The 144,179-nt window shown below is 35.9% G+C and overlaps 1 protein-coding gene across 2 annotated transcripts; it reads right to left on the bottom strand.

Annotated features, from left to right (window-relative positions):
- Positions 1-48,647: 48,647 nt before the first annotated feature.
- Positions 48,648-113,685, bottom strand: SLCO4C1 (solute carrier organic anion transporter family member 4C1). Of its 2 annotated transcripts, XM_027605930.2 has the most exons (14): positions 113,314-113,685; positions 109,677-109,940; positions 78,590-78,772; positions 76,842-76,938; positions 74,865-74,986; positions 72,822-72,940; positions 70,672-70,816; positions 70,080-70,275; positions 66,380-66,490; positions 65,885-66,038; positions 62,208-62,398; positions 60,876-60,940; positions 58,856-58,993; positions 48,648-50,645 (listed from the first exon to the last, which is right to left on the bottom strand). In XM_027605930.2, exons 1-14 carry the CDS (start codon positions 113,657-113,659, stop codon positions 50,485-50,487), a joined length of 2,292 nt encoding a protein of 763 aa, XP_027461731.1. In that variant the 5' UTR covers positions 113,660-113,685; the 3' UTR covers positions 48,648-50,484. The 2 variants fall into 2 exon arrangements, with proteins under 2 accessions (XP_027461731.1, XP_027461732.1); XM_027605931.2 differs by lacking the exon at positions 66,380-66,490.
- Between the last annotated feature and the right edge of the window lie 30,494 nt (positions 113,686-144,179).

Consider the following 144,179-nt stretch of genomic DNA (forward strand, 5'->3'; position numbering starts at 1 on the left):
CTATACTATTATTATCACAGGTTTACAGAAACTAGGAAGTAGCTTTATTTTTCTACAAACCCTACTTTCAAACACATTCCGTTTAAATCTCTGTTCCCATTTCCTCGGTCATATTTCGTACATGTTCCATGAATTTTGAGTCATTTTAGGGGATTAAAAATCCATGTTCAGCAACTACGATTCACCTTCAGGTACCAGAAATCTTCATCTACTCTAAGTTAAAACTTTAACCTCCTGTTCAATCCAAAACTTTCCTCCTCCAGCACAAGCCTAAATATTGTCCAGATCTGGGGGAAGATGTACACTCTCATCTTTGACTTCCACATGACTCCTTTCCCTGCCATTTTCTGGGCTTTTCTAGAGCCAATGAGAAACTTCAAGAAACCAGGCAAATTTTTATATTTGCACTTCTCTCTTTCTGACTCATACTGGTTCATCTCCAATGTCTTAAATGTCAGGTAAAAAATATGGTCCTTTTTGTTCAAGACAGGTAAGGTTCCTTGAAGGCTCTGTGAGGACTTTAACCTTCCACTTTCTCTAGATATAGGCTATCACACTTGACCTGAAGTTTTGTGATCCATCCCTGTTCAATTCACGCTTGCCGAAGCATGCAATACAACCTACTTTCGGACTCTCTATGTCCCAGCATGTTACCATATTGCTTTTAAATTACTGTCTTTGCCAGAAAGATTAAAGGATACAGCAGACCTTTTCCATTATGCTACATGATTCCAGTGTCTTTCTTGCTTTTAAACCTCATGGTAGTTCTTGAGTAAAGGTTATTAAAGATTCTCTCATGTAAGTAAAGTATACTAAAGATAAAGGACTGATACTCTCCCCCAAAACACTGGCATATTCTAAGGAAGTATAAATTGGTTATTCTCAAATATACCACTGTAGTAAATAAATGCGTAGTTGAGAAGAGTCAGTCTCCTTTCTTTTCTTTGAAAGTATTTTATTAATGTCCATCTGTAAGACGTCTAAAAAGAAGACTGAAGTCTTTAGCTCTTTACAATCTAGATCTATCCTTCCAGGACACAGAAAAGGCCACTAATGTCAAGAAGTTTCCTCTTTGACAATATTAAATGTAAATACACCATCACAAATTCCCCTTGCCTAAATTTACTCTCCTTGTAATTTTTACATCTTTTACTTTGTAACTGACTAGCCAAGAACTTGAATGTCAGTTGTATTCAGAATAATCAAATTTGAAATTGCCAATGACAAAAGTTCCCACTGTCAACTTCTATTTATAGAGAAAAGAATTACAGATGGCTGTGGATTTTACAGACCTGACACTGAAGATTTTTATCATTGGAAACCCACAATGTTGTACAAAGCAAAAATGCCAAATAATTCACACACGGGCAAACACAGGCCACAATAAGAGGAAGCAAAGTCTATGCATACAACTGTTTTCTACTTAAATGCTTCTTTACACATGCTGAAGTTTGCCTGAAGTGCCAGACTTCACAGCACCAAGTAAATACATAAATGCGATTTGTATACTACATTGAATACACATGTAACAAATATTTAGCTGTGTATATTCTATTTGTTTGTAAAATACCTGCCTACTTCAAAGAGAAGAATGTCTTGAAAAAGGAGATGTGATCCCTGACTTCTTCTAAGGCAAAAGTAACACAGGAAAAATCACAGCATAGTAATCCTTCTCCCTACCCACACTGTTCCTTCTGGGTAAAACCAAGGTGAAACCAACATTAGATTCTGTCTGGAGAAGATAAATACATGCACACACATAGAGAGAAATGCCTGGGAGATTCCTGGCATTCTCTCTACCTCGTGTATGCTCCTGCCAGTTAACTCTGAAAACTTCTATACTGTGTCTATATGATCCAGGATGAGCACTTGAATAGAAATCATCATCAACAGCCCCTCTAACCCCGACGCATTTTGCCCTTTTGTTTGGTTGGGCCAACTGAGAGCCCAGAAAGATACTGGAGGGGAGGATAAGGCAGAGTTGTAGAAGGGTAGGCAGGGTATTTGTTCTCCACTCTCTCTCTGAGAAATCGCCATGGATTGGCAATATCCTCCACCTCTAATGAAGGTCACAGCTTCACTCAAGGTGGCTCCTCTCCACAAGGTGGTCTTCTTCCAGGTAGTAGAAACCACTTCCTTCCCTTGTTTCTCCAAGTCAAGAGTGATAACAGCTGTTACTCACACCAGGATACAACCTTCTACCACTTTTAAAAATATTCCTTTTATTAAGCCATTCTTGAATCAACCATTTTGGAATGTGTCATGGTTTCCAGCTAGAATCCTGGCTGACAGACATGAGGGTAGCCAATACACCTGCTTCGTTCCCCATCATACACTAAGTTGTCAGGATAAGGCTTGACAAGGGCACATAGTAATTGTTTAATTCAAGAAAGGAAGGAAGGAAGAGAAGGAGCTAGGGAGGGAGGAAAGAAGGAAGAAACCTGCCTACAGGGTTTACATTTAAAACTAACAATGGAAAGGCTTACCTGCTTTTGTGGTCCCTCTTTTCGTTATTACCTGGGAGGAGCATCCAGATTAATTATAGTGACTCTCTGTTTTAAATCTTCCCTCCAACATCTCACCTGGACTCTTAAAATAGCTTTGACTGCTTTCTCTGTTTTGATTTTAGATCTCCTACAATTCACTCTCTGTATAGCAGTCAAGTTGATTTCTCTAAAAATGCATACTTCACCCCTGCAGCTTCCAAGCTACTCATGGGTTTGGAGGTCAAGTCCAAACTCTTGAATGTCCCACATAAAAATTGCTATTTCTAGTTCCTACCATCCTCCTTAGACTTATCAAATTAACGTCAACCCTGAAAACGTGTGTTCCAAGATACAAAGCTACTCTGTGAAACAGCAAATGTCCACTGAAATTACATTTAGTCACTTTTTTAAACTTAGGAAATGAAAACAAACAAAAAGTACATATCTTAGTAAGAAAGTTTAGGGACTTTAAAATGTATGTAGGCCACAGAAATAAACTAAGGTTGACGAAGGACTAAAAGGATAATTTTAAAATGTCTTTTGGATCACAAAATCCCATTAATCCAGATCTAAGTTACTATACCAAAACTAAAAATGAAAATTCCCTTGAATGTTTAAATTTAACATTTAATACTTTGTTTATAATATAAAATACAGTTCAACTTTTTAGAGGATTATTCTCCTATTTAAATATTTTAAACTTACTTTCCTTTTTCCCCTTCTATAAGTACCTCTTTCAGTGGAGGAACACAGCTAACCCAAGGGGAAGCCCCATGAAATAAATCTGATTCACACACATACACACACACCTCACATTAGAGAAACTGTTCAGAAGAGCAATTAATCAACAGAGTAGGACGCACATATTGTGTTGTTCTTATCATAATGTGCAAGCTAAACACCATGCTTTTTGTTATTGCTATTTCACATATCTTGCAGAACATAATTACAGAATTATAGACTGTCTACCCAGGATGGATGTCTCATCCCAAACAGATCACACACAGCTTGTCCCATTTGTTTTGGTCCCCTTCAATATCAATGACAACAACTGTCAGTTTGACACAATTCTAGAACAAAGATTACAAGATTATACCTGGTTATCTATCACCCACAGAAGGAAAATGCAATGTTTCTCATCTCTATTATATAGCCTTTTTCTGTCCACCTGCAACATTTATAGCTGTCTAAGGAAAGGAGGTGTCAAAGTGATAAGGCGCAGTCAGTGGAAACTACAATAAAACAGCGGCATATTTTCACGTATAAGCTCCTCATCTATTGGTTGCACTTAGGACACTCTTAGTTATAAACCAACTCACACAATCTTAAGTCAAAAGGCAATTGTTCACTGCAAGAATGTTGAGTGTGACTTTGCCTTTTGCCATCAAATTGATGACAAGGACCCCAAATGAAAATCAGAAGCTTTAAACATTCCCCATTTTAATACAAATGACCCAATTGTTAGTCAGTGTTATAGGTTAAGTTCTCCAGAAAACAAACTCTGAGACCGAGTTCAGCACACAAGATATTTAAGAAGGAACACCGCCGGGATCAACAATCTGGAAGGGAAGATGAAGAGCCAGAATCGAGCAGAGCGAGAATAGGCCAGGTTGCCATACAGGTCTTACAGGCTCACGAAACCCAAGAACACACTGGAGCTTAAGTGATCCTTCGGAGTCATCCCACTTTGGAACAAAATAAGTGAGCCTTTACCCCTCTGCCTCCATCACTCACTGGATGTGAACGGAACCTGGAAGGACATGCCTTTGGGGGAGACAGCTCTGCAGCTCAGACTGTCACTCAACAGTTGAAGACCATTGCTGCAGCACTGAGATAGTAAGTCCTTCCTTGAAGGGATTCTAAGCAGCAAATATTCCTGTCTATATGGACCCCTTTGCACCACTTAGCTCTGTCTCTGCGTGAAAGTTCAGGAAACAGCATGCTCAGGAATCCAGTAAGCCTCACTTTTGTGGAGAAATGTAAAACAGGAAGGTTAGTAGATAGCAACAGCTGCCCAGTCTGCCGTCGATACTGATATTCACCTTCCTCCACTACCCGTGCTAGAGTCCCCTTGCAGCCACCACCTCTGTAAGTCCCCCGGGCTTATCTGGTGACAGGACCCAAACCCGCACTCCAGAGGGGACTAGGACCCAAGTAGGTATGCTGTTTTCAAACTAGAATTGTTGTAACCGTTCATTTACAGTAAAATAGAAAATGGGCAACAGGAATGTATTCATCTGTTCAGCCCTCCCTAACAGAGTGTCACAGACAGGTTTGAACAATAGAATTTCTATTCTCACAGTTCTGGAGGCTGGAAGCCTAAGATCAAGGTCCAGTACGGTTGATTTATGGCGAGGCCTTTCTTCCTGGCTTGCAGATGGCTGCCTCCTCACCAGGGCCTCACATGGCCTTTTCTCCTCACACGTGCAGAGAGAGCACATGCTCTGGCAGCATAGCTCTTCCTTTTCTAAGGATAACAGTTTTGTTGGATTATGGCTCCTTTTAGGACCTCACTTAACCTTAATTATCTCTGAGTACTCTATCTCCAACTGCAGTCATAGGGGGCATTAGAGCTTCAGCATACAAACCTGGGCGGAAGGAATACAATTCAATCCATAAAGAGGACCCAAGTGGTACCTAAAGACCTTACCTTGACCTGCCCCAACTGTGTATCAAAAGTCCTACAATTTCCTTACGATCAGGATCGATTACTCCTGCCAAGATGGTATCTCCACTTCTCACCTATTAGCCTCTGAACATAAGAAGTTCAAAGTGCCCAGTTGGCTGATGTAGACTGCAATCCAAAAGGACCTAGGCAAGTGCTGCTTACTATGAGGACAAGACATCTAGCCCTGAAGTCTACAGTTGCAGGGATAGGAAGCATCCAGCCCACTCAGGTATTTATGAGTAACAGAAACTGAAATCACTCCTACTCTTTGATTCTGCAAAGATAAAAACAGCGGAGCACTGGTTAAAGTGGGGAAAACAGATTGTACTCAGTAACTACTGACAGGAGGAGAAAGAGGTGAGTGCCATTCTGATTTGTGCAAAGGTAATTCGGGCATCTTAAGAGAGAATGAGGGAGGGAGGAGACGTTATGCACATAAAACACATTTTAAAATTTTAGTCAACATGCATTAGTTATTAATATTATTGTCTGCATTCCCAATTGTGGTTTTGTGACAGGACCAAGCTAATTGGTTCCTGTTGATAATTACCAGTGTAACAACAACCATGAATACTACAACAAATAATAATAGTGTTAAATGACAATTGTTGCATGATGTCTAGGTGCCAAGGACTATACTAAGTGTTCTGCATGGATTACTTCCTTATTCTTCACAAACTTTCTATTAGGTAGTTACTATGTATGCGCACATAGACAGACACACACACACGCGCACACATATACATGCATATATATACATATACACACACACACATTTTAGGTCCTAAGGAATAAAACATTCCCTGGACCTATTTAACAAATTAACATACACCTGCATATTTCAAACTGCATGGTCCTAAATACATTCAATATTTCTCTATAATGAATCCTACATTCTACAATACAGATTCAAGCACCTAAAAAATAAATTTTTCATAAAGTAAAGCTCACCATGTATTCTCTCACTGAGAAAAAAAAATGAGCTTTTGATGAATTGTTAAATGACTTAGCTATAAAAGAACAAGATTTATTGCCTTACAAAAGCTAACTCCTTGATGGAATTTACTGTCTTCATTTCACAGAAAGAAAAATAAAACCAAAGTGTCTGCTATTGTCCTTCAGTGCCAGTCAATGTCATTTGAAACCTCCTTGTTACTATATAAAGGCCAAATGCATGGGTCTGCATCAACCACTACACTCAAGTATGTCAGAGGAGAAAAGAAGACAAAATGTGTGGTTATAGAATCATACGTTGCCCCAGCCTGCATCATTCTGGCTGGAGGTCATCCATCTCCTGAACCATGGCACAAACACTAATACATTGTGGGATATAGTTTCCAGTTCAACTTAAGTATTTGCTTTGTGGATTCTGTGGTCTTTAAATTCCTCTGAACTCATTAAAATAAAGCTCACTAACTTTTGAATTTAAATTGTCACATTGCCATCTTGTGGCTGCAGGAGAGGAGATTGATGATCACTGGGAGCTTCCCCCTCTGCTTGGAACTTCTGTTATAAGGACATGGTATCTCTGCCTGACTGACTTCAGGGAGGATGAAAAGGCTCTGTTGCTCTGACTGACAGCCATAGGACCTGATAGAGGACAGAACTTTTATATAAAATGGGGATGTGATTGCTGAGCAAAAAAAAAAAAAAAAAAAAAAGCATCTTCTAAATTAAGTGTAAAATATGTAGAAACTAAGTGAAAATCTGATAAGGTCTTGGTATGAAGCATCATACAGTGCTCCATAGGAAGACAGTGAAGTCACATTTGCTCAGGAGCCTTGACTATTTTTTCTAACTTGAACAATTACAGAATGAATGCGTTCAACAGCATAACAGATTGCACAACCAATTCATGCAGCTGAGAGATCAAATTTAAAGCAGAAACCACTCTAAGCAAAGTGTCCCTGCTTGGCTGATTTGAGAGCTCCACTAAGGTCTGCATCAAGACAAATACCAAGGTCAACTCTGTTGCCTTCAATTCCCAACCCTGTTTTGTTTTTTCTATAAAAAGAAAAAAAAAATCTTTATTTGAACATAAATGGCATGCCCTAGTATGGCTGCATATTAACTTCTAATTACCTTTGCCTGTGGATTCATTAATTCATCAAAATTTGCCAACTTTAGTTTTGAGAACTAATAACAAAAGTATGAATTTTGTGAAGTGCAGGTTGTTTTTCTAACATATGACAGAGCAGGGAGATTTTCAAGAGAAAGACAGTGCATATAGGGAACCAAATAAGCAGCTCCTGCTAAGTTAGCAGGAAAGGCAGATATAGTGGTCTAGGAAGCCTCCGAGGAGGAAAAGGGATAAAAAAGGCAGGTCAGGGCGTTTAAAGAAAACACAGCATCTGGAAAATTGGGTTTCATACTGCCTTAGTTTGAGAATATTTTGCAATCCATGACCCGTGACCATCTCTATGACACTCCAAGGAAACTTGAGAGCAAGTAGCAATTCCCAAGAAACTGGCACCATGACTGGAATGGGCAACCACAAACAGAAGAGACTCAAAGACCTTGAACTTACCTGGTAGAGCTCTTCTGCAAGTGAGCCCTCCAAAAACACCTATTAGCTGCTCCACACATATGCTATTTATTTCCAAAATTTTATTCATCACGGAAGAATTCTACTGATGAAATAGTTCTTGCTATCCTTCAACTTGTCGCAGCCAAACTGTGGAAAAAATCTGACTGTTTATTAGCTTTGAAGTGTCATTTTCCATTTCCTTTAAATCCCTAAATATCTATGAATCTTTAAAGTGTTACATGTTTTCTTACTACAGTCTCCCACTGACTGGAGATAGGTGGATTTTTAATCAACAAAAATGTTTGTCTCTATCTTCACTTCAATAAAGGATTTCTACCCCCTGTATTATTGTTAAGAGGTAGAGAGTCAAGATTATTATTTGAGGGAAATTCACTGTCCTTATACACATGAACGCTCACTTTAGAAGTTAGCAGAACCATCACTCCATCTCAGATAATGGTCTACATTCGGATCATGTGTAATTGCTTGAGAATGGTCAGCAGATCTCTAGAGACATTTGGAAATCAATTTACAAAATTGAGTTGCTCTTGAAATATAAAGAAACAATTCAGAGAAATCATTTTCATAAGAATCAAAATTCTACTCCTCTCATAATTGATCCTCTGAAGAATACTTATTTTAGGGAATCCTTGTAAAGACAAATATCATTTCAGGAATTTTTGACTTAAGGAAATTGAAAATAATTTATAAAGAAGAGACTTTCTGGCAAGTCAAAACACTGGCTTCAGTTTTAATTGACACCTTTATTCAGGTGCAATAATTGATGAAAGGAACAAACTCTGGAAAGTAAGACTACTGGGTCATTTCAATACAACATTACAAAACTTTACCAAATACCAGCTTAGGTGAAACTTTAAGAAGCATTTGTGCATATTTCTGTTTGTGCATATTTGTGTTGCAGAGGACCCAGCTTGAATCCTTTGCTGGGAATCAGAGTTAGCTAGGCATGAGAGATGTTTCCTGGAGGTGTACAAGCAGGTTAAGTTTTGTGGTCTGAACTAATCTTTAATGAGGGAAATGGATGCATGAAGTCTCAGCCTATTGTCAGACTGAAATCTGGGCCAATTAGTAGGTGGGGCTTCAAGAATACATAATTGAGCTATATTCATGACATGCTAGACTTGGTTCAAGTCCTAAGAGAATTTAAGCTTGAATCAGAAAATGAACATTCTCTCCAGTTCCGCTAAATACTCATCACAGCTCTAAAGACAGTATCACCCGTCACCCTGGGTCCCAATTTTGCAAGGATCAGAATCTCGGTTCTGGCACGGACACTGGCACTGTCAAGGTAGGCATCAGCTATAGTGACAGACACATACTTATGGCTATTCAACAGCCACCATGGAGAGGATCAGAGCTGCCAAGGAACAATACAGCAGATGTTCACAAGGTAACTGGAGAGGGACAAGACTTTAACATCTTCCGCCCACTCCTCCTCTTCTGATGGGTTACCACGAGCAGCATAATGGAGAGCAAGGCTTCTAACATATAGCAGTAGCCTTCAGTTATCTGTATGGGTGCAGATAACTTGGTTATCAAGTCTTTACCAAGAGAAGATTGAGTATTACAAAGCAAGACTAGCCCTTTGTGTTCTAATCTTTATGCATCAGCAAAATTGCAAATTTATGCAGACTTCAAGATTTTTATTGTTGGTGATGTGTATTAATTTGAAAGCATGCAACTTAATTTTGTGATAATCAGTTGAGCTCAAAACACAGGCTCTGAAAAAATTATGCATTTAATCTGACAGCACAGTTGATAAGAAAATTATAATTGGTTAATGAATATAGAACACTTGGATAACATTCATTTTTCTGATTACATTCGTGGGTTTCCTTCAATTAGTTTTACTATCACATATTCCTTTTCATTTTTAACTTCTAACAAAATAAAAATATGGACACTAACTTGAATAAACCTCAGAATAACAGGAGTATATCCATCCACAGTAGCCCTGGACAACAATGAGCATGCAGCTATTCGTGTCCCACTGGGGCCTTGTTCCTGAGGACCAACACTCTTGAAGCCCTGAGATGGCCAGATATGAAACAGTCTGACAACACTTTGAGGTCTCAGAAAACTCTAAAACTACATCAATGTCTAGCTCTAACCCTAGTGTCTTGCTTGTTTTCTCATGTTGCCTTTCCCTCAGCAGCAGCTGGACTGGCAAGAAAAACAGTAAATTCAGGAAGAAGACAGACAAGATTAGGGAGGAAGACAACCTGACCAAGTTGGAAAAATTTGACTTTTACTTCGGATAACCACTAAAAAATCATGTGAAGGCATGTGTGATTAAAGATTAAGAGTGATTTACCTATCCCAGGAAAGCTACAGAAATGGATCAGGCCCTGATTTTGGACTCTGGAATGAAAGAACAGTCTCCTCTCCTCCACCCTCTCCCCAAAGCTCAATAGGACACCTCATTCTTTTCAAGTTCCACATGGACTTGCCCAACAAAATTTTTTCAAATTTTACTCAAGATACACTGTATTTCAGTAAGAACCATCCAACCAAATAATCCAAGGAAGTAGGGGAAAAAAATCTAAGCCTGGAAATGATCTCATAGAATGTCTAAACCCACAGACAAAAAGAAGTATAAACTGTATTCCATGATTATGATAAAAAAGCAGAAACACTTTCTCTTTACATCCAATCTAAAGAATGTACTTTTTCTTTTTCCCAATTACATTTCCCTGATCTGAGAATTTTTTTGTTATGAGGATTATCAGAATCATAGTATTTGTAGTTTTGAAGAGATATGTAGCCCTGAACATAATTAAAACTCTATCATTTAACAGTAATTATTGTTACTGCATTTATTTATTATCCATGTTTTCCTTTAATTTTATTGTAATTGAATTCAGTTAACTACCTGTCATTGTTACCTACTGTTTTTTTCAAAATCTCTAGATAGCAAATTCCATGTTGTTGAATCACACTGGTTCTATATCATCAAATCTGAGACTCTTCACCATTAAAAAAAATATTTAGACTACTCATTACTATGATTATATTAGGATTGATTTCAGTTTTCCTATTTCATATTTTCTACTTCATGTTTTCTTGACACTTTAAAATCTTGTCTTCAATGTACACACTAGAATATATTTCTGTTTTTATCATTATTTACAAAGCAAATATCCTAGATTGCTTTGCTAGGATTATTTTAAACCACATAATAAGTTGTGCATTTTTATAGTCTAAGAAAAATTACTTATAATTTACTTTTATTAATGGCTACTATAAAGAATCAAATTGCTCTGGCACATATTATAATAGAAAGACATCAACAGAAATAACATGTTGAAGTCAGGCTAACTAAATTTAAGACTGTGATTTGCCTTACTATTGATCTTTATCCTTGGAAAATAATTTCATAGCAATAGAAAAAAACATAGCACTGGTATGGTAGAGAACTCTACCTTCCCTCTTGTGTTTACCATGGTTCTTGAAATTTAAGTTCATTTATTTAGTCTATGCTATTGGACATAGATCTATCACCTTATCTTCATTCCCCACTTATATTCTATTTCTCTCTCACAACGATTGCCATGTTCCTTTTACTGCTCCATTTCTATCTTGATTAGGCAGCTGTTGCTAAATTATCTTAATTCTCATATTCATCCTACACAAAGGAAATCAAAAGTTTTTTGAACTTATTTTCAAACAGTTGATACCATTTATAGTCTTACGGTATAGATGTCTACCTTTTCCAAAAGTGCAAATAATCTTTCCACTATTAAAATTTAAAAATGGTGATCAGCCTTAAAAAGTCCCTGAGCAGACAAAACCAATTTAGTCATACAAGCAAAGCTTTACTTATTTTGCAAGACTATCTTTGATCTGCATCATTTCTTGCTTATGCCTCTGGAAATTGTAAGCACAACTCAAACTGTTTCCCAAGACTGAAACAAAGTAACCACAAACCGATTTCCTATCATTTAAGAAAATTCTAATATTATAAACAATCACTGTGAAGAACTGTCACTGTTTTCTCACTATAGAAGCTGCTTTATAACAATATACACCTGAGCCTCATTCCATGTTTTGATTTGAGTGTTCCTGGTTGTGAACGGTTTTTTGGTGTCTGCACAATGAACATTCTCAACTACTACTTCACCTATTCATTGGCTTTATTTTTTTTTAATTTCTGAACTTGTGACACCGCTTCCTTCAAAATTTATGTTTTAAAAATATCATTGTAGGACATCTACCTCTAATGATAGAGAATTAATTTGTATCAAACCAACTTTCCTAATAAAAACAAATCCAAAATATGAATAAGAAAATTTTAACCTATTTGACAACATGAATGACCTACACAGGCTTTAAGTTTTAAGGCATTTGTGGTAGATGAATTTCAAACTTGTCCCCAGTTCTCCACTCCCCCCTTGGCACCCACCCCCTTTGCAATTTGACTTGGTAGATAAAGGTGGTATCTCTTCCCACATCGCAATATACAGGTGGATCTGTCACTTGCTTTTAGCCAACAGAATACAATTGATGATATGCTATGCCAAATTCCAGGCCTCATCTCCAGCAAATTTTTGAAGTTTTTGTCTTTCTCTCATGGATCCTTACGACTGCCATGTGAACAGGGTTAGTGGATGAGACACCCAGACTGAGAGACAACAAACCTTTAGAAGGATAACTGTTTAGTTACTTGTACCTGATTTAAGACAAATGAAGAAATCCAGCTGAAACAAAAGAAGTCCTCAGCAGGGTCCAGACTAAAGTGCAAATCTACTAAATAAAAGTTAAATAAATGTTTGTTATTTTAAGCTGCTGATTTGAAGAGTGGCTTGTTCCACAGCAGCTGCTAACTAGTATAATACCGCAAGAAAGAAAAGTATTAACCTGAGTTCCAGCGAATCTATCCTTCAACAATAAAGGAGAGAGACATTCTCAGACAAAGGAAAATTAAAAGAGTTTGTCACTAGACCTATCACTGAAGAGTGGCTAGGCCCACCTCTCCTCTTCTCGGTTTTCCTCCAGCTGCAACAGCACACCCACCCCGGTCCTGGCACCAAGAGCCTGGACTCCAGGCACTACCTGTGCACCGCCTTCTCCTACCACAAGGTGATCGATCAGAGATGCCTCTCGCCACCTGGCCTCTCCCGGCCGTCAGCGCTGGTGGCTTCTGCTCTCAGCCACTGTCCCACCACAGTGTGCCTCCTTGGCCTTCTGCAATTCGGCCCGCCGGACCCGAGCATCAGCACCAACAAGGAGCAGCCACAGGGGCTTTACAACCCTTGGCCACGTGTTCATCAAGAAGTTGCCCCAGCTGGAGACGCAGAACGTGAAAGTTGGCCTTGAAGAAAAACTCCCAGAAAGGGGAAAGTTTTGAAGAAATATTGGAGGAGATAGTAACATCTACTGAGAAAAGCAAGGAATCAAATATAAAATAAAAATACATTTCAAGCCAGAAAATATATAATTCTATTGCAAAAAAAAAAAGTTAATGTTTAAGAGGGAATTAATATTCATTTGGCTTATTAAACAGACTATTCCTGAACCAAAACACCTGTCACCACTGTAAAATGCCTTCAAGTCTTCAGTCTCCTATTTAGCATTGAATACTTAACTTTCTCTAATAAGAAAACCATGCCTTAGATTTGGCACTAACTGCAGTCCTAGAGCAATATCAGAGAAGTTATCTAGGAATACTGCCTTCTCACCTAAAGCTCAGGTTTCATGCAATAGATGATTCAAGTACAAGGGAGGTGCAAACTAAGGTGCTAAGTCGTGATCATGGTCATTTGCTGATTGCATGATTTATGACAAAGTTGGCATAAAGAGTAATAAAAAAAGACATCTTCCTAGTACTTTTGCTGACTTTATTGGATATCCATGAAGAAAAAATGGATCGATCACCTTCTCACAACATACACTTGCACTCTCACACAAATCATAGTGTTCTCTAATTTCACCTTTTTTAAATTTTTTTATTATGTTATGTTAGTCACCATACATTACATCATTAGTTTTTGATGTAGTGTTCCATGATTCATTGTTTGCATATAACACCCAGTGCTCCATGCAGAACGTGCCCTCTAATACCCATCACCAAGCTAATGCATCCCCCACCCCCCTCCCTTCTAGAACCCTCAGTTTGTTTCTCAGAGTCCATAGTCTCTCATGGTTCATTTCCCCCCTCCAATTTCCCCCCTTCATTTTCCCCTTCCTACTATCTTCTTTTTTTTTAACATATAATGTATTATTTGTTTCAGGGGTACAGGTCTGTGATTCATCAGTCTTACACAATTCACAGCGCTCACCATAGCACATACCCTCCCCAATGTCTATCACCCAGCCACCCCATCCCTCCCACACCCAAAATCTAGTATCTAATTTCATCTTGATGGGGATTCCATGGGTGTGTTCACCTTGGAAAAAAAAATCACCAGACTTTATACTCATGATTTATCCATTTTTTCTCCATGTGTGTTATACTTCATGTTATACTAAAAAGTATATTCTAAAAAAAATCCTTATAAATTTCTTTTATAAATTAATGACATTAATGGCCTCCCTGTGCCCATGCCTTGTGCTCTGAAATTTTATATATCCCACTTGTATTAGTCTGCAATGGTTGCCATATCAAAATACCATAGACTAGGTGGTTTAAATAACCAAAGTTTATCTCTCACAGTTCTGGAGGCTGGAAGTCCAAGATCAAGGTGTTGGCAGGTTTGGTTTCTCCTGAAGCCTCTCTCCAGAGTTGAACACTAGAACTCAGACTGAAACAGTTTAGCTCACTGTGTCCTGACAAGGCTTTTTCTCTGTGCATGTTCATCTCTGGTGTTCCTTTCTCTTCTTGTAAGGGCACCTGTCATTTTGGATTAGGGCCCCACCCTTATGACCTCATTTAACCTTAATTACCTCCTTTAAGGCCCTGTCTTCAAATACAGTCACATTGAGGATAAAGGCTTCAACATCTGAATTTTGAGGGGACACAATTCTGTCTGTAATATCACCCATTCTGATTTGGGGGCCCAGATGTGTGACTTGCTTTGCCAAACTAGATGTGAAAAATAGGGTGCAGAGCCAAGAGCCCAGATTCAGGAAAAGCATACAACAATGAGGAAGTAGCCAGCCATAAACCTATCTTTCCAAGAATATAATAAAGAGTCTTAATGATTCAATAAAACAAAGGAGGAAGAAAGGAAGGAAGGAAGGAAGGAAGGAAGGAAGGAAGGAAGGAAGGAAGGAAGGAAGGAAGGAAGGAAGGAAAGGAGGAAAGGAAGAAAAAGAAAGAAAGAAAGAGCCACAAAATAGGACCTTACGAACAACAACAAATATGAGATGGAAGGAGAAAAGACAGACATTAACTTACACTTAGAATCTATGACTTATGCCCTCCTGGGCTTTGGCCCAGGCAATAATATACTGGATAGTTTGAAAGGAATGTTAAGGACAGAGGGGCTTAAAAAAAAAAAAAAGAAATCTGTTTGTAGACTGACCCACATGATCTTCTGGCAGCTATGTTAAGGCAAGGTGAACTACATCTAGTCAGTATATATGAATTAAGCACACACCATTTGCTTTGATCTGTGTTAAATAATTTTTAAAGTATATGGAAGATTTTAAAAAGTATGTGAAAGATACAATATTCTCCCTGCTTTCAAGGAGTGCACGATCATTTTGGAGAAAGAGGAAAACACCATCAGTCCTACAAATAATGTGCACAAATTGTCAGATTTAGGAATTGTATAATCAATTATAGGAAAACAGCGCCCCCTGTTTTTGCTGCAGAGCTGTGATGCAAACCTTGCTGTAAAATTAAGATTGATATTTAAAAAGGAACACCCTGCCCAAAATCTTACTGCAATATGTTTCAAAGTACATTTGCACATAAATATTTCATTTTCAATATGTCAGTAAAGCCAAATGCCACACAGTTTCCCATTCTCCCTTCTATGAGGCAGCACATTTTTAGTTATGGAAACTGAGTTCATATTAACCACTAAATAAGTGTCTATTGACTAGCTTCTTAAGAAACCCATTGACAGGTGGAAATGAAATCAATTAAGAGATGCCTGATCTCAACCCCTTTGGATGGCTTTGTTGATTTTATAATTGTTTTAAATTTGAGAGAAATAGCTGGTTTATACGTTGTTGTGTTTCTGCATGGCCTTAGGCAAAGAATTAGAATCTGCAGACCATTTCTCCCTCTTTGGTGTGTGGTTTTAAAGCCAAGAGTACAAAATATACTTGGTATTTGCTTTTCATAATGAGGAGAGGTATAGTCTGTGCTGAAGGGGTTAAGTTCAGGGCACATTCCACTACACATTATGAAACACTTACAGGATAATAACCATGTTCAATTATATCCAGTAAGGCAGCAATATTCAAAAATTATTTTAGTAAAATCCCATTCCTATTCTTTCAAATAAGTAATTCTTTTCATCTAAGGCCATATTTTTCAAAGTGGAGTCAAAACTTGCCATGAACATAAAAGCTTTTGCCAAGGCACAAAACTCTGAGGCAGATCTGTATCCTCAATTTATCAACAATTTGTATACTTTCTGCCCTCTTCACATCTTCCATTGCTCCCATAGAGATCCTTATTGCTTTGCTTTTTTTCAGTCTCTCCTCTCTTCTTTTATTGGTGTTGCCTGTCTTTTCTCTCTGCCTTCCTTCTTGTCCCTCTCTCTGCTTCGCTCTCTCCTTCACACATACCCACAAGCATTATTTTCTTCCCCTCTCTTTAAACCAAAGCACATAAAGAAACCAGAGCCAGACTTCAAGAAGGTTGTTTCACTGATACAGTGTGACCTTAGGGGCAAAAGGGAGCTACTCATCAACAAATAATGATACCTCTGCAGCAACACAAGTTATTAACCAGATAATTTGTGGTGAACAGATATGGGCCTATATGCACACACTGGGCCAATAAGAGCACTTCACTCTGCTGTCCAAACAGAGCCAAGTGTTGGGCGAGGTATGCAGACCAGGCTGTATGGAATCCTTCCCTAGTGAATTTCCTTTGCTATTGACAGAAAAGAACTTCCACCTCTCAGAATGTTCACTAAATGGACAGAACTCCAGGGATGCTCAGGACCATGCAGTCTTGAGGCTCTAAATGTCTTCAACTAATTGAATGAGGCTCATCTACATGATGGAGGGTGTTCTGCTTTACTTAATGCCTACTAATTGTAAATATTAATCATATCTAAAAAATACCTTCCCAGCAACATCTGGACTATAGTTTTACCATACAACTGGGCACCATAGCATAGTCTAGTCGTCACACAATATTAGCCATTGCTGAAAGTATATGAACAACTAATTGTATACAGATGATTTTAGGTAAGACATTGATAAACTTTTTGATATTTGTTTTAACGTGACTTGAAAAAGCATAATTAAAATACTAAACCCATGATATTAAGCAGATTATTGCAAAGAATAATTCCAAAGCTATTTAAGATAAAGTAAATGTATTAAGTAATAGTACAAGTTGTATGTGTCAAAAATTTGAAGGTGGGACTAAAGTTTGGAAAAATCTTAGCTTAAGACCTACCATTACAGATGAAAATATTCTTTAATGTTAATAAAACTAGTAGATATTTTCCAAGGAGTAGATTTTGATGAATGAAAGCCATACGCTAAGGATAGCATAGGAGACACATTCTTTGCAGTTAGAAATGACCAATGAGGTAAAAGCAGAGATTGGGGAGGGCTTCTGTGAAATATTGTGCCCTTTGCCCTTCCTCTTTCCTCCAGCTTATAAAGAGGTTCTAACTTCAACGGCCATACTGGACCACAAGTCAAGCTTAGGATGAAAGCCACATGGTAAGGGTGGCAGAATAGAAAGACAGAAGTAGCCAGGGTTCCCTGTTGTTCATGACACCAACATACTATTCCTTGGCTGCCCACCTCTAATTTCTTATAAATGAAGAAAGAAATAAACCATTCCCTTATTAAAGCCACTTGAAGTAGATTGCTGCTTCTGGCAGTGGAGTGCCATCCTAAATGCTACAGGAACGACTTCTAAGGAAATTTAGGAAGGAAAAACACTTAACTGGCTCAAAAGTTAGGAGGGGAGTTAGAGACAGGACATGAAAACAAACTACTAAAATCAATTCTAAAACAGACAACAGCTCAGGTAAGAAACTGACAATTTTGGAAATATTTAAGACTAGTTAACAATGTTATCATAGTATTTTCTTCCATTTTAACGTTTAATATTTCTTCAGTCTTGTTTCAGTTGAAATGTGATATAGAAATGCGAGTATTCTCAATAGGCTTCGACCTTCCACAGTTCTAGGTAGGGACAAGCCAAGACTGGAAAATTGTAAAAGGACACATGAGAGGGTCTATATGAGCTAAAGGATTAAAAAAACAAATCATGAGGACACAGGAAAAAAAAACTGAAGAAAAAGATCACTAAAGAAAAATTAACACTATTCTTCCTTTTTATGGATAATTTAAAGAATGTTAACTTTTCATGGTCTTTATCACTATGTTAAATTCAAAATAATAAAATCTGAATTCACCAAATAGGCTTATGTATATTTTCCTAATGACTTCCTCACTTTCCATAATAAATTCTTATGATTACTTTTTTTTTTAAAGATTTTATTTATTTATTTGAGAGGGAGAGAATGAGAGACAGAGAGCACAAGAGGGAAGAGGGTCAGAGGGAGAAGCAGACTCCCTGCTGAGCAGGGAGCCCGATGTGGGACTCGATCCCGGGACGCCAGGATCATGACCTGAGCCGAAGGCAGTCGCTTAACCAACTGAGCCATCCAGGCGCCCCTCTTATGATTACTTTAATAGTGGAAATTTCTTGTGTGTGGAATGATATCAAATAACATATCAAAGTAAAATGAAATAATTTTTAAATAAGTACTCACTGGACAATTGAATAGTACAGTACTTTACTACACAAAGGATGATTATAAATAGATTCCTAATTGGAAATAAGATATGAGGTTAAGATAATGACCCTTAGTACACATGGTAATAGCCATGAGGACAAGCTATTTCAATAATAAAATTTCCTCCTCTTTAGTTTTTAAAGCAAAATATGTCCTCTTTTTTTTTAAGATTTTATTTATTTAAGAGAGAGTACAAGCAGCAGGGAGGCACAGAGGGAGAAGGAGAAGCAGACTCCTTGCTAAACAGGGAGCCCGATGCGGTATTCCATCCCAGGACCCTGGGATCATAACGTGAGCCGAAGGCAGACACTTAACGACTGAGCCACCCAGGTGCCCCGTCCTTATTTTTTATAATGTTTGAGATAGTATCTTGCTACGTGGAATTCAGTTCTTACCATATACTTTGTTTCTCAGTTTTATTTCTTTCCTGTCTGCTTGCTTCCCATGCTCTAACCTAAGGAAGTCAAGGAAAAATACATGAGAAGTGAAGGAGGTTTATTTATTTTTTTTTTTGGATGTAGTGTTCCATGGACATTGCTGCTATAAATATTGTTTGTGCATAACACCGAGTGCTCCACGCAGAACATGCCCTCTTTAATACCCATCACCAGGCCAACCCATCCCCCAAACCCCCTCCACTCTAGAACCATCAGTTTCTTTTACAGAGTCCATCGTCTCTCATGGTTCATCTCCCCCTCTGATTTACCCCCTTCATTCTTCCCTTCCTGCTATCTTCTTTTTTCTTTCTTAACGTATATTGCATTATTTGTTTCAGAGGTACAGATCTGTGATTCAACAGTCTTGCACAATTCACAGCGCTCACCATAGCACATACCCTCCCCAATATCTATCACCCAGCCACCCCATCCCTCCCACCACTCACTGCTCCAGAAACCCTCAGTTTGTTTGCTGAGATTAAGAATTCCTCATATCAGGGAGGTCATATGATACATGTCTTTCTCTGATTGACATATTTCACTCAGCATAACACCCTCCAGTTCCATCCATGACGTTGTAAATGGCAAGAGTTCATTCCTTTTGATGGCTGCATAATATTCCATTGTGTATATATACCACCTCTTCTTTATCCAATCATCTGTCGATGGACATCTTGGCTCTTTCCACAGTTTGGCTATTGTGGACATTGCTGCTATAAACATTGGGGTGCACGTAACCCTTCGAATTCCTACATTTGTATCTTTGTGGTAAATACCCAGTAGTGCAATTGCTGGATCGTATGGTAACTCTATTTTCAACTGTTGAGGAACCACCATACTGTTTTCCAGAGTGGTTGCACCAACTTGCATTCCCACCGACAGTGTAGGAGGGTTCCCCTTTCTCCACATCCCCGCCAACATTTGTGGTTTCCTAATTTGTTAATTTTGCCATTCTGACTGGCGTGAGGTGGTATCTCATTGAGGTTTTGATTTGGATTTCCCAGATGCCGAGCGATGTTGAGCACTTTTTCATGTGTCTCTTGGCCATTTGGATGTCTTCTTTGGAAAAATGTCTGTTCATGTCTTCTGCCCATTTCTTGACTGGATTATTTGTTCTTTGGGGGTTGAGTTTGATAAGTTCTTTATAGATTTTGGATACTAGCCCTTTATCTGATATATCATTTACAAATATTTTCTCCCATTCTGTCGGTTGTCTTTTGGTTTTGTGGACTGTTTCTTTTGCTGTGCAAAAGCTTTTTATCTTGATGAAATCCCAATAGTTCATTTTTGCCCTTGCTTCCCTTGCCTTTGCTGATGTTTCTAGGAAGAGGTTGCTGTGGCTGAGGTTGAAGAGGTTGCTACCTGTGTTCTCCTTTAGGATTTTGATGGACTCCTGTCTCACATTTAGGTCTTTCAACCATTTGGAGTCTATTTTTCTGTGTGGTGTAAGGAAATGGTCCAGTTTCATTCTTCTGCATGTGGCTGTCCAATTTTCCCAACACCATTTGTTGAAGAGACTGTCTTTTTTCCATTGGACATTCTTTCCTGCTTTGTCAAAGATGAGTTGACCATAGAGTTGAGGGTCCATTTCTGGGCTCTCGATTCTGTTCCATTGATCTATGTGTTTTTGTGCCAGTACCATACTGTCTTGAGGATGACAGCTTTGTAATAGAGCTGGAAGTCTGGAATTGTGATGCCGCCAGCTTTGCTTTTCTTTTTCAACATTCCTCTGGCTATTCGGGGTCTCTTCTGGTTCCATACAAATTTTAGGATTATTTGTTCCATTTCTTTGAAAAAAATGTATGGTATTTTGGTGGGGATTGCATTGAATGTGTAGATTGCTCTAGATAGCATTGACATCTTCACAATGTTTGTTCTTCCAATCCATGAGCATGGAACGTTTTTCCATTTCTTGGTGTCTTCCTCAATTTCTTTCATGAGTATTCTATAGTTTTCTGAGTACAGATCCTTTGCCTCTTTGGTTAGATTTATTCCTAGGTATCTTATGGTTTGGGGTGCAATTGTAAATGGGAACGATTCCTTGATTTGTCTCTCTTCTGTCTTGTTGTTGGTGTATAGGAATGCCACTGATTTCTGTGCATTGATTTTATATCCTGCCACTTGACTGAATTCCTGTATGAGTTCTAGCAGTTTTGGGGTGGAGTCTTTTGGGTTTTCCACATACAGTATCATATCATCTGCAAAGACTGAGAGTTTGATTTCCTCTTTGCCAATTTGGATGCCTTTGATTTCTTTTTGTTGTCTGATTGCTGTGGCTAGGACTTCTAATACTATGTTGAATAGCAGTGGTGATAGTGGATATCCCTGCCGTGTTCCTGACCTTAGGGGGAAAGCTCTCGGCTTTTCCCCATTGAGAATGATATTTGTGGTAGGTTTTTCATAGATGGCTTTTATGATATTGAGGTATGTACCCTCTATCCCTATAATCTGAAGAGTTTTGATCAAGAAAGGGTGCTGTACTTTGTCAAATGCTTTTTCTGCAGCTTTTGAGAGGATCATATGATTCTTGTTCTTTCTTTTGTTAATATATTGTATCACATTGATTGATTTGCAGATGTTGAACCAACCTTGCAGCCCAGGGATAAATCCCACTTTGTCATGGTGAATAATCCTTTTAATGTCCTGTTGGATCCTATTGGCTAGTATTTTGGTGAGAATTTTTGCATCCATGTTCATCAAGGATATTGGTCTGTAGTTCTCCTTTTTGATGGGGTCTTTGTCTGGTTTTGGGATCAAGGTAATGGTGGCCTCATAAAATGAGTTTGGAAGTTTCCCTTCCATTTCTATTTTTTGGAACAGTTTCAGGAGAATAGGTATCAATTCATCTTTAAATGTTTGGTAGAATTCCCCTGGGAAGCCATCTGGCCCTGGGCTTTTGTTTGTTGGGAGATTTTTGATGACTGCTTCAATTTCCTTAGTGGTTATAGGTCTGTTCAGGATTTCTATTTCTTCCTGGTTCAATTTTGGTAGTTAATATATCTCTAGGAATGCACCCATTTCTTCCAGGTTATCTAATTTGCTGGCATAGGGTTGCTCATAATATGTTCTTATAATTGTTTGTGTGTCTTTGATGTTGGTTGTGATCTCTCCTCTTTCATTCATGATTTTGTTGATCTGGGTCCTTTCTCTTTTCTTTTTGATAAGTCTGGCCAGGGGTTTATCAATCTTGTTAATTCTTTCAAAGAACCAGCTCCTAGTTTCATTGATCTGTTCTACTGTTCTTTTGGTTTCTATTTCATTGATTTCTGCTCTGATCTTTATTATTTCTCTTCTCCTGCTGGGTTTAGGCTTTATTTGCTGTTTTTTCTCTATCTCCTTTAGGTGTAGGGTCACGTTTTGGATTTGAGACCTTTCTTGTTTCTTGAGAAAGGCTTGTATTGCTATATACTTTCCTCTCAGGACTGCTTTTGCTGTATCCCAAAGATTTTGAACAGTTGTGTTTTCATTTTCATTGGTTTCCATGAATTTTTTTAATTCTTCTTTAATTTCCTGGTTGACCCATTCATTCTATAGTAGAATGCTCTTTAGCCTCCATGTATTTGAGTTCTTTCTGACTTTCCTCTTGTGATTGAGTTCTAGTTTCAAAGCATTGTGGTCTGAAAATATGCAGGGAATAATCCCAATCTTTTGGTACCAGTTGAGACCTAATTTGTGACCTAGGATGTGATCAATTCTGGAGGATTTTCCATGGGCACTAGAGAGGAATGTGTATTCCATTGCTTTGGGATGGAATGTTCTGAATATGTCTGTGAAGTCCATTTGGTCCGGTGTGTCGTTTAAAGTCTTTATTTCCTTGTTGATCTTTTGCTTAGATGATCTGTGCATTTCAGTCAGGGGGGTGTTAAAGTCCCCCACTATTATTGTATTGTTGTCAATGTGTTTCTTTGCTTTTGTTATTAATTGCCTTATATAACTGGCTGCTCCCATGTTAGGGGCATAGATATATACAATTGTTAGATCTTCTTGTTGGATAGACCCTTTAAGTAGGATATAGTGTCCTTCCTCATCTCTTATTACAGATTTTGTTTTAAGATCTAATTTGTTGAAGGATTGCCACCCCAGCTTTCTTTTGGTGTCCATTAGCATGGTAAATGGTTTTCCACCCCCTCACTTTCAATCTGGAGGTGTCTTTGCAACTAAAATGAGCCTCTTGCAGACAGCATATTGATGGGTCTTGTTTTTTTAATCCAATCGGATAGCCTGTGTCTTTTGATTGGGGCATTTAGCCCATTTACATTCAGGGTAACTATTGAAAGATATGAATTTAGTGCCATTGTATTGCCTGTAAGGTTACTGTTACTGTATATTGTCTGTATTCCTTTCTGGTCTATGCTGCTTTTAGGCTCTCTCTTTGATTAGAGGACCCCTTTCAATATTTCTTATAGGGCTGGTTTCGTGTTTGCAAATTCCTTTAATTTTTGTTTATCCTGGATGCTTTTTATCCCTCCTTCAATTTTCAATGACAGCCTAGCTGGATATAGTATTCTTGGCTGCATATTTTTCTCATTTAGTGCTCTGAAGATATCATGCCAGTCCTTTCTGGCCTGCCAGGTCTCTGGGGATAAGTCTGTTGCCAATCTAATGTTTCTACCATTATAGGTTACATATCTCAGAAGTGAAGGAGTTTTAAATGAGATATATCATTTAAAACTATAGGAAGAAATAAAGTCAAGAAAGAAAGTCAGAATTCTTAGCTCTGCTCTCAAAGAGGACTATATACCTGGAAGGAATTGAGAGTAGTCGAGACATTTTGAGAAGCTCTCTTTCATGGATTTCTTCACCAGTGCCTGGGGCCAGACATCAGAATGATTCACCTCAATGATCCAAAATCTCATCACAAATCTAGTAAAAAGAATTTTGTATTGCTTATTATCCTAATTTATTTCCAGTGGAGAAACAGATCTTTCAAGATAAACTGGAATGTGTGAAAGTACAACCAAGTAAGTAGATTGGGTCAGAATTATTATTGCCATCAGATGGGAGCTTGATGTATCAGAGCTTTTCATGAAATTCAGACATTGTATCCTGGGTGTCATTGTGTGAAGCATTAGTCCTTAAGTGTATGTGTTGTTTACTCACACTTCATATAATCTTTAAAGCGATGCCCCACCTTTGCATCTTACTTGTCATATTTAAGCACAGAGACCTTGTCTTCCTAAATATAATATAAACAAAGTAGTACTTTTCCCCTCAACCCTATAACTTAAATCACTTGGAACACTGAAAATTCTCATGGAATAGAATTTTTGTCTTAAATCCTACTAGACAGAATTACTTGAAGTTCTTGTGGCACATTAACTGAATTTGGCTGAAGATTCTACAGTACCCAGGTGAGAGGCTATGTGGCCTGGGCCAGTGTGCCAACAGTGGAAGAACTGAGAGTTAATTAAGTTCAGGGTATCATTTTGAAGATTGAGATGACTTCACTGCTCATGGTTTGGTCATGGTTCTGTTGTGAAACAGAAAGTATCATTGATGGAGACTGAGGGACACTCAGGTTTGTGGGGTGGGAGGAAGGTTTGGATAACGAACTTTGATAAAGAAATCTATTACACATTCAAGTACAAAAGTCAAGCAAGCATTTATAGTCACTGAAATCTATAGCATTTATAGTTAATGAACACAATGAGTGCTTGAGATATGAAGTGGGGAATTACAGGTATATAAAATGGTATTTGAAGTTTTGAGATTAAATCAGATCCAAGATGTGAGTCTAAATTGAAAAAAAAAAAAGAAAGTTGCACAGATGCACAGATAAGCACCAGGTGCTCCAAAATTTAATGATTCAACAGAGAAGAACGTGCCGGTAGTATGCTACATGATGGGCAAGTCTTTCCTAACACCACAAGGGTCTCTGGCCTGATGAGTGGAGTTGGACAGTAATTCCTGCTACAAGTAAAAGGAAAAAAAAATTTTTAAATAAGAGGAGAAGAAACCAGAGAATGAGTCTGAAAAGGAACAACCAGTGAAGTAAGAGGAAAAGTGTGCAGGGTTCTGAAGAGTGTTGTAGCCCAGAAGTCAAGTAAAGAAAGTATTTCAAAAAGGTGAGATAAATCAATGGTGTTAAACGTTGAGATGCAGTAAGAGTATTCTGTGGATTATCCAGTGGGTTTTGGAGATAGAGATCACAAAGCCCTTATACAAGAGTAATTTCAGTGAAGTGATAGAAATGAAACTGATTAGAGTGGGTTGAAGAGAGAATAGGAAATGAGTAAACAGAGAGAATGAGTATTAAAAAAAAGTATTAGATCTAATATCTGTAGATATTGGTTTTGATCCTCACTATAGCATAAAGTTCTAAATTATAGTGAAAAATAAGTACATATTGTGCCTACTACAAAAACCTCATTCAGAACTTTCCTAAAGGTTCTGAGTTACAAACAGGCATGAATAAAGATATTTACTATCCTCTCAGCACTGAAGTCTATTATAGTATTCTATATAAATCACCCGAAATGTAATTGAATGTCTACTCCCAAATTGTGTGGTACTATACAGTTTAGAGTTGAGAGATAGAAATAGAGATAGAATAGTTATATGTCCAAAAATGTGAAGAATGGAAAGAAAAGAGCTGAAGCAACTCCATGTGCGGCAGAAGCACAGTTTGAGTGTGCCCCATGGTTGCTCATGTCACAGCATTATTCTTAAAGTGTCTTTCTTATTTTTCACTTACCTAGATCATTCAGACTCATGACATTTTACTTAATTTATCTGAGAAAAAGAGAATGAATATTCATGTGAATATTTTAGCATTACTAGGAAAAACAAAGTGACAATCTACTCTTTCAAGTGCTTATTTATTGGCATTTATTTATACAAGTAGGAAAATAAAAATAAAAATAAAAGCAGGCCATGTGTAATAAGTACCATGTTTGTTGAATATCTCCTGATTTATATTCTTCTCTTCATAAACAACTTTCTCCTCCCAATCCCTACCTACCGCCTCAAAAAAGGAAATAGGGTAAATATCATTATAGAAAGGGAACACTGATTTAAGGGAAATCCTGGCAGAAGGCATTTCGACAAAGAGCTAGGGATGACAAAAAAAAAAAAAAATGAAATGTTGAATCATCCCAAAGAGAATACATTACCAAGTTACCCAAATTAAAATTGTTTGAATTGTTGAATTTGAAAGAGTTTACTATATTATAAATTAATATAGTGAGGTGGGAGTGGGAGGAGATGAGAACCGTTGGTTCTAATGGTCGAGGCATTGTAAGAAAAATCAGATAAATTATAGGAAGTAAAGAAATTCTTTCATTTGAATATACAAATATCAAAAAATATTCAACCCTCATACATGATTTCACATAGTGGATTTCTTATTCCTTGAAAATTTATTTTATGAAGAAAGGATGCTAATCCAATGCTTACCCTCACAATTCTTCACCCTTTCTACATATTAAGGTAGGGGGGAAAATGCAACTTTTCACCTTTAAAACAAAGGTTGACACAAGGCTTTGATTCCAATAGGAAGAGAAAAAGTGAACAAATAATGCAGTCCCGCAGAATAAGACAAAAATAACCAAATAGCTGGAATTTGCTTCACTTTCGCATAAGACTAGCTTCTCTACTTGCAAATTTCAAACAGTAAGATGCAAATTTGGGAATACCAGGAGTGAGCAAAAGGATCTATTTAAGCACGTGAGTTTAATTAAAGCTAGGTGATATGTGATGCTGAGAGAAAAAATTTGATTTGGTGGAAGCAGCTTCTCCACCCCCAGTAGGCTTGTCCCTGCTTTATGACACTCACACATTGCCCACTGCAGTAAGAAGGCCCTTTGCCCTAGTTTTTAGATCAAGTGCAACTTGTCCATGCTCCTGATGGCTCTCCCATGTCATCTTGGTACTGTGGCGAGGTTATAGAAGAAAACACAGAACTGATCCATATCATTTTTTTAAAGATTTTATTTATTTATTTGAGAGAGAGAGAATGAGAGATACAGAGCATGAGAAGGAAGAGGGTCAGAGGGAGAAGCAGACTCCCTGCTGAGCGGGGAGCCCGATGCGGGACTCGATCCCGGGACTCCAGGATCATGACCTGAGCCGAAGGCAGTCGCTTAGCCAACTGAGCCACCCAGGCGCCCTGATCCATATCATTTTGAAGGCAATCTTTTTCTAACTATTCACTGGTGGGCCAGTTTCTAAAATATTATAACTAAGGATGGAAATTAAGCTCCATTTTCCCAGATGACTCTCATAAAATATCAATGACAGAGAAAAACAGCAAGAATCTGGAAGTATAGCAGTACTTTACAACTAGAAATTTGTTTTTTCAGTTAATTCTAAACCTTTCCTATTACAAAGCTCCTTTAGAGGCTGATCAATGAGATCAAGGACTTTCCAGAAACCCCATGTTCTGTTATTTTGTGATCGTAAGAAAACTTTTGCAAAGACGCTTGCTATTTATTTACTTATTTGTTTTGCTACACAAAGAGAAGTCTCATCCCTGAAAGCAGAGTTGCTGACTTGATTTCTCTAAGCTTAGAGATTTAGAGTATTGTGAAAAATGGGAAGAAGGGATCCCTGGATCCCCAAAGTTATAGGTATTAAAAGTGTATGAAACGATGGGGACAAATAGTCAAAACAAAGAATGAATACCATATTATTATTATTATTATTATTATTATTATTATTATTATTATGGTAATTATTATTACAAAGAAAGAGTATTCAATATTGTGATAATAAATACCATATTTAATTACATAAATCCATATTTTTCTCCTAATTTCACTCTAATTTAGAAAGACAAGTGGTATGCAAGCATCCATTCTGATCTACAGATGCCCTTTTTTTTTAAAGATTTTATTTATTTATTTGAGAGAGAGACAAAGATAGCGAGAGAGAACATGAACAGGGAGGAGAGGGAGAAGCAGGCTCTCCTCTGAGCAGGGAGCCTGTTGAGGGGCTCAATCCCAGGACCCTGGGATCGTGACCTAAGCCGAAGGTGACACTTAACCGACTGAGCCACCCAGGCGCCCCAAGATCTATGGATACTCTTAACAAATCCTTCAAATCTCACCCTTAAATAAAGAATAATAACTGCATTTAAGAGCTCCTTTTATTTATGGATATAGTTAATTAAAAATAAAAGAGTACCCTTAATTGAGAATTCCATTTCCTGATATTTATTCCTTTGAACTACCTAATTCCACAGAGCAAAATGTGTCTAATCATGAGGAAAAAAAGACAAATCAGCAGACCTTTCTTTTTCAGTTTGAATTTGTACATTTTCAAGCAACTTTGTTCATAGGCATAAGGAAACACAGGTGAGAATATTTGTATTTTCTATAGTTTACTCTTTTCCAATTTCAAGGCTTTAACCAGATCTTTAGTATTTCCTTGTTGAAAGAGTTTTGCAGGGTAGGAAAACAAAATGTTCTTGAAGCCAAGTCTTTGTTCTGTCCTTTGAAAAATGTTAGTCTAATGAAAAGATCATTTTAAGTGTGATGGGAGCTGGGGAGGGGAGAGGAAGAGCCAAATCTTCCAGAGGGTTAAGACCTTCCATATTGGGAAGTAAACCAATGGGAAAAAAAAAGTCAAATTAATGTGATTTTCTTCCCTCTGAGAGGACAGCAATTCTGAAGAGTATTTTAAGCATTTTTTTCAACATTTCCCACCTCTTCATATTTGCCAGCAGTGATAAAAGCCAAGAGAATGGATTGAAAGAGTGGTAAAAAGGTCAATTGGAGATTAGAGGAAGATGAAGAGGCATCTAGGGGGAAAAGTAGCATTTCTATTTCCATTCTAAATTCCTGACAGTGGCAATGCTGGCTTAGTAATCTTTGATGTGATATAACTTCATTTCTGATTTATTTTGTGAAGAGAAGTAAAAGTTATAAAAGGTAAATAGTATTACAATTGATTTATTTATACTGTTTCTTTCATTTTATATATCAGGGGAAAAAAAGTCAAATGTCAATCTAGATGATTTCCTATGGTCCTCTACTTACCCAGGGTTTCTGTTAGTATTCAGAAAATTTTATGATGCATGCTATTGTTTCTAAGTATTGAAACTCATTTTCTGGACTATGTTTACTTATAGGCTGTTCAGAACAATTATTTAATCCAAAGCTGCCTCATAAACATACTTTAAATATGTGCTGTGTGCAGGAAAGAGAGTGAGGTTTCATGTTACTGTGCCTAAAGTGTATCCTTTCATCGTTTTATAGTGGTTAATTTGAATAACAGACATTTAATCTTCTCATCTATGAAACCACCTGAAAATGTTGTGTGGCCTCAAGAGTTTAAATATGGGAAGACATTTGGACTGTCTTAGGAACTTAGAAGGTTCTGAATATACCTGAAGTGTATTGATTTCATTAAGTGCCAACTAGGAGGTAAGTGATTTGAATGCAGGCAAGGACATATATGTGGCCTGTGTTGTGCTCTAAATTTCTGAGGTACATTCATGCTTAGGTCAGTAGTAGACCAATAAAGCACAAACAATAAACTTTTTGCATATCAGCATTCTGTCCCTGACAATGATTTAGGAGAGGTCCCTTATGTTTTTCCTGTCTGGGCCAGTGGGAGCCTTTCTACCAGGAGCCCAGAATTCTTTCAGCATTGACTGCCCACTGGGCTGTAAGTCTTGGTAGGCACCAGTGGATCAACTTCCCCCTCCTCTCCTCTCCCCAGTTATGGTGCCCCATCATCATTTAGTCGTGACCTTGTTTTATTGCTTAGGGAAAAATTAGCAACATGTCATAGATAAGCCACATAGAAAAAAGCAAGCTCAGAATAAATATACCATGGGACAAAATGACTGGCAGATAATGCCCTGGTATGGGAACTAGGTGGATAGGGGACACATTCACTAGATTTGTGTGACAAGGAATGTAATTTTTACGATTTGTTTAAGGCACAGATTTCCACATCTTCTTTAAAAGAATAGGCAATATGATAAAAGAAATGTATGTTTTATGCTAGCACTATGAGGACACTTTGACATTTCTTTCCATTTTCTGACAGCTGTTTTTGCAAGTTTCTCTGTAATATTTCCATAAATCAGTAGCTGAGTATATAAAATTATGCAGTCTCCATAAAATCACTGCAAACCTTTAGGTGACTAACTTCAATATTTTCAAAGTCTTCGTTTTATATATTACCAATATTAGTTTAAAATGTTGGTTTAAATTATAAGCAGTCAACTTCCTGGCACTTTCAGCTAGCTTGATACATGGGTCAAACTTGCTCCCATGACCAGAGGATTCCCTCAGGATGCCAGCAAGTGGGGCAAAGATCTGTGAATCAGCTCCTTAGAATGTGCTGAGGGGATGTGGCTGGGTATTGAAGTATCTTGGTATAGTAAGAAATGCTAGAGTCCAAAGATTTAAGATGATTTGAATCTGTGTGATTTAGAGGCAAGGAATAAAATAAGTATAGTCGACAAGAAAAGCAATGTGTAGACTCTAGATCCAGTTTTGCTAGCACTGAGTATGTGATTCTAACAGGAGAATCAGAAATGTATAGCTGGGACTTGAGAACTGATTCAGGCAACTTGTATACAACATAAACAAGAAGACAGGTTGGGAACAGGAGAAAAAGTGACATCTGGGAGGCAAGAAGAAAAGCCAAAAAAAAAAAAGAATAAGCTTAAAGTTTGAAGAAGAATCAGATGTTTAATAAAATGTTGTATTTATTGGCATTAGACTACAGCATTGGGATGCCTGGGTGGCTCAGTCAGTTAAGCGTCTGCCTTCAGCTCAGGTTATGATCCCAGGGTCCTGGGACCGAGTCCTGCATCGGGCTCCCTGCTCAGTGAAGAGTCTGCTTCTCCCTCCCCCTCTGCCTCTGCTCCCTGCTTGTGCTCTCTCTCTCTCTCAAATAAATAAATAAAAATCTTTTTTAAAAATAAACTAAAAATTTTTTAAAACTACAGAATTATGCTAGTTTTACAATATTACAATTTTTTATCCAAAACAATTTTCCAAAAGTTTATGGAATATTTGGTTTTCCAATATTAAGTTTCATCCATCACTGATTTAGGGATGGCTATATAAGGAAATGCACAAACTAATATTTGCAAAACTAAATATATTTCCCCAAGACCTTGGTTTTCAAATATTGCTGAATAAACTCGTTTGACTTTCAGGAACAACACCGTCAGGAAAGCCTCAGAACAAATGTCAAAAAACTCAAATCAAAACTAAGTTTTATTTTCGTTAATTCCTAGTGATTGAAAACAAGAGATTTCATTGAAAAATAGCATGTAACCTTAGTTATTTGTATCCACTATCATATACCCCACTCTACTCATTGGGTTCCAAATGACCTTCCTTTGCCTTTGTTTAATAGAAATGCTGTTTCAATATTCACTAATTCAGAAATATCCTGAAATCACACTGCCACTTCAAAGTTAGCCATTGTTGGGATTGAAAGTGTTGCAAGACTGTAAGGTCCTTTTTGGGAGATTCTTTAGGCTTGCTATCTCTTATGGTTGTATCTTAGCAACATAATGAACTGTTTTTCTTTTATTAGTTTAATGTTAAGGCTTCTGATATCTAGATATTAAATGAATTTAGTAGATGGTTGTTCATTTCCTCAATCTTAAAGCTTAAGACTTGATAAAGTGGAGGAGAGTTTCAACTTTTAATGTTTGTGGGCCCTGTGTATGGGGTCTCAGAGAAACCATACTTTTACATTTACCAGAGTCAGCAAAACCTCAAAGCATGGGCTGTTTCTGCCCAGAGTACACATTGTACATTTGTTTCATTAATAAATAACCTAAAAAGAAACATTCCAAACACAAAGATAAGAGTAAAACCTCCTTAGTTCCCCTAAGATTGGAATTGAGCAATCTTGCAATACTACAAGCTTAAGATAAAGTCTGTAACTTTCTGCAAGGTCTTCGGTCATGATGATTTGTAACTCTTCTGTAACCCTGCACTAAAAGGTCGTTCCCCACAGCACTCTTCTTTGTGAAGACTGTGTATCCTGGGCAGCAATCCTAACTTGGGCTTTAATAAAACTCTTTTCCTTCTTCTTTAAAATTTTTTAGAAAGGTGTGCTCATTTACATTGAGACTGTTTATCAGTAATGGAGAAAGAAAGATTACTTTGACTTTCAGAGTGCCTTACTGTTACTTACACACATTTTTTAATTCAAAGAGCTGTGGGGAGCACATAATTCTTAAGGCATACATTGACCTAAGACTTATTCCATGTGAACAAATTACAGAGTCTGACTTTCTGACCAACTCCTGATAGTCTTCATGCCATAAGCTGGCAGTATTCAGTTTTCAACCAGAATATTTCTATTACTGTGGTTTCTTAAAATTCAAGATTTGATTTTTTCTATGAGAAAAAAAGAATATGCATGTGTGTGCACACACACAAAAACTTGGAGTTATATTTAACCATTCCATAGCAAATGTATCTAAAACACTTTTTTTAAAATAAATGCTAGAAAGCACTGAGTTTTTATCTATATGACATTGAAAAACTTGGCAATGAATCAAAATACTTTTTGCATTGCCTTGACTGACTGCATTCTTCACTTTTTAGCTAATTATTCTGGCATCATGTGCAGACATGGAGTCAGTATATATTCCATATTTATGGACAAATCCCAAATCTCAGAAATCAGGACTTTGAACAAAGTCTTCAAAGAATGTGCTTCCCCTTGAGATATATTATATATAGAGGGAGAGAGGGAGAGAGAGAGATTGATATATATATATAAATTCCTGTGCATCTTTTCCATAAGTACATGGGTGGAGTAGAGTAAAACAGGATATGCTATCAAAGGTGTATCAAAACTTAAGAAATTGTAACTGAAGGAATATTTTAGGCATTCCACTAAAACAACCACAAAACTCTTTGTAAGTCAATGATTTTTCCCCTGAAAATAAAAAGTTTCCCTGCATAAGTCAAGAGGTTTTAACTTTAACTCAATCTTTATATTAGTAATAAATACATAAAGTTTGAAATGTCAAATAGTTCTGAGAGCTTAATACAAACATAAGTTTCTGCTAACACAGACCTCTTCCCTGTACTCCCTGGACACATACACCAGTCTACTGACCAGAGAAAACTATCTACAAGTCTGTTTTCTGTTCCTTATTATTTCTTTGTTACTAAATAATTATTTGTTGTTAATTTTTTGTCAATTTTAGATGGTATCCATTAACTTCTTATTTAGACAGGTGAAAATATCATTATTTTTTTATTGAAGTAACATTGAAACACAAGGTTACATTAGTTTCAGGCGTACCACATAGTGATTCAACAAGTCCGTATGTTATGCCATGCTCCCCACAAGTGTGGCTACCATCTGTCACCATATATGACTATTCCAACACCATTGGCTATATTCTCCATGCTATGCCTTTCATCCTCATGACTTAATTCATTCCATAATTTCCGTAAGTGGAACCTCCCACTCTCCTTCACCCATTTTGCCAATCCCCCACCCCAAAATATATTTCTTAAAATTTATCTTGCCCTCCACTCATTACGCACTAATAATTTTTTCAGCCTCTATTCAGTCATTAATTATTTGTATTATCACAAGCTTCTAAATCAAGTATTATAATTATGTTTCTATTTCTGCCAATATTTGTGGTGGTGGTGCTTTTCTAGCAGTTCTTTTCTCTTCTTTCCTTTCCTTTCCCTTTCTTTTTATTTGTATGTTGCTTATTTTTTAATCTTGGGGTCTTTTATCCATCACTGTGTCCATCGGGGTCTAACACACATTACTAGATTCTATTTTCCAGGCTCATGTTTTCAGTTCCAGTCTCACAAGTAACTACGCTGAATTTTGTATGCCTGTTTCCTTATTTTCAGCTCAGCTCCTCATCTCTGCCCTCCTCTTTGATCAGTTAGGATCTTCTCTGGAGAATATACTGCTTTATTCTGATTATTTTTGAAGTATCTATTAAATACTATTAGAACCTACTGTAACAGAATTTTGAAACAAGTCAAGAAATGTAAACAATCCAATTAACCAATTTACATGAGTCAATTTCTCAAAAACCTGCTTGATATTCTGTGGGAGAGAATGGGAGGAATTTGTTGGACATGCTCAGCTGTATAAAATAAAAACAACAATGATAGTATCTTTCTCTTTAGCTCTAAAATGTACTACCAGATACCATGATAAGCACTTTTCATGGAGAAGAATTGGGTAAAAAAAAAAAAAAAAAGCTATCAGTTCTGAATAAACATTAGGATCCTCATTTAAATTAACATGTCTAGGAGTAAGCCGCAGACACAGCATTTTATAAATCATCAGTAAAATCTAATGTGTGAGCCAGGTATGGGATTTGAGACCACAAGAACCTGGATTTGGATATCAGTTCTACTACTTAATTGCTGCATGACATGCTTAAACTGTTTTAGTTCTTTCATCAATAAGAAAATATTATATGACTTAATCTTTGAAGTTATTTAAGAATCATATATGAAATCTAGAATAATGATTCCTATTAACTGAGGATAAACATGTGCCAGGCATTGAACTAAGTAGTTTTACATATAGCTTTTAATACACATCCCCAAAGTACCTGACAATCTGTACTCAGAAAACTACAGAACACTCATGAAGGAAATTGAGGAAGACACAAAGAAATGGAAAAACATCCCATGTTCATGGATTGGAAGAACAGATATTGTTAAAATGTCTATGCTACCTAGAGCAATCTACACATTCAATGCAATCCCTATAAAAATACCATCAACTTTTTTCACAGATTTGTATAAGTAATCCTAAAATTAGTATGGAACCAGAAAAGACCCCAAATAGTCAAAAGAATGTCAATTGGGATGCCTTTTATTTCTTTTTGTTGTCTGATTGCTGAGGTTAGTACTTCCAGTACGATGTTAATTAACAATGCTGAGTGGACATCCCTGTCTTGTTCCTCATCTTAGAGGAACAGCTCTCAGTTTTTCCCCATTGAGGATGATATTAGTTGTGAGTCTTTCATATATGGTCTTTACGATGTTGAGGTATGTTCCCTCTATCCTTAGTTTGTTGAGTGTTTTTATCAAGAATGGATGCTGTACTTTGTCAAATGCTTTTTCTGTACCTGTTGGGAGAATCATATGATTCTCATCCTCTTTTATTAATGTGGTGCATTTTGTTGACACAGGGTGAAGGCAGGGATCTGATAGATACCTGGGACACAGTAGGGGAGATTGTTCGCTCTTCTGTGAGGGATTTCCAGACAGCGGCAGGTGCGAACTCCCCTCTTCTGGGATGAGGGAGAAGGCTGGCACCATTTTTCTCTGCCCCAACTCCCATCAGCACAGACTGACTTCAGTGAGCAGAACAGCACCAACAGTGGAGGCCTCAGAGGCTTACACCAAGCCACACCCAACTGCGCTCTGCAGGTGTTTCTTTACTAGGGCAAGTGTGCCTGAGATACAGTGGGGTCTTTGGTTCTGGAATCAAGATAATGCTGGCCTCATAGAATGAGTTTGGAAGTTTTCCTTCCATTTCTATTTTTTGAAACAGTTTGAGAAGACTAGGTATTAACTCTTTAAATGTTTGGTAGAATCACCCCGGGAAGCCATCTGGCCCTGGACTTTTGTTTGTTGGGAGATTTTTGATTACTGATTCAATTTCTTTACTGCTTATGCGTCTGTTCAAATTTTCTATTTCTTCCCATTTCTGTTTTGGTAGTTTGTATGTTTCTAGGAATTTATCCATTCCTTCCAGATTGCCCAATTTTTTGGCATATAATTTTTTGTAATATTCTCTTATTATTGTTTATATTTCTGTGGTGTTTGTTGTGATCTCTCCTCTCTCATTCATGACTTTACTTATCTGGGTCCTTTCTCTTATCTTTTTGATAAGTCTGCCTAGGGTTTTATCAATTTTATTAAAGTGCTCTTAGTTTTATTGATCTCTTCTGGTTTCTTTTCCAACAATATAAACATAATCTTGCCCTCTTCATGTTCTGCTCAAAATGTGTTACTCCTTTGAAAGTTTTCTAAGATACCAATCTCAGATCTATGAAGTTAAATGACATGGTTTCAAAATATTAACAAAGAAAACTGTTTATCTATTCTTTCAATTTCCTTCTAAAACCACTTTATGTCCTAAAGTATCAAATCTATCAGAAAGACCATATTATATACTACCATGTAAGATTGTTTAGTCTTTAGGTAACTGATAGACTCATCAAATTCATCTCCTATCTGATCAGAACTGCATTCAAACCTAATTAAAGGTATTGGTCTGCCATAATATTTTTTTAAATATGGAAATGAAGAGTAAAATAATCATCATAGTCATGCACTGGAAATCTATAAGGTTGCTTAAACACTGGGTTAGATATACCTAGGGAGACATTGACTATTCCCGTGACATAATAAAAGTAGTATTAAATTCTGTGTAACACAAATGCGTTTTCTAGTTTTATAAAATTAAATAAACAAAGATTGAGAAAGGACTAGAGGGATGGTAGGATTATTTGACTTGTTTCAATAGTCATATAACAATGTTATAATTTTAAGTAATATGGAAAAATATCAATAAAGTATAATCTCCTGAAAGGAGAGTTCCAGAACCTTACTTGAACATAATTTCTTATGTCTTACAACTTTTAACACCTTAATTATGAGGGGTTTTTTCCTCATAATTTAACCATATTTCTTCTTTAGCAATCTTAAAAAAAAAAAAACCTCTTTTTATAAGGTTATGGAAAGCAGAATGAGATACTGAAATTCAGGTGCTGAATTTGACTCTCTGGCAAACCACATATTCTAAGTTCATTAAAGTAATGAGAAAAAAATAGGTATCATACTCACCCTAGGTACTAACCTTGTCATTTTGCTGGCACACCACATAATCCCTGTTAGATTGTTCTTAATCTCTAAAATCAATTTTTAAAAATGAGTGTGATACCTGCCTTCTACCTTTTAGGAGGTTGTGGTAATGTTATGGAATACGAATCATTTCTTCAACATATAAGAAAGTGAAAATGTCTAGATGTGTAAATCTATAATGATCATAATTTGTAATGTTTGAATAGGTCAAAACTTGGAGGAAACTTGTGTCTAGGATCATATTCTGAAACAAAAGCCAAAGCCTCAGGAAATATAATTAAAAACAGAATCTCCTCCCAACAGGAGGAGACAGAAAGAAAACTACAATTAGAAGTTTTTAAAAGTAACTGCTCTAAGAAAACAGAGAGAGAAGAAATCTTTTTCTTATTTTCCACAGGGAGAAGTAAGCCTCTTTTCTTCAATTTGTATTTGCCTTCATACATCCCAGTAGGCCATAACAAATTCACAAAGGTCCTGGGGAATATTTAACAGGCTTTTTTTTAGGTTTATTTATTTTTTAGTAATCTCTACAACATGGAGCATGAACTTGTGACCCCAAGATCAAGAATCAAACACAGCAATACTCAATATCCATTGTAGTCCATACAAATTGCTAACTTGAGGATATCAAAATCTTAACATTTGATTGCACTATATTCCTTGAGATGATGTCATATATTTGCAAAAGTATGTTTTCAGCAATCACTATGATGAAAAGTTAGTACCTATGAAAATCAATGTAGGATAGGAAAAAGGGAAGACAGTGTCCAATCTGATTCAAATATTTGAGAAGTTGCGCAGTGTTCAAAAGGTATACACATTAATAATTGTGATTAACAATGAAATAAAAATGTTTTCTTTCAACGTATGTGTCATTTCTTTCAAATAACTATTAAACTTTTAAGAAATAAATATTTATTAAATTCTTGGACATATTTAGTTAACAAACATTGTTAACCACATCTTTGGATCTAGATGTGCCATGAAAAAATTACTGAGACACTAAGTTCATTGTGAACTAAGAAAGTATGGGAACCCCTGGACCAATACTGAATTCCTCAAAACTACTGTTCAATATAGGAATGCAGTAAACTCACCTCAGGCTGTACCTTATGTTTTCATAACTTTAATGATAGAGAGATATTTGCTCCCTCCCACCCACTGAAGGTTAAGTGCATACTCATTAAAATGAGAATGATTCTAAGACAAACTTTTTATTTAGGACAGATCTGAGATGGCACTAAATTTAGGTTTTGTTTCTCCTCCCTATCCCCAGAATCCAGTGATGTCTTGTCATAGGAATAATAGGAATTATTATTATAATGGGAATAAGCATATTTTTCAGTTATGTGAACATGGGAATGAATTAAAGAAAAAATTGCTTTCCACCAAAATGGAAGCATCCACTCAACAAAGGGCCAGACTTTCTGGGCCTAGCAATTCACTGAAAACTGGGAAAAGGCTGACAATACATCCTTCATCAGTTAAATAATTATTAATGTGTAAGTCCAGCAGGTGTGTGACTGGAGAAGAAGATATGACATTGGAAAAGTCTTGTCTTCAACTAGATAAGCATAGCCTATTGCATCTCTATTCTTTAAGGTTTCGTGTGTATAGATTGTTGTATTTGCAGTGTAGCTCATTATCTAGGCATTAAAGAGAAAAGAAGAAAAAGGCAAAAAGAAGTTAACCTGTATGCCATTGTATGCGTCTGTGTTCTCTTATAAATACTGGATTCATGAACCATTGCCAAGGAAGGTCATTCACTTTAACTGGAATGAAACACAATAGCAATGTAATTTTCTTAATCTCCTGTATGACTTTCCTTCCATGCATTACATTTCCATCCCTCATTTCTTTTGTCTCATTTCATGTCTTCTATTATAGTGGTTTTAATATGCTTATTCCCCAATCTCTTATTGGCCCACATTCAAACCATTTACTGTAGGTAATTAGCTTTACTGTGTCTGAGCCTCTGTTATCTCTGCCTGCTCTGTTCACAGCAGCCTTTTATGAGTATTCTGCTTATATCAGAATTTAAAAGAGTCAAAATAGGATCAATGTCTGTTGAGGACACTGTGGCTTACTTTTTCAGTTTCTAACAACTACTAATTGTTCTGTTATACTCTTTTGAGTAAGAACACAAATCATTGACAGACGTACTGTTTAGTTAAAAAAAATAATAGGTTAAGTCAGACCAAATTTAAGAAGGGCTACTTTATTACAGAGTCTCTAAATCCAAAATCAAATACCAAGCAACCACAAGGATATGCTATATAAAAATGTGCTCAGAAAGACTCCAGGGCAAATTGAAATGAAATCAAAGAATTTGCATCCCCTTGACCACGACAGCCTTAACATTTTTCCTCAGCTTAACTAAACATTAGAAAATCTTCCTGACTCTAGGCTCCAGCTCTTACTTTCCTGAGAACATTAGAATACTGAAGGGGGTAAATCAGAGGGGGAGACGAACCATGAGAGACTATGGACTCTGAGAAACAAACTGAGGGTTCTGGAGGGGAGGTATGTGGGGGGATGGGTTAGCCTGGTGATGGGTATTAAAGAGGGCACATTCTGCATGGAGCACTGGGTGTTATGAACAAACAATGAATCATGGAACACTACACCAAAACAAATTATGTAATATATGGTGATTAACATAACAATAAAAAATTAAAAAAAAAACTAATGATGTAATGTATGGTGACTAACATAACATAATAAAAAAAAATAGAACCTGAAAAAAAAAAAAGAATACTGGTCACTAAATTTTCTCTTGGCCCCTTTGAAATGTAAATATTTTTAAAAACTTGCCTATTTTACAACCTAGGAATATCTTTCTCAAGACTTGGGAGCCATCCCTTTGAAATGTAGTTATCAAGAAAGATAGGACCCCAATCCCCATCTCCCCCACCCCCATTTTTGCGGAAGGGTAGAAGTCTAACCAGTGGGCTCCTTGATCTGAATTGTAAAACTTCTTCCTGTCATGAAGATATGATTTCACTTAAATATGGAATCTAAAAAAGGAAACAAATGAACAAAAACAAAAACACAGAAACAGAAGCATAAATACAGAGAATAAACTGGTCGTTGCTGGCGGGGGGGGCGTGGGGGGGCAGTGGCGGGAAGGGCATGGCAAAATGAGTGAAGGGGATTAAGAGGTACAAACTTCCAGTTATAAAATAAATAAATCATAGGGATGAGAAGTAGAGCATGGAGAATATAGTCAATACTGTAATAACATTACATGGTGACAGAGGATGACTACACTTATCCCAGTGAGCATAACTTAATAGAATTGTCCAATCACTATGGTGAAAATAAGAAACTAGTCTGACATTGTAAGTCAACTACACTTCAATTTAAGAAAAAAGAGAGAGAGAAAGTTTACTTTTCCTTTGGTGAAAGCCAGTTGGCAAACACAGATGGCCTATTATCTTTCTCTCACCCCATCTTTTAAAAACCATACTGTCTTTTGTTTCTGCAGAGCTGAGTTCAGACTGAGTTCTGGTCTCTCAACTGGAATAAAGTCTTCCTTTCCTGTTTAATGTTGCCCAGTGCAATTTTTACTTTGTCACACTAATGCTTAATAAAATTATTTTTAAAAATATTCAAAACCATCCATCTTATCTCATAGGTTTTCCCCGGCACTCCCTCTGGTCAGTGAGCTGGTGGTGTAAAACTGGAAAAGAAGAATTCAAGAAAATAAGCATTTCCATTTCCAGTTTATATCAGCAAGTTATTCATTTCAGATTATTAAATTATCATAGACTCATGAAAGAAATAATGTTTGAAAATAAAAATAAAGCCAGGAAATAAAATTTAAATATTTTATCATTCTTGATTCTTCCTCAATTGTTTCTTGACAATATACACAAAGGTAATGGAGAAATAAAAATGTCATCTAGATCTAGACATGGCATTATGTTTATTCTGGTCTCACATAGTACAACCCAATACATATTTATTGAAGAAATTTAAAACTGTTTATATGTTATCTTTTCTTTGAAATTATAACCATTGTATGTAATATTTGTTGCTAGTTTATAGTCAGTTGTCAACATGGGGATTGCTTATGGGTTTGGGGTAGGATAGCTGATGGGTTTAGAACACAAGGGCAGGGGAGGCTGGGAGTCAGCTGGGTGCAGCCATTCATCAAAATGGAGAAAACAAGAGTGGGAAGAAAGGAGGTGGGGGAGGGGTGGGGCAGCAGGGTAAGTAGTGAGTTCAGTTACTGACAAACTGAGTTTTGACGCCTGTGATTTAGCCCCAGAAAGACGTCCACTATAAACCTGAATATGGAGGCAGATCAGTGCTGGTGTTGGGCACTTTGAAGGCAAGAGGGGAGAAAAAGAATTTTCTACAGAAGGGAGAAACTTGAACTCTTTAGATGTGCAAGGGATGAAAGAGCAGAGATTAATATATTCTACAGAACAGAGGGAAATTGATTGAGCGAGGTGCTGAGAAAGAAGATCAGGGGGATTCGGAATGGATGAAGAAACCAGGTTGGTAGTTTACCTGGAAAAATGAAAATGTCTTTTCCACTGAGTTGAGATGAAAGATACATGTTAATTTGTAAGCAGGATATAAAGAGATGTGAATAGAACCTGAGAATAGTCCTATTTAATAGTCTCTCTCTTCTCCGTAAAGAAAAAAAAGCAGTATTACCTGTGGAAAATGAGGTTAGATGCATAATCAGGGCTCCTAAATGTCTTTTCCATTATAGAGATAGCTCTAACTAAACCACTTTGAGCATAGAGCTGTGCAAGTCATTTGTGATCAGGCATTGCTTTGTAACATCATGTCAATTCATCACTTTCTAAACCACTAACACAGCTGTCACTCTCCTGAATTAAAATCCCAGATAGAGGTGTTGAGTCACTTCCACTGTGTGTTCTGGAAAACTCTGAACCCTCCATATTACATTTCTTTGTAGATTTACTGACTGTAAATCAAGCAATGGCTTGAGAAGGGGACAGGAGGGGAGGGACTATATTTCTGTACTAATTATCAGTGCTATGCTTGACACTAACTCCTCTACAAAAAAAAAAAAAAAATGCCTGGGGATAAAACCAAACTGTATTTTAATAGAATTGATTAAATAGTTCTATTTACAAAAGCCCCTGAGCACCTGAAGAATATAGACAGAGTACCTCTCTGTTTCTATCTCTCTATCTCTTTCTCCCCTCTTTGTTCCCCAATTTTTGGAGCTCAAAACAGCCTGACATTAAGGATCAATAAATGTTTCTGGAGGCTGAATGTTTTGACTTTTTGTTTAAATCTTGAATTGCTTTGCTTGTTAACGTTTCATATACTTGTGCTTTACTTGGCCAATTAGATGCTAAGTTTTTGAGGAGAGTAATCACAACACTGCATATTAAAGCCCCAATTGGCTTAAAAAGAAAACTCTAAGAGAGGCAGTTTTGTAAGAAAACTACATAACATATTTCTTGGCTAACCAAAAGGGTTTGGGAATTATAAATACAGTTGAAGCCCCTTTTAATAGAAGCATATAAGAACATATTACTTATATTTTCAGATTCATTTTTAAAAATTCTATTTTGAGGACGTCTTAGAGAGACCGCTAGGAGGAAAATCCAGTATAATAGTGAACAATGTTAATAATTTTAATATGTAAAAAATTCATGCTTAATAATAGACAAACCTGGTCAAAATTTTGAGATTTTTTTTTTATGTTTGGCATTTCTTTTCTAAGTTTTTAAAGGATCAAATCTTTTTATGGAAGGTAATTTAAATGGCTGCTTGCTACTTAAAAATAAAATATATATTAATATCAAAAATTCACTCTTGGTCAATATCTAGAGAGAAAACCCATGAAATCAGAAATATGTATCATCTATTTCTAAATGAGAAAAGAAGTCAAAGTAGCAAAAGCTGAATCCACCAAATGATTCTCATTAGTTATCAGTTTGTCTTCTAACAGCAAATCTTTCCAGTGATCTGCAATGAGAAAATAATTCTGGAAAAATTGCAAAAAGGATATGAACAACCATAATAAAAAAACGCAAATGAAATTTTTACGAAAGAGCCAGAAATCCTCCTCCAACAAAGAAAAAGGCTCCTAAAGCAACACTTTTACTGTGGCAGTAAGTACAATGCCGCCACCTGCTGGTAAAAATATAAATTGTAATCCTGGAAAGACTAAGAAAGGATTTTTTTTTAATTTTATTATGTTAATCACCATATACTACATCATTAGTTTTTGATGTAGTGTTCCATGGTTCATTGTTTGCATATAACACCCAGTTCTCCGTTCAGTACATGCCCTCTTTAATACCCATCACTAGGCTAACCCATCCCCCCACCCCCTCCCCTCTAGAACCCTCAGTTTGTTTCCCAGAGTCCATTGTCTCTCATGGTTCGTCTCCCCCTCCAATACCCCCGCCTTCATTTTCCCCTTCCTACTATCCTTTTTTTTTTAACATATAATGTATTATTTGTTTCAGAGGTACAAGAAAGGATTTAATTGTATGTACCACTTTTATTTTATTTAACAGAGAAGAGCACATTTTTGTCGAGTGTCTCAAATTTGCTTACTTATTAGCTATAACTTCAGAAAATATAATTTTTTAGAGTTGAAAGATATTGGATAACCCCCATAAATAAAAGTTGTGTTTTGGGTTTAAAAAATATATCTATGTAGTTAACTTCAGCAAATTCCAGTGGGGGGAAAAAAAAGCATGAGTTTTGGAGCCAGAGACACCCAGATTCAAGTTCTAGTTCCGATACTTACTAGCCTTTTGGCCTTGAAAATTTATCTCCCTGGGCTTCAGTTGTCTCACATAAGAAACAACTGATAGGATTGTAATGAGCATAAACATGTAATACATCGAGTACATTTCCTCATACCCAACAGATTAGCAATAAGCAATATTTTCACTAGAATTACCTGTTCTTTGCTTTTTTTTTATTTTGAACTGTTTTTCAAGCAGTATTTCCTAGCTGGTTTTGCTTATAATTTTCAGACTTTTAAATTGCCTGTGAAAGACATATGATAGTATCATTACACCATTTACTCATATAAAAAGGAAAGCCAATAACAGATTGATTTAATCTAACCAATGCAAAAACAGCATGAATATAAGACAAAGAAAAGAGAGAGAAGGGGAAAAAAGGGCAGACATAGTTGATACAGTGATTTATTTTTTCCTTTCCTTGGGCAAGCTTCTGCCTTGCTGACAATTAGCAGAGAGACAAGTTAGGGTATTCTGTAACTGGGAAGACCAGATGGGTCAGCTGTTTCCACATTCTTTGGAAGATCTCAAGAACAGAGCTGAGGAGCTTGTAACAGGATGTCTTTGTTTTATGTCTGTGTCTTTAGAATCTCCACAAAGCTATGTCAATTCTGCTCTATTTTCCTTATCAGAATTTCTCACATTACCGTATCACATGATGCCATGCATTCAACCCAACTACTCTTGGATCTCTCCATGAAATAATCCTGTAGTAGGTATTATGTCCACATCATTACCAAAGTAACACAATAATGCAGGAAAAGAAGGAATCTAGTGGTGTTCTCTGATATTTTATTTCTGAAATCGAGAGTCTTAAGAAAAATTTAAAAACAAATCAGTTTCTCCATTACTTTCTGTACCTTTTTCTCTCTCAACTCAATGTTGTCCCATCCCAGAGACATGCTTCTAGAAGAAGCCCTAGTAGTATCTCAACCCTCAAAATTACCCCATTACTTGTCTCACCTTTACTTCCAAGCCAAAATTTCCCTTAGAGACCAAAATTGGAAATCAGGAAACATAATTAAATCACTGACAACAAAATGTGATTCATGCCCTTCACCCCACCTTCTTCAGTGTGTTAGTTTTTTTTTTTTTTAAGATTTTATTTATTTATTTATTTTGACAGAGAGAGACACAGTGAGAGAGGGAACACAAGCAGGGGGAGTGGGAGAGGGAGAAGCAGGCTTCCCGCTGAGCAGAGAGCCCGATGCGGGGCTCGATCCCAGGACCCTGAGATCATGACCTGAGCCGAAGGCAGACGCTTAACGACTGAGCCACCCAGGCGCTCCTTCAGTGTGTTAGTTTTTAACAAAGCATATTTATTGGTCCTGGATGGGGCTTGAACACTGTTGATTTTTAGAGCTCCACAGGCAACTTCCATTTTAGTCATTGCCTACCACTCAACCCAAACTCTAGTTAATGGATTTCAAAAATTTAAGGAATAGTTTCATGGGTTAGAGAGGGAGAAATATAATAAAATCATAATGTTTATTTCCTCTGAAAAGTAAAAAGATACAAAAATAATAAGGTAACTCAAAAGAGGTGGAACTTGTAAAAAAAAAAAAAAAACAAACAAACCTGTTAAGTGTCTTATTCTTATCCCATTGTTACCTTCAAATATATTCTGTAGGAACTACTAACTCTACCCCTTTGACAACATTCTTAGATAAATTCCATAGCTCTGTGGCCATTATTACAAAGGTCTCATTTCTTTCATGCCCCCATGTAAGAACTGACTTGTAGAAAAGTGTCCTACTAAGAGGAGAGAGGAAAAATCCCTAAGTCCTTTCCATCTTCTGTATTCTTCTGCACATGGAGTGAAGGAGTAGACGAAGAGAGGCATAACCCCTGTACTACCATGACCTATATAATTTTTTCTTGACTGATACTGACTTCCACACCATCCATTATGGCAGGACTCCAAAAGCCAGCTTAATTACGGGGTGCAATTGTGGGTTCATACTGACTTCTGAACTGATCAATTCCCAGAAAGCGTGATGCTCCCTACTGACTTTAGTTCCATTTAGTAGGACCTTCTAGTAGGACCTCACAGCAGGCAGCTGCCATGGACAGAGTCCCATCAACACTGCTCTAGAATATCACGTTTCATGGAATAGGAAATTCTCATTTTCAGATGTTATAATTGAAGCTAAGCTATTCCTCCAAGGCTTCCTCTCTGGGAATTTGGTCCCTAGTCTTAAGCCAAGAATCTAATTCTGTGTTCCTTTCCTCCCTCACCATTTCGGGGTGAGGGAGGAAAGGACTCCATTCTGATGGGACTGAACTAAGAAAACATCCAATTAGGAAGGAGACACCAGCACACTTTCTTAGAAACATCCTCAACACTAGCAAGATCCTCTTAGGCCATTCTCATCAGACTTGCAAAGACCCAGCAATAGTTGTTTTTAAACACTGTTTCTTCCAATCATGGATTGCAAGAACAAATATTGTTAAAATGTCTATAATACGTAGAGCAATCTACACATTCAATGCAATGCCTATCAAAATACCATCAACTTTTTTCACAGAGCTGGAACAAATAATCCTAAATGTGTATGGTACCAGAAAAGACCCCGAATAGCCAAAGGAATGTTGAAAAAGAAAACCAAAGCTGGTGGCATCACAATTCCAGACTTCAAGCTCTATTACAAAGCTGTAATCAATACAGTATGGTACTGACACAAAAACAGACACATAGATCAAGGGAACAGAATAGAGAGCCCAGAAATGCACCCTCAACTCTATGGTCAACTCATCTTCGATAAAGCAGAAATGAATATCCAATGGAAAAAAGACAGTCTCTTCAACAAATGGTGTTGGGAAAACTGGACAGCCACATGCAGAAGAATGAAACTGGACCATTTCCTTACACCATACACAAAAATGGACTCAAAGGGGATGAAAGACCTACATGTGAGACAGGAATCCATCAAAATCCTTGAGGAGAACACAGGCAACAACCTCTTCGACCTCAGCCACAGCAACTTCTTCAAGATAAAAAGCTTTTGCACAGCAAAGGAAAGTCAACAAAACCAAAAGACAACCGACAGGATGGGAGAAGATACTTGCAAATGACATATCAGATAAAGGGCTAATATCCGAACCCTATAAAGAACTTATCAAACTCAACACCCAAAGAATAAATAATCCAGTCAAGAAATGGGCAGAAGACATGAACAGACATTTCTGCAAAGAAGACATCCAAATGGCCAACAGACACATGAAAAAGTGCTCAACACGATTCAGCATCAGGGAAATCCAAATCAAAACCTCAGTGAGATACCACCTCACACCAGTCAGAATGGCGAAAATTAACAAGTCAGGAAACGACAGATGTTGGCGAGGATGCAGAGAAAGGGGAGCCCTCTTACCCTGTTGGTGGGAATGCAAGCTGGTGTAGCCACTCTGGCAAACAGTATGGAGGTTCCTCAAAAAGTTGAAAACAGAGCTACCCTACAACCCAGCAATTGCACTACTGGGTATTTACCCAAAGGATACAAATGTAGTGATCCAAAGGGGCACCTGCCCCCAATGTTCATAGCAGCAATGTCCACAATAGCTAAACTATGGAAAGAGCTGAGATGCCCATTGACAGATGAATGGATAAAGAAGAGGTGGTATATATATATATATATACACACACAACGGAATATTATGCAACCATCAAAAAATGAAATCTTGCCATTTGCAATGACATGGATGGAACTAGAGGGTATTAGGCTAAGAAAAATAAGTCAATCAGAGAAAGACAATTATCATATGATCTCACTGATATGCAGAATTTAAAAAATAAGGCAGAGGATCATAGGGGAAGAGAGTAAAAAATGGAACAAGACAAAACCAGAGAGGGAGACAAACCATAAGAGACTCTTAATCTTAGAAAACAAATTGAGGGTTGCTGGAGTGGAGCGGGGTGGTAGGGATGGGGTGGCTGGGTGATGGAAGGGTATGTGTTGTGGTGAGCGCTGTGTATTGTGTAAGACTGATGAATCACAGACCTGTACCTCTGAAGCCAATAATACATTATATGTTAATAATAAAAATAAATAAATAAATAAATAAAAATAAACATTGTTTCTTATATCAGCTCTTTTTGCAAATCAACTATACTGGGGCCTAAGTTATATATAGTAGAATGTACCATTTTAATTTGTACAATTCAACAATTAAAAAAAGATATACTGACATCACAGAAAATAGTTCTGCCATGCCCTTTTGCAAATGTGGTATTAACTATATTTTAATGCTAATTTGCTGATTTAGATAATTCTTCTATGGGTATTTGATATATTAACATTTGGGAAGCTGGGTAAAGCTTACAGGAGAATTGTGTGTACTATTTTTACAAGTTTTTCTAAGTCTAAAATTATTACAAAATAGAGCTTAAAAAAGAAAGTCAAACTAAATCCAGGAAGAAAAAAATCAAAATGTCAATGGAGGATGATTTTTATAAGCTGTTAATTTTAGTAAAAAAAAAAACACTAGAATGTTTTAATCCAATTTACCCGTGCAGTTTTTAAAAACAGACTGTCTTTTATTTATTTTGGATCACTCATATATAATGTGTAAGATAATGTTTACTGCTTAGGGCACAAAAGAGCCTGAAGAAGGCTGAAATGTGTTGTAGTGGGGGGAAGGGACATTACCTCCAAAACCAATGTCCAACCTGATTTCTTCAAAAACTTTGGACGGAGTGTTTTGATAACACAAGATGATTTAAATATAACCCTTCCAAAGACACATTACTTTCGCGGTATCAGATATCTGACCACCAACCGTCTGCAACTGCATCCTGTTCCTATAGATCTAGCCATCTCCCTGTCATACGTGAAAACTACTCTATAGAACAATTTTAGTATATATTTCATAGCGAATGTGGTTTCTATTGAATTAAATACATCTGCTGAGATACCAGAAATCACTGAACTAAATTACATTCACCAAGTTCAAAAGTACACTGATTTTCCCTTTTCCAACCACCAAACGTGTGTGTATTCATAAACAGATACAAACCCCATTTCAAAATCTGTGCCTTTTAATAAGGTTAAACAGTTAACAATCTGGTACAAATATTCTCATTTTTAAAAAGATACATATATGCATTTTACATAATTGTTTAAACTAAAGAAAATACTACAAGGAAACAGAGCTAAAATTCTCTTTATATTTTTCCCCAATTTACATAGCTAAACCAGTTGTATATAGTTCTTTCATATATAAGAGTTTTAGATTTTTATGTGCTACAATTAGGGAAATCTAAATGTTAAAAGTAAGTTTTAAGACATATATCCAATTATGTACAAAAACCACCACAGGTCGATTTATAGATTCAAGCTTAATATAAAATTAATCATATAAATTGTGAAAAAATATACTATGAAAAATTTTGTTCTTAAAGTAGCACACCAACGACACATATAATCCAGCTGATTCAAAAGTATAAATAATGTTTATAAATTATAGTAGTGTCTACACTGCCCTGTCATGAAATGAGGTACTCTTTGTAAATATGTATAAGAGTCTGACTTCTTTCAAGGGTCAAAATTATTTTCGCTTTACCCATTTTCATTAAAAAGTTTGTAAAAATGTATCATCTTATAAAATTGAGTACACTGAATAAGACAAAACCCTTCATAACTAAAAACCATTGGGAATGCCAATTATTTAAATGACTTGTTCAAACTATTTGTATAGATAGGGTGATTTTTTTCTTCTCTCTAAATTAAGGATGAACTTCAACACTTTTCTGAATCAGTAAAATTCTTGACCAGGTAGAAGTAATTTGTTGTTGTTCACTGATCTATTTCCTCTACATTCTGAGTAGACAAAGTTGGCTTAAATCTGAACTGAAGACATAGAGTGTTATAATGTTATCAGATATGTGAAATACTTTATCTTTCAAATAAATGGATCAGTTAAAGAGTCAAGCAACACTAATACATGCCTACCATGAGCAAACCACTATTTTAGGTGCCATAAATAATATACTAAGTAACAAGTTTTTAAAATGAGAAAAATTAAATTACTGACTTATGTAAACACTGATCAACAGTTTATTAAGAAATCTTTTCAAAGAAAACCAATAAAATGCACCTAAGCCATTAAAAAAAAATCTTTTCATATGTAATTGGCACTTTTCTTTACTGAATCTGGTACTTTTTCCTGGAGGACATATAATTGAATACTGTCTTGGAATCATTAAAGTGTTAAAAATAGGCAAGATTAGCAAATTACCTCCTGGAATTCTTGAAAATATATGTAGATGTAATGCTATTTCTAAATTCACTATATACTGGGACACAAAAAAGATAACCTATATTTTAATAGTTCAGTAACCTTTTATGATAAAGGACAGACTAGTGTATATAAATTTAAAAACAAAATAGCTAGTTTTAAATTCATGAGTATTCAGTAATAGTTCTTAAAAATCATCACATAAATTTGATTAGTTTACATTTTTATACCACAAATTTTCCTAAATAAGCCCAAACCACTGGCAATGATAATTAAAACAAGTTGCAAAAAGAACAGAAATGTCACCTTGTCTTTAAAATGTAAACTTTTAACTAATAATTGGCTATTTTTTCTAATTTAGTTTATTATCTTGTTATTTCACACCTGGACAATGGGAAGTGTCTGTGTGTGTGCGCCTGCATACGTGTGTGTGTGTGTGTGTGTGTGTGTGTGTGTGTGTGTTCTGAGGCTTTCGGTGGGCTCTGAAGGCACAGGTCTGTTTCTTACATTAAAACAAAAATAAGTCCATAAATGTACAGAAAACACATTTAATTATAAAATACCAACTTTTAAAATGTGATTGTCCATATTGGGTAGATATTGCTGCAATGACAATGTGCACTCTTACAAATGACGGCCAATTTTCCAGCTGTAAAGTAGTCTCCTTTTTCTATTTCACCCTTCATTTCCTGTATTGCTGAGATCACATTCTACTGTAACAGTACTCACAACTGTTTCCTGATTTTCAAATAATACATTTGTGCCTAATGGTGGCGGCTTATACAAAAAGACTGCACACCCATTGAAGAAAACGGTGATAGTTTTACAAGTAACACCTAAATATAAAAACAAAAATTAATCATGCATTTGGGCCTTTAAGTATTACAAAATGAATTCTCACTGAGAAATTCTTCACAAATAGAAACCTACTTTAAAGAGGAGGAGTATATGCATTATAGTTCCATGTTTTAAATTTTTAAAATTTTAGAGAGAAAGGTGATATTCTTCAGCAAAATATCTTTATACAATTCAATGAACTAGATCTTAATTTTCTTTCTAAACATTAAAACTGTACAATAACTATTCTTTTCTTCGTTATGATTTACATTCTTATAAAGTATTACATACAATTAAATAAATCCATGTTCTACTTCTAGCTTTATTAACACCACATCATATATATAAAAAATTGCAAGAAATGAAGTCAATGACAAAATAAAATAGCTTACAATATCCTTGAACCTAAATAAGTTGTAGAATTTTCATGTCCATGATGGAAAATAATTCTAAAAAATAAAAAAGCTTTGGGGTTCTTAGGAGAAAGCCTCCACAAAATATACCATATTGATTACTCAACCAAATTTAAGTATCAACTAAAAATGTGAAAATGAGATTCACTTCACAAGCTTTGTTTTCAAAGGACTCTGATTTTGAGCTTGGCTATATAAAGAGAAACTATTTCTGGCCAGAGTATAAGCATTTAAGTGACAGTTGAAAAAACTAAATGGCCTCACACTATAGTTTCTGCAGTACATAATTTGTGTTAGCCATTAGTACTTTACTCAAAATGTGTGTTTAAAAAACATGAATTTTCATTGAACTAAGCATTTATAGATTTACAGGAAGACTAATTAGGTAGGTACTACCACGATTAATGTTTTTAGAACATTTAAAGGTATATATGGTTTGGGGAAAAAAATTCTCATATTCACCACAGAGTAGAAAGAAGAACAATTCATTATTGGTATCTTCTGGTCAAAAAGTACATGCATCACCAAGTAAATAATCTTTTAAACATAAAAACACAGTGAATAAAAAAGGTTCAACAAGTAAGAGTTGTGGAAAGATTAATTTTGTCTATCTAGCCAATATTTACCCTCCTATTACATTTGTGGATCTATGTAATTTATTTCTTCAGTGGGTATTTTATTATTTTGTCATTACAAATTAAGACATCATTCTCTGGGTTTAAATGCATTAAGATTAATAAGCTCTCTTGATACATGTGCCAAAATACACACAATGAAAATCACACATTATGTAATAATACATACATATATGTGTGTATGTTCATCTAGGATTTCTCTTTTTATTGAATTATAATTGATGTACAACTTATATTAGTTTCAGATGTACAAGAGTAATTTGATATTTTTAAACATTATGAAATGATCACCACAATAGGTCGTTACCATCTGTCTCCATACAAAGTTATTACAATACTATTTTTTTAATTTACTTTTTTTTTTTTTAGAAAGATCAGGGGCTGAGGGAGAGGGAGAGAAGGAATCTTAAGCAGGCTTCAGGATCAGGGCAGAGCCCAACTCAGGGCTCGATCTCACGACACTGAGATCACGACCTGAGCCAGTTCAAGAGTCGGATGCTTAACCAACCAAGCCACCCAGGCGCCCTTATGATATTATTGACTATATATCTTATGGTGTAAATTACATCTCTGTGGCCTATTTTATAACTGGAAATTTGTACCTTTTGCTCTCCTTCACCTATTTTGCCTGTCTGCTCATATACTCCCCTCTGTCAACAGCCAGTTTGTTCTCTGTATCCATCAGTCTGTTTTGTTTTGTTTCATTTCTTTTGGCTTTTTTAGATTCTTTTTATAAGTGAAATCATATATAATTTGTCTTTATCTGACCTATGTCATTTGGCATAATACCATCTAGGGCCATTTATGCTGTCACAAATAGTAAGATTTCATTCTTTTTATTGCACTGTATATATAAACCACATTTTCTTTATCCATTGGATATTATCCAATTGACCCTTGCGTTACTTTCATATATTATAAATAATGCTGCAATAAACATAGGGGTACATACATCTTTTTCAATTAGCATTTTGTTTTCTTCAGATAAATACCCAGAAATAGCCGGAGGTAGAATTACTAGATCATATGGTAGTCCTATTTTAGTTTTTTGAGGAAACACCATACTGTTTTCCATAGTGGCTGCACCAGTTTGTATTCCGACCAATAGTGCATGAGAGTTTCCTTTTCTCCAAATCCTCACCAATAATTGTTACTTCTTCTTTTTGATAATAGCCATTCTGACAGGTGAGGTGGTATCTCATTATGGTTTTGATTTGCATTTCCCTGATGATGAGTGATGGTAAGCATCTTTTCATTTGTCTGTTGGCCATCTGGATGTCTTCTTTGGAAAAAAATGCCTATGAGATCCTCTATCTTTTAATCAGGTTGTTGGCTTTTGTTGTTGTTGTTATCGAGTTGTATAAGTTCTTTATATAGTTTGGATACTGACCCCTTATTGGCCATCTCATTTCCAAGTATCTTCTCCCATTCAGTAGTTTTCCTTTCCATTTGTTGACGGTTTCCTTCACTGTACAAAAAAGCTTTTTAGTTTGACGTAGTCCTTTTGTCTATTTTTGCTTTTGTTTCCCTGGCCTGAAGAGACAGATTCAAAAAAATATTGTTAAGGCTGCTGTCAAAGAGCTTACTGTCTATGCTTTTCTTCTAGGAGTTTTATGGTTTCTGGTCTTGCATTTAATTCTTTAACACATTTTGAGTTTATTGTTGTGGTGGTCCAATTTCATTCTTTTGCATGTAGCTGTCCAGTTTTCCCAGCACCATTTATTGAAGAGACTGTCTTTTCTCAATTGAATGTTCTTGCCTCCTTTATTGTAGATTAATTGAGCATATAAATGTGGGTTTACTTCTGAGCTCTCTTTGGTGCAACTGTAAAAGGATTGTCTTAATTTCCCTTTCTCATAGTTTGCTGTTAGTACAGAGAAATGCAAAAGATTTCTGTATATTAATTTTGTATCCTGCAACTTCTGAATTTGTTTTAGTTCCAATAGTTTTTTGGTGGAGTTCCAATATTATGTTGAATAAAAGTGGTGAGAATGAACATCCGTACTATGTGCCTGATCTTAGAAGAAAAGTTTTAGATTTTTATTGTTGAATGTTATGTTAGCTGTGGCTTTGTCATATATGGCCTTTATTATGTTGAGGTATATTCCCTTTATACCTACTTTGGTTAGAGCTTTTTTCATAAATGGACGTTGAATTTTATCAGATGTTTTCCTTCTATTTTTGAGATGATGATATATTTTTTATCCTTCATTTTGTTAAAGTCATGTGTCACGCTGATTGGTTTGTGGGTGTTGAACAAACATTGCATCCCTGGAATGAATCCCACTTAGGGTGTATGATCCTTTTAATATATTGCTGAATTAAGTTTGATATTTTGTTGAGGACTTTTGTATCTATGTTCATTATGGATATTGGCTTGTAATTTTCTTTTTTGTAGTGTCTTTGTCTGGTTTTAATATAAGGATAATGCTGGGCTCAAAAAATGAGTTTGGAAGTGTTCTTTTCTCTTCAATTTTTTTGAGTAATTTGAGAAGGATAAGTACTAACTCTAAATATTCGGTAAAATTCACCTATGAAGCCATCTGGACCTGGACCTGGACCTTTGCTGGGAGTTTTTTGATTACTGATTTAATCTCATTACTAGCAATTGGTCTATTTTCTATTCAGATTTTCTATTTCTTCAAGAATTAGTCTTGAAGATTATAGGTTTCTAGGAATTTATCCATTCCTTCTAGGTTGTCTAATTTGCTGGTGTATAATTGTTCATAATATCCTCTTATGATCCTTTGTATTTCTGTGGTGTCCATGTAATTTCTCTTCTATCATTTCTGATTTTATTTGTTGGGCTCTCTTTTTTCTTGATGAATCTAGTTAAAGGCCTGTTGATTTTGCTGATCTTTTCAAAGAACCAGCTGTCAGTTTCACTGATCATTTCTATTGCTTTTTTAGTCTCTATTCCACTTATTTTTGTCCTGCTCTTTATTATTTTCTTCCTTCTAAGAACTTTGGGCTTTGTTTTCTCTTCTTTTTCTAGTTCCCTTAAATATAAAGTTAGATTGTTTGAGATTTTGATTTTTTTTTAAAGATTTTATTTATTTGACAGAGAGAGACAGCAAGAGAGGGAACACAAGCAGGCGGAGAGGGAGAGGAAGAAGCAGGCTTCCCGCGGAGCAGGGAGCCCAATGAGGGGTTCAATCCCAGGACCTGGGGACCATGACCTGACCCGGAGGCAAATGCTTAATGACTGAGCCACCCAGGCGCCCCATGAGATTTTGATTGTTTCTTAAGTTAGGCCTGTATCTGTATAACTACGAACTTCCTTTTTACAACTGTTTTTGCAGCATTCCAAAAATTTTTGGAACATTGTGTTTCCATTTTTATTTATCTCGAGGTATTTTTTTTAATTTCTCTTTTGGATTTCTTCTTTGATCCATTGGTTGTTCAGTAGCATGTTTTTAAATCTTCACGTATTTGTGAATTTTCCACTTTTCTTCTTGTAACTGATTTCTAGTTTCATATTTTGTTTTTGTCAGAAAAGATGCCTGATATAATTTCAATCTTCTCAAATTTATTAAGATTTGTTTTGTGACCTTGCATGTCATCTATTCTGGAGAATGTCCCACGTGCATTTAAAAAGAATGTGTATCGTGCTGTTTTAGGGTGAAATATATATCTGTATATATCTATTAGGTCCATTTGATCTATTTAAGGCCATAGTTACCTTATTGATTTTCTATCTGGATGATCTATCCATTGATCTAAGCGAGGTATTAAAGTCCCCTACTATTATTATATTACTATTTCTTCCTTTACTACCGTTAATATTTGCTTTATATACTTAGGTGCTGCTATGATGGGTTTACAATGCTGTTTTTGTTGATCCCATTACCATTATGTAATGCCCTTTTTTGTCTTTTGTTACTGTCTTTGTTTTAAAGTCTATTTTGTCTGAGATAAGTATTACTATTCCAGCTTTCTTTTCATTTTCATTTTTATGGAATGTCTTTTTCTATCCCTTCACTTTTAGCCTGTGAGCATCTGTAGATTTTAAGTGAGTCTCTTATAGGTAGCATATACAAGGGTCTTGTTTTTTTATCCAGCCACTATATGTCTTTTGATTATAGAATTTAATTCATTTACATTTAAAGCAATTATTGATAGGTATGTACTTATTGCCATTTTGTTAACTGTTTTCTGGCTGTTTTTGTAGTTTCACTCTGATCCTTTTTTATTCTCTTTCTCTCTTCCCCTGTGGTTTGTTTTCTTTAGTGTTATGTTTAGATTCCTTTTTCTTTTCCTTTCTGTATTTACCATAATTTTTTTATGTGGGTGACTACCATGAAGTTCACATATAACATGTATATAACAGTCTCTTTTAAGTTGATGGTAACTTAATTTTGAACATATTTCAAAACTTGATACTTTTACTCACACCCTCCATGTTTTAGATGTTTGATGACACATATCTTTTTTATTTTATGTTCCCTTAACTAATTATTGTATTTTAAATTAACTTTACTAATTTTGTCTTTCACCCTTAACACTTCCATTATAAGATGCTTATCTACTATCTCTATTACTTATTTACCTTTACTGCTGAGATTTTTATTTTCACGTTTCGTTAATTAATGCCTTTCCTTTTTAGGTTAGAAAAGTCCCTTTAGCATTTCTTGTAAGGCCAGTTTATGAACTTCCTTAGCTTTTGCTTACTTGGAAAACTCTTCATCTCTCTTTCACTTCTGTGTTGGGGAGAGTATTCTTGGTGGCAGTTTTTTTCCTTTCAGTGTTTTGAGCGTTATTCCACTTCTTTCTGCCCTTTGCAATTTCTGCCGAAAAATCTGCTGATAGCCTTATTGGGTTTCCCTTATATGTAATTTTTTTTCTCTTGCTGCTTTTAAGATTCTCTATTTATCTTTACCTTTATCATATTTTAATTATAATTGGTCTTGGTGTATTTACTTTTGGGTTCATCTTATTTGGAACTCTGGACCTGCATGTCTGTTTCCTTCTCTAGGTTAGGGAAGTTTTCAGCCATTATTTCTTCAACTAATTTTTCTAGCCCTTTTCTTCCTCTTCTCCTTCTGAGGCCCCTAGAATGCAAATGGTATTCCATTTGATGCTGTCCCAGAGGTCCCTTAAGGTATCTCGTCTTTTAATTCTATTTTCATTTTGTGGCTCTGAGTGTTTTCCATTGCTGTCTTACAGCTCGCTAATTCATGCCTCTAATTCATCCATTCTGCTACTGAAACCCCTAGAGTATTTTTTAGTTCAGTTATAACTTATGTTTGGTACTTTCTTATATTTTCTACCTCTTTGTTAAAGTTCTTGCTGTGTTCATCCATTCTTTTCTCAAAATTGGTGAGCATCTTTATGGCCATAGCCTTGAACTCTTTATCAGGTAGACTGCTTATCTCCATTTCCTTAAGGTCTTTTTTTCTGGGACTTGGTTTGTTCTTTGGTTTGGAATCTGTCTTCTCATTTTCCCTGTCTCTCTGTGTTTATCTATATGCATTAGGTACAATGGCCACCTCTTTCAGTCTTGAGGTAGTGGGCTTGTATAAGAGCTGCTTCATGTGGCCCAAAAACACAGTCTTCCTTGGTTACAGACCCAGTCCCTCTATGGACATCCCTCATGTGGGCTGCAGTCCTAGCTCTCTATAAAAGGGATGCACCTGCTGTATGGGATAAGTGAGACTCAGGGTACTCAGCCAGCCCAGTTTTGGCTTGGTAGCTGTGTAAATAGGACAGGGGTGGATGTTCACCTGATCCAGCTGCAGCTTGTCTGCTACATTAGGAGCGTGGAGCTCAGGGAACCTGACTACATGTTTGCATCCTGGCTGCTAAATGGGAAGGATGGGGCTCAGGAAGCTTGCCCATCCTAACTGTGGCTACATCTCTGCACAGGGTAGGTGGGGTGCACAGTATTTGTCCAGCCTGGTTACAGGGCAGGACGGACAGAGCATGCCCTCTGGTGCTAGCAGGCTGGAGGAAGGGCATGGAAAATGGCACTCCCTGATTCTGTCACCAGCAAGTTAGGATAAGACTGCAAAAATGGTGCTCGCCAGAGCTTTTGTCCCTGGATAAAGCCCCTGCAGGTTCCTGCCTCTCTAGCAGCCACTTTAAAATTACTAAGTGGGTCTTCTGTGCTTATGGTCTGAGTGCTTTTCATTCTGTTGCTTTTGTGCTAGATCTCAGGATGAGTGGGTTTGCACATGAACCCTTTAAGAGTGGAATCTCTGTTCCCTGTAGTTCTGTGTTTCTCTTGGTCTTAATCCCTATCAATTTTCAAAACCAGATGTTTGGAGATCTTGTCTTTCCAGTGCCAGTCCTCTGAGTCAACCCCTTCACTCATTGAAGAAGTGCTCTTTGTTTTTGGGATCCCTCCCAATTGTGGAGTTATCATGTCTGGGGTAAGATCATGGGCAAGGCCATGTTTCTGTCTTTTCTACCCTACTCCATGTATCTCTTTTGTCCCTTGTTATGGGGTGCTGTGTTCAGTGCTAAGGTCCTTTTCTTTAGAAATTATTCTACATGTAGCTATAAATTTGTTGTGTTTATGGGAGGAGATGTGTTTAGGGTCCTCCTGTGCCACCATATTGAAACCTCTACCTCTATTTTTAATTTAAATATATAATTTTAGGTTGATTTTAAATGTTTAAATATTAACTCTTACAAAATAGATACATTGGTCTATTTCCTCAATTTTCATTGTTATTTATTGCTTAACCAAGACTATCTAAGACAGACTACCAAAAGCAAAAAAGGGTTAAACATCATAGCTAACCTTTTAAACTATAAAAACATTTCTTACAACATGCTTTAGAGCCAAAGGATACTTCCTACCTCAGCTCTAGTTGCTTTCCAAAGCCCAGGTACCTAGATGACAATCATTCCAGAGAGTTTCTCAAAATTGTCTTTTAGTTTTTTGTTAGACGTTCAAAAAAAATTTTGAGGGAAGTTTTAAAAAAAGCATATGTGATTTTATGAAAGCTAAAATGTTATTCTCTTCTATTTTAGACTGAGCCTTACAACTCATTAAAGTCTTTCATAACTCGCTGTGATAAATGATCTCTGCTTCAGAACTACAGAATAGCCCAACAGCACGGGCTAAACATTACAAAACTTAAGTAAGTAACAGTAAGATCTTTTTCTCTTGATATCATCAATTTAATCTAAAGTTATCAAGAAATCACCACTTACTTATGGCTACTAGCATATGGGCCATCTTGATGTTATTATAAATCCAGCAAGCTCCTTTAGCTCCACATTCATTAATATCCCACAAAATACATGTGCTGTCTATTGTGACACCAAATATAATTGGTCCAGGTATTGTGCCTAGAAGAATTATATGTGAAATACACAATCAGTAAAGATTACAATCTATAGTTAACAGGTTTTTATATACATGGTTATAAATATATTTTATGTAAATAAGACTAGGAACTAATCTGTCCATATACAGATCAGGTCATGTGCAAGTAAAAGTGATAGAAAGAAATATAGATAAAATATTCTAAAATAATTAAATAATTACTATATATTTCTAATCAACTCAGAAAGTTATTTTAATAAAAAATCTGGCATATATTGGGTTAACACTTAGCTAAGTAAATATTTTAATCCACTGCTTTTCTAATTTTTCTAATTTAATGAATATGCCTTTGAAATTAGCTATTCTACTTTTTTTTAAAGATTTTATTTATTTATTTGAGAGAGAGAGAATGAGAGCCAGAGAGCACGAGAGGGAAGAGGTTCAGAGGGAGAAGCAGACTCCCTGCTCAGCAGGGAGCCCGATGTGGGACTCGATCCTGGGACTCCAGGATCATGACCTGAGCCGAAGGCAGTTGCTTAGCCAACTGAGCCACCCAGGCGCCTGCTATTCTACTTTTTTTAAAGATTTATTTATTTGAGAGAGAGAGAGAGTGAACACAGGGAAGCAGAGAGGGAGAGAAAAACTTCAGCAGACTCCTCACTAAGCTCAGAGCCCAATACGGGGCTTGATCTCATGACCCTGAAATCATGACCTGAGCCGATATCAAGAATCGGATATTTAACCAACTGCACCACCCAGGGGCTCTAGCTATTCTACTTTTTAAAAATCGAAATTATTGATATGTGTTATGTGTATGTGCATGTGCATGCATGAGAGTGCACATGGGTATGCACACACACAGGCACACACATTCATACCAACATGCCTGGGAATACTATCTCAAACATACCCCCTCCCTTGCATGAAGTCATGAGGTAATAAACTTTCACATATTTAAGGAGTTTTCAACTGTTACAAATCAAATACATTTCTTAGACAAAGATTTCAACGACATCCAGCCTGTTCTTTCATGACCTGCAGCATGATAAAGAGTCAAAGGAGCACTGGACTGAGAGTAAGGATATCATTTTCCTAGTCTCATTTTCACCACGAATTGTTTAACTATGGGCAAATCCCTAAATCTCTCAGAGCCTTAATTTATTCATCTGAAAACTGGAAAGCTGGTCCAAGTGACCTCTAATGTCCCTGCTTTTGGTTTTTGTTTTTATAAATGATCTCAGTATTATCTGTATAATATTGTGGGTATAATCATATACACGTATAATTAAATATATAATACAGTATTTCTGTCCTTCTACTTCTTTCTACATCTGGAACCTTATAAAAATTTCCATAAAATCTTCCAACAATTCTCAACTAGCCACAATATCTATGCCAGAGTTTCATTTAAATACTTTAACTCATTATTTTTCATTGCTAATACAATATAATTATGTCCCAAATGGAGATAAATGCTGGGAGAAAAGGAATTACCATAGCTATAAATAAGATTTCATCATAATTTATATTGGTAATGGGCTTTACATGAATAGAAAAAAAATTATGTATTTTACTATGCTCTATTAAACATGTGTTCATGATCCTATGTTGTACTTTAAATAAATATGTTATAATCTTTAAAGTTATATTTGTAACAGAATTGGAAACAACGGTTAACCAGTTAGGTAGGTTAAGTGAAAAGTACAGTCATTATTTTCTTATGTGATATATAAATAATACTATATCTTGAATATTAGAAAACAGCTTTCTTCAGTGACAATTAGGTAGTTTTCCATGGTATTTAAATTAATTATTTTCTTGACACATAATGTAAGTGAGTAAACCAATAACACTAACGAACAAAAATAACCAACAGTCACCGATGAATTAAGAAAAAGAGCATACCTAATAATCGAAGCAGCATAAACTGTATTCCCAATGCTAGGGACCGCTGCCTGTGATGAACACACCTGGAGATATCAAATACATATTAAACCAAAAGTGGTTGTATCGTATATTTGCTCTTTGAGCAAATTTATTTTTATACCAGTTTAGCATTTCTGGATTAAAGTAAATGTTATGTGCGTGAAATAAACTATTTGTGACAGCTTATATACAGTTCAACTTTTCTGTAATTATAAAGAAGAAAAATGATATGTGAACTAAAAACACTACAAATATAAGTAACACCAAAAAGGGTCAAATGAAGTTTAACAAATGTATTGAATATGTACGAACTGTAACAAATGTAAAAAAGAAAGGACATTTATTAATAAGACTTATTTTTAACCATCCCTTAAGTCACAAGCAAATAATTCCTACTCTAATTTACTAACTTTGAGATAGAAGTCATATCTATGGGATAAGGTACAAATCTGGGTCAATGTAAAATAGTTGCTGAGGCTCAATCTGATTTTAAGTAATGGTTATCAAAGATGAATAAAACATGACACTGGCACCCAAGAATTTGGAGATAAAAAAGATCAACATGTAGTTGAAAGGTAATGCAGATAATTTTTCAAAAATGAAGTTTTAAAAAAGCATTTTCTTAATTCTCTAAACAACTCCAATGTCCACGTAGGATAATGTTAACAGACTATTTAGTACTTCTAGACAGAGTCTCTAAAATTTCCAATTGACAAAAAAATATGTGAAAGGGTAGTATCAGGGAACAAAAACTGAAGAGTAAAAAAGCTACAGTTTGTTAGGAAAGTCATAGAAAGGCTGATGAACTTATGAAAGCGCAGACAGAAAATAGTTTTATCAAGTGATGTAGAAGGAGAGAGAGCAACTTGAAGCTCAAAACACTGTTAAGACCCAGGTGACAGCTAGCTTCTCATCCAGCAGAGCACTGTTTACAGGAAAGCTGAATATCACAGCACCTACTACATAAGGTAGAATGATGGAAATGCAGTGTGGAATGCACTGCATTTCCATCATACTCAAACACAGTCCAACAGCTTCAACTGAAGGGTTATGAAAGAGGCAGAGAAACTAAAGTCAGGTATATTCCAGGTAGGCAATATCAAGATATTTTCACATACATAATCAAATTTAAACCTCATTCATCTGGGGATCAATGAAATAGGTTTTCCATGCCATGGAACTAATGATCTTAAAAGAACTGAATTAGTATTGGAACTAGTGGTCAATAGAAACCCCAAATGAACCCTTGAGTCCATTTTCTTTTCACCCAACATGTCTTAGGGATGGCAAATTTCACAATATAATATATACCTTAGGATGGACACAGTTATAGGAGTACCAGCCATAAATGTAAAGATAATTGTAGCAAACAAAATGCCAAGAAAAACGGGCAACTTTGCACATCGATTTTCACATTTTCCAGCTTTAGCTTCAAAATCAAAATTTGCCAAAGTAGGTGTCATTTCTATATTCCTTTCAATACAGGAACAGTTGTAATATACCTAGAAATATTAGACAAGAAAATATTGAAAGTACTTATCTTGAAAACATATTTTTAAAGATTTATTTATTTATTTATTTATTTGAGAGCGAGAGAGAGAGAAAGAGAGAGTGCAAATGGGGGGAGGGACAGAAAGAGAAGGAGAAAGAGAATCCTCAAACAGACTCCCTGCTGAGCACCGCCCAACATAGGGCTCCATCCCAGAACCCTGGAATCATGACCTGGGCCGAAATCCAGAGTCAGCCACTTAACCGACTGCACCACCCAGGTGCCCCTCTTGAAAACATTAAGTTATGTGATCTCTAGACACGGCAAACATTTTACACAATCTTAATCTATACACAAAAAATAATGCTGAGAAAGAGTAATTAACTCTTAAGAAATTAAGTGAAAATAAGGGGCCATATTTATGACCTGTATTTGAGTTTCATGTTCATTGTTTCAAATTGTAATCTACTATTGACTCATGACTTATAAATTGACAAGAATATAGCAATTACCAGATCTCACATTCTAGACTACTTTTAATGGATCATAATTGTTCAAATAGTTTTCCATTAAAGAAGGCAAAGAAGCATATAGAGTGACAATCTCACTCTCCACATTAGTTCGAAAGGACGAACACTGTAATTTTAACAAGTGCCACAGTCAAATCAACTAATACATCACAAGTCTCTAGGAAAAAAAAAAAATGCTACTTTCAACTAAATTACTATAACTTTCTGAACTTTTTGTAATTGCTTTACTAAAAGCAAAAGCAAACTATATGCCTTCTAAGATAACATATTTATAACAATAAAAAATAGAAATTATTACTTCATTATCCTGAAATCTATTTTATATGTAAATATAAAATATTAACTATTTAATATATATATACATGTAAATTAATAATATAAAGTGTTGAAAGGTAACATGTTAAAAGATCACAAGTATCACGTTTATAGGAAAAGAGGGTTTAGGAAGTTCGTAAGGCATAATTATTTTTTAAAGGTCTTTTACACCTCAATTCTATCCTTACTATAAATCTTTTTACAAGTTTAAGGCCTCAATAAAGTTAGAGTAAAGCCAAAGAAGTCAAAGGGAAATGGTTCTTTTATTATTCTGAAGGCCAGAAACCTTTTTTCAGTGCTAAAGCTAATCTAAGGCTGCTGGTATTGATTCAGGACATCCAAATACGCAGATGACACTCCCACAATGGAATATTACATGCTCAGCAATGGGATGTATCAAATAATGAAGAAATGTAGCCTTTTAAATTTTTAAAATAAAAGTATTTTCTATCTCGATGTAATTTTACACCTCTCTTACATAAAAATGTATACAATTTTCCTTGCCCTATAACTATACCTAGCTGTCAGTCAATATCTGTTTTGTTGTTTGGGTCATTAGTGTGAAATATAAGACTAATATTTCTGTGAACAAATGTACATAGGTATTTACTATACTATTATCAATGCATTTTGCCTATTTGAAATATGCCATTAAGAAAAAAAAATCCTGTGAAAAAATGAGTTGTTACATGGACTAAATGGACATGAAAAAGCCAGGACAAATAGAAAATATGGAAGTCAAAATAATTTGTTTTTCCTAAACAATCCCTAGAAGACAATTTGCTAGTTAAGATGGCAATTACAGTATTTGGAGAAAAATATAAATATCAAATTAATCATATCAAAATAACCAATACCATTTAAAATGTGCTCTGGCTATTAGATTTTTTTTCTTTTTTTGGGAGGGGGTTTCCATATGCAGGATACTATTTGTGTCTAACATTTCTAGTTATGTGACTAAAACCCTACAAATATCTCCTTGTGATCCTTTTCTAAGTAGAGTCAGTCAATAACAATTATTAATCATATTTTATACACAAGAAAATAATACCTACATACCTGCCTCTCAAAGGAACAGTTAGCTACCTTACCGGTAGTTCTGATTCTATAATGTGCATCATGCTCATTTGTGGAATTCGATTCCTTCTGACACAAACACCTAATTTTCTCAATCTGTTTTGAAACTAAAGCAATCCCAGATGTCTACTGGTTTGAAGGCATGATAAACTTCAGACTTGAGAGCTCAAAAATCTTCTTGATGTCTTTTATTTTTCATAGGCACCTAACGGTAATGATCTAATTAGTTTTATCCCAAGGATTAAAACTGCACAAGTGGCATCCAAGTCTATTAGGTCTACTATGATTCACCACATTTTTTTCTGTCATATTTTTTAAAGTTCTTAGATGATCATTTAAAAAATCTATAACCTAGGTAATATGAAAAAATATACATTGTTTCTCATATTCTCACACTTCCTGCAGGAAGATCAAATCCTAGTATGTGCAAACTTCTACTGTATTTATTGCACATAAAATCATTAAAGATATGCATATATATGTACATGCACATACATAGACTTATGTATGTAATTATGAACATACAAATGTGTATAACCACACACACACAAACACATCCATGTTAGTTTTAGAAGAAATCTGAAGTAATTTTATGGATTGTTTCAATTATCTATTTCTACTTATTTACATAGAAATCTTTTCTTACAATCTTAAACTTCTCTTTATATGGGAAAATGAATGCCATTTCATTATTCTACATTTCAAATATTCAAGATTTTGCTGTTTTGTCATGTAATTCTTATATATCTTATTCATTGTGATCTCTTATATCATAGTATAGATTTCCCTCAGGTCTTCTTAAAGTTATCACATTATCTATTAATGCATAACATATGTACTACAAATAATCTGAATGTTATTTTTTCCCCAAACTCTTAAATTTAGCCAAGATGAAATCCAATAAAATTCTATGGGATTCTCTTAAATCATTTAACTGTTAAAAACATCATATCTAGGTAAACTAATATGCATTCTAATCTAGAATTAAAAGTAAATTTGTATCTGAGAATTAATGATTTGAGTATTTTAAAACGAATCCATGGTACATCATATCAAAGCAATAAATATTTATTATGCTTCCATTATATACACAGTATTTAGTAAGAATAGAAGTTCTCGGACTTCTAGGGGCATAAAGTATGGCTGAGAAAAAAATTAAAAATATAAAAATGTAAATAATATTTCACTACTATAACAGAAGTAATGTACAAAGATGGATGTGAATAACTGCAAAATTGATTTTTCCACATTCAATGCATCCGAGATATAAAGGAAGAAGAGTCTTTTTCAGTTGGAGTGCTCAGGGGCTTAAAATATAAGAACGCTTTGCATGAGCTCTACCCTCTTAACAAATTTAAAGCTTACATTATTGTTGATAATAGTTACAGTGTTGTACAGCAGATCTAGAGTTTATTCATCTAACTTGACTGAAACTTTACCTCTGGCTTCTGAATGGAGGAGGTAGGAGAGCAAGGGAAGAAGAAGCACTACATAATTCCACTGGAGGAATAAAGATGGCCATCCATACATATACAAACACATTGCCTCATTAAAGTAAAGTAGAAGACACAAGTTACCTTCAGATGTCTTTTTGAAATATAATTTCTACAACCTGCAAAGCAGGGAGAAAAATACTGGATTCCATCTCCTCCACAGACAGGATAATAATATGATCGCAAGCAGTTACAATTGGCATTACAAGGAGCGGTCAAGTTTCCCAGTTTTCCTGTCCTGTGAACAAGAAATGAAATAAGGGCAAATTATCTATGTTATAACTTCTAATGAACAGTTCAGTAGCATTGCTATATCTTGCCATTCAGTCAATTTACTTGCTCAACACGTATTTAATTACTGAAAAAATAAAACAAATAAAATGTCTGCCTTTTCACATAGAATTTAATATCTTATGGGAGAGAGAGGTGGTATAAACAATACTTATATAATGTATGTCAGTGATAAGAAAAATAGGCAGAGTAAGCAAATAAAACAAGGTTTCTCATTTGGCACTAGATTATTCTTTCAAGGGGTGGCAGGGAGGGGCTTGATGATCTTGTGGATTGTAGGATGCTTACCAGCATCCCTGGTCTCTACAAACTAGATGTCTATAGCAACCCTCAGTGATGACAACCAAAATGTCTGCAGACATCAACAAATTTCCCTGGGACGTGGGCAAAATTTTAAACCTAGAAGGATGAATAAAATAATGGTATTCAACATACTCATTTTATCAGTGGGAAAACTAGGGCCCAGAGAGATTAAGTTATTTTTCTGTCTTTGCCAAATATTCCTGGTTCCCAGGCTCAGTTCTGTTCCATGCTGCTGCTTAATAGGATGCAATATCTTGGATAAAATAAAGGATTACCTTAAGCAAAGACACTTCTCCAATCCCTATTTATTCATTCATTCAACCAATAAACATTGAGCAAATGCTGGGCCCTAGGCTAGGTATCAGGAATACCTGCCACAGGTTGCTGCTAGATTTCTTTATCAAGCACTGTTTTTCTCACAAAAGAAAGCACTTTGGTCTACTTACAACTAGGTTACAATATAAATAGAGAAGTACAGCGACTAGAAAAATACTACCCCTTCAATTCCACAAACATTTTTAAATTTAAATTTTCCAATGTATAATTCTCACGTTATGAATAAGTGACTACTGAGAACATGAAAATAAAAGACAGTATGATGCAAACTTCAGTAGAAACAGAGAAATATGGCATATATTCCTTATTTTCAAACCTATATAAGCCACTTAAGCCTATATATTTTATAAGGATTTACTGCATGAGGTAAAGGGAAACCTGTTATTAGGAAAATAGCCAATGCCTGCAAACTTTATTAAATGGTCTTAATATATACATAGTATTTTAAAAATATACAAGATATTTTAAATTTTAAAATTTTTGAATATTTAAAAATATATATATGTGTATAAATGCACACTTTCATATATATGAGTAACACATTTATCACAAGTAGAATTTAAATGCTAATTTCTTTTTTTAAAGATTTTTTTATTATTTATTTTGAGAGAGTGAGAATGAGAAAGAGAGAGAGTACATGAGAGGGGGGAGGGTCAGAGGGAGAAGCAGACTCCCTGCTGAGCAGGGAGCCCGATGCGGGACTCGATCCCGGGACTCCAGGATCATGACCTGAGCCAAAGGCAGTCGCTTAACCAACTGAGCCACCCAGGCGCCCCTAAATGCTAATTTCTTATTTGAGTCCAAACTATCCTCTAATTATTCCTCTACCATAAGCAAAGATTTCCCTAAACCTATTACAACATCCTAATAGGTATGTTTCTTTAAGGTGCTGTTTCAGATAAGCAAAGAAATTCTAGCTAGAGACCAGATAGAGAAAAAATACTGTGTGTACTTACTACAGTATTTCATATTTTATGAAGTTCTAAGTATAAAGTAAAACACAAATCACCACCACCAACAGATTACCAAAACAGAGCCAAACTGCCTAAAGATTGTCAAGGCAATAAAAGAACCATGGGAAGTTTTAATAACCAACAGATTCTAGAAATGACAGTCTCTTTTCAATTGCTGTGTCCATATTTAGCATTTAAGAATGAATTCATATAAAATGTTATAAATACTAATAATATCCCCTGAAAGAATCAGTATTGTTGATCTTAAGTTTTTTATATATACTGTTTAACAGGGTTTTAAATGAACTTATCAATAAGTCTAACTTATTAGTACATAGTCGAAAAAGCTGTTTTTAACCACCTGTGATTACATGGCAAGGGCAAAGACTCTTTGCATCACTCTACTAGAAACTACATTTTCATAACTTCTTCTTTCTTCCACTAAGCTTCTTAATCTAGTCTTCTTTCCATATACTAGTTTTTCTTATACATGTTTCCTGGATGAGGCTATACTGACTAAGCTGCCCATGCTATGTACATTTTAATATGCAACATGCAGAGATAAATTGAGAATTTGGGGCCACAGAGAAAAAACAATGTGACAATGTCTTACCTCCTTTGAGACATTAAACTCTCTATCTCTATATCTGAACACACACACCCCTCAAACTGGCACCTTGTCACTTGTCTTCCTTCCTGTCCATAGGCTAAAGACAACTTATTTGGTAGTAACTCATGTTTAAGGTTAAAAAATAGAAAACTGATTCATATCTACGTCATTCATTTTTCAAGGTGATTAACTAGTGTTATACTATCCAGAACTTTCTGTTCTTCTAAAAGGAACATACAAAAAAACAAGTGGTTTCTCGGGATATGTTTGGTTAAAGTTTGTAGGTGTGCAAGTCAGGTCTGCAGAGCTTACCTCTACCCACATTCAACATTTCCAGATACTTTTTTATTTACAGGCACATGACCTAAGTCCCATTTAAACCGGTTCCTGAAGACCTAGCCTTTACTTTCTAGCATTTATGGCTAACATATTCCCTTTGCCTTTCTCTCTACTCAAAGCTCTTTTTATCCTTAAAGGATATGTAAGCCCATACCCTTCCTGAATCTTATTAAAGGAAACTGAAAAGCTCTCCTTTTGAATTTCATAGCCCTTTGTATGTCTCTCATTACCTAATGCATTGTTCATTTACCACTTTGTTTCCCAATCTCTCCTGCTACATTGTAAACTCCTTTAGAGTAGAGATTTTGTCCTAAAGGTCAGCCAGAGGATGTGGTCAACAAATGTTGAATAAATGTAATGGAACTGACCTTAACATTGCTTCAGAATGCTTAGCGTCTCATTAACATAACAGAATGACAGAAATGCATAGCACCTGCAAATCATAATTGTTACCGACAAACTCATTCAAAGTACATTCTATTTATGTTCTCTGAATGCCATATTCTACAAAACTGTGGAGGCCTTGACCTGGATGGAGTACCAGCTCCCTCATCAGTCTCAAACACATGCAATGAAACAATCAAAGCAGCATTGCAGGCTATAAATGCACCACTGTGCAACGCCCTCCTGCCTGATCCCCTAACTCATGGTTTAGGATTTCAAAACCAAACAAACACGGCAAAGAAATAAAATGATCACATCACTTATAGGTAAAAACATGTTTACTGGTCAGAACAAAAAGTCATTTATTTCTCTATAATAAACATGAACTCCTACAGTAGAAACAAAATTAATTAATTAATTAATTAATTAATTAATTAAAGTAGAAACAATAATCATTAGTATAACCTAGGACTAGCTTCATTTTAATTTCTCTCCTAGACTCTTTTCAACCCACCTAATACATGAATTTCATCATAAGGAGTCACCTCCATTTTTAAAGACTTAAATCAAAGGCAATATAAAATGTAAAATTCTCCCTAGGATGTGAATCCCTTCAGAGCTAAGACTCTGTCATATTCATATCTGTATCCGTGAATGTAGTACCCAGGATACAACAGGTGCTCCTTAATTGCTCTCCAAATAAATACCCAACATTTAATAAGATGTAAATTAGTTAAGTGAAGAAACAAAACAAAACAAACCTACATAATTTTTATAGGAAAAAGTCTTCCAATTGGGATGGGTTAGCCCGGTGATGGGTATTAAGGAAGGCACGTATTGCATGGAGCACTGTGTGTTATATGAAAACAATGAATCCTGGAACACTACATCAAAAATTAATGATGTACTGTATGGTGACTAAGATAACAAAACAAAACAAAAAATAAAATAAAATAAAATATAGCCAATCTTTCATTATTTGATTCAAGAAAGCATATACTTCGAAATATGCACATCACTTATTACCCTGAATTAATACCAAAAAGCACTGAAATATATTTACCCATTATACAATTCAGACACACCAGCAAGTGGCTCATTTTCACAGTTGGCATAAACAAATACAAAACTCAGTGCAAACGCAACTAAAGATGTGAGCAAAGCAAACTTCATAGAGTTTTTACATGTCATTTTGAGTTTTGAAACAAGGACACCACCTAAAATCTGACCAAGAGCAGCTCCAGGAATTAAAACAGCCCCTGATGAGAAAGAAGACACAGAGTGAGAAAACATACAAGTGTACTCAGTTACTCATATGACAATTGGAAAACATCAAAAACAAGCACAGTATTGTTTTAACGAATACTATCGCTCAATTTAGAAACCTATAACTAAAATAGTGGTTATGTCAAGAGATTAATAAAATTAATGTGTTGGATATTAAGATCAGCAAATATTCTCTTTAGCTACACAGGCTCTGTATTTCTCATTCATACAACAGACTAAAGTCAGAAAATAAGAAACTTGTATGAAAATCAGTATAGTTTAAATTTTAAAAAGTGGGCTATCCAAAATGATACACTATTCTAATAAACATTTAATGTGGTAAAGTAAAATTATTAGATTAAACTCAAACAAAAAGAAAAATGGTTTACCTGCAAGCGTGGCTGCAAAGCTGGAAGACAATCCAAATTGATTTTCTATAAATTTAGGTAAAAATGTAGCAAACCCAGTAGTAATTAAGGCTTCTGAAGCAGTTGAAAGAACTAAACACATAAAGACAGTATTCCGCATCAAATTCTAAGGAAAAAACATAGTTCATCAAATGAATAACTATGATTATACTGCAAAATGTAGCATTTGAATAGCAGCATGATGAAATGACTAATTTTTAATAAATACAATATAATTATCTACAAAATTTCAGCATTTTCTCCAATACAAAAGCATAACTATGGAATATTAATAGCTTTATATATACTATGTTGAACAATTTATACGTGCAACATCTAGAGAACTGACAGGTGATTCATCAGGAGGGTGATTGTGCCTTATCATATGCAGGGACTGGGTAAAGGATTTTAAAAGCCAGCTTGGAAAGATTCCCTTCCGCAGTCTACTATAAATCTCCAAACATTAAATCTACCCCTTGTCTGATTTATTTTACTGTGTTTTGAATTTCCATGTCTAGTAAATGAAGAACTCAACTACAAGCACAGATGAGAATGGTCTGTAAGTTATCAAATTTATATTGTTCCATAAGTAAAGGACTCAATAGTTAAGAACCTTAGGTAGTTATAATTTTAAATATGGATTGCTGGACTTCTCAATCTTTTTCATCTACCAGGGAGACTATAGAGATTAATAAAGCCAGTTTATCTAACCATAAAGTAAAACCAAATTATAGTTCTGGAATATTAAAGGCAAAAAAATTTCAATCAAACAAAATACACACATGCATGTACACACCCACACACAGGAGTGATGAAGGGGCAAGATAGTTAGAAGTCAGATCCAGATGATCTAACATAAGAATAACAATAGTGACAAAAGGAGAAAAAGTACCTGAATGAAAACATTCACTATTTTTTAAAAATAATAATAGCAGAAAATACTTAAGTCTTCAGATTAAAAAAAATAATGGATTTCTGTCAAGGATTAATGAAAAAACACATATAGTGAGGTATAACCTATCAAACTGCCTGAAATTAAAGATAAATGAAAAAATGTATGAATTTGTAAATGGAGATAAAAAAGAATCACACTAACATGAAACTTCTCAACTACAACACATTTAAGTAGAAAAGAGCAATATAACACCCACAGACTTCTGGGACTAAAAGAATATGACCCGGAAGTGTCCATCTAGTCAAAATATCATTTCGTATTCAAGGATACTTAGATGGTATCCTGCCTGAGGAAAACTAGCAATAAAATACCGTACCCAGAGAGATCCGACTGAGAATTGAGACTTCGAAGCATGAAACCGTAGGAATAAAAAAAGCAGCAGGGAGTAATAACCCTTGATGGCAATATACACAAGAATTTATAAAATAAATAAAGTTATTATAAAAGAAAACAGTAGTTGGAACAATCTCAGCAAAACACAAGAATTTGCCTGCATGGGAGAGAACAGAGAGTTGAAAGGTGTGATAAATGGAGTAAGAACATTTTAAGTTTTCATTTAAGGGGGAAAATAAAAATAATTAAAAAGTAAATAATTTCAAATCTTGAAAAGGTAAAATTATAAACTCCTGTACGTATAAAACTTTTATGATCTAAATGGAAAGAATGTTTTTCTGAGGAGTACAACAGAACAGACTAGAACATTTGTTTCTTCAACCTCAAATTCAAACCAAGTAACCACTAACTGCCACTTCTTTCACAACAGAAAAATATTGGTTTGACATTCTCAAATATATATTTACAATTCAGTGATAACTGATCGATCCATTACATGAGGGAAATGGCAAGGAACAATGATTGGCTATAGCACTAATGAGGAACCACTGAATAATGATATTAGATATCAATAAGTTAATTCATGTTCTTTTAACCGTTCGACCCCGGAATAGTTCTCATTTACTCAAAGCATAATAAAATTAAATCTGAAGTTATTTATTTATAAGAGCTAGAACTATAGTAAATAGGCAAACAAAAATGTATCATGAAAATATTTGTGTGTATATATGTATATATTTATTCATGTATATACGTAATATATACATATATCTACCTATCTATATGTGGAGCAGGGTGTGTGTGTGTGTGGGTGTGGGTGGGTGTGTGTACAGTGTTATTTTACCTTTAGAGCAGCTGGAAAATCTTTCAAACTTGTTCCAAAATTCTCCTCTGTGTGTTTTAAGGAGCTATGCTTTTCCTGATGAGTCTGGCAAGTTCTTTCACTATGGATTTTTGCTGTGCCTAAAAAAATAGTAAATGTACTTGCTCTATCACTTCATTCTTCATTTTTTTTTAAAGATTTTATTTATTTATTTGAGAGAGAGAGAATGAGAGATAGAGATCACAAGAGGGAAGAGGGTCAGAGGAAGAAGCAGACTCCCTGCTGAGCAGGGAGCCAGATGCGGGACTCGATCCTGGGACTCCAGGATCATGACCTGAGCCAAAGGCAGTCGCTTAACCAACTGAGCCACCCAGGTGCCCTCATTCTTCATTTTTTTAAATGCTTGCTTTTTAACTGACACACACTTCTACAAATATATATATTCTGTAACATAAGAAGCCAGTTCCTCTCTTTGTCAACCAAATTGCACAAATTATCTATGTATGTAATTTGTCTGTCCTGAGAGCTAGTATTATTCCTAATAGCTAAAGAAGTTCCAATCAGTCTAGAAATTAAAATGAGACAATTTTGTTCCAATGACATATTTATTCCATTTACAAATATCTCTTAAATTCTTTTCTTCCTTTAAAATGGATCTCTTTTTCATCCATCATCCATTACATATTAAACGAAGTATGTTTGAGGCTCTTTTCCTTTACATTCTTTTATTCTAACATGCTTTGCAAATGAAATATTTACCATGTATTACCATGACCCTTTGATTTTTAATAATGGCACTGTCAATAAATCTGAGAAAACAGTCAATGTATGGAATTATAAGTTGGATGGCCCAGGGTAGAAAGAAATCAATGAGTCCACCTATTTCTACTCTGTCAACTTTTCTTCTGCCCATTCCGAAAAGTTAATCATCTATCCTGTTATACATAACAACAGGAACAACTATTTAACTAATTTCTGCCTACAGAAAATACTTCAACAGATAATGTATTTGAACTACATGGTTATATAGAAGCAAATTTTTACAGAGAAAGGAATGGATATTCTTTTCTCTTAATCTTTTCTTTTTTAGGCAAACTAATATTGAAATATGGTGAAAATGAGTGCTGTGAATTGTGTTAGACTGTTGAATCACAGACCTGTATCTCTGAAACATATAATACATTATATGTTAAAAAAAAAAAAAAGAAGATAGTAGGAAGGGAAGAATGAAGGGGGGGAAATCGGAGGGGGAGACGAACCATAAGAGACTATGGACTCTGAGAAAGAAACTGAGGGTTCTAGAGGGGAGGGGGGTGGGGGGATGGGTTAGCCTGGTGATGGGTATTAAAGAGGGCACGTTCTGCATGGAGCACTGGGTGTTATATGCAAACAATGAATCATGGAACACTACATCAAAAACTAATGATGTAATGTATGGTGATTAACATAATAATAAAAAAAAGAAAATGAGTATACTGCAGTATTACTCTGGTGACAATTGAAAATAAAGTACTTGTACTCTCATCAACAAATAACATCAATGATTTAAGGCAGATTGATTGTTGGTTAGTGAGGAACTGAATGCAAACTAATGGTTTGAATTGAACGCAAACTAATAGTTTGAAAGATCCTATATCTTGCATATACATAAAGCAAGATTCCAGATAACACATAATACACAGGAAACAAATTTATTATTAAGTGTGTATATATACATATAAAATAAAATATTATTAACATGTTATATATTATAGTATTATATAGTATATATAATAATATATTAAGTTATTAATAAATTATTAATTTATTATATTATTAAGTATATCTATACTAAAAAAGTGAATGTAGACAAGTTTATTGCTTTTATTAATTGGAAATAAAGGAAAACCATGAGTATTAAGATAGCTACACAAAATTTCCTAAAGACAAATACTCAAAAGTTAATATAGGAAGACAACTGAAATTCTATAAAACAATGAATTTTCTAGGATTCTTAGAAATTATAAGCAACCCTTGGCCCAGAATTGGAATAAAATTCCCTGGTTTTGAAGAAAATATGTTTACCTGGTAAATGTTTTGGAAAGCATAAGAAAGGTATTATCAAAGACCAAGCAAAGAGCCAACACAGAAGAAATCCAATCCACCACGCCCCCAGCCATCGTGGATCATCTTCAGTGATAGCTATGCTATAGGACAGAAAAACAAAATGTAAAAGTCAACTCTACCTTGTTCATTAAAATGCAGTTATGATAAGTACAGACTTTGTAATTCAAGTGCATATATAGGGGAAAGTATTATAGTACCCAACATTTTAAGTTAAGTTGAGCCATTGTGATGAATCAGATAACAGGGAGCAGGGATAAATGAGAGCTGTAAGAACAATGGTTTACAAAGTATTTCATATGGCAATATAACAGAGAAGTGCAAAATATTTAATAGTAAATACAGGTATGCTGAATATCTGAAAGCATACATAGAATTTCTGAACATTGTTTACCTAACTTTGGCTAAGTTTTTCTTCTCTACTATGGTGAGTACATCTTACAGCAAATCACTGATCGATGTTAAAAGCCCATACACTGTGCTTCGATTAAGGCATTCATTTAAATGTAAAATTCATTTATTTTATTTACTTACCTATTTATTGAGGTATAATTGACATACAATATTATATTAGTTTCAGGTATACAATATAATGATGCAATATTTCAATATATTACAAAACGATCACCACATTAAGTCTACTTAACATCTGTCACCATATAGTACAGAATTGTTTTTCTTGTTTTGAGAACTTATAAGATTTACTCTCTTAGCAACTTTCAAATATGCAGTCCAATATTACCAACTATATTTGCCATGTTGTATATTACATCCCATGACTTAATTATTTTACAACAAGAACTTTGTATTCCTTTTACCCATATCACCATCCCCCACCTGTGGTAACCACGAATTTGTTCTCTGTATCTACGAGCTTGTTTTTTTGTCTGTTTTTGTAGATTCTGCATACACATGAAATCATATAGTATTTTGTCTTTCTCTGTCTGACTGTAAAGTTCTTCTTAAAGTAATTTAGTAACAGTATTTTATAATGATTCTCATAGTTTTATATCAATAGGTTTCTCCCCCAAACACACCATTCCTACAACTCATGTAATTCTCCACTGAATTTAAAAACCTTTCTTAAAAACTCAGCTGTCTGCTTCAAGGACTTTCTCTGTACATTTTTTATATAGTCTCTAAAATATTAACCTGGAACTAACAGCTCAAAGAACAAATCACACATCTAAAATCACATTTTCTTATTCATTACTCAGAGTCACACATAGGATTGTGCAGTTTTGATTCTTAGTGGTAAAATGAGAAAATATGGCCTCATCAAAGGTTACTAACTTCTCTATATTCAGGAAAAAGAGAAGGTAACTTAGTGGTTAAAAGGAGGATTTGGGAGTCAAAAAGATCACTTTGAATTCATGCCTTAGCCACTTACCAACCTCTGTGTATCAATTACCTAATAAGATTATTAAAAGGATTAAATTAAGTGGTATGTAAAATAAAGTAACACACAAAACCTATGATATATATAAAATAGGATGGGATAAATAAACATTACCTATTATTATCCTCTATGGCCACAGTTAAAACCACACAATTGTGATTCCTCTGACCATATCAGAACTACTACAGAACTTAGTCTGAGAATCATAGACACTTGAGGCTTTTCAGGCTATCTACATCCAGCTAAATCTACTAAAAGAACAACCAATTTTGATTAAATTCTTCTTTCTGAACAATGCATGGGGTCCTAGATATGTATGTTGAAAAATTTCACAGGTGACTTTTATGCATCCTTATTTATGAATAAATGCATTATACTAGGGGGTGGTATGGCATTAATTCATGAAGCAGTGCAGCTAAAACATTATAGAAAAACTGTGTGTATTCAGTTTTGTTTCAAATACTTTGAAAATGTTCTATGATGTTAAAATCATTAAAATAAAATAAATTTAAATAAGAGAAGAATAGATATTGCCTTGCCTTTGTCCCAAATCCACATCAATGTACAAGGTTAGCAGCTGTCCTCCCAATACATAGCCAACAGCAGGGCCTAATATTGACATAGAATAGCCAATTCCTAGAAGAACAAAGACATTGAAAATGGTTAACTGTACAACTTTGCTATGAATGTCTTACAGTAGTGAAGAAATATTTTACTGTAAAAATTTGAAATGATTAGAATTACGACAAAATTATGCATTTTCCATAAAAAAGTACAATTTGGTACCACTTGTTAATAAGTCAAGGAACTTAAGAATATTTTTTAAAATAAATATAACTATAAAATATGCTTTAAATATATATGTAATTCTATGTAAAAGTTGTTAGACTATAATAATAATTGCAATAAATCCAGCAACAATAAATTCAGGGAAAATTGCATTATGTTAAATGGCAACAGAGGTAATATATCTACGATTACCCTTTATGGATGATGATAATTACTGTTTACAGTTCTTATGGAAGAAAATAATGCGAAATGAGAAGGCTTTTCCACTCTGTACACACTCTAAAAGCAATTTGTATTTTGCTCTACAGCAGCTGATTTTAAAGCCTGGATTTGGTGATTAGCCTGGTTCATAAAAGTAAGCCATTAATTTAAACTCCTGCACTTAGTGAATCTTCCATTTCTACTTGCAGCAGAATTAAACTGACCTTATTTCTCTCAGATATTTAAAATTTTGCCATATGTAACATTTAAATTTTTGCAAAAAATTATGCATACATTAGTATCTTCATATATTACCACCTTCTGAATTTTTTATTAACTGATAAGATTCTCATTTGCATACACAAAAGAACAGAATCTATTGTGTCAATGGTAAAAATGACTTATGTACTTGACCAAGTTTCCAAAGTAAGGGTCATGAAAGGTGATCTTTTGAAGGACCACTGAGTCAAGATTCTGAAGAGAAAGACCTAAAAACTTAGAACTGATTTTTTTTTCCTGGGCATATTTGCTGATTCTACAAAAGACCCTGGGAAGGTTAACAATCCTTGCTCTTCTCCAGGAAGTAGGGAAACCAAAGTTGCAGTTCAGGGCCCCTAACTTGTGAGTTATACTTTATAAACTTCCCCCACCCTACATTTTATGTAGGCACCTAGGAGGCTATATTCTAAAAGTAAGGGTGAGTTAGAAGTAGACTTGCCCACAGAATAAGTACAGCTTTGCTTCAAATAAACTCAATCTGTGACATTACAAAGAGGGGATCCCAAATTGTAGAATACAGAATTCATATCTATCCTCACAAACTTTTTATAAGATGGCCCAGAAAGCCCTCTCTTCCCATCTGTCATGTGAGGACACAGGAAAAAGATGAATGTCTATGAGGTAGGAAGTGGGTCTCACCAGACACTGAATCTGTGAGTACCCTGATCTTAGACTTCTCAGCCTCCGGGGCTGTGAAAAATAAATTTCCGTGGTTTACAAGCCAACCAGTCTATGGTATTCTGTTATAGCAGACTGAAAGAACTTAAGACAGTCCCAGAACAGAAAACAGAGCAGGATGTCCACAAAACTCCTAACTGCATTCAGCTGAAGTACATGTGTCAGTAAATGATGAAACAAAAACAGTAATATTGCTGTATCTGCCATCTACTGGGAATCTAATGGAAATACCCATGAAATTACAACTAACTTTTTAATAAACATCTATTATATTTTTACTTATAAATTAAGCAATAAAATGAAATGATACTGAAACATTTATATTACAGAGAAAACTTACCAATGTACAGAGAAGATTTGTGTGTGGGAACAGAATCATCAATAAAGGCTGTTCCCAGGGTATAGAGAGGAGTTCCTCCTGTTCCCAGCAATAGTTGTCCCAAGATGAAGACATACAAGTAGTTAGAAAGTGAAGAACTTGAAGAGGCACAATTGGTTCTATTCCTTGTTGTTATGCAAGTATCTTTGGGGGTAAAAAATTAAATTGTGAATTTACAGAAATTTAGCTAATAATTGAAATATCTATTTTTATCAATTATACTTGCCTAACAACCTTCTTTATTTCTTTCAATCACTTCACTTTGATTAAACTGTTCTTAAAATACATACATTACTAAAGAAAATTAAAGAAATATCATGTTAAAATTTAGACAATGTAGAACAAAACTGAGGAACATTAAACAATCAAAATTAACAAATTTGGAGTAAGTTAATATAAACACAATTGAAGCAAGTGGTGCCAGGGAAGTTTTCAGATTAAGGAAAAAAAAAAAAAAACTAGCCTTTATTTTTCTTTCCAAGTCATAAATACAGTATGACCAGCATACTGAAATTGTCAATCGACACCCTGAACACATGTGAAAAGCATACTTAGGTTATATGATATTTTGGTCAAAACAGTAATTTCTTAATATTCACTACAAAGCCATAATACTTAAAGTTATGTCTAGTTCTTTCTTGTAGCTCAAACTATTTTATCAAATTTATTTTTAAGCAACTTTTAGCCCTATAGAATATTCTGAATATCATCAAAAGAAAAATGGTTATTTTTAAGATTTGATTAAAATCTTCTTAAAAATCACATTCAAAGCCTGGATAATATAGTAAATCCATATTTCCTAAACTCACCTGAAAATATTAATGAATAAAGATGTTTGTTAAAAATATATGCCCGGGGCGCCTGGGTGGCTCAGTCAGTTAAGCGGCTGCCTTCGGCTCAGGTCATGACCCAGGGTCCTGGGATCGAGCCCCATGTCCGGCTCCCTGCTCAGCAGAGAGCCTGCTTCTCCCTCTCCCTCTGCCTGCCACTCTGCCTACTTGTGCTCTCTATCTCTCTGTCAAATAAATAAATAAAATCTTTAAAAAAAAAAAATATATATATATATATATATATGCCCAGCACTTTCTTTCCCTTTGAAGCTGGTAGTATCCAGAAACTGCATTTTAACAATAGCCTTAGATGATTCTATTTTCATTTCCTTAATAGCAGATCAAGATGTATTACTTCCTGAATGATGAGATGAGTAAGACCCCCAAAGCACCAATCCTGAAGACTCTTTAACTGGTCCATGACCATCAGATTTTCAGATGCAAATTTTATGCATAAAATATTTATTATTTTTATTTTAAAATTTAAAACATACCCTATAATTTTGTACATATTCATATTATAAGAGGTAAATGAATATTTTGGCAGATCATTTGTATTTGTAATTGGGCTAAGTCTGAATTATTTGTCTTACCTCCCTGGCCACATCAGACATTTGACCTGTGACTTCTGGTTTCAATATTCACTTTTCTGGAGGTAGCAGATTAGACTAAAACTAGTCTCTTATTATTTGATACATTGCACAATTAAACATACTTACATGTATTTCTTGGTTTATTTTTTTCCTATTTTTCTATAATAGAGAAATATCTTTCTGTAGTAATCTAGTAGATATCTTGACCATGTGAGTATTCTGTGGGGTTTTGGTGTTTGTTTTTTCCCATAGGAAGTAATCTATGAGGTTTCAAGATGTTTGTTTAAGTAAATTTTTAAATAGCACAGAAGAAGACCAAGAGAAATACAAAACTCTCCCTTCCCCCTGCCTGCCTCCACTTTATGCTCTTCCATATAACTCATATGGAGGTAATGACCACTGTTAACAGTTCCTTTTATTTTTTTTTCAGACATTTTCTCACACATTCACACATTTTATATCCACTTACTTTTTTTACACAAGTATGGTCATACTAAACATACTGTTCTTATACTCAACAACTTCCAGATTTCACTTATGTCCTGGACATCTTTGATGTTGGAATTTGATCGTATCTAAATTTCTCTGTTGGCACTGCCATAACATCCCACAGCATAAATGCCGTATAACTTACTTAATCCACAACTTACACTTAATAACTAATAACATAACATTTATTATTATTATACTGTACATATATTTAGGTCATTACAAACATGTTGTGATATGCATTTTTGAAATTTCCTTGGCATATTTATGCAAGCCTATCTGTAGTACAGTTTCTAAAAAGTGGAACTGCTAGGTCAAAGTGTATAAATATTTATATTTTGATATTGCCAAACTGCCTTATCAAAAAGTTAAACAAATATGCAATCACACCAGCAATGCAATAACACTTTGCATAATAAAATTAAATTACTATCAGTCTCTCTGGTTAAAAAAATGTGCGCACATGTGCGTGTATATACACACACATATTTTTTAATTCAAATTTTTAGGCTCATCGGTACAATTAAGCATTTCTTATATGTTTATTGGCCACTTGTATATATTTTCTATGAATTTTTCAAATTTACTTCATGGGTTCTGATTTTGATATTTGATTTATGAAAGTCTTCCCTTCTCCAAGATTACATATAAATTAACATGATTTTATCACAGAATTTTTCCTACTTTACAGTTGACCCTAGAGCAGTGCAGGATTTGGGGTGCCAGTCCCTGCATAGTCAGAAATCCATGTATAACTTTTGACTCCCCCAAAACTGAACTACTAATAGCCTGCTGTTGAAAATCCTTATTGATAAAAGGTTGATTAGCACATATTTTATGTTTCATGTATTATATAGTATATTCTTATAATAAAGTAACCTAGAGTAAAGAAAATGTTAAGAAAATCATAAGGAAAATACATTTATAGTAAGTACTGTACTATATTTATCAAAAAAAAAACCTGTGTATAAGTGGACCCACACAATTCAAACTTGGGTTTTTGTGTTTCTCAACTGTATTTTTAATTCATATGTAATATAGTTTAGTGGGGAAAGACTGGGATGCAGTAGTCTGTTGGATTAACCAAAGATTATCTTTTACTCAATTTCTTGGGTGTGGGTTTATTTTTAGATACTTAGTTTTATGTTACTGATCTTTGCAGTCTTTCTCTGGACCAAATCTCTTGCAATTACTCCAGCTGTCTAAGCTTTGAGATATCAACATCTCATCCCAGCTATGACCCATTTCACAGTACTACATGAAAGGCGTGGTAACAATTAACATCTTCTTCTATCATTTTTCCCAAGTAAACAAGGCCTAAGAGCTATTTATGAAAACTACTCTATCCAATATATTACTCTCTGTATTATTTCTGAATAATTTCTTTCTATTGCTTTTCTTAAAATTAGTAAAAAGAAATGGCATATCAAGTCACAGAAAGGCTTGAATGAATCTTAAATATATACTGCTAAGTGAAAAATCCAGCCTGGGGAGGTGGGGTTAAGATCACATGGTAGTAGGAGGACCCCACGCTTGCCTCCTCCCTCCAACACAGCTAGATAAAAATCAAATCATTCTGAACACCCAAGAAATCAATCTGAGAACTGAGAGAATGAACTGCACAGCTAAAGGGAGAGAAGAGGCCACAACATGGAAGGTAGGAGGTATGCAGATGAGACGTGACTTGGGGGTAAAAGGATCACAGGTGCTGCAGAGGGGAGGGAGCCCTGATGATGGAGAGTGGAGAAAGAGAGAGCAAGGGAGAGACAGAAAGAGAAAGGGAGCAAGCACACACAGCATGCAGGGGATCGCACAAGAAAAACACTTCCCCAAAACCAATACCTGGGAAAAGGAGAGGGGCTGATTATTGCTGAGTTTTTACAACCACTGGAACTCAAAAACTGGAGTTTTAGAAATCCTTGCCATGGTCAGTGTGGAGCCCAGCAGGCACAGTGGTGCTCCTGGGGGAGAGGGTGCAGACATCGTGATATGAGGATCCCCTGGGACACACTGGGGGAGACAGTTATTCCTACTTGTAGTGCATTTGGGAGAGGTGGCATTACCTCTCAGGGGACAAACGAGACAGCGGGCATCATTGTGCTGCCCAGTCCCTTAGCATAGGGGCAGAGACACACCTGCTGAAAGCAGCTAACCTGGACACTGTGTTTTACTCTGAACTCCAAGTTCCTGTGAATTAGTCTGGGACAAACGCCACCAGCCACAGCATAGGGAGGCCCTCTTTCAGAAGACCAGCATAGTCTGTGCTGAGCCAGGTCCCTAAAGTTTAGAGTTTTGAAACTCAGCTGACATGCCTGAGATAAAACACAGGTGTACTGCACCGCCAGGAGGGTACACAGTCTGGACACAGAGAGGATGAAGGCAGGGATCTGAGGAATGCCTGGGACACATGAGGAGAGAGTGATCATTCTTTCACGAGGGCTTCCCAAACAGCATTAGGCACAAACTCTGAAGACCAGAGACGGGGCTGGAGCTATTTTTCTCCAGCACAGACTAACTTCAGTGAGCAGAACAGGGCCCACAGTGAAGGCCTCAGCCGCTTACACAAAGTCCCACCCCCCCCCCAACCTCCCACCCTCATGCTCTGCAGGTGATTCTTTACTAAGGCAAGCATGCCCCAGAGCAGCACAAACCCAGCACCCTTCCCCCAGAAGACCAGCATGAACCCCCCACAGGCACCAAGTCTACTGACCATAGAGTGCTACAAAGCTTCAGCTCTAGGGGAAATAGGATCTGGCCCCTTTTAACAAGCAGACCACAGCACACCTAGTTAAAACTCTCCACACTCTGCATAAGGTCCAAACACTCCCCACTGCAGGCAAAGAGAAGCTCTGCAGAAGACTGACCTGAGGGAAAGAGCAGCCAAAATACAACAGCAGAGTGCACACACCATACCCCAGAAACACTGCCTAAAGTGCCAGGCTGTGGAGGTTATAGGACCTCTTCTTCATAAAGCTATTACTCTCAGAAGCAGGAAACATAGCAGGCTTTCCTAACACAGAGAAGACAGAGACCTAAACAAAATGCGAAGGCAGAGGAATTCATCCCCAAAGAAATAACAATAAAAGGTCATGGCCAGGGATCCTATCAGAACAGATGTAAGTAATATGCCTGAACCAGGATTTAAAACAACAATCATAAGGACACGAGCTGGGCTTCAGAAAAGCAAAGAAGACACCAGGGAGTCCCTTACCACAGAGATAAAAGACCCCCAAACTAGTCAGGCTGAAATAAAAAATGCTATTACAGAGATGCAAAACCAACTGGATGTAATGACCACAAGGATGGAAGAAGCAGAGAAACAAATAAGTGATACAGAAGATCAAATTATGGAAAATAATTAAGCTGGAATAAAGAAGGAAAGAAAAATATTGCATCACAAATATAGACTCAGGGAACTCAGCAACTCCATAAAACATAATAACATTCATATCACAGGAGTCCCAGAAGAAGAAGAGAGGGAAAAGGGGGCAGAAAGCTTATTTGAGGAAATGATAGCTGAAAACTTCACTAATTTGGGGAAGGAAACAGACCTCCAAATCCAGGAGGCACAGAGAACTCCCACCAAAATCAACAAAAGCCAGCCAATACCAAGATATATTGTAGTAAAATTTGCAAAACACAGAGAGAAGGAAAAAATCCTAAAAGCAGCAAGGCAAAAGAAATCCCTAACTTACAAGGAAAGACAAATAAGGTTAGCAGCAGACCTATCAACAGAAACTTAACAGACCAGAAGAAAGTGGCATGATATATCCAACATATGGGATGGGGAAAAAATAGGCAGCCAAGAATACTTTATCCAGCAAGGTTGTCATTCAGGAGAGATAGAGAGTTTTCCAGACAAACAAAAACTAAAGGAATTCATGACCACTAAACCACCCTGCAAGAAACAGTAAAGGGGACTCTGAGTTGGAAAGAAAGACCAAAAGCAACAAACACTAGAAAGGAACAGAGAAAATCTCCAGAAACAATGACCTGTTAGGTAATACAATGGCATTAAATTTAAATCTATCAATAATCACTCTCAATGTAAATGGACTAAATGCTCCAAACAAAGACAGTGAGTATCAGAATGGATAAAAAAACAAGACCCATCCTATATGAGACTAATTTTAGACCTAAAGACACTTGCAGATTGAAAGTGAGGAGACGGAGAACCATCTATCATGCTAATGGACATCAAAAGAAAGTTAGAGTAGCCACACTTATATCAGACAAACTAGATTTTAAACCAAAGACTGTAACAAGACATGAAGAAGGGCACCATATCATAATAAAGGGGTCTATCCAACAAGATCTAGTAATTATAAATATTTATGGCCCCAACTTGGGAGCATCCAAATATATAAAACAATTAATAACAAACATAAAGTCATTGATAATAACACAATAATAGTAGGACACTTTAACACCCCACTTAGAACAATGAACAGATCATCTCAGCAGAAAATCAACCAGGCAACAATGGCTTTGAATGACACACTGGACCAGATGGACTTAACAGATATTTTCAAAACATTTCATCCTAAAGCAGCAGAATACACATTCTTTTCGAGTGCACATGGGACATTCTCCAGAATGGACCACATACTGCATCACAAATAGGCTTCAACCAGTACAAGACTGAGATTATACCCTGTACATTTTCTGACCACAGCTCTATGAAACTTGAAGTCAACCATGAGAAAAAAGTTGGGAAGATCACAAATACATGGAGGTCAAAAACATCTTACTAAAGAATGAATGGGTCAGCCAGGAAATTAAAAAAGAAATGAAAAAAATACATGAAAACAAATAAAAATGAAAACATCATGGTCCAAAACCTTTGGGATGCAGCAAAAGCAGTCATAAGATGGGAGTATACAGCAATACAGGTCTACCTCAAGAAGTCAGAAAAATCTCAAATACATAACGTAACCTTACACCTAAAGTAGCTGCAAAAGGAAAAGCAAATGTAGCCTAAAGCCAGCAGAAGAAGGGAAATAATAAAGATTATAGCAGAAATAAATGATACAGGAAAAAAAAAACAGTAGAAAAGATCAATGAAACTAGGAGCTGGTTCTTTGAAGGAATTAACAGAATTGATAAACCCCTAGCCAGACTTACCAAAAAGAAAAGAGAAAGGACCCAAATAAATAAAATCACCAATGAGAGAGGAGAGATCACAACCAACACCACAGAAATACAAACAATGATAAGATTATCATTGAATCATCAAGAATATCATGAAAAATTATATGCCAACAAATGGGGCAATCTGGAAGAAATGGATAAAAAATCAGAAAAGTCTGAAGTCAAGGAGGGATTCTATGAAATGTTGCTGGCTTTAAAGATGGAGAGGACCATATGCCAAGGAATATGAGGAGCTTCTAGAAGCTTACAGCAACACCTAATGATGATCATCAAGGAAATGGAGATCTCAGTTAAACAATCCCCAAAAACCATTACTTCCAACAGTTTAATAAGCCTGGAAAAGGATTCTCCTCTAGAGCTGCAAATTAGAATGCAGCCAGCTGACACCCTGAGTTTTGAGACTCTGAACAGAGAACCCAAGCTGAGCTGTGCCAGACTCTTGACCCATGGAGTCAGTAAGATAATATAACTGTGCTGTTTCGAATTAAGTTTGCATAATATATTATGCAGCAATAGAAAACTAATACAAACATCTTACCAAAAGTTAACCAAAGAACAATTTGCCTCATTCTAGGTTGAATAATAACCAAAAAGGAAAAGCAAAACACATGGCAGAATAGTCTCCAGAAAAATGTCACTATGACGTAGATTTAAAAAATTACCATATTACCACGCTTTAAAAGTGATGACAACAATTGTTTCTTAAAATCAAAATTGGAAACAGGGATTTAATAAGCTCATAAATGTGATGAATAAGAGAAGAAAAAAATGGGCTGAAAAAATCAGGAAAGACATGAAATAAAAATGAAAACTACCATAGAAATAAAAGTCACATCAAAAATGGGGAAAAGAAAACAGGACTCAAAATTACAAGGAGACAGAATACATATCTGTGACTTGAGAAATATGAACAAAATTAAATAAACCAAAACTAAGACTTAAAAGATTAGAGAGAAAATTATGGAAATGAGATCCAGACAAAGAAAATCAAACATGGGCATAATCAATCAGAATAGGAAAAAGTATATACTCTGAGGTAGAACTTACGAAACTTTCCTGAAATAAATGAAAACTGATCTATAATTAAAAGAGCATAAAGCATCCCAGGAAAATTTGATGCAGGACTTTCAAGACTATACCTTTATAAAGTTACTGGATTTTAAAGATGAAGAAAGACTTATTTGTGCAGTCAAGAAAAAAGATAGTCACTTACGTAGAGGGAAATAAAAAACACTTAGCTGGCATCAGACTTCTCTAGAGCAACATTAATCTCATAAAGCAAAGGAAATGGCTTTTAAAAAAAAGTAGTCAGTGAAAGATAATGTGACTCACAAATCTTACACTCAAACTATCAAAAGACAAATATTTAAACATATTATAAATCTCAGGGAATTAACCTTTCCTGAAAAAAAACAAAAACAAGCACAAGAACTACTAGAGGATACTTTTCAGCCTACCAAGAAATACTTCATTCTGAGATGCCATGGGGACCTGAAGACTATTCATCCTAAGTAATATTAAATAATTTATTAAATTGCACCTGTTATAACACAGATTTTTAAAATAGCTACGTTTACTTATTATGTGAATTCTGTAGTATTATTAGTTGAGGAAAGTACCCGAACCTGGAATTTCAACCTCTAGTGAGAAATAAAAATTCCTGACAAAATAACTTTCAACACTAATTTAAAAGCATGTGATTTGACAATATACCACAAGAGGGAGCGCCTATGCTGTTCATGAACCGAGGGAGTGTTGCCAATAAAACTAAGGCTTATTACAACTTCACTTAATGGACAAACCAGTGTTCAGTCCTACCCACTAACCTGTGCAGGAACGAAAGGGAAAAGGGAAAATGAAAATCTACACACCTGGACATTTATAAATTAAATAGAAAACTCAGCCCAACCCTCATCCCCACTCAGAGGCCCATAGCCTGCTTCTCCCAAGGCATTTACCTTCAAAACATGGAAGTTAAGAGACCATGTTTTCCTCTGGGCCCATCAGCTGCTGCAGGCTGAGATGAGATTTCACTCCCCTAGGCACACTTTTTTTTCTTTTTCAATTTCCAGGAGGTACCCATATCTCCTGAGAAGAAACATAGTTTTCTAGGGAACCTGGTCCGCCTAATTACCTACACCAGCTACTTTGAGGTGGCTAACTTGAAACAAAAACAGCCTCTCTTTCTCCATTCCCAGGGAATGACTGTAATCACCCCTGCCCCTCATCTCCCATCTCCTAGCGAATGCCCTGAAGGAGAAAGGGCTCCTGCTTTTGTTTAAACTTGACCAGTCCCAAGTCTAAGCCACATCCTCTGGCCTAGAGAGTACAGCTCATCCCCGCATCCTTCTTCTATAACTTCTCTTCATTAATCCTGTTACCAATCTTTCTATAACCTTTCCTTAAAAAAAGTTTCTTTAAAGAGAAAACAAGTTATCTTTGAGTTTCAGTGTCTGTGATGTGGGTCCCTCTCTGCACATGGCTCAGGGCAGGGGTCTTCTTGCCCACGGCAGAGGGCAGCTGGTGGCAGAAGATCTGAGAAAGCAGCAAGAAAAATACTCTTCCTGAACGTGAGGAGCTACCCTCTCAAGTCCACATTTCCCTTGCCTACAACAACTCATGTAGGAACAGGAGATGAGCCAGGTGGCAGAGGGATTTCTTGGGCTGCTACTATTCATAAAAATAGAGAGGGTGGGTGGGTGGCAAGAGGTTGTACAAGGAATCTCAAGACAATTCAGGACTCTATCTTTCTGGGAAATGAAAAGATGAGAGAGCCTTTGCCTGTGCAGTCAACCTGCCTAGGATGCTAGCCTGCTCACTCACCTCCTATGGGGAACCTGAGTCAAGAAAGTGATTTTATAAAGGAGCTCTAACAGCATCTATGTAAAAATGCTGTAAATAAAAAGAGCAACATACTTTTATTAAATTAAGATTTAATCTGACCACAAAAGTACTTTCATGGTGCAGGTGAAAAGTATGAACACATACTGCATCATGAAACAAAGCAATTATTTATCTGAAGGAAGACAGCAAGGCAGAAATGACATAAGAAATGTGAGAGAAAGAAAGCAGAGAAGAGACATGAGCTGGCAGAACTCAGGAAAGAAAGGAAAAATTAAAACCCCATAGAAGTGAAGGTAAAATTAAAAGGGGCATAAAGGTGATGAGACTGAAAAAACACAGCAACAGGCATATAGTACAAAAATGAGAAAAGTGAGAGAAATAAATGGTAAAAAACACAGGAAGTGTTAACTACAGAAGGTAGTCCGAGGAGATCATATATACACATAATTTAAGTATCTGAGGAAAAAACTCTAACATCCTGGAATAAAATACTCAAAGATAAAATTTAAGAGAATGTCCCTAACATCTAAAAATATGTATGTAAATCTATATACTTCAATCTCCGTAACTGGGTGCCAGAGACACATGACATCAATAGTCATCACCAACACCTAACTTGGACTGGACTTTAAAGAGACACTCTGCAAACAATGAATCATGGAACACTACATCAAAAACTAATGACGTAATGTATGGTGATTAACATAATAAAAATATATAAAAAATAAATAAATAAAAATTTTAAAAAAGGAGACACTCCAAATTGCATAGACCTATGGACTACTGAGAATATTCTTTGTAGAGAATACCAGCAGTATAATATATATCAAGTGTTACAAGCACTTCAAAATGACTTCAGAATACACAGGAGGCCAGAGGCTACTGAGTGAGTACTAATAAGAATGGATAAGAAATTCCAAAAATGTTAATGAGCAAATTATGAATACACAAAAGAGAAACACTGAAGTTACAAATATGAATAAAACCTTCTGAAAACTAACACATTAACCTTTCACTAAAGTGAAATAGAGCCTCATTTACCCAGGTTGGATGGTTCAGGAGGGGAATAAACTATATAAACAAATACTGTTATACTTTATGGTGCGTCTCAACAGTCAAAGCCTTCACAGACATTTCCTAACCTAACCTTTCCAACAACTTTAATCATTTTTTTAAATGAGGAAACTGAATCTCAAAGTCACATGCTATGCATAGTCAGATTTTTCTAACATAACCCAATAATCCAATTCCTAGTTCTAATCCCCCAGTGTATTCTCCATAATCTTTGAGCTACAACTTAATGAGCTGAACCATCATCTAGAGAGTTATAAAGCAAGATTTCCCCAAGTATATTTTATGGAACCCTGGGCTTCTGAGAATATCCATGAACCATAGGCTTCTATGGTCAGATTAGTGAAGGAAATACTGTATTATTACACCCTCCTCTTAGAAAGTAATAAGCATGCATTTATACGTCATATGATAAAGTTTTTCACAACATATCATATATTCAATTTACTTTTTTCCTCCATTAATGTGTAATATCTCACAGAATGTGCTTATAAAACACGTTTTTGAAGTATACTGGTTTCAAGTATGACAAAGGGGTCAAATAAAACAAAAGAACTTGGAGTAATTAAAATGTTTTCAATTTAACCCTTGTATGGATAGACTTAAAACTTACAGAGTTAGTTTTATCAGTGATCACTTAATGATTCCTATTGCCAAGATTTACCTTCTTTCTTACTACCTCTCTCCTTTGGAATGAACATCCACTATCACAAATGTAGAAACTGAGAAGATGACTACAAATGTCAATTTTAAACTTCCAATTTCTTTTATGCTCTAGAACATATTTCTAATGCCAAATTTCTACCTTAAATGTCTAAACCAGAACTCATCATCATTCTCAAAAAACCATCTTCTCTGTCTGCCTGATTTCCCAATATCTGTTTATAACAACTGTTTTCTAGCCATCAAGCTTAAAACATAAGAATCATTCAACATTATATTCCTTGCCTAAAATGACCACACCATATCCTTTTCCTACTGTAATCATACCCACTGTTCAAGTCCAGTTCAATTTCCACTTCCTCTGAGTTGCCTTTCGCTTTCTTCATTTACTATCATCTTTCTCCATTCAGTGACAATGAACCCTGGAGTTTTAACTGCCTGTATGACTCAATGGGTTCTTGCTTATCAAGCCTTACTTATATTCGATCCTCATTTATGTTAATAGCCATAACAGTAATATTTACTGAGCGATCATCTTATGCAAGATCCTTCCCTATCATGTATTATCTAATCTCCAGAAACAACTTATGAAGGAGGTACCATTACTTTCCACGTTTTACAGATGAGCAAAATCAGGATTAGATTAACTACTTCCAAAATCTCTTAAGACTAAAGAGCCTAAGTTTTTAACAGATTCATCACATGGTTAATGGTGACATAAAGTAAAATTAATTGGTTACTTAAATAGTTTGGGATGTAAATTCAAAACATTTCTATGAGGGTTTCGATCAAGATAAAATAAGGAGACAAACCTTTTAATATAATTTCTAACAGTCAATCTACTTATCTAAAATACAAACCCCTGACCTAAGTGCCCATAACTCACTACAAGAAAAGTAGAATCCAACACACCACGACTCTCATAAGAATGACCACAAATGCATAAAACCTTTTTAAAACATTAGAAAATTCTATGTATAATCTTATACTAAGAAATTTGAAAATGTCTTAAAATAAAAATATTGACTTTATATAAAATTTACATTATATAAAATTATATAGATATATAAAATTGACTTTAAAATATATAAATTATATAAATTATATAAAATTTAAATTATATAAAATATTGATTTTAAATTATGTAAGATTATATAAATTATGTCAAATTATATAAAATATATAAAATTATATAAAATATGTATCTCTGATTCTGGAATAAATTGAAATGGGAATCAAAAATCTACTCTAAATGTTTTTTTCTGGAGAATTTATATCAAAGCTCAATCAAAAACAATCAACGCTGTGTGTTATTTAAACTATTCCAATATAGAGAAGAATATATAAAGTTTCCAATTTGTTATAAAGTATTAGGACTACTGCATTTTAGGGGCGCCTGGGTGGCTCAGTCGTTAAGCGTCTGCCTTCGGCTCAGGTCATGATCCCAGGGTCCTGGGATCGAGCCCTGCATCGGGCTCTCTGCTCCGCAGGAAGCCTGCTTCTCCCTCTCCCCCTCCCCCTGCTTGTGTTCCCTCTCTCGCTGTGTCTCTCTCTGTCAAATAAATAAATAAAATCTTTAAAAAAAAAAAAAAAGGACTACTTCATTTCAAAACAGCAGTCATTTGGGGGGCACCTGGGTGGCTCAGTCGGTTGGGCTTCCAACTCTTGGTTTCGGCTTGGGTTTTGGTCTCGGGGTCATGCGATTGAGCCCCACATTGGGCTCGTGCTCAGCTCAGGGGTCTGCCTGGGACTCTCTCCCGCTGCCCCTACCCCTACTCCCTTTCTCTCTCTCAACAATGAAATCTTAAAAAAAAAAAAAAAAAAAAGGCAGTCATTTGTAAGGAGGAACTTTAAATTGAAATATTTTTTAAGGGACACCTGGGTGGCTCAGTCAGTTAAACGTCTGCTTCAGCTCAGGTCATGGTCCCAGTATACTGGGATCAAGCCCTGCATCGGGCTCCCTGTTCAGCGGGAAGCCTGCTTCTCCCTCTCCCACTCCCCCTGCTTGTGTTCCCTCTCTCGCTGTGTCTCTCTCTGTCAAATCAATAAATAAAATCCTTAAAAAAAAGAAATATTTTTTAAAAGACTAAAGCTAGAAAATATGTATGGATTATTTTTTATGTATCAGATAAGATTGCAGTAGAATACAGACAAAAGGGATTACTGAGGGAATTTAACATTTTTTATGGATATGGATTTTTTACAAAGACAGAGTTAAAGGCAACAAACCTTACGTACCAGTACCACTAGGCAGTTACCAAAACACTGCAAAAACTCTAGCATAGGTAAAGGCACACAGCAACTTCTGTACCAACTCTGGTGGGGAACATACCAGGAAAATAGGCACTACAACCTCCTTCTTTCCCATATGCAATCTCCCATTGGCTAAACCCAACTAGAAACCTGGTGGCAAAAGTGCCAAGGCAACATAGTCCATGGGGCTTATTCTATTAAACAGGGTGATAAAACAGGGTGATAAAATGAATGACAGATCTGGAAGGACTAAGAGAGGATATCCAGCACTGTCCATTTTTGGTGGGTTTTTTTGGTATCTTAGCATCCATTTTTATCTTTGTCCAGGTGAAAAACATTATCTTCAACAAAGGAAATCCAACAGAATCTATCACCAAAACATCATCCTGGGGTGATGTCAATCCAGTTATTATCCCACCTGAAACCAACACTGAAAGGTTGGTCATCACCAGTGGTGTTCATATAATGGGTAGAGGAAAACAACAGTAGGACAATTGACAAGTTCTATAGTTCTTCCTTCTATAGCTGGTCAGAAAGCCTGAGTTGACAAACATCACTTCCTTTCCTATCATCCAGGTTGTGTTCTCTTTACTTCCTGCCTATATCTCAACTGGTCTGGGATTTTACATAGCATTTTCAAGTCTTCAGCTCTTTTATCTGTTTGGTTGCCACAGTTATCCTTTTAAGAATACTATTGGTTGTGGGAATATTAAGAGGCTTGCAAGTAAATTCCCTCAGTCCAAAATATATTCTGGGGGGACACTGTATAGAAGCAACCCAATTTCCCCTGAGTAACTAAGACCTATCATTTCTGCCAGTTCAGTGACCACCCTCTCTTCCTGTTGATTATTTAATATAAATAGATAAAATAATTATATATATTATATATATGTATGTGTGTGTGTATATATATATATATATATATATATATATATATATATATAATTAGGGTACAGTCTCAGCTTTGACTTTAAGGGAATAATGACTGTGTTATCTGATGAAAGTTTTTATCCCTTGGGGACTAGGACTCAACAAAACCAAGGCAGAAAGCAAAAATTCCATAAATGGATTTTTAGATACAGTAGGAAGAGGCACAAATCCTTTGCCACTCCTAGCTCCTTACCCTAAGCATTATGGCTATAAAGGATCCAGCAAAACAGAGTGGTTTCTGCCTTATTTAACACATATACCATGTTCTAAGAAAATTTTATCCTGCAAATTACAACGCAATGGACACCAATCCTGCAAGTCAGTGGTTTCTGGGTTTAGGGTACAGAGTAAGACATATAGGTGAATTTCGTGAGCAGGACTTCGTTACTATACTTCTCTTGATGCAAAATAAGTTTCTTGGTCAGAAGTGATGTATAGAATATAATAATAATGAATAAGACATTCTGGGAGTCAAATAATGCTGAGTGTTGGTAGAGACATGGAGGGCATGAAAAGAAATTCATATCTAGAATATATGGTTAAGTCAGGAGGATACTTTGCCACTAGTTGAGATATATTTTAACTGCCTTTGGGTATATTGGTTGCCCTGGGGAAAGGTGGCATATCAGAAGCTCTCAGAACTGGCCCCTATAGTTAGTAAGTCAAGCAGTCCATCTGCAGTGAGGGTAGCTAGACCAGTCTTGATGAAGGAAAGGCATGTTTCCGAATCCATGCTTATGTCATTATGGCCACTCTTTACATGGTACAATTATACAAGACACTGAATGACATACCCTGTACAGACCATCTTTTCTTTCTGATTGAGAACCTCTTCCACAAAGGATATCCTCAAGTGAACAAGTTACAAAAATATCTTTCAGTTCATAGACAAGGCAATAAAAACAAGCAGCGTACAAATGTGAGATGCCTGCCTATAGAGTTACTTGTGCTTTCCAAACCTACTTGTATCTACCATTTCATTTAATAAAAAATATTGCTTTACATGTCTAATTTTATGATTTGTTACAGTAGATAACACATACTTCATCATGGGGAGTTCAGATCATAATCATGTTTATGTCTAATATACCAACATCTAGTACCAAACCAAGAGTTGCTTTTCAAATGGAGAATACTGTAAGCAGAAGAAAGCATGGTCTTACTACAAAAACCTAGGGGTCCTCACAGTGATTTCCCTGTGAAGACTTGTCAGAGGCTTCCTACATCCTGCCTGTCCGCCAAAAATACTGCCTATACCTGCTGCAAGAACTTTACCTTGTTTCAGTTCCTACCCAATTCTGGCAATATTAGGCATTAACCAATAAATATGTTAGATTAATGTATATAAATGAGGTAGGTGAGGTCTCCCAAATCCCAAAAGATACACCAAGGGCTATTCAAGTACAGAGTGTGGAACATGCAAAGTGGATACTATAACATGGCCTTGGCCACACTGTTATGGTAGGCTCCTGATATTTTTGTGGTTTTTCTCTAGCGTACATATACTTTACTAAGGCTTCTAAAATACCTTAATAAATAAATAAATAAATAAATACTCAACTAAGCAAGTCCAATTAGCTTAATACCATCAAGATAAAATCCAGCATGACATTCTGTGGGATAGTAAGATAATCATGGTACCTCTAGACTGGAGTTTCACAAATGTCAATCTGGGGCTAGATAATCCTTGTTGTGGCAGGGCCCCTCCTGTAGGTCTTGTAGGATGTCTCCCAGTGTCCCTGACCTCTACCCACCAGGTGCCAGTAGCACCCTCCAATCCAGTCATAACAATCAAAAAATGTCTCCAGAAAGAGAAAATGGGCCACAGTTGAGAACCACTGCTCGAGACCATATTATACCAAAGAGCAAGACGATGTATGCTGTACTGATGTAAGACAATGGTGGTATACGCTTGTTCCTCCACAGAAAAGCAAGTCATCTTGATTACTTTGCAGTTGAAAAGTGAAACAAAACATGTGCCAGATCAATAGATATATATTAGATATCAGGGTCTATGTTGATTTGCTCCAGAAAAGGTACCAAATCTGGAAACGTGGCTATAATTAGTATTATGTATACTTTATAAAGTAATAAAAAAGTAGTTATAATTTTGATTATATTTATAATGATCTAAAGTCATTTTTCCATGACTTTATCGTTCATTTATACCAAATTCATAAAAAAAGTGAAAATGTAGTAGGACTCACCATCCCAATATCTTTCAAATCTTGATGGCATCACAAAATTCCATAATCCTCTTAAGAATACAGTATTACTTCTAGTTTACTAGTTCATTCACAGGTTTTTAATCATTTCTTCCTACAATAATATGTCTCAAACCACAGGCCAGGTAACCAGTGTGGAGATTCTACCAGCTAATATATCTATACACTTTCTATATCCTAAGACTAGGGGAAATTACAGGATGGATATCTCACTGTGATATAGAGCAGTTTGGGGCCAAGTCCATTATTGGACCTCTGTAAGTCCCTTTCTTACCAGCGGACCATGGCACTATTCTAGAACTCCAGAGATCAGGTGAGTTCAGAGCCATTATCTAATCACCTCTAATGAGTATGAATACTACCCTTCCCCCTCAACACTGGATAAAAGGTTTTAGGATAGGTTTAGGAAAAGAGAAGCATCACATACTCCTGGCTTTGTTGTAAAGCTCTTCAAAGATATCTAGCCTCCCTATCAATAATGAATTCTGTATCTGTGAACTAGCTTAGATCTGGGAATTGGTTAAAGGGTTGTGAAACCCTACAATACTGATTCAGATTGGGTTTCTGCCCATAAGACTTAGAACTTTCCCACTTAAACATGTCAATTCAGGGGCGCCTGGGTGGCTCAGTCGTTAAGCGTCTGTCTTCGGCTCCGGTCATGATTCCAGGGTTCTGGGATCGAGCCCCACATCAGGCTCCCTGCTCTACAGGAAGCCTGCTTCTCCCTCTCCCATTCCCCCCTGCTTGTGTTCCCTCTCTCGCTGTGTCTCTGTCAAATAAATAAATAAAGGGCACCTAAGTGGCTCAGTTGGTTAAGCGACTGCCTTCGGCTCAGGTCATGATCCTGGAGTCCCGGGATCGAGTCCTGCATCGGGCTCCCTGCTCGGCAGGGAGTCTGCTTCTCCCTCTGACCCTCTTCTGTCTCATGCTCTCTGTCTCTCATTCTCTCTCTCTCAAATAAATAAAATCTTTTAAATAAATAAATATATTAAAAAATAAATAAAATAAAATCTTAAAAAAAGAATATAAGATCAATTAAATTTCATAGCAAAAAGCCCTGGTTAACTCAATTTATTAAAATTCGACAGAGTAGCTACTATTTTAGCTACTGAAAATGATGAATAAATTATAACCCTTACATTCCCCAAAAATTCATTCTGATGTAGTAACAGTACTAACTGATATTATAAAAATTAAAACCTGACAAATACAAAATTTATATGCTCTAAGTATTATAGCAATAAAAATAAACAAAAGAAATTAAGAATAAATGCTAAAAAAACAAAATGGAAATGTCAGAGTGTAACAGATTAATCTGAAAAAGAATGAATAGAAATCATAAATTAAGGACAGTAATAAATGAAATTTAAATGCTACATTAGGACTAGAGAATATTTCAGTTTGAAGTAACCAGAATTCTGTCACAAAAATTGTATCCTAGAAAATGTCTTATTTAGTAAAAACAGAAGGACCAATATTTTCTATTTTATATAGTTATTATGACCTCTTCTTAATACCAGAGTCTATCTTAAAAACTCAGACAAAAGGTAAAATACTTTTTATTATAGCAATTAATTGCTCTTATAAAACTGAAATTGGAAACACGACCAGATTGGTAACAAAATGGAGATAATAGGAAATACAATCTACAAAAAGAAAATAGCATGGCTACAGATAATTTTTCAAGAAAGAAATGTTTTTCACATTATTCCCAGGGATCCCATGAACAATTTAGTACTACTCAGGAAGTTCAGAATTATTTCAATAAAGAAATCCTGTAAGTTTGTTTATTCATTAACTTTCTGAAACAGTTCCTTTCTCCCTTCTGTCCTCTTTCATGTGGTGGGCTCGTCTGTGCATTATAGAGTGTCCCTCTCCTTATTCAACAAATATCTACTATCTACCCTATGCCAGATAATAGGCTAAACAATGGTGCAAGTTTGTGCTGAAACTCTTTCTTAAGTAACATATTTTAACATCCTACAGAGCCTTATGGGTCGTTGCCTTTCTGATCTTCTCCAATAACCCAAATAACTGACAGTAATGACATTATGGGTAGTCAGTGGATCTGTGCCAAGTATTCTGGATGGAATGAAAGGGCACAGGATGATTAGAGTTTACAGTTGGAAGAGACAACTGCTTCTCATCCAAATCCTATAAAAGATAAAACTCAGAAGTCCTTTGTGAGCAACAAAGGTCAATTAAAACAGATTGTGTCATGGATTAAAAACAAGGCTCTGGTCACACTCATTGTTAATACCATTAAATGGATTAAGATGGTACCAAGCAAATACTTTTAATTGGAAAATATGGCTTAGAGAAAAGTACCTAAGGGTATGACTCTCCCATTAGTCTGATATGCTTAATTAAGTCCAGAGAGAGGCATGAGGTTAAGAAAGATAAGACATACAACAAAACTATGAGTATGGTTATTGGCACATACACCTGAATCAATTAGATTAACAAACTGGCTTTTTGAAACAGTTGCACCACCAAATGACCCACCAGCCTCTTCTCAGAGGGGTTATGACTGAATGAGGATGAAAATAACCCTTAGTTCCCAAATTTCTACAGGTAAGAAAGAGGCTGATACAGATTCTAACCATCCAAGGAGTATATTTTCTTTTTGCCCTCTTCAAATATAGCCACAGACAATAAAAAGGACCAACAGAGAACACTGAGCCCCTCCCAAGAAGCAGGTTTACTCAAGGAACAAGCATAACATCTTCCCAGTGGGATTTCAGGATTTCTCTGAACTAGTGACTGCTACGTATTTTCTCCTTTCCCAACCAGTATGATAATTGTGACAAATATATCTCTTATGTGTTTGGAGTATTAAAGGAAAATCACAGAGAATGCTAGTGCTAATGGGAATACAAAGAGAGTCAAGATTCAAAATGTATCACACACAAAAATGGAAAACAATAACATTTTTTTAGGATCTAGGACAAGTAAAGAATTCTTAGACTTGACAACAAAAATATAATCCATAAAAGGAAAAATTGATAAACTGAATTTCATCAAAATTAAAAAACTTTGCTCTTATAAAAAAAACCCTGTTAAAAGTATGAAAAGATAAGCTATACATCAGGTGAAAATAATTGCAAATCACCTATCTGACAAAGATCTAGGACTTAGAATACATAAGCAACTTCCAAAATTCAACAGTAAAAATTAAACAATCCAGTTAGAAAATGGGCAAAAAACATGAACAGACATTACACCAAGGACAAATAGATGGCAAATGAGCACAAGCAAAGATGCTCAACATCATCAGCCATTAGGAAAATGCAAGTTAAAGCCACAGTGAGATTTCATCGCAACCTATCAGAATAGCTAAAATAAAAAATAATGACAGCACCCAATGATGGCAAGGGTGGAATCATTCATACGTTGCTGGTGGGCCATAAAATAGTACAGTCCCTCTGGAAAATAGTTAAACAGTTCTCAAAAAAAATAAACATAAAACTACCACATGACCCAGCTGTTTTGCTCCTGGGCATCTATCCTAGAGAAATGGAATTATGTTCACACAAAAATCTGTACAAATATTCATAACTTTATTTGTAACAGCCAAATAAGGGATCATCTCAGATGTCCTTTAGTAGGTAAATGGTTAAACAAACCATGCATGATATATTCACACCATGAACTACTTAGTAATTAGCAATAAAAAGGAATGAATAATTGATAACCATCACTCTGATGAGTTTTTAGAGAATTAGCCTGAGTGAAAAAATCCAATTCCGAAATGTTAAATACTGTATAATTACCAAAATATAGTAAAATCTTTAAACATAACAATGTTAGCATGAGGTAATTTACAATAGAAAACTTTTTAAATATAAATATTCAACTTTATGAGAATGGTGAAAATTTTAAATGGAATGTTATGCAAGCATAAGAATGCTCAAGGTTTGCAAACTATACAAAATATTAACTTGATAAGAAAGAGACATACTAAAAACATTAACACTGTCCCAAAGTTGTTTTCCTTGAGAAAAAACAACGAAAATTTTTTTCTTTTCCTATTTCTATTGTCCAAATTGTCTGCAATGACCCACAGAACTTCTCTAACCAGAAAAATGTATTAATAAAAAACATAACAAAAGAGAGCTGATTAAAAAGGTTATCTATAAAATGAATATAAAAGTATAAATAATTCACAACTCTGTTTTAACATATAACAATATCCAATGTATATTCCTAAAGAAAAAGTGGATATCTAGAAATTCAAAATGTGTTTCCTTAAAATTTACATTTGAATACATATGTGTAAATGTGATGTAAGATGTATGAATATGTATAAATGTTAGTAAGAGTGTGTGGATTGTGCATGAACGTGTATTAATGACTATAATGAAAATGTGTGTATTATGTGTGACTATTTGTGAATACATGTATAAATGTAGATGTACACTAAGAAGGCTAAACAATATTAGCAGTGGGTAATCTATGATGTGTTACAAAAATTTCTTATTAGGGGAACCCTCCTACACTGTTGGTGGGAATGCAAGCTGGTGCAACCACTCTGGAAAACAGTATGGAGGTTCCTCAAAAAGTTGAAAATAGAGCTACCATACAATCCAGCAATTGCACTATTGGGTATTTACCACAAAGATACAATGTAGGGACCCGAAGGGGTACGTGCACCCCAATGTTTATAGTAGCAATGTCCACAATAGCCAAACTGTGGAAAGAGCCAAGATGTCCATCGACAGATGAATGGATAAAGAAGAGGTGGTATATATACACAATGGAATATTATGCAGCCATCAAAAGGAATGAGATCTTGCCATTTGCAACGACGTAGATGGAACTGGAGGGTGTTATGCTGAGTGAAATAAGTCAATCAGAGAAAGACATGTATCATATGACCTCACTGATATGAGGAATTCTTAATCTCAGGAAACAAACTGAGGGATGCTGGAGTAGGGGTAGGGTGGGAGGGATGGAGTGGCTGGGTGATAGACACTGGGGAAGGTATGTGCTATGGTGAGCGCTGTGAATTGTGCAAGACTGTTGAATCACAGATCTGTACCTCTGAAACAAATAATGCAATATATGTTAAGAAAAAAAAAGCAGAATAAGAAGATAGCAGGAGGGGAAGAATGAAGGGGGTAAATAGGAGGGGGAGACGAACCATGAGAGATGATGGACTCCGAAAAACAAACTGAGGGTTCTAGAGGGGAGGGGTGGGGGGATGGGTTAGCCTGGTGATGGGTATTCAAGAGGGCACGTTCTGCATGGAGCACTGGGTGTTATGCACAAACAATGAATCATGGAACACTATATCAAAAACTAATGATGTAATGTATGGTGATTAACATAACAAAAAATAGAAAAAAATTTCTTATTTCCTTCCTTTTTTGTTCCATTTATTCACCATTTTTCCTTTTATTCCATTTCTTTTTGGTTTTGGTTTTGGTTTTATCTTCTGAATGGCTTGCAAAGGATGTATCATGTTTAAAAGCAGATAAAAAATTAAAGATATTTAAATAGGCACTCTGACTATTTAAAAGATAATATTTTAGTATACTATTTTGAGTGGATCATTTTAAGCTGAGCTACACCAAACAAATTTACCTTCTCATCTCCTAAGAATATAATCCTGGAAACATAGCTAATTATAACCCTCTCTAATATCGTATTTTGGAGGTGTTTAGCCAGACTTGAGATACATCAGTATCAAGTGACACCTACCAAAGGAAAAAAATATATATGTACCATTTTGAAAGATTTTTAGTTGTTTATATGATTTTGTAATTACCATTGCCCATAACTAACCAAACCAAGAAAGGTAGTTTTTTATTTGTTTTGTTTCCTTCTTTTGAGACAGAGAAAAAGAGAACTAGCAGGGGAAGCTGTGGAGAGAGAGGGAGAAGCAGGCTCCCCACTGAGCAGAGAGCCCGAGGCTCAAGGCTGGATCCCAGGACCCTGGGGATCATGACCTGAACTGAAGGCATACGCTTAACCAACTGAGCCACCCAGGTGCCCCAAGAAAGGTAGTTTTTTACATTAGTATAGCTGTTACTTAATTATCATGAGCATCATTATTCATTGCTACTATTTAATGAGCACTTACCATACACCAGGCACTGCCTTATCACTGTACATGTACAGTCTCCTATGAGGTAGGAGTTATTATCATCATCATAATTTTTAGTAAAGCTTGTCCAGGGCCACACAGCTCTATCACACAATGTTTGAGCAAAATTTAGATTCAGTTTTGTCTGACCCTAATATCCCTGCTATACTCCTGCATACTTTCCTTGAATGTAATGTGTTAATATTATTGAAATAAAGGGAAAAAATACATTAAAACACACAGTGGCTCTTTGTGCATTTTTTAAGACCAGTGACTTAGAAAACAGAATTTCCTCATTTCTTTCTTGCCACAAACCACATTTTTACCAACCTTTCTGAGGAAGCGACAAAAGCATTGCTTAATTATTACCTCCCATACATTATACCAGTAAGAGACAACTATGCCTATGGTCAACTTGAATGCCTTATCAGAGCATTTCCTTTTATTTTATACATGAAAACAAATAAGGGTAATCCCTACTAATAGTCTATCAAGAAAAATTCCTGCCATTTTAGCATCACCTTAGAAGCATGGTAGCTACACAGGGAAATCCAGTTTTGCAAGTAATTAAGACAAAAACCGAAAGGAGAATATCAAAACATTGTGTTACTATTTCTGAATATGCTTCTTGTTTTAGCTTCCTTTTTCGCACTGCAAATTTTTCAGATCCCAAATCTTACATGTAAAGATCATCTTTACTTTGCCTCTGATAACACAGTTCCGCCCAATTCAGTGGCAAAAAGAAAGAAAGAAGAAAGAAAAAAAGAAGAAAGAAAGAAAGAAGGAAAGAAAGAAAAGAAAGAAAGAAAGAAAGAAAGAAAGAAAGAAAGAAAGAAAGAAAGAGAGAGAGAAGAAAGAAAGAAAGAAAGAAAGAAAGAAGAAAGAAAGAAAGAAAGAAAGAAAGAAAGAAAGAAAGAAAGAAAGAAAGAAAGAAAGAAAGAAGAAAGAAAGAAAGAAAGAAAGAAAGAAAGAAAGAAAGAAAGAAAGAAAGAAAGAAAGAAAGAAAGAGAAAGAAAGAAAGAAAGAAAGAAAGAAAGAAAGAAAAGAAAAGAAAAAAGAAAAGAAAAGAAAAGAAACCGCCCCATTACTCTCATTACTCCTTAGGCCAGGTTTATGGAAAATGTGAACAGAGCATCCCAAACTGCCTCTATCTGACATTAACTGCTCTTACTGCCTTCTGTGGAAAGGAAGTCATTAGACTCCTAATATGCCTCTAATTTGAAAGGATCCATTCATTCATTAATGTATCTGACAACTCAACAAACCTTTCTTGAACACATACTATCCATGACATGCTGTTCTAAAGCTGGCCATAATGAAGATGCTAAATTCAACAAGGGCTTTCAAAATGACATAAGATAGCATAGAACAGGTATTCCCAAAGCCTGTTCACCAAAACACTTATCTGGGGGAGAAAACATGACGTAAGCCCTAGAAGCCAAGTAAAGGGGCAAGCAGTGGAGTCCTTTGGTACATATCACATCCTCTAACTAAAGATTCAAAACTGCATTAACTTTTATAGGGATGCAACAGAGACACCCCTTAACTTTGATTTTCCCAAACTCATTGAACCATGGAACTTATTTTTAAGATATTCTTAATATCTTCAGAAACTGTGCTCTGCAGATCATACTTTGGGAAATGCTGGGACATTATATTCTTTTGCACAAGGGCATGCATTTTTCTATTTACAAATTATAGCTGGGAGCAGAAATGAGTTTGTGCTAACAACTCATTGACACATGCCTTCCTACTTAATTTTCTCTGTTAGTTTCCTCTATTTCAGAAGCTTGGTCATTTGAATTTCAAAAAAACTGGCTGCATTAAAGTATCTAGTATTTCATGACAGTTGTGAAACTTCTATTTTAAAGGAATTTATAAAGCAATAATCCTGAAATGAAAAGAACCTCTGTGCCCACAGCTGAAACAGTACAAAATAATCAAGCACCAAACTGGACATATGTTTCCCCAAATGGACTGATAAGATAACCTGGGTAGTTTTAAAAAATATAAATTCCTGAGTCCTACTCCAGACTTACTGAATCAGGATCCCCAAGGGACATTAAGTGACAGTAGCAAGCATCCAGGGTAACTCATACAATCTAGGAAGTTTGGGGAAGTCCGAAGTGCCTTGGATATTAAAAACTGTGCTAGTTTCATCTGGAGCACTGACCATCCCTAAAATTTAGTTCTAGATCTTTTATTGTATATATTGAATTTAAAAATCTTTTGAATCACTTGTTTTATTACACCATTACATCTTCTAAGATATCATCTTTCCTTTTTATTCATTTGTTATAATTAAATTGAAATATAAGAAAAATAAAACTGATTCTTTATAAGGAAGAAGGAATATCAAGAAAGAACACTCAGAGGCCCAGCAAAATTTAAGTATACTGTATTAAATTAGTAATCGTAAAACTGTAAGATCCTTGGCCCTATGTCTTCTCCAATCTAGACAAGTATTCCATATTTAAAAAGTCCTTATGAATACAAGATAAAAGACAAAACAGTAATTAAAGCTCAATCACACATTGAGTCCCACGCTAATCATTTTCCTAGTTCAAAATTTTAAATAGTCACTGCATAACTAACATCCTTTGGTACAGAATTCTTCCTGAAATACCAATCTAAAACATTAGAAATTTAATGCTGAAGTAAATGTAAAGTGTTGAGAGCTACCTTTTCCTGAGAAAGGAATGGAAAAGAGAAACATGAAAATAATACAACTTAAGAAAAGTTATCCAACTATTGGTCAATAAAGAAAAAGAGCTTCACTGGATTTAATAATTACCCATAATTTCTAAGTTTTTACTAATCATCCCCCTCCCAAGGTCTCAAAGAGACAAAAAGATTATTTTCCTTAACACCATTAAATTAACGCTCATCCACAAGGAATTAAAAAGTGCTTGGAGGAAAACAAAATGTTATGTGGTAAAGATTTACTTAATATATTTTTATAATATTTCAAAGTTATATTAAAATATATTATAACAAGTTAAAATATATCAAAAGTAAATATCAAATATTATTTACTTGAAAATATTTTATGACACTATTCTATTTTCAGGCTAACATATATAAAAATTAGTCCTGAGAAGCATTTCTCTCAATTTTAATTCTACCCTTTTTTTGTATCCAATAACAATCAAAACTTCCCTTTGATAAATATTATCTCCAAAGTTAGATAATCACACCTAATCCTTAGGTCTTCATAAGCATTTCCCTTAAAAAAATACTTTTCCAAACCTACTTTAATTTTTACAGAATAGAAAATTCAAGCTGTTTTCAAACACTTTTCTACCTTTTGCTAACTCTTGACATCCTTTTGTGTTTTTCTAACACCTGTGGAAATTATACATGCTTATCATATTTCACATTTTGTTTTCCTTTAATTACCAACTCTATTATATTACTTTAATCTCCCCTTATAGAGATGATTTCATCCAAACTGAGCCCTGACTTTTCTCAAGTTCAAAAAACAACAACAAAAAAAAAAAAAAACACACGAAGGAAAAATGCTCTCAATGTCATTTTCAAATTAAATTACATGTATAATTTCAATTAATAAAATGATTTCTTAGTGTTAGGTTCTTTAGGTTATTTATGTTATATTACCTAACAAGATTGTACATGCCTTTGTTTCCAGTTTATTTACAGGGAGTTTTCAACTCTTTTGTTTCTTTGCCCACTGATCTCCAGTTTTCTTGTATACTCCCCTTAGACTTGGACAAATCATTAAGCTTTTTGGTTATAGAGTCCAAAATGTGCAAAAGTGGATTGACTTCCTTGTTTTTAAGAAAGTATAGATCATTATAACTGGCTATTTGAAATTGCAGGAAGTGGTTTAAATTCATAAAAATAATTATGTAATAAGTAAACACTTAAAAAATAAATTCGTAAAAATATTGAAACTATTCAATATAGTTAATAAACCTATGAGAAATAAACAAAAAAATTAAAAACTAGTACTAGTTTTAGCTGTTACTGACCTCTCTATGAAATCACTATTTCACCTCTTACCCTAAGGTTCTGCACTATGAAAGAAGGAATTTATGATTTCTAGCATTCCTTCTGTTTCTAAATGCCTGGGTCCCTTTCCTTTAGATATGTAATGTGGTTTTAGTCCTGAATTTTGTATTGGTTATACCGTTAACACGACACATACATACCACAAAGGCACATTCCTATTAAAGAAAACTTTCAGGAGAAAAAAATGCAAAAATTCAAAATAGCAACTAGGCATTTTCATATACTAAGTGTGAGAGAGTAACCGGTATATCCCTTCCTAAAAGTCAGCGTGGCATTATCTATCAAAAATTAGAATGAGGAAGGCCTTCAAACCTAATATGAGCACTTCTAGGGATGAAAGCTAAAGAGTAACTGGCACACTTATATAAACATGTATGTTCAAAGATACATATTACAACACTGGATAGATATATAATATTCAGTTCACACTAATTCCAAACCTGATTTCTTGATTTCCACTCCTAATGCTAGTGAATGGCCCCAGTTGGTCAAGCCAAGTATCAAGGAGTCATTACTCATTCCTCTTTCATATTCAATCTACCAAATAGTCCTATCTCTTTTTCCTTGAAAAAACATTGAGAATCAATCATTCCTTTAGATCTTTACTGATACCAGCCCAGTCCAACCAACTTTATCTCTCACCTGGACTCTAGTAAAAAAAACTCCTAGGTGATTTTTTTCCCATTTACTCTCGTCCTTCAGAACAACAGAAGCCAAAATGATATCAGAACATAAGCTCATGCACATCTCTTTGGAAAACTTTCTCGGGGCACTTGGGTGGCTCAGTCAGTTAAGCGTCTGCCTTCTGCTCAGGTCATGATCTTGGAGTCCTAGGATGGAGCCCTGTGTAGTCGGGCTCCCTGCTCAGTGGGGCATCTGCTTCTCCCTCTACCTCTAACCACCCCCACCCCCTGCTCATGTGCATCCTCCTCTCTCTCTTTCAAATAAATAAAATCTTAAAAAAAAAAGGGGGGGGGGAACTTCCTAATGATTTCCCACTGCACTTAAAGGAAAATCTAAATGCCTCATGTTGGTGTCTACCTGTCTCTCCAATTCATCTCATGCATGTTCTCCCTTGCTTTGATCATGCTGGCCAAAGCGACAATTCCTAAAACCTACCAACCTCTTTCCCCCTAAGGCCATTTACCATGTATTTCTCCAACCTGGAAAGCATCTTTCAAAGCTGGTTCCTCATTATCCAGTTATTGTCACAACGGCCTTCGTTTGCCCACATATTTCTCTTTTATACACTATTACTTCATACTATTTGTTCCCTTCATACACTCACTTTAATCCTCAATTATTTTGTTTGTTTATCAACTTTCTATTTCTTCCACTACATAAAATCCTGATGGCATGAAACTGTTTCACTGTTATTATCTCAGCACCATGTACAATCCATATCAATATTCATTTTATGAATGACAGAACATAAGGGCAACCTGAGTTTTTGTTTCCATTTGCCAATGATAAGCTATTATTTAAACTATGAGTCTAATTTAGACTAAAAACCTCATAATCAGCCAATTCCTCTATCTAATCTACTTCAACTAAAATAATAAAAAATATCAGTAAGATTTATCAAAAAGAACTTAGTGAAAATTTACATAGTACACCATAATGTGACCTGGTTTTAGCAATCTTCTTGGCTTCATCCCTGCCCCGACCCCCACACACACCTTAATTTGTGGCCATTTCCCCTTGAGAATTATAAATCATTCAGATTAGCTGCAATTCAAAGTGTGTATGGCAAGAGATGAACCTAAGAAAATTGCTGAAGAGAGATCAGACTTTGGTACTGGAACAGGTGTTATGTTTTAGTTTAGAGAGTCAGAGATTTTATCAAAGCTCATATACTTTAAGAACAAGTAGGGCATCTGATCAGCTGGAAGAGTGAGGAATCTGATTTAGCACAAAGATTACCACGTAAATGCAATAAACACAATATCTTTGCTCTCACAGAATCAGTATCATGTTTCCTGTGTGACAGACTCAAGTTTAGACTTTACCTTACTGTTAAGATTTCAAAAGTGTCATACTAAAGCCTAGTGTGCCTTGTTCCTAAAACTACCTCCAGTGAAATTACGTGACATTGGCCTTACAGAATCTTGTCCAATATTAGATAATGTACTAGAATCTATATAAGTGATCTTTCCACTGATAACATATTTTCCTTATCTCATTTATTCCAAACTCTACCATACTTTATTTTTTTTACTTTACATTTTTTATTGTTATGTTAATCACCATACATTACATCATTAGTTTTGATGTAGTGTTCCATGATTCATTGTTTGTGCATAACACCCAGCGCTCCACGCAGAACGTGCCCTCTTTAATACCCATCACCAGGCTAACCCATCCCCCCACCCCCCTTACCATACTTTAAAAACACCCTCTATTGGGGGCGCCTGGGTGGCTCAGTTGGTTAAGCATCTGCCTTCAGCTCAGGTCATGATTCCAGGGTCCTGGGATCAAGCCCAACATCTGGCTCCTTGCTCAGTAGAGAGCCTCAGTAAGGAGCCTTCTCCCTCTCCCACTCCGCCTGCTTGTGTTCCTTCTCTAGCTGTCTCTCTCTCTGTCAAATAAATAAATAAAATCTTTGAAAAAAAAAAAACCCTCTATTGGTCCTATATGCTTGTATATTCTATTTTTATTTCCAAAATGAAGGGTGCTTACCTAATAAGTATACTCCTAAAACCACAATGCATAATTGTTAAAAATATTATTGTTAAATTGTTAAAAATACTTTCCAATTTGTCGTCATTCTATAATTTGGAAGTTGGTCTTAGGAATGTTAACACTTTAGTATTAATTTTCAATATTAAAACTCACAAATGTAACGGCCTTAACTTTTTAAAAATAATGCCTATATTGCAGCAGGCCCCAGTTCTCCTTTCTTCTTATGCTAAGCCTTTTCTTCACTTACCTAACTCCTGAAAGTTAATTTTATAGCCCTCTTTTTCTCAACATTTGCTATTAAAAATCCCAGGAAAGACAATAAAAATGTTAAGGTCCTCATTAGCACATCCCTCTGGCTCTACCATAATTGTTTTTCCACTGAAAATGATTCCTTGGGAGGAAAAAAAAAGTAGAAATACAGTCAAATTTCCTTTTGAGCCTTTGGACAATGTGCTTTTTTCAACTAACCAGAGCAACATGTTAGGTAACTCATGAAGTTCTGAATCTCTAAACTACAGTCATAAATACAGCCAGCTTCAGTTCTATAAATTTCATCTCTCTTTATCTCAGGAATCGGGCATCAACATGTCCAGGGTGCAGAGCTGTAAGCACAGCAAATAAAACCAGAAGGCAGGGGTGGCTTGGGGGGGTGCTGGGTGGCTCAGTTTGTTAAGTGTCTGCCTTTGGCTCAGGTCATGATCCCAGAGTCCCAGGGATCCTGGCATTGTACTCCCTGCTCAGCAAGAAGTCTGCTCCTCCCTCTGACCCTCTCTCCTCCTGTGCTCTCTCTCTCTCACTCTCTTTCTGTCAAATAAATAAATAGTATCTTTACAACACACAGACACACAGACACACACACACACACACACACACACACACACACAAAGGGGAAAACTATAGATCTTAGAACCCCAATGAGGTTACAAGTGCAAAGGAAAATTGATCATTGCTTTTTGAGGACTGTGTGTAATTTGGAGAATGAGTATCAGAAGATTAATAATGTGAATAATGACTGAAGCAATGAATAATGCAATCTCTGTAATCTACTTCACACAATTCACATCAAAACAAACAGTAAACAGTGGAGGAGACTAAGTCCTTACCTTACCTGCACAAGTGAGTTGCAATATAGAATTAAGGGCCTTGTTTTAGAGTACTTCTTAAATTAAAACAAACAAAAACACAACAGAAACTTACCTTCAAAAAAGGACCCCAACTGGTATTTTCCACCAAAAAATTTTGGCATTGAAAATACAAGTGCTCCCAGTCCTATCATAAAGGATGCAAATGCAAGCCATCTTGGTTTGTGGCCTCTTTCACCAAAGAATGACACAAATAAAGATAACAAACAGAAGGAGATATCATAGCTTGATGATATCAGGCCCGTCAGAGAACTCTTCATTTCATAGCGCTTCTCAATAGTGGAAATGCTGATATTTACGAGGCCATTTACTATAATACCTAAAAGAGAGAAAAGAAAATGTATGTGCATGATTTTTATTAACTTCACCATATGGATTATGATTTTTAACACAATGTACTAAAGTTTGGTTGTGACTAAAGTTTGACTGTCATTTATTTTGACATTTTTTTAATGCACCAATTTTAAAAGTCCCAAAGTTTCAAAGCTAGCAACTCAAACATACTTCCTTAAAAATCAGTTTGCTTTTAAATGGTACACTTGTGACTTTTCAGCTGTTAAATAAAATCGATGCTTACCACATACTAAATTGTAGCTAACTTCATTTTTCTCTATATGACAAAGAGAGAATCAGACTGGTAAATTCTCATGAAGCCAGTTCGCTAGAGAGACTCCAAGAGTAGCATACTCATGGACCTCACTCAGAAGAGTACAAAAATACAAGTGACTCCACTGGTCATTAAAGTAATGCCCAGGGTGGCTGGGTGGCTCAGATGGTTAAGCGTCTGCCTTCGGCTCAGGTCATGATCCCAGGGTCCTGGGATCGAGTCCCGCATCGGGCTCCCTGCTCCTTAGGAGTCTGCTTTTCTCTCTCTCTCCCTCTGTCTCTCATGAATAAATAAATAAAATCTTAAAAAAATAATAAACATGTTTAAAAAAAAGTAATGCCCAATTGCTGCCCAGGTTGTTCAATTATTAAACATACTTATATACAACTAGAGATCCTTGACTTAGTCTTATGAAAGGTGAAATTGATCTCTCAAACCTCTTTTCCTCTAACACTTTTATAGACATTAAAGTTATAATTTAAAAGGTCCTAGAGCAAAAATAAACAAACACTAAGAGTCATTTCAACTACGGGCATTCTAAATCAAATGCAAAGTAAACAAAAAATACACACTTCATCTGTTTATTGCAACTATGATGGAAGAACATAAGGTAAACAAGGAAAAGTTGAAAATTTAATTGTGACTGACTTAACAAAAACGTTTTGTCCAGATACAGATTAAATTTACAGGAGTCTAAACATTAGTATAAGTTGAAAATAAAAAGCATCTGATCAAATTACAGTTTGTAACTAGTTACCCCCTTTACTTAAGAGGATGCCATGAATTGTTTTCATTCATTAATTAACAGAGTATACACAAGACATGATTTCTACAACCACTTTAAATTTTGCTTTATCAAGACTGTTAACTGGAAATACATTTCAAGAAAATCGATATAACAAGTTTTAAAAGTCCTAACATGATTTTACTTTTATGCCAGTTTAATAAGTCAAAAGACAATTTACAATTCTTAAAATTTAAAGGTAAAGTGTCTAATGTACCTAGGAATGACATGCTTATGAGATAAATCTACCTGAGAATATAAAACTTTCCCCATCCAAAAATCAACTCCACCTCCCAGAAAAAAATCAACTTCCCAAAACAAACACTTGCCATACTGATTAAAAGTCAATCATGAAAACTCACTGTCTTTTTGGTACTTCTCTGAGAAAGAAATTTATAAACTCTTGTGGAGGTTTAGTACATTAAGCCTATGAATACCACTCTGAATTCTATGCTGCAAAAGTTCTAAGAACTCTGCTTTAAAAAAGGAAATTTCATGAAAAATTGCATACTATATGTCTCTATTATACATACATGAAAATAGGAGGCACATTAGGAGGTTAAGTGCTAAGAGAAACTCTGGGCTAAGTAAACTAACCTGACAAGTTTTGGGTTTTTGTTTTTGTTTTTCCCAAACACTTCTTAATATACCATGGAAAAGGACCTCCCAGGGATCATGTCTGAGAAACATGGTAATAATTCAAACTTAAATGGTAATAATTCAGATTTAAACTGAGCAAGAATTTATTGGGTCACCTTCATCTAGGATTATGCTACTTAAATTGGGGACCTCTGGGTAGATGTAGCTCTAGGCTAAAACTGACACATCTTTTTAGGAGTGTCAATAATATTTGCTAATAATTTTAAACAATATTTTACATTAGATGTATGTGTTCTGGAATACAGAAATTTCAGAATATGTTTTAAGATAAAACAAGAAATTTTAATTGTGTCCACCTTCTTTGAACTTTGCATTCCTTTGGCACTGAAATGTTTGATCATGGATTTTGGACAACTAAGACCAAGACACTGAGAGAAGGCGAACTTGGGTGGGGACAAGAAACGTGGAAATGGAAATAAATTTTTAGCACAAAACAACCTTTGGCAGAAGAGCTGCAGTTGACCTTCAATCAATGCTTACTTCCTGAACACCTAATATGTGCAAAAGCAAGGGGCGCTGAGTTCCTTTCAGACAGGGGAGCAGCAGTAAGAACAGAAAGAATATATTTAGATTTACTCTTCTGTTAATCTTAAAAAAGATCCGCCTCCTCAAACATATTTCTTGGATTACACTTCTCTCAATCAGCCCTGGATGTTCTCTTTACAAAATACTTTGAAAGTAAGACTCAAGTGACCAAAAAATATCACATACCATCAAATTCTAACTAACCTTCAGCATTTCCTTCAGGATGCTCCATCTTAATGCTCACCTCTCCTCAATGTGTCTGTCACCTTAGTGTGACTTCCCGTTTCTTTCACCCCCTGCATTAGGCAACACAGCAACAGCTTTTACCTTCTCCACGCTTTCTTTCCTGGGAGCCATTCTTCCTCTACTCTACCACTCACTCCTCCAAACCAGGTTTAGACTGCAAACTCCTAAGGGTATAAACGTGGACTTTATCAGTAACTCCCAAGAGACCCTAAAAGAGATCCTGGAACAAAACAGATACTGCACAACTCCTCTGCGTTTCAAAAGCCTCACCCTTCAACAACGCCTCGAGCCTTTGCTAACATTTACTGGGCTCCACCTGTACCTGCACACAACGCAAACTAAATATACTCACAAAACATGAATGCTTCTACCTAACCACAAGTTTCTCCTTTGAGAATTACCTTACCTAACTCACCTGCAAATTAATCCTTCCCTTCCAGAACAATGAAAAAAAAAAAAAAAACCTTTAGTAAGGAGCTTAGCAAAATATATGCTTCCGTAGCACAGAACTGGATACCCCCAGTGTAAACGGTTCCCAAAGGAAGGCCCCAAGAATCTCCACCTTCCTTTAAGGAATCGAAACGAGTAAACTGAGGTAGAACACAGAAGGAAAAAAAAGGCGGTGGGGGGAGAAAAGCTCGTATGGCAAGTTTTAAAAGTTGCTACAACAAAGGAAAAGCTAAAATGCGATGCCTGACCCAGCTGACGTGTGTGCGAGCGCTTGCAAGTCCCCAGGCCAGGGCTGCCTCATCCCGCGCGTCTACCATGCGGGCTCGGCGCGCACCTGCCCTCTCCGCCCCACCAGCTCCGCGCGCCCCTCCTCGCCCTCGCTGGGCCACTGTCCTCTCTCGAGCGGGCGCTGGCCATTACCTTGCGTGAGGGCCAAAAGGCAATAGTAAAGCAGAAAGCCCTGGGGCGTGTTGCAGCGCTGGAGACCCCGCGGTTGTAAGTTCCCACACCCACAGGGTCCCTCCTCAAACTCGTTCAGCGGCTCTGGAACGGACAGCTCTTGGGAGACAGCGGGATCCGCCGAAGGCCGGGGTGGCTCCGGTGACTTCTGGGGCTTCTGAGGTTCCTGTGGCTGCGAATTCTGTCTCTGGGTATTGGCGGACAAGTCAGAGACCTCGACGTGAGAGGGCGATGCAAACAAACGGTGCGGGGTGTCTGGGCTGGAGGCGACGAAAGCCGGGTTCTCGATGCCTTTGCCGCCCTTCATGGTCAGGATGGGTTCTCCCAACTCCAGCGCGTTCTAGCGGCAGAAAAACCCGGTTCCCCTCTGGCTCCTCCCCCGCGCAGGTGGCAGCGCCCCCGTGCGGGAAGACTTCCCGCCTCGGTGCCGTCGCTCCTGCACCGCTAAAGCGCCGTGCCGCCGCCGCCGCCGCCGCCGCCGCCGCCGCGGTGCCGCCGGGAACCCTCCTCTTCGAGCTTGCCGCCGCCTAGAGCGCGGAGCGCGGACGCCGGGCCCGCTGGCGGGGTGATTGGCGCTCGGCCGCGCCTCACCTGTTGCCGCGGGGGTCTACTGGACTGCGGGGCGCGGGCGTGCGGCCCGGCCCGGACGCCGCCAGCTGACCCCGCGAAGCCCCTCAGCCCGCCGCGCTGCTTCCCAGAGCCCAGGGCCTGGGAACTAACCAGAGGCTGCGAGTCTGGTGGCCATAAAGCTCCCTCTGGGTGCTGACAGGAAAGCTGTAAACACAGTTGCATCAGGAGATCATTCCAGAAAATATCCTGCCGGTTTTCTTCCTTTGCTGACTACCAAACCGGATTAGGTCTGGACTGCCAAGAGTCAAGCAGCCACAAATACAATACTTTGGATTTTGAACATCATGGTGCGACTTTAACCTGTCATGCTCCCTAGAAACAGAAATCCCCACCGGTCTCCTCCCCATTACCACGGCCATTAACGTGGCAACATAACCATCTGTTTGGTTTGGCTACCCCAAAACTGAAGATACAGAAATTAGAAATCCTTAAAACCTATATATGATATTCTTTCTGCTGTATACTGCATAGCTAAGATCAGCAATGCTGATATTCATGTAATAATTTCTACCTGTGAAATCAATTTAAAAACACACTATTGGGGCGCCTGGGTGGCTCAGTCGTTAAGCATCTGCCTTCAGCTCAGGTCATGATCCCAGAATGCTGGGATCGAGCCCCACATCTGGCTCCCTGCTCAGCGGGAAGCCTGCTTCTCCCTCTCCCTCTACCCTTGCTTGTGTTCCCTCTCTCTCTGTGTCTCTCTCTCTCTGTCAAATAAATAAATAAAAATTAAATCTTTAAAAAACACACACACACTATTATGCAATAGTTACAATTCATTCTTCCATTCATTCATCAAAAAATGGTGGACAGGAAAGGCCTCACTGAGTTTGAGCAAAGACCTGAAGGAGGTAAGGGAGGGAGTCTCATGTGCAGAATAGAATGGCTAGGGTGAATGAAATGGTTGGAGAACAGTAGGAGTTGAAGGCAGGTGAAGCAGTGCAGATGGGGTGGGGAAGAGGTGATTGGGGCTAAACCTTGGAAGCCATCATAAGGACTCTGGCTTCCATTGTGACTGAAATAGGAAGGTTTGGAACCAAGGAGTGACATGTCATGACACGATTAGGTTTTCAAAGGATCCATTCTCTTTGCCTTCTGAACATACACTAATGCATACTAAAATAATATATTTTAAACGAAGACATTTTTAAAACTGTATCAACATTTCAAGATGTTAATCTTTCCCTAAATTAAATGTGTCTTGTGATAAGGAACATAATATAAATCACACATATTTCCTTTTTTGCTGTGTAATAGGGCTATATACACAAAGCTGTTACGTTTCATAAGACTTCAGACTATTAAGGAAACTACTTCCTCAAATCTAATTATTGATTATAAAAAAACTTCAAAACAATGTGTCTGGACTACCTTTAGCAAAGTTAATCGAGGTCTCAGATGTCAGGTTACTATCTACACCTGTCTTATTATAATTGTTTTCAATACATTAGTACTATTATTCATTTATAAAGGTCCTTTGGTTAAAAGATTACTTCACTAAAAATTGGAAAAGAGTTTCCAAGTTTTGCTGTCTTCATTAAACACCTGGCTGATTGCCTGTCCAAGAAGCTACTTCTAGATTCAGTGCTAATACCTCCTGAATAGCAATGATTTGGTAGTATATGATGACCATATCCAAGCATAGCCTTAATCCTAGAGAAGAGAATATGGTGATGGAAAAGTTATCCCTCATCATAAAACAAGATGTGTTTATTTCTTCTAAAGATAGTCACTAACCTCACTTAAAATGGTTTAGAGGAATGTTTTCAAATACTATTACTTCTTAATGAGATGAACTAGAATTCAGAAGAAAATACACAGTGCACGACACATGATAGCTACCATTTTGTGCAAATTTTATTTCAGTTATATCTGCTTTATTTACTGAGCTGAGGGATTGAGATCAAAAATACATATATTTTACTTTGAACAGACGTACATCCTGTTCCTTGTTCCCTGACAATCTAAACTGGCCAAGAACATAGTGAAAGAGTAGAAGTAGGAACTATCTTTTTTTTAAATTTCTTCTATATATTCCATTTTTAATCCTTACTAGAGCAGTAGCTATTATTATCTACATTAGTAACTCTCCTAAAGCCATAGAGCTAATAAGTGGCCTGACAGACTTGAACTCGAAGTTCTCTCTGAATTGCTACAGCCTATCACTATTGGTTAGAATTTTTGCTAGCCATTCTAGGAGATCAATGGTCGTATGATTTGATGTTGATAAGGTCTGGAAGACTAATTCTGCTCTGAAGTGCAGATATTCAGATTTTGCAGATATCCAAATTAGGCCTGATATGGAATCCCCCTAGGCCTTCTATTGTAAAAAGTTTCCACAGAAATGGACTTAGAGTGATGTCTAAAAGTGTAAATGTACATATGATCACAATTTTGTCTATGAAATATGAACTAATTTAAACAACCAGCAAATTTTGCTTTGATGAAATATGATTAAACACAGTCATGGATTAAGACTCTTTTGCACAAGCTTTGAAATAACAAATTCAAACTATACTATCAGAATCCAAGTAGCATAATCATCATGCACTTAAATCGGTACTGTGTAAGGAGAAAACTCCACTTTCACAGTGCTAAAGAGTAGTACTTTTTGGGGGCGCCTGGGTGGCTCAGTCTGTTGAGCGACTGCCTTTGGCTCAGGTCATGATCCTGGAGTCCCGGGATCGAGTCCTGCATCGGGCTCCCTGCTCAGCGGGGAGTCTGCCTCTACCTCTGACCCTCTCCCTCTGACCCTCTCCCTCTGACCCTCTCCCCTCTCGTGCTCTCTATCTCTATCTCATTCTCTCTCTCAAATAAATAAATAAAATCTTTAAAAAAAAAAAAAGAGTAGTACTTTTTTTAAAGATTAGTGAAAGCACTGTTGCTTCATCTTAAATACATCTTGCTCTTACTGTAAGTGTTACCAACACCACTTTCCTGTTCCCTTATATCCTTTGTGCTGCAATGATGGAAGGAAGGGGGTTCAGGTTTGCAACAAAGACAACAAAACAAAGCAAAACAAAAAAATTTTGATAGATTTTTTTCTCTTATAATTCTGTGGAAAGTTGTCATTTTTTTATTATTATTATGTTATTTTTTAATTCTTTGGTCCATGTAGGGTAAATCTAGTGAGCATAGTCAAGATACACCATGTTAAATTTCAGAAGGTAATTAATAAATTGCTATTCTTTTAATGGATTTCAGTTGATATATTTTTTAAAGGGTAGGGAATGGGATAAAGAATAGTATCCAAATTTTACAGTAAAGCTCCAACATTGTACACAGGAGCAGATGTCCCTGCCTATGGATTTTTCTCTGGAATGTGCAGTAGGTCTTTCCCTTCAGGAATTGGATGAACCAAGACAAAGTGGCTGAATGACAGAAGCTATCAAGATTATCCCACTAACTCCCCTTGGTCTGATTCCATGCTTAAAAGAAATCTTATCATTATATGTTGGCCTTCCATGTAGATATACCTATAGGATGGAAATATATGCCTATCTTGAGTACTTTATCATTTTTCTTTCTGTGTACTTTTAATAATTTATTAGTTCCCTTCCAGGTGTATAGTGGATATAAATCCTTTAGTAATATAACACTATGATGCTCACAGAATTTTAAAACTGCAGGATCTTGAGAGAGCCTGAATACAAAGAGGGTCAAGTGCAGATATTGTTGTGGTAATTAAAAACATCACTATTAATGACTTATTAGTACCACTGGATCTTATATTTATTAAATAAAAGCAATGGCACAATCTAAGTGATCTTAGTATTGTTCATTTATCTTTTCTATTTTAAATGCTCTATAAAATGTGTAATTAAAAATAAATTATATCTGGGTGCCTGGGTGGCTCAGTTGGTTAAGCGACTGCCTTCGGCTCAGGTCATGATCCTGGAGTCCCAGGATCGAGTCCCACATCAGGCTCCCTGCTGATCAGGGAGTCTGCTTCTCCCTCTGAACCTCTTCTCTCTCATGCTCTCTATCTCTCATTCTCTCTCTCTCAAATAAATAAATAAAATCTTTTAAAAAAATAAATAAATTATATCTAAGAAAAATGTAATGCTGAACCAGATTATTTTTAATACTTTTTGATTGCAGTTCCACAGAAAGATACATTTATGTTTAGAAGAAATTGCAGTTATATTTTCTTCAGTAATATAATCATAAATCATTAAGAAATTCATATCTATGAACATGGATGATTATAATTTTTTAAAAAGAAAACATGTAAACATTTAATACTATAATCCCATAAGAAAGCTAACTCAGTAGGCAGTGAAAAATGTATACTAGCATAAAACTTACTGTAGCGTATCAAGTTAAGCATTTCACTGATAAGTGATTAATATTATAATTTACTCAAAATACTGTGAACTCTAAAGAAGAGTATTTATTATACAAATATCACAACATTAGGTATAGTGAAAATAGCATATTTGGATTTATATATATATATCAAGAAATGCTTTAAGCTAGAAGAAATTATTCTACAGCAAATGAATAGTTAGGATAATATTTCTCAAAACATACTTCTTTTCTGCTCAAGATCTGATTTTGATGCCAGGAAACAGTTCAATGTTATCATTTTGTAGAATATATGTAATCACAAGGTCATCATCATGACAAAACACCAGCTTTACTGAACAGAGAAACAGCCATGCTGCCACTCTTGATAGTCCCGTCATTCCTACAATTTAATCACTACCATTTCTTAACAAAGTGGATGATGACGGTTATTAAAATTTAGATTTATAGAACTACAAGGGACATCAAGATGTCATTTGTTCCAACAACCTGTTTCCAGGCAGATTAATGTCAAATGCACCCAAAACCTCAATGTAATTAGAAGCAGGAAATAGGCCAGTAACAAGGGGTATGGTAGTGGTGAGTGAGGAATTGTCATATATTCTTTCATAGTGATCTTTTTATAGTCTACTGGAAGTTGGTAGAAGTCTAGTGTAAGGTTGAGGGAGCTAGCAGGCTACTATTAATTAGTAAAATAACTTACTTGTATGTACAAATAAGAGCTTTAATGAATAGAACTCAAGTCAGTAGACATAAATAAAACAAAGCAAAACCTTAAAAAACCTTTACGTTTCTATTTTATAACTCGTGAAAGTTCTCAGGGCATATTCCTAAAGGACAAGGATGAAGATTTTATACTCTGTGAAAGAGATAAGAAAAGAGAGAATTTCTTGATTATCAGATAAAATTCACAGAATCAATGTGTCTTCTTTGAAGAGAAGATATGAAGTTCTGCATACTTCAGCTTATCTGAGGAGAGGAAAATTTGCTAGACTAGAAAGAGAAAAGAATACCAAAAAACTCTAAGAAGGTGAAACTCTACTTCTACTTCTACTTCCCAACATTCAGACTATCTTAAAATAATGTACTCAACCCTAATTGTTTTACCAAAAGAACAAATGACTAATGAGAGCAGGTCCAAGGATAATATAACTAAGATAGAAAGAAAAATTGAGATCTGTCACATGAACATTAGTTGAAATAACTATGAAAGTTGATCCTGAAGGAAAGATACAGGGTTAACAACAGAGTTGTCATAAAATATTTGAGCAGAGATACCATTTGAAACAGAGATCAGACTTATTCTTTATGGTTCTTGAGATTAGTACAAGGATCTTGAAAGTAGAAGAAGAAAAATATGAGCTCAAAATAAAGGAAAATCTTTAAAAATAATTAGAGCAGCGATTCTCAAAATGTCATCCAGGATCCCCAGGGGAAATCTGAAACCTTTTGAAAGGGTCTTCAAATTCACAATTATATTCAAAATGATTCTAGGGTGTTATTTGCCTTTTAGATTCTCATTTTCTCATGAGCCTACAGTGATGTTTTCCAGAGGCTACTGGACATGTCATATCACAAAAAGAAGACATAAGAACCTCTTATTAAGCCAGACATAAAAGAGATTTGAACAAGGTAAAACCATTCCATTCTTTTCACCATAATTTTTGAAAATATATTTTTCCAGCTTTATTGAGGTATGATTGACAAACAAAAATTGTATGTATTTATGGTATACAATATGATATTTTGATATATGTATATGTGGTGAAATAATTACCACAGTCAAGTAATTAACATATCTATCACCTTTCACATAGTTATCTGTGTGTGTGGGTGTGTGTGTGTGTATGTGTATGAGGAAAACACTTGAGATCTACTCTCTTAGCAAATTTCTCAGTGTACATTAACTATAGTCATTGTGCTGTATATAATAGATTTCCAAAACTTTCTCATCTTACAAGTGAAAGTGTGTACTTTTTGACTAACATCTCCCTTCCCTCCCCACCTCCCAGGTCCTGGTAATGTCCAGTCTATTCTCTGTTACATGAATCCAACTGTTCGTTTGTTTGTTTTGTTTTTGGATTCCACATACAAATGAGGTCATGAGATAGTTGTCTTTCTGTGTCTAGCTTATAATTATTGAATCTTAAAAATATTTATGTTAATATATACTGGGTTTATTATAGCTATTTAAAATGAATCATTAAAATGGTTCATTTTAATTTCTAATATGATAAACATCAATAGATATATCCCACATAAACAAAAGCTCTTTGCAATTTTAATAAGTGCTAAATATATAAATGGGTCTTGAGATAAAATAGTTTAAGACCTGTAGAATTAGAGCTTTACAAAATGGGATAAACTAAAGTAGACTGAAGCCACTGAAACCCATTCCAAATCTGAAATACAATGATGCTAAAAATCTGTACTCATCCGTTAATTTAATAAAATACTGACACGAACATAAACTTGTTAAAATTTGTCTCATCAAACATTTATTTAGTGTCAGAACTAAGAATTCCGTTGTCAACTCAGTAGACCACTTTTATTCCTTCCCCTGATCCTATTCCCATAGTTTAGCAATTCTGTTTACCTCCAGGCTTTGGCCAAGCAAATAAATGGACCGTATTGTATTTTAACTGGAACCTTTCATGAGTTCACTGCCTGAGATGTTTCTTGGTTGTAACTACCTTCCTTTCTTAATACTCCTTGACTGAATAGACAAATATTTCTCAGGCTTCTGATATACTGTTTACCTAGACTCTTGTTTTCTTTATGTGTCTAAGGCATTCAAAGTACACGTTAGCAAAGGAAGACTCAGTTCTGGGATGTGGGTGGAAAGTAAGAAAACAAGAATGAAGCCACACGAGGATACTACCTGCTTTTGAGGTTATTCATGAAGTGGAATGAGTCATAAAACAGTAAGTCATACACAACTGTACACTAACAAATGCTTTCCCAAATAATGTACCTGAATATAAAAGGTATATTGAACAAATGCCACATGAGACTTACCGAAGTATAATAAATCAGTAGGTATGATATGCTATAAACATGAAAATACTGTAAGCATAAACATTAATTGGTTACTATAATGTATGTGTCATAATATTCAAGCATGATAGATGGTATCAAAGCTTTGGAATCATTTATACATTCTTTTATAATGTCCATGGTTCAGAAACTTACACCTACACAATCATACCAATAAAAAATAAGCAAAGAAAAAAAAAACTTACACCTATATTTCCTTATCAAAAAAGAAAAAAAAAGTCAAGAGTAAAGGCAAACGTCCTAAGGTAAAATTCAACCAGTAAAATAAAATTACTCATGGGATACTTGGAATGATACAAGACAATAGAGGATGATCTGGAAAATAGTTTCCCAACTGCCAATAGGTGCCAATCTGTGGCTATCCTAAACATAAACACTACAGATAATCTTAATAGTCCCTCCAACATTTTTGTAGTTATTATCTAAATATTTAAAGATAAAGGAACCTAATTATTATGATTTCTGGTTCTTATATAATAGGTATAGAAATGTTGTCTTTCTTTGAATCCTAGAAAAGTAAACGGCAGTATACCATTTTAGATGTTTGGAATAGATTTGATCAGAATAATATAAAGCGGGCATTGTCATATAATTTTCACCTCACATGAAGGGTATATAGAACTTACTTGCACTATTCATGTAAGTTTTCTATATAATTTTGCAATGAGACTAGAATTTATAAAAATAAGATCTTGTTATTACCTTTCATAAAACTCTCCAATGCTTTCCATCATACTTAGAGTAAAATACTGTTGTTCCCATGGCCTACAAGGCCCTATATATTTTAGCCCCTGCCTACCTCCAACATTAGTTCATAACACTTTACCCCTTGCTAAATATGATTTAGTCATAAGGTTCTCCTATTTCTTTCACATAACAAACTCTTCTCCGTCTCGTGGCCCTTGAACTTGCTAGTCACTCTGCTTAGGATGTTACTTTCCAGGATCTTGTAAAGCTGATGTTTTCACAACATTCAAGCTCAGCATAAATGTCATCTCAGGAAGGCTTTTTCTGTTTGATTGAAATAATCATCATACACACACACAAATACACATTCTGTAACACCTTGTCCTGATTACTTTCCTTATATCATGTATCACAGTCCACAAATATTTCTCTTAACCTGTTTATTATTTTCCTCCTAAACCAGAGGAATTTTGTATTTCCAGTTCTGGCATACTAAGGGGTCCACAAACATTTGTTGAATGAATCAATTTGAAAGAAAGCCACAAAATAGTTATCATTGTAATAATCATCATAATAGCTACCTTTCATCTTGACAGCAACATATTAAGTCATTTATGTGCAGTATTGTATCCTTACCTTACGTACTACATCTTTACCTTACCTACCACTGTATCCCTACATTTCCTTTCATAGTATGAATGTGCAGCTTCTGCCATGGCACTCAATGAATTCTATCTTCTGGAATTTATGCCATTATGTCATCTCTTTCCCTTGTGTGTACTGGATAGAACTAATGACTTGTCTCCAACAAACAAGATATGCCAAAAGTGGTGGGGGGTGAGATGATAAAAAAGGAACTTTGCTGGAGTGAAACCTGCTGTATACGAACTTAACCAAATTATCAAGGTTAATGATACTGGCAATACATGACATCATGTATCCATGATATGATGCAATGGAAAGGGCAAATCACTTCTGTGTTATCTTTCCCATAATGCAAAACTTCAGTGTAATCATGAAAAAATATCACACAAACCCAAATTTAGGGGCATTCTACAAAAAACCATCAGTTCTTCTAAAAAATGTCAAGATCATGAAATGTAAGGAAAGAATGATCACAGATCAAGGAGACTAAGGAGACATGACTAAGCACAATGTGACATCCCGGATTGGGTCCTAAAACAGAACATGGGTGGAAAAACTTGTGACATCTGAATAAAGTTATAGTTTAACTTTTTAAAAAAGGGATGAGAGTGGGGTTCCTGGGTGGCTCAGTTGGTTAAGCATCAGACTCTTGGTTTCAGCTCAGATCATGATCTCAGGGTCATGAGAGTGTGGGCTCCACACTCAGCAGGGAGTCTGCTTGAGATTCTCTCCCTCGCCCTCTAACCCTCATCCTGCAAGTGCTTTCTCTTGCTCTCTCTCCAAAATAAATAAATAAATAAAATCTTTAAAATAAAAAAAATTGATAAGATGTCACCTTTCAGCCAGAACTGCCATCCTCCTGTAATTCTCCAAAATGACCAACACAAAGCGAAAGAGAAGAGGTACCCATTGTATGTTCTCTAGGCCTTTTAGAAAACATTTAGTTGTTCCTTTGGCCACACACGTACAAATCTACAAGAAAGGTGATATTGTGGACCTCAAGGGAATGGGCACTGTTCAAAAAGGAACAACCCACAAATGCTACCATGGCAAAACTCTACAACGTTACCCAGCATGCTGTTGGCATTGCTGTAAACAAGTTAAAGGCAAGAATCTTGCCAAGAGAATTAATTTGCATATTGAGCATATTAAGCACTTAAAGAGACAAGATAGCTTCCAGAAGCACATGAAGGAAAGTGACCAGAAAAAGAAGGAAACCAAAGAGAAAGGTATTTGGGTTCAACGAAAGTGCCAATCTGCTCCACCAGAGTCACACACTTGGTGAGAACCAATGGAAAGGAGCCTGAGCTGCTAGAACCCATTTCCTATGAATTCATGGCATAATAAGTGTAAGAAAATAAAGGATCTCAAGACTATAAAAAAAAAAAAAATGATGTGATGTCAATTCTGAGACCAGGCTATAGAAGGCTATTTTGTTTGCACTTACTCTGGCTCTTCTGGCTTGCAGCTCTGATGAAGCAAGGTCTATGATGTGAGCCCACATGGACAGGCCCACAGGACAAGGAACTGAGAGTTGCCTCTGGTCAAAAGCTAGTGAATCGCTGAGTCCATTGGTCCAATATACCTTGAAAAACTGAATCCTACCAACAACTGTAATGATGGGTAGGTGATGCCACTCAACAGCTGAGCGGGGAGTCTGGGTCACAGAGCTCCAAATGGCAGCAGCAGCTCAGGATGTTTTATAGCTACAGGGTTTATTTTATCTATGGCTAGCAGAGGCTGGGCACTGTTTTCCATGATACGCAAAGCAAGCCAGCTCAAAATGGATAAAAATCTGTTTATTTGGGCTATGCTAAAAATATTGGATGTGTAAAAATTTTAATTTGGCACCATTGATCTTTGGGCTAATAAGTCCCAGAACTCTGTGAAGAAATAAACAACCTAGGGCCCATCTTTGGTTAATTTAATAACAGATTCACACTAAAGTTCTTCTATAATTGACTGGATTAAATGGCAACTACTTGCCGTTAAAAACTTCTGGGTTAACACTACATCAAAAACTAATGATGCAATGTATGGTGATTAACATAACATAATAAAAAAACTTCCTAGGCTAAGATAAAATCATAACTTTTAGTTCTTATAGAACTCTCAACTGCTAAAAAAAATATTTGTTCAGGCATATTAGAGGCTCAAAGCTCTTTGAGAAATGTTGACTCCCTGCCAGGCATTACTATAGCCTCTGCCCCAGCCACTTTCATGAAAAGGTGGAATTACCTCTAAGTGTAAAAAAAAAAAAAAAAAAAAAAAAAGTACATAATGTGAATAACTGCATCTTATTCTGCTACTGACCATTGTTCATAAAGAAGGTATAGCTTTTTTAAATAAGATACACAGTCTTCCTTTTAGTCACTAGCCAGAGAACACAATTTGGAATTGGAAATCTTTTTTTTTAATATTTTATTTATTTATTTGACAGAGAGAGAGAGACAGTGAGAGATGGAACACAAGCAGGGTGGGTGGGAGAGGGAGAAGCAGGTTTCCCGCCGAGCAGGGAGCCCGATGCGGGGCTCGATCCCAGGACCTTGAGATCATGACCTGAGCCAAAGGCAGATGCTTAACAACTGAGCCACCCAGGTGCCCCTGGAATTGGAAATCTTTTGTGCTAAACGTGTAGGTAGGATATAACAGTCTAAGGGAATGTTAGCCATGAAGTCTTCTAAATTTTCTAAACTCTATCTTTAAGCCAGAATTCTAGAAATCAGAGAAATTTAGTCCCTGATCTTTACTAAGCTATAACTTGATATTTGTATTTTTTTAAGATAAACTCTGCCATATTGCAGTAACAAATTACCACTCTAATTGTGGTGGCTCAACATAATAAGGCATTTTTGTCTAGCTTCACTACATGTTCAACAAGTATTCGAGAGTGTCTGCTCTGCTATACATATACAGTCTGTGGCCCAGGGTGATTGAGGACTTACCACCTTGTAGTTGTACCATCCGAACCATACAAACAGGAGAAAAGAACCTGATTTGAAAGAGACCCATTTCACTTCTGCTCATATTTCACTGGCCAAAATGAGTAACATCTAACTTCAAGGAGACTGGAAGATGTGAGTGTAGGAAATAGAATATTTGATATCATCCCTATGACAGTGCCATTCCTGTAAGCTTTTAAGGGCTAATATGATGGGTGTTATTTATTTCCTATAGCTGCTTTAACAAATTACCACAAACTAGTGACTTCAAAACAACAAAAATTTATTATAATATGAAAGTCAGAAATCCAAAAGGGGCCTTGATGGATTATAATCAAAGTGTTGGCACTTCTTGTCTCATAGTCCCCCTTCCTTCTCTCTTCAAAGCAAGAAATGGGCATTTGAGTCTTTTTCACATCACATCATTCTGACACTGACTCTCCTGCTTCCCTCTTCCATATTTCAGGATCCCTGTGGTAAGATTTAACCTAGAAAAATCCAGGATAATCTCTCTATTTTAAGGTCACCTGATTAGAACCTTAATTCCATCTCCAACCTCCAGAGATCGGGAGATAGATGTTTTTGAGGAGCCATCATTTGCCTACCACTATAGAATATGAAAAACATTTGTGCAGCTTTGACATGTACCTGCTATAAAGATAATGCTTTCTATGTCATGCCATGACTTTTATATAAAATTCACATTTAAAAACATTAAGAACTAATAAGCCTCCTTTTATTAGTTCATGGGAGTGAAGTAACACAATATGTTTTCCTTTTGGTCTTAGAGACAAAGAAGAAGAAAAGTGAATTCAGTAATACATGTCCATACAAATATCAGTTTCCAGAACAAGTAAATCCTGTTTTCCTAGGTAGTCCTATAAATTATTTGTCCTTAATAAAAATTCTACCTGCTGCCTTCAATGCTTTTAGAACCAAAAAATATTAAAAATTCTATTAATCAAAAAAATAATAATGTCAGCATTGCTGAGTTGAAAATTATAGAATATAGAAAACAAATTGAAAGAAAAATAAATATTAAACATTATTCTGCACAATAAACATTTTCTTATTTACAAACATATAGAGATCAAGGCATATATATGCTTAGAAGAAAGAAAATTTAGAGGAATAAAACAAAATCCCTTCCCTTAAGGAGCACAATATTTATTTAGAATGGCAAAACCATACACATGAAGGCATAACTAGCTACACCTAACATGATAGAAGCAGAATTGTGTCTTATAAATAATATGAGTTATAGCAGGAAGAGAAGGGGAAAATGAGTAATTATATGGGAAAAAATCATCTGATTAAGTCAGGAGTAAATTTTTTACAATAAATTTTATTTTTTAGGGCTCTGTTTAGGTTTATAGCAAAAATGAGAGGAGGCACAGAGATTTTCCATATAAACCCTAGTCCCTGTCCTACACATGCATAGCCTCCTCCATTATCAACATCGTTCAACAGAGGAGTAATGGATGAAACTACACTAACAAATTATTATCACTCAAAGACCGTAATTTACTTTAGGTTTACTCTTGATGTACAGTTCATGGGTTTGGACAAATTTCTTGTTTTTTTTTAATTTTTTATTGTTATGTTAATCACCATACATCATTAGTTTTTGATGTAGTGTTCCATGATTCATTGTTTGTGCATAACACCCAGTGCTCCATGCAGAACGTGCCCTCTTTAATACCCATCACCAGGCTAATCCATCCCCCCATGTCCCTCCCCTCTAGAACCCTCAGTTTGTTTTTCAGAGTCCGTCGTCTCTCATGGTTCATCTCCCCATCCGATTTCCCCCCTTCATTCTTCCCCTCCTGCTATCTTCTTCTTTTTTTCTTTTCTTAACATATATTGCATTATTTGTTTCAGAGGTACAGTTCTGTGATTCAGCAGTCTTGCATAATTCACAGTGCTCACCAAAGCACATACCCTCCCTAATGTCTATCACCCAGCCACCCAATCCCTCCCACGCCTGCCACTCCAGCAACCCTCAGTTTGTTTCCTGAGAATAAGAATTCCTCAGATCGATGAGGTCATATGATACATGCCTTTCTCTGATTGACTTATTTCACTCAGCATAACACCCTCCAGTTCTATACACATTGTTGCAAATGGCAAGATTTCATTCCTTTTGATGTCTACATAATATTCCATTGTGTATATATACCACCTCTTCTTTATCCATTCATCTGTCGATGGATATCTTGGCTCTTTCCACAGTTTGGCTGTTGTGGACAACACTGCTATAAACATTGGGGTGCACATACCCCTTCAGGTCCCTACATTTGTATCTTTGGGGTAAATACCCAGTAGTGCAATTGCTGGATCGTATGGTAGCTCTATTTTCAACTTTTTGAGGAACCTCCATACTGTTTTCCAGAGTGGTTGCACCAGCTTGCATTCCCAACAGTGTAGGAGGGTTCCCCTTTCTCTGCATTCCCGCCAACATCTGTCGTTTCCTGACTTGTTAATTCTAGCCATTCGGACTGGTGTGAGGTGGTATCTCATTGAAGTTTTGATTTGGATTTCCCTGATGCCGAGCAATGTTGAGAACTTTTTCATGTGTCTGTTGGCCATTTGGATGTCCTCTTTGGAAAAATGTCTGTTCATGTCTTCTGCCCATTTCTTGATTGGATTATTTGTTCTTTGGGTGTTGAGTTTGAGAAGTTCTTTATAGATTTTGGATACTAGCCCTTTATCTGATATGTCATTTGCAAATATCTTCTCCCATTCTGTCGGTTGTCTTTTGGTTTTGTGGCCTGTTTCTTTTGCTGTGCAAAAGCTTTTTATCTTGATGCAGTCCCAATAGTTCATTTTTGCCCTTGCTTCCCTTGCCTTTGGCGATGTTTCTAGGAAGAAGTTGCTGTGGCTGAGGTCAAAGAGGTTGCTGCCTGTGTTCTCCTTTAGGATTTTGATGGACTCCTGTCTCACATTTAGATCTTTCAACGATTTTGAGTCTATTTTTCTGTGTGGTGTAAGGAAATGGTCCGGTTTCATTCTTCTGGATGTGGCTGTCCAATTTTCCTAACCAAAGAGGCAAAGGATCTGTACTCAGAAAACTATAAAATACTCATGAAAGAAATTGAGGAAGACACAAAGAAATGGAAAAACATTCCATGCTCATGGATTGGAAGAACAAATATTGTGAAGATGTCAATGTTACCTAGAGCAATATGCATTCAATGCAATCCCCATCAAAATACCATCCACTTTTTTCAAAGAAATGGGAAAAACAATCTTAAAATTTGTATGGAACAAGAAAGGACCCCGAATAGCCAGAGGAATGTTGAAAAAGAAAAGCAAAGCTGGCGGCATCACAATTCCGGACTTCCAGCTCTATTACAAAGCTGTCATCATCAAGACAGTATGGTACTGGCACAAAAACAGACACATAGATCAATGGAACAGAATAGAGAGCCCAGAAATGGACCCTCAACTCTATGGTCAACTAATCTTTGACAAAGCAAGAAAGAATGTCCAATGGAAAAAAAACAGTCCCTTCAACAAATGGACAAATTTCTAATGATATGTATCCACCATTATAATATCATACAGAGTAGTTTCACTGCCCTAAGAATTATCTGTGCTCTGCCTATGCACACCTCCCTCCCCCTTAACCTCTGGCAACTATTCACCTTTTTACTGTTTCCACAGCTTTGCCTTTTCTGAAATGTCATATAGTTGGAATCATATGGTTTGTAGCCTTTTCAGATAGGCTTCTTTCACTTAACTAATATACATTTAATTTCCTCCATATCTTTTCATGGTATGATAGCTCACGTTTTTTAGCCTTGAATGTACCAATTTATTTATCCATTACCTACTGCTTAGATGTACCAGTTTATTTATCCATTACCTACTGAAGGACAGCATGTTTGCTTCCAAGTTTTAGTAACTATGAATAATCTGCTGTAAACATCCATGTATAGGTTTTTGTGTGGATATAAAATTTCAGCTCCTTTGAGTAAATGTCAATAAGTGTAATTGCTGAATCTCATGATAAGAGTAGGATTACTCTTCTAAGAAACTCCCAAACTATCTTCCAACATGGCTGTACAATTTAGAATTCCCACCAGTAATGAATGAGAATTCCTCTTGCTCCACATTTTCACCAGGATTTGGTGTTGTCAGTACTCCAAATGTTGGCCATTCTAATAGATGTGTAATGGTATCTCATTTTAATTTGCATTTTCCTGATGACAAATGATGTGGAACCTCTTTTTGTATGCTTATTTGCCATCTGTATATCTTCTTTGGTAAGATATTCTGTGAAGGTCTTTGGCTTATTTTTTAAATCAAGCTTGTTTTTTCCCCTATTGTTGAGTTTTAAGAGTTCTTTTTTTTATTTATTTATGTTATATTAATCGCTATGGTGAGCACTGTGAATTGTGCAAGACTGTTGAATCACAGGAAGAGTTAAGAGTTCTTTTATGTTTTGCATATCAGTCCTTTAGGAGTCCTTTTGCAAATATTTTCTTCCAGTCTGTGGTTCATCTCATTGTCTTTTGTAGAGCAGAAGTTTTTAATTTTAAATAAATCCAGTTTATCAATTATTTTTTTCATGGATTGTACCTTTGATATTTAACCTATAAAGTCATCAATATACCCAAGATTATGTAGTTTTCTCCTATGTTATCCTCAGTGAGTTTTATAGTTTTGCATTTTATATTTAGGTCTGTGATTCATTTAAAGTTAATTTTTGTGAAAGGTATAAAGTCTGTGTCTAGATTCATTTCTTTGCCTGAGGATGTCCAGTTGTTCCAGTACCATTAATTGAAGAGCTTATCTTTGCTCCATTATATTACATTTGTGTCTTTGTCAAAAACAAATTGAATATATTTACATAGATCTATTTCTAGGCTATCACGTTCCATTGATTTACTTGTCTTTTCTTTTACCAGTACCACACTATCTTGATTACTATAGCTTTATATTGTCTTGAAATCAGATAGCTTCAGTCCTCCAACATTTTCTCCTTCAATATTTTGTTGCCTAGTCTAAGCCTTTTTGCTCTCCATATAAACTTTAGGGTCAGTCTGTCATATATATAAAATAATTTGTTGGAATTATATTGAATCTAAGGATTAATTTGGGAAGAACTGACATCTTGATAATATTGAGGCTCCCTATCAATAAACATGGAATATCTCTCAATTTATTTAGTTCTTCTTTAATTTCTTTCATCATAGTTTTGCAGTTTTGCAGTTTTCTTCATTTTATATATCTTGTTAGCTTTATACCATAGAATTTCTTTTTTTTTTTCTTGGTAATGTAAATGGTATTGTGTTTTTAATTTCAAATTCCACTTGCTCATTGTTGGTATATAGAAAAGTGATAGATTTTGCATATTAATATGTATTCTGTAACCTTGCTATAATTGCTTATTAGTTTCAGGAGTTTGTCAATTCTTTTGGATTGTCTACATAAATGAGTACATCATCTGTGAATAAAGACCATTCTATTTCTTCCTTCTCAATCTGTATACCTTTTATTTCCTTTTCTTGTCTTATTATATTAGCTAGAACTTCCAGTATAATGTTGAAAAGCAGTGGTGAGGCTTTCCAATTTGTGAGAAGAATATATCCCTAATTGGCATTGTTGTGTTATAGCCACCATTCTCTGACTCTTTCATTTCATGATCATATACATCCTATGTTCTCTGTAGTGAAATTCCCCTCATAAAAAATGAGCTCCAGGGTTTACTTCCAGCTAGACCAGAAGTTTTCAGTTAGTTCATAGAATAGCCTATATATATTTAGTAGTTGTCCTAAATCAGGTTCCAAATTCACTGTTCCCAAATTCTTGTTTGAGATTGATAATCCCAAGAACATCCATTAAAAGACTACAAAAGGTTTTAGGAACTGTTTAATAAACTATGGTCCTTTTTCTCTCACCTATGCTTTGCCAGTTCAAACTCTCATCTAACTTTCTTGATTCAAATCCCTGTGATAAAATTAGTCATTAATTGTCTTAAATATAAAACCTGAAACCATTAAATTCTTAGAAGAAAACATAAGGGAAAAGCTCTTTGACATTGATCTTAGCAATGGTCTTATGGATATGACACCAAAAGCGTAAGCAACAAGAGTGAAATAAACAAATGCAACTACATCAAACTAAAAAGCTCTGCACAGCAAAAGAAGTAATCAACAAAATGAAAAGGCCACTTACAAATGAACAAAAATATTTGCAAACCATACATCTGATAAGAGAATATACAAAATAAGAAACTCATACAACTTAATAGCAAAAAAAAAAAAATCTGATTTTAAAATGGGCAAGAGAACTAGGCATTTTTCCAAAGATATTTAAATGACCAACAGGTACATGAAAAGATGCTCAACATTACTAACCACCAGGAAATGCATATCAAAACCACAATGAGTTTTCTCAAACCTGTTAGAATAGCTATTGTAAAAGAGACAAGAATAAGAGGATGTAGAGAACACTTATGCATTGTTGGTAGGAATGTAAATTGGTTCAGCTACTATGGAAAATAGTATGGAGGTTCCTCAAAAAATTAAAAATAGAACTACTTTATGATCTAGCAATCCCACTTCTGGGTGTATATCCAAAGGAAATTAAAGCACTACAGATCTTCCTCGATTTACAATGAGATTAACTCCAAATAAACCCATTATAAGTTGAAAATATAGTAAGTCAAAAATACATTTACTACACCTAGCTTACCAAACATCATAGCTTAGTCTAGCCTACTTTAAATGTCCTTAAAACACTTACATTAGTTACATTAGAACTACATTTGGGCAAAATTATCTAACATAAAGTCTATTTTATAAGAATGTGCTGAAAGTTCATGAAACTTATGGAATAATGTACTGAAAGTAAAAAACAGAATGGCTGTCAGTGTATGTGTTATTTAACCTCATGACTGCGTGGCTTACTGGGACCTGCAGCTCACTGCCACAGCCCAGCAACACAGGAGAGTATCATACCACATATCCCTAGCCAGAAAAGATCAAAATTTGAAGTGTATTTTTTTCTTTTTATTTTTTTACAGTGCCGTTTTTATTTAAATTCCAGTTAGTTAATATACAGTGTAATATTAGTATAGGAGTATTAGGAGAATTTAGTGATTCTGCACAGTGAAGGAAACAATCAACATAACTAAAAGGCAACATTCAGAATGGAAGAAGATATTTGCAAATGACATTTCTGATAAAGGGTTAGTACCCAAAATCTTTGAAGTATGTTTTTTTATTGAATGTGTATTACTTTTGCATCATTGTAAAGTAGAAAAATTGTAAGTCAAACTATTGTAAGTCAGAAACTGTATATCTGCATTTCCATGCTTATTGCATCATTATTTACAATAGCCAAGATATGGAAACAACTAAGTATTTACCAATGGAAGAAAAAACAGAGAAAATGTGATATATATGTAATATTATTTTATATATTTATATGCATATATATTAACTCACATATTTTTATATGTAAGGGAATTTTTTTTTAAGATTTTATTTATTTGACAGAGAGAGACACAGCAAGAGAGGGAACACAAGCAGGGGAGTGGGAGAGGGAGAAGCAGGCCTCCCGCTGAGCAGGGATCCCGATGCAGGGCTCAATCCCAGCACCCTGAGATCATGACCTGAACTGAAGGCAGAGGCTTAATGACTGAACCACCCTGGTGCCCCTATAAGGGAATTTTAATTTACCCACAAAAATGAAGGAAATTCTGTCATTTGTGAAAACATGGATGAGACTCGATGGGAATATGCTAAGTGAAAAAATTCAGAGAAAGACCAATACTGTATGATATCACATGTGGAATCTAAAATAGTAAAACTCAGAAAAGCAGAGATTTTTTACCTACTTTAAGATGATAAAAAACGTTTAAATATGTTTAAAGGATGGATTAAGGAGGGCACGTGTTGTGATGAGCACTGGGTGTTATATGCAACTAATGAATCGTTGAACACTACCTCAAAAACTAATGATGTACTATATGTTGGCTAATTGAACATAATAAAAAAAAAGAATGTTAATTCTTTATTCACACCTCTTTATCTTCCTCCTTCTCCCTGAGCTAAAAAAGAACTATTTTTCCTAAATAATACTGGCAATCCCTGGGTCTAGACTTGCCTACACAAAGCAAAATTACATATTAAAAATAGTATATGACAATAATCACTTTAGATAACTCATCACCATATATCTATCTCTGATAAAAAGATGAATCAACTTATAATACTTTATAGTAAGTGAAAACAAGAAACTGTATCTCTTATTTTTATTATCCTTAATTGCCTTGGTTCATATTACATTACTAAATTAAACACTAGTTTCATTTGTCAGCTCATGACACAAAAGTTCAATTTATACACAATCTTTAGAAATATTTTGCATAAATTGAGATAAATATGCCCATTATAACCTAGTTAAAAGATTATGTGTTTGTTCTAACACAATCCTAAATGTTTACTGCTGAAAAAAGGTTACATTTTTTACGTACTTTAAGTTGATAAAATATGTTTAAGGAAATGCAAACTTGCCCTTTTGTTGTCTCTAGGCTCAATAAGAGTAAGACCAATGTACCTTTGTATTTTGGAAACAAACTCTCATGTAAGGTTTTTTTTTTTCTTTTTTGTCAATAGTGAAGTAATTTTAGGGTCAGAGGCTTTACAATTTTTATTATTTTTATGATTCTCCTGAAACCATTTAACATGGAGCTTTTCTTTTGTAAAATTTCTTTGTGAAGTCCATGACTGGTGACAAATCTTTCCCACCACATACGTGGTTTCCTAAGTGTCATGCATAGCCATTTAAACAAATTTAAAATCTTTCTTCCTAGTCAAACAACATTGAAATAAAAAAAAAGTCATAGAGGAAATTAAAAAAAAAAAAAAGCCTGGGATTAGTGCATTTTTGTTCTAAAGAGAATAAAGTTAATGCAGTGTTGTTGTTTGAATTTTATGTTGTAATGGGAAAGAATAGCTCCCTGGATAGATGAGAGTGAAAAACTTTCATTCAAGAAGTGAGAAGACTTATCTAGTTGGAAGTTTCATAAGATTCCTTAAATAAATCTAATCAAGAAAAATATATACATATATAAGGTGTATTAGATTCCTAAAGCTGTCATAACAAAGTACCACAAACTGGGTAGTTAAAACAACATAATTTGATTCTCTCACAGTTCTAGAGGCTAGAAGTTCAAAATCAAGGTATCAGCAAGGCCATGCTCCCTCTGGAGGCTCTAGGGAAGAAGTCTTCCTATCTTCTCCCTCCTTACACTTCTTGGTGTTCCTTGGCTTTTGGATGTTACCACTCCAATCTCTGCCTTATTCTTCATATAGTGTTCTCCTCTGTGTGTTCTGTGTCCAAATCTCTCTCTTCTTAAATGGATGCCAGTCACTGAATTAGGGCCCACCCTAATCTACTACAACTTCATCTTAACTGGATTCCATCTTCAAAGATCCTATCTCCCAGGGTGCTTAGCTGGTTCAGTCAGAAGAGCATGTGACTCTTGATCTCAGGGTCATGAGTTTGAGCCCCACGTTGGTTGTAGAGATTACTTAAAATAAATGAAACTTCAAAAAAAAAAAAAAGAATTAAGGAAAAGATCCTCTTTCCCAAGAAGTTCCAGTTTCCAGGTACTCAAGATTAGGACGCAAAAATATCCTTTGTGGGGACACAATTCAAACTACAATTGAACAAACTTTGCTGAAATAAGCTTTTAAATAGCAAGTGAGGGAGGCTTGAGCAATTTGGGAAGTGACTTTGAAAAGACGTCCTTAAGATCTTAATTGTGAATTCTCAAAGTCCCACAGAAGATTTTATACTTGTATTCAGCAATCGATCTTCTGATAATCTCAATAAAAAACAAATACTTTGGTGCCAATGGCATTAAGGATAAAGTCACAAGCCATTTATTCATCCAACTAAAATTTTTTGAACATTCATTACATAAAAAAGAGAACAGAGTAATGAACAACACAATACTTCCTTTCATAGTCTCCTTATCTAGAAAAGAGCCAGACAGGTAAACAATTACAACTCATTGCATAACATGATCAGCTTGACATTTTAAAAAGATTCCTTTCACAACATAGAAAGGAGTGGTTTGGAAGAAGAAAAAAGCCAAGAGTCCGGTTATAGAGGTATCATGCTGTTTATGTAACAGAACATAGTTTGCAAAGGTTAGATCATGAGAAAATGACTGTCAGGAGAGGAGACACATTCAGAAGATTGGGTGGGCTCAAATTCCAGCCACCAAACCTACAAAATTACCTGCAGTTGCACCCATCCCTTCCTTTGTGATCTCTGTTGCAAAGGAAGAGGTCCTTTCTCTTTACTAAAGCTAATACTTCTTCCTGTGCTTTGGAACCCATCCTATCCCCTTCTTAGTAATCTTGCGCTATTAATTATATTCTTGTTCTTAGACCCCAATCTCTTCCTACTTGCTTATCAGCTTTGAACATGCTCAAACCAGCCATCACAACACATAGCAACCATTATTTCATCTGCCACCCTCAACAAACCTCAGCACTGCAGCCAACTACAGACTTATATCTTCTATTCACAGCTATATTTTTTTTCACAGTTATAGAAGATCTTGTTTACATGTGATGTGTCCAATTGCTCATCTCCAACACATTTCTTGATCTATTGCCACTTGGCTTCTGTTATTACAATTCTCTGAAATTTCTCTCATTCTAGTTTCCAACAAACTCTTTGTTACTAAATCCAGTAAACATTATCATTACTTCCCTTGAACTCTCAGCGACATGTGGCAATTCTGACCGCTCCCATCATCTTCCTCTTACCTTACCTTTATTGTACTGATTTCAGCTCTGGTTTTCTCCTTGCTTTTCCTTCTTAGTCTCTTCCTCTAAGCATTTCTTACATGTTATATTCTTCAGAATTCCTCAGTTTGTAGTAGACTCTTTCCCTTTCTTGAGAAAATTGATCTTTTTCTCCATGGATCAAATAATTAATTGTTGTACTGATGATCCCAATTATGACTCCAATTGAAATCTCTCTCCTCAGCTTTAGATCTTTATTTTTAACTGCCAAACGGCACTTGGCTGCCTCATTGGTACCTCAAACTCAGTATGTTCAAAATTGAACTCATCTCCTCTTCTAAATTCTCTATTCCTCCTATGATTCACCATATTAATAAATGGCAACCCTCTATATAAAAGCCTACAAGCCAACTACAAGTGTACCAAGTTTAATTACTCTCCCTTTCTCTCTCCATCCATCCCAACTCTCTTTCTTCCCCTTCTCTCACTCCCTCACCTCTCATCCCTCACCATTCACATTCTACCCATAATTCCACTGTTACTACTATAGTCCTAATCACTGTAACACTAACTCCTACAGATTTCTTCTTCCTAAAAAAATTCCATTTTGTTCATGATATATACCTCTCCCAAACTGCTCATGGGACCTAGGGGAAGCTGATCCCACGTTCAATTCCAGGGCTAGGAATGATTAAATCATCTAATTATGGCAATTATATTCCCCTTGGAAAATAATTAATTTAGGAGCTCAAATTTAAGTCAATCTGGTTATTATTACCTTTGCAACTGTTATTGTTCCAGGTGTGGGCATGGAACTAAAATTTGTCCAACCAGATTGAAGCAAAGGAGTGTTGTTGTCGGTGTTGTTGTTGTTGTTGTTGTTTTTTCTTTTCAAATTTGGGGAGAGAGTTTATTTCCCCCCGGTGGATGGATGTAAGCAATGCAGCATGTTAACTTTGCTGCTACAACTGATGTTTTATCATTCCCTTAAATTCTTTTATAATTCTATTACAAATATATATGCCCATAAATATTACATATTATAAACATATATATGGCATTTTTGTTAAAATTTTTTAAGATTTATTCATTTTGATAACAACACCTCAATTACATTCACTTTCATAGTAGTACGGTTTCCAGTACAAAAACAGCACAATTTGTTGATGCATTATCTTATTAATACTAGTATTTTTTCCATCTTTCCTACTATAAACCAATGCTTCTATAAATATTTTTGAATATGTCTCTCTTTTTTTTTAAGATTTTATTTATTTATTTATTTACTTGACAGAGAGAGAGAGCACAAGTGAGGATGGGGGGGGCAGCAGAGGCAGAGGGAGAGCAGGCTCCCCACGGAGCAGGAAGCCCAATGTGGGACTCGATGCCAGGACCCTGAGATCATGACCTGAGCCAAAGGCAGATGCTTAACCAACTGAGCCACCCAGGTGCCCCTGAACATATGGTCTTTTTGACCACATGAAGGAATTTTCTAAAATATATATTCCCAGAAATTCCATTTCTGGATTACAGGGTATACATTTTCAAGATAAAAAACTAAATGGCTATCCACAATGCCTGCAACATTTTACACTTCCACCAGCAGTCTAAGAGAGATTCTGTTCATCCAAAGCTGCAGCAAGAGATTTTGTTATGGTTTTTAAATTTTTGCAGTTCTAATGTGTATGAAATGGCATCTTCTTGATGTATTTCAATTTGTGTTTTCATAATTACTAATTAAATCCTTAGTCACATTTTTTCATATGATTATTGGGCAGTTGTTTTTCCTCCTCTATGAAATGCGCTTTTTTTTTTAGAGGTTTGTATTTTGCTTACTGAAATTAGAAGTTTTAGTATTTATTTATATTAATATATTCACTATTGCCCCAGACCTAGGCAAGACAATATAAACAAAGGAAAGATATACCATGCTTATTATTAGAAGAATTAATATAGTTAAAATGTCCATACTATCTTTAGCAATCTACACATTCAATGCAATCCCTATAAAAATTCCAATAGCATTTTTCACAGAGCTAGAACAATCTTTTTTTTTTTTAAAGATTTTATTTATTTATTTGAGAGAGAGCACACGAGAGGGGGGAGGGTCAGAGAGAGAAGCGGACTCCCTGCCGAGAAGGGAGCCCGATGTGGGACTCGATCCCAGGACTCCAGGATCATGACCTGAGCCGAAGGCAGTTGCTTAACCAACTGAGCCACCCAGGCGCCCCGAGCTAGAACAATCTTAAAATTTTTATGGAACCATAAAAGATCCCAAATAGCCAAAGGAATCTTGAAAACAAGAACAAAGCTGCAAGTATCACAATTCCAGACTTCAAGTTATATTACAAAACTGTAGTAATCAAAACGTATGGTACTGACACATAGCTCTGCTCTATTAGCAGAATAAAAAATGTAGAAATAAACCCATAATTACATGGTCAATTAATCTTCAGTGAGGAAGGCAAGAATACACAATGGTAAAAAGACAGTCTCTCCAACAATTGGTATAGGGAAACTGGACAGCTACATGCAAAAGAAAGAAACTGGACCACTTTCTTACACCATACACAAAAAATAACCTCAAAATGGATTAAGGACCTAAATGTGAGCCTTGAAACCATAAAAATCCAAGAAGAGAGCACGGGCAGTAATTTCTCTGACATGAGGTAGCAACATTTTTCTAGGTATGTCTCCTGAGGCAAGGAAAGCAAAAGCAAAAATAAATTATTGGGACTTCATCAAAAGAAAAATTTCTGTTCTGCAAAGGAAACAGTCAACAAAACTAAAGGACAACCTACTGAATAGGAGAAGATATTTGCAAATAACATCCAATAAAGGGTTAGCATCCAAAATATATAAGGAATTTATACAACTCAACACCAAAAAAAAAAAAAAACCCAAATAATCCAATTTAAAAATGGGCAGAAGATATGAATAGACATTTCTCCAAACAAGACATACAAATGGCCAACAGACATGTGAAAAAATGTTCAACATAACCCTTCAACAGGGAGATGCAAATCAAAACCACAATATCACCTCACACCTGTCAGAGTTGCTAAAATCAGAAACTCAAAAAACTAAATTTAATTTAAATTAAGAAAAAAAAACAGGTGTTGCTGAGGATGTAGAGAAAAAGGAACTCTCTTGCATGGTTGGTGGGAATACAAACTGGTACAGCCACTATGGAAAGCAGTATGGAGCCTCCTCAAAAAATTAAAAGTAGAAATACCCCATGATCCAGTAATTGTACTACTGGTATTTAATGAAAAAATACAAAAACACTAATTTGAAGAGCTATAAGCACCCCTATGTTTACTGCAGCATTATTTACAATAGCGGAATTATGGAGCAACCCACGTGTCCATCAACAAATGAATGGATAAAGAGAATGTTGTATATATCTATACAATGGAATATTACCATAAAAAGAATGAAATCTTGCCATTCACAACAGCATGGATGGGCCTAGAGGATATAATGCTAAGCAAAATAAGTCAGGTAAAATACAAATATTATATTTCATTCATTCATATGTGGATTTAAGAAACAAAACAAATGAGGGGCACCTGGGTGGCTCAGTCAGTTAAGTGTCTGCCTTTGGCTCAGGTCGTGATCCCCGGGTCCTAGGATGCAGCCCCACATCAGGCTCCCTGCTCAGCAGAAAGTCTGCTTTTCCCTCTCCCTTTACCCCTCCCCCCCCACCCTGCTTGTGTGCTGTCTCTCAAATAAAATCTTTAAAAAAAAAAAACAAACAAATGAGCAAAGGAAAAGAGAGGGAGAGAAACCAAAAAAACAGACTTTTAAGTACAGAAAAGAAACAGATGGTTACCAGAGGAGAGGTGGGTTGGGGGATGGGTGAAATGAGTGAAGGGGATTGAGAGTACACTTATCTTGATGAGCACTGAGTAATAAATGGAACAGGCAAACAGGTACATGAAAACGTGCTCAATATCATTAACCATCAGGGAAGTGCAAATCAAAATCACACCGAGAGGAGGCGGAGCAAGATGGCAGAGGAGTAGGAGACTTGGATTTCATTGGGTCTCAGGAATTCAGCTGAATAGGGATCAAACCATTCTGAGCACCTACGAACTCAACAGGAGATCGAAGATAAGAATAGCAACAACTCTCTGAACAGAAAAGTGACCACTTACTGGAAGGTAGGACGTGCGGAGAAGTGAATCCGAGGCGATATTCGGAAGGATAGACGGCGGGGGAGGGGCCTCCATCGGCCGCTTCTGGCAAGTGCTAGAGCTGCCGAGCACAAAATCGGAACTTTTAGAAGCCAGCTCCGCTGAGGGACGTCGCTCCAGTGGTTAAGCGGGGGTGGAACCCTCATGGGACAGTGTGGTCTCAGGACCCTCGGGGTCACAGAAAGACCGGGGGTGCCTGAGTGTGGCAGAGCTCCCAGGTATCGGAGCGGGGAAGCTGGCTGCAGAGACGGAGCTGAGGCGCAGGCTCGCAGCTTGGGGTTGCCATAAACTGTGATCAGTGACAGTCGGGCCACTGCTCCTCCAGCAGGGACCCAACAAGCGGCAGATCCAGGGAGACTCCCCTTCCTTCCCCAGGAGGAGTGCACTGCAGGGATCTACTGGGTTTGGGGACTCTACAGGGGGACGGGTGCCAGAGATAGAAACGCTCGGTCACAGGCCGGGTGAGCACGGAGTGCAGCCGGTGACCGGGGAGACGGGAGTGATTGACTGCTTTTCTCTGGGGGCGCACTGAGGAGCAGGGCCCTGAGTTCTCAGCTCCTCCGGGCAGAGAGTGGGAGGCCACCATTTTCACCCTGGTCCTCCAAAGCTGTACCGAGAGCTTGCAGGGAACAAAAGCTCCTGAGAGCGAACCCAAGCCACAAAGGGCGGGGCAATTCCGCCTCCGGCAAAGACATTTGGGAACCACAGCAACAGGCCCCTCCCCCAGAAGATCAGCACAAACAGCCAGCAAGCCAAGACCAAGTTTACCGATCAAGGAGAACAGGGGAACTCCAGCGCTAGGGGAATACTGCACATAGAATTCATGGGTTTTTACCATGATTCATTACTTTTTCAAAGTTAATTTTTTTAACTGTTTTTTGTGGGTTTTATTTTGAATTTTTCTTTTTCCCTTTTTCAACCAACATCTTGTCAATCCCTTTTTTAGAAAAACATTTTTTATTTTTCATTTTTAGAGTCATATTTTATCCCTTCATAGTAGTTACCCTTATTTTTGGCATATATATATATAAGTTCTTCTCTCTTTAAAATTTTGAGATACAGTTTCTTCTAACAGATCAAAATATACCCTAAATCACTAGTATATGGCTTTGGTCTAGTCTCCTGCCTGGTCACAGTCTCTCCCTTTTTTTTGTCTTTTCTTTTTTTTTTTTTTAAATCTTCCTTCTTCTTTCAAACAACTTATCAGTTCCGTTTATAAAACCTTTTATAATTTTCATCTTTACAGTCATTTTCCATCCCTTCATTGTATCAACCCTTATTTTGTACATATATAAGTCTTTCTTCCTTTAAAATTTTAGGAGGCACTTTCTTCTAACAGACCAAAATACACCCAAAATCTAGTGTGTGGCACTGATCTATGCACTAGCCTGATCATATCTATTCATATTGGGTTTTTTTTGTTTTGTTCTGTTTTTGTTTGTTTTTATCTTTATCTTTTTCTTTTTTTTTCTCTTTCTTTTTTCTTTCTTTCTCGTTCTTTTCCCCTGGTTTCAGGTCTTTTCTGATTTGTATAGAGTATATTTGCTGGGGATGTTGTTAACCTGATAGCTTTTTGTTCTCTCATTCATCTATTCTCCTCTGGACAAAATGACAAGATGAAAAAAATCACCTCAGCAAAAAGAACAAGAGGTAGTACCGTCTGCCAGGGACCTACTCAATAAGGACATTAGTACGATGTCAGACCTAAAGTTCAGAATCATGACTTTAAAGATACTAGCTGGGCTTGAAAAAAGCATGGAAGTTATTAGAGAAACGCTTTCTGGAGAAATAAAAGAACTAAAATCTAACCAAGTCGAAATCAAAAAGGCTATTAATGAGGTGCAATAAAAAATGGGGGCACTAACTGCTAGGATAAATGAGGCAGAAGAGAGAATCAGCGATATAGAAGACCAAATGATGGAGAAAAAGAGAGATAAACAACTACAGGATCACAAGGGCAGAATTCGAGAGATAAGTAATACGATAAGATGAAACAACATTAGAATAATTGGGATCCCAGAAGAAGAAGAAAGAGAGAGAGGGGCAGAAGGTATATTGGAGCAAATTATAGCAGAGAACTTCCCTAATGTGGGGAAGGAAACAGGCATCAAAATCCAGGAGGCACAGAGAACCCCTCTCAAAATCAATAAAAATAGGTCAACACCCCAACATCTAATAGTAAAACTTATGAGTCTCAGAGACAAAGAGAAAATCCTGAAAGCAGCTCGGGAGAAGAGAAATGTAACCTACAATGGTAGAAACATTAGATTGGCAACAGACTTATCCACAGAGACCTGGCAGGCCAGAAAGGACTGGCATGATATCTTCAGAGCACTAAACGAGAAAAATATGCAGCCAAGAATACTATATCCAGCTAGGCTGTCATTGAAAACAGAAGGAGAGGTAAACAGCTGCCAGGACAAACAAAAACTAAAGGAATTTGCAAACACAAAACCAGCCCTCCAAGAAATATTGAAAAGGGTCCTCTAAGCAAAGAGAGAGCCTAAAAGCAGCATAGATCAGAAAGGAAAACAGACAATGTACAGTCAGAGTCACCTTACAGGCAATACAATGGCACTAAATTCATATCTTTCAATAGTTACCCTGAATGTAAATGGGCTAAATGCCCCAATCAAAAGACACAGGCTATCCGATTGGATTAAAAAACAAGACCCATCAATATGCTGTCTGCAAGAGACTCATTTTAGACCCAAAGACACCTCCAGATTGAAAGTGAGGGGGTGGAAAACCATTTACCATGCTAATGGACACCAAAAGAAAGCTGGGGGGGGCAATTCTTATGTCAGACAAATTAGATTTTAAAACAAAGACTGTAATAAGAGATGAAGAAGGACACTATATCTTACTTAAAGTGTCTATCCAACAAGAAGATCTAACAATTGTAAATATCTATGCCCCTAACATGGGAGCAGCCAATTATATAAGGCAATTAAAAACAAAAGCAAAGAAACACATTGACAACAATACAATAATAGTAAGGGATTTTAACACCCCCCTGACTGAAATGGACAGATCATCTAAGCAAAAGATCAACAAGGAAATAAAGACTTTAAATGACACACTGGACCAAATGGACTTCACAGACATATGCAGAACATTCCAACCCAAAGCAATGGAATACACATTCTTCTCTAGTGCCCATGGAACATTCTCCAGAATTGATCACATTCTAGGTCACAAATCAGATCTCAACTGATACCAAAAGATTGAGATTATTCCCTGCATATTTTCAGACCACAATGCTTTGAAACTACAACTCAATCATAAGAGGAAAGTTGGAAAGAACTCAAATACATGGAGGCTAAAGAGCATGCTACTAAAGAATGAATGGGTCAACCAGGAAATTAAAGAAGAATTTAAAAAATTCAAGGAAACCAATGAAAATGAAAACACAACTGTCCAAAATCTTTGGGATATAGCACAGGCAGGGCTGAGAGGGAAGTATATAGCAATACAAGCCTTTCTCAAGAAACAAGGAAGGTCTCAAATACACAACCTAACCCTACACCTAAAGGAGCTAGAGAAAGAACAGCAAATAAAGCCTAAACCCAGCAGGAGAA

The sequence above is a fragment of the Zalophus californianus genome, chromosome 5 (genome assembly GCF_009762305.2).
Source record: "Zalophus californianus isolate mZalCal1 chromosome 5, mZalCal1.pri.v2, whole genome shotgun sequence".
NCBI classification, from domain to species: Eukaryota; Metazoa; Chordata; class Mammalia; order Carnivora; family Otariidae; genus Zalophus; species Zalophus californianus.

Excerpts from the sequence above, each read along its gene's own strand:
- SLCO4C1 (XM_027605930.2), bottom strand. The coding sequence starts at position 113,659 with ATGAAGGGCGGCAAAGGCATCGAGAACCCGGCTTTCGTCGCCTCCAGC. Across the intron at positions 70,817-72,821 it reads ATTTTCCAGCTGCTCTAAAG|AATTTGATGCGGAATACTGT; the intron begins GTAAAATAACAC and ends TTTTTTCCTTAG. Across the intron at positions 70,276-70,671 it reads CTTTGCAGCCACGCTTGCAG|GGGCTGTTTTAATTCCTGGA; the intron begins GTAAACCATTTT and ends CTTTCTCATCAG.